At 34.2% G+C, this 112,631-nt stretch overlaps 1 protein-coding gene across 4 annotated transcripts; it reads left to right on the top strand.

Annotated features, from left to right (window-relative positions):
- Positions 1 to 45,455: 45,455 nt before the first annotated feature.
- Positions 45,456 to 108,477, top strand: LOC145293840 (transmembrane protein 187-like). Of its 4 annotated transcripts, none has more exons than XM_080140512.1 (2): positions 45,456 to 45,580; positions 103,645 to 108,477. In XM_080140512.1, exon 2 carries the CDS (start codon positions 103,693 to 103,695, stop codon positions 104,491 to 104,493), a length of 801 nt encoding a protein of 266 aa, XP_079996638.1. In that variant the 5' UTR covers positions 45,456 to 45,580; positions 103,645 to 103,692; the 3' UTR covers positions 104,494 to 108,477. The 4 variants fall into 4 exon arrangements, with proteins under 4 accessions (XP_079996638.1, XP_079996637.1, XP_079996635.1 ...); XM_080140511.1 differs by lacking the exon at positions 45,456 to 45,580 and adding an exon at positions 71,508 to 71,560; XM_080140509.1 differs by lacking the exon at positions 45,456 to 45,580 and adding an exon at positions 94,138 to 94,266.
- The last annotated feature ends 4,154 nt before the right edge of the window (positions 108,478 to 112,631 follow it).

Raw genomic sequence — 112,631 nt, 5'->3', positions numbered from 1 at the left:
TAGTATACTAATTTTATAATGGTTCAGCATTGGTATACTGATTTTACTTTTTAATAAACGTTGGTATACTGATTTTACAATGGTTAAGCGTTGTTATACTGATTTTACAATGGTTAAACGTTGGTATACAAATTTTACAATTGTTAAGCATTGGTATACTAATTTTACAATTGTTAAGCGTTGTTTTACTGATTTTACAATTGTTAAGCGTTGGTATACTAATTTTACAAATATTGAGTGTTGGTATACTGATTTTACAATTGTAAAGCGTTGGTATACTAATTTTATAATTGTTAATCGTTGATATACTAATTTAAAAATTTTTAAGCGTTGGTATACTAATTTTACAATTGTTAATCCTTGGTATACTGATTTTACAATTGTTAAACGTTATTATACTAATTTTACAATTGCTAAGCGTTTGTATACTGATTTTACAATGGTTAAGCGTTGGTATACTAATTTTACAATTGTTAAGCGTTGGTATACTAATTTTATAATTGTTAAGCCTTGTTATACTGATTTTACAATTGTTAAGCGTACTTACACTGATTTTACTATTGTTAAGTGTCGGTATACTAATTTTACAATTGTTGAGCGTTGTTATACTGATTTTACAATTAAGCATTGATATACTAATTTTACAATTGTTAAGCCTTGGTATACTGATTTTACAATGGGTAAGAGTTGATGCACTGATTTTACATACGAGCGTATAGATGTAACTCAAAATTTCTTTTTCATCCACTTTATTGTTCAGATCTGGCATCTAGTGACTACCGGCTGCTTGCAGACATCAAAAGAATATTATAGTAGAAAATATTTAGTTGCACTGACGAAGTGATATCGAAAATAGCCGTATTTCGAGGTCAAAGATAAATCGTTTTACATAAAAGCATCGAATTGTTAAATTAGCGCTAGAATTAACGCATCACGATAGTAGGAGATTTATTAAATGATGTGTTATAACCCTTCATTGAATAAGCTTAATAGAAAATGTAATTTAAAATAATAAAAAAAAAGTTAATGTTTGATAAGAGATATAAAAATAAAATATTCCCGGACAACGCCGGGAAGACACAACTGGTAACAATGAAATGGCTTTTATCTACGCAATATATATCGACGTGGGAAGTATTCAAATAAAACAATTCTTGTCACATGCGTTTCAAATTTACTCCAACCACATACCCCCCCACGCACACACACACGGATATGTCCCAACAATATATCTCCATGCATCCCCACACACACTTTCTAAGAGCCAAAAACACGACTGGCCATTTTGAACGGAAACAGCATGAATCCAATTGTGCCTATTCACTATTAGATTGATAAAGAAGTATATTGATAAAATATGACTCGTCATTTGTATTTAAAACATTTTATTTGCAAACAGATTTATTGAGAGGAATTCTAATATGTTACCATGATTTTTTTACGCTATTTTTTCATGGTAGGTGCTCGACTGAGCTCCAATCTCTGTTTTCTATCTATAAAATCTTTACAGCAAGAATTTGTCTTTCCAACAACACTGAAAAAACTTCTCCTTTGTACTCCGTATGACAAAAACTAAACGGACTTCAAATGAGCAGTTTATTTTTAAGAATGTCCCATCGGTTAAACACATTGCTGTGGTACTGCTTCCCGAGAGATTTGTAGCAGACGAAAATTGCAAAAATCACAAGCAGAGCGAATTCTCGGAACTGGAGATTTTGAATGCACTTCATTCCTCGCTTGTCCAATCAGAAGCCAGCTCTCAGTCACGTGACTGAATTTATAAAAGGTTTAACCTGCAACAGATTCTTGCTCTTTCTTTCCAGATCTTCGACGGACAAAAACTCCACGTGGAAAGGACCTGTCGTCCCCAATCCCCTTCTTCAGCCTAACAAATGAGTTACCACTTATTAAGGCCTACAAGTCACTCGAGGATAAAGGCTACTGAGAGTGACATCTAGATGGTAAAACACCAAGGGAATTATTAACGATTGTTGCAACTGGTTAAAAACAAATGACTATTTAAGAAGACGACTCAAAAAAATTTGTTTACATTGAACTTGAAAATGGCAAGTCAGCCGCGAAGCAGCCCCGTGGTACTGTGTTTCATAGATGATCAGTTCTAGGAAATATACTTTGCTCATGAAAGTGCCACGTTGTTCTAGGCACACAATTATAGAAAAAGAATTTATTGACAGTGGTTGTAGCTAGACGAGTTTTGTTGTGAAAGTTTCACGGAGAAACCATAAATTAAGGCTCAGTCGAGAACATGCCGTGAAAGTAGTGGTAGATTAGAAAGAGACTAACAATGTCTCTCCTATAAGAAAGAGGCTGTAATATGAAGAATAGGATATCAGTAGATTTCGAAATTGGTTTTGTACTGTCAAAGTAGAAAATGTTGCATTGAACAGTATTTGTCCAGATGTGCCAATAGTACTCTATTTAAGTGCGTATTTGTGTGCCTAGAACAAATGCAGGTAGAAAATTGCATTAGAAGTAATATATTTTTTGTGTGCGGTGGAAGAATCCAACCATTTTTTTTCGGCGACCTTGGCAACGGATTTGATGCACGTCTTCGATTTCATGTCTGGAGTGAAAGTAAGCCCCATAAGTGCTAGTCTTCTCGGGTAGAGCATTTTCTTTAATTATATCACCCATTACTTACTTACATAAAGATCTTTGATCGCAATTTTTGTTTATTTACAATGTTGACTTGTAATATGATTTACAAGCTGTGATACGATGGCTTGGAAGTAAAACTTCTGACTATCAACTAGATGACCGTGGCATTGTCTCTATCTTTTTTTTTTTTTTTTTTTTGATCGAGTTTTAAAAAAATTCACCCGTTTCGAGTGGTTTTTTTTTGGGGGGGGTTGTTTTTAAATAAAGCAAAACTAATCGAATGCAAACATGCAAACGCCTGGCCTTCCGGATCGGGCTGACGCTTCACTTAATTAGGTTTGGTCAGTGTGGGGGAAACCCTTCATATCAGACAACTCTATTTATGTGGACACTGCCAGAGTTCTCCCTCTTTGGGGGAGTTGGTTTACCTCCCACATTAAAAAACGACCTTGTTTCTAATTGGCTTTCGTGCGGAAGCAATTAAATACAACATGCAAACGCCTTGCTTTCGAGCTGGGTAGTATCTGTTCTGTAATTGGTCCTTGGTCAATGTAGAGGAAACCCTTCATACTGAAACAATTACTATTTATTTAGATACTGCCAGAATGCCCCATTTGTGGGGGGGCTGGTCTTCCCCCACACTTAAAACGAGCTTGTGTCTAATTTGCTTACGTGCAGAAGCAAATAAATACCAAGACAGAAAGTGGGAAGCTTAAATGGCCCCAGGTCAAGTTTTAAAACAACGTTCATTTCTGCATGTGAGTGGCGAATCATTTGATTCTTAACTGAATTACCAATATCCTATTTGGTAATGGTTAGCGAGGAAGTTTAATAACCTCGTGATTTCGAGTTCAATCCCACCTCTCTCTCTATCTTTTTTTTTCCACGTTCTTTTCCTCCTTTGCTGTTCAAGTTCGAGCCTGCCTACTACCACTTTTTTTTTTGCTCAACACACAGGCTAGTACATATATATATATATATATATATATATATATATATATATATATATATATATATATATATGAAGTAATCTCTGGTAAGAATGTGACGTTAGGCTGTTATTGCTGTCTGCTTGTTTTATGACTAACACATGAATAAAGGCATACATTCATTTACCACTAATGTTATGCACAACATTGCAAATACCGTATTCTTTAAATACACAGGAAAATAAATATGCGCACAATAAATGTATATACATCCCGGGATACGGTGGCTCTTGGATACGTTTTTCTTTTCAGGTTACGATGTGGAGACAACGTTTTTGCCCCTGGTTACGGTATTTCCCTCGCCTTACTGTGTTATGTATAATGTTATTTGATTATATACATGTGTATTATATACTATACTTTATTTTGTTACTAGTTTTTAATGCCGTATCCCAGGGTTCTACTATATGAGAAAATAACCAAACAGGTCGAACTAAATGGCAGTATCTATATCAATAGAGTTTCTGTTCTAACATAGATATGACGGATTTCATTTTTACAGTCTGGCCGTTCAAGAAGAAATGCTGATAAAAACTGAGAAAAGCTTATAATTATATTTCATTGATTTTATGAAATCATAATTCTGGTTGATTCTTTTTAAGCTCTGATGGCTTAGAAATTTCATTGAGCTCATACTTTTGCTCTCCAAATTTATGAAAGCATTTGCATAAGTTTATCATGAAGTGTTATACTTAAGGTGGTTAAGATGATGATGATGATGATGATGATGATGATGATGATGATGATGATGATGATGGTGGTGGTGGTGGTGGTGGTGGTGGTGGGGTAGTGATGTGTCCTGGTTTGGATGAGATATTGAGTGACTGTTTATATTGAGATGATCTCGATCTAAAGGTCCCTAAGACACGCCATTATAATTGCACTGCAGTCTTTCTCATTGGTTTAACTCTTGAGTTCATACCTACATTTATTTTATGTAATTTTTTAATTCGAGATTACTTGTTTGTACGGAGGTCAGCGATTGATTTGAATGTGCCCCATTTCCACTCAGAACAAAAGGGGAAAGAAGTGAAAAGGAAATAATATGCTTAAGAAGGAAAAAGAAATAGTATTTCATTTTTGTTTTTGCCATCCTACATAGTTTATTTAATAATGAATCATTATTTATCAAGGTCGAACGCCATTCGATGACAATGGTTAATAAAATGAAATGACTGTCAGTTTAGAGATGCAGAAGATAATGAAAAGGCCGAAAACGAGTGACGGAATAAACCATTTTCGAATACTTGTGGGGAGGATTAATGTCAGAAATCTGTTGCTATTGGATTTGAAGACGATCATGTTGTAATATTCAGCAAAGCAATAACGTAGCAATATGTTTTCTTGCAAGGAAGATCCCTTCGTGGAAATTCCACCTGTTGCTAGGTAGTCGGAGGAAGAAAGTATTTCTTTTTGTGATAGCAATAAAACGAATTATTGTTGTAATGTCTTATAAGGAGAAGCAGAGATTGAAGCACAGTCGAACACCTTCCACAGAAATAACGATAGAGTAGAAAGAGACTACCAATGTCTCTTCTGTGAGAAGGGAGCTGTAAGGAGCAGAGGATATTATGCTCCACTAGATTTCGAAGTCTTTTTTTAATACTGTGTAGGCAAGGAATGGTGCTCTGGTGCCGCACACATTTTCTAAAGCGACCGTTTTGACGTTATGATAGAGAATCGGGTCACGGTCAGCTGCTGTGTATATTGTGATCGGATTTTGTGAAATTTACAATCATTAGGGTGTGCCTGAACATTGAAAATAAGAACTCTTATGACTTAACTCAAAATATACAATGTTTGTTCAAAATTAATTTGGCAACAAGAATGTTTGAACTTCAGAACAATGAACGAGACGTTGGGTGTGTCGTAGCAGAATTAAATATAAGTTCATCAAATAATCTCATCATTCATTTTTATTTTTTTTTTTTCTCGTTAACAGAGTGTAGTAAGAAGGGGACGTGGATATAAAACATATACTTACTATTCGTTTTCTGGAGTATTATTTTAAACTAGCTCGGGAAAATTCCACAGTGAGTATCTACATAAATTTACTCTTTGTTTATTTTTTTTAAATAATAACAATAAAGTTTATATGTAAACGTCGATGTGGTTTTTTATTTATTCGGCTCTCTGTTTAGAAAAGTATTGTCTCCAATTTGAGGATCTTCTTAGCGGTAATAAGTATTTTTCAAAAGGAATTAATTCAGAATACCGCATTTCCTTATAAAAACATGATAGAAGGAAAAAAGAAAAATACCTATGTAGAATTATATATATATATATATATATATATATATATATATATATATATATATATATATATATATATATATATATATGGATTTGTCAGATTTAAGATTATTACTAACAAACTTCCATTTATGATATACTAGCGAGATCTTTGTCCCTTCGTTGCCCTATGAATTTTAGGAACAAAATAAACACTTTCCCACACCACGGAATCCTGCATTACGCTAAATTTTCGTTATTGTCGGCGTAGACATCAATGTTGGCATTACGCTTCATAGGGATAAACTATGAGTGTTAACGTAACATCGACTTCGTTTTTTTTTTTTAATTTAAAAAATATAGAAATAGTTCGAAAAATAATTTCTTAAATACTAGCATGGGTGCCCGGCGTTGCCCGGGTGTTTTGAGGTGTATGCTGAGCAAAAAAAAAAAAAAAAAAAAAAAAAAGGGCAATTGTTATAAATTTGACCCCTATTATGACCCCTTAACATTTATTGTTTAGGGCTCAAATTAAGTTATTAAGTTAGATCCATGTCCAAGGAACCTATATCTAAAATTTCACGTGTTTAAACCCAAAATTGTAGGAGGAGTTTGGTAGAGTTCTCAAATGACAAATCGTTGAACTTTGGCCCCTTAATCGCCAAATTTCTGTCTGAAAACCAATCACATCAATTTTCTCAAATCTCAGTACCCTGTATATCAAATTTTGAATCTGTAGGCTTAAAATTGACAGAGTTATTGCGTAGGGAAATGTACACAGACACACACACACACACGTTCACTTTTATATATATATATATATATATATATATAGATAGATAGATAGATAGATAGATAGATAGATAGATAGATTACATTTACAAAAAGAGAAAAAAATATAACAAACTCATGCTAGAAAGTGACTGACCTGTTACCTATTAATGTAGTTATCTATAATTGTAAGCAACGATATGCAACGACTACTCAATGTGCAAATGTAATATTTATAAAGTTAAAGTGCCATAATTGCCGTAATCCAGTACTTATTATCCAAGTATAAAAAGATAAAATTTAATTGTAAGGATTGTAAAATAAATGTGTCTTTGTGCGTGGTAAACACAAATAAGAAAAAATAAAGTGGGTAAAAACGATTCTATAGATCAACAATATTAATTATTCATTACGAAAATTATAACTGAAAAAGAATTACTATGAAAATTCAGACATATTTCTCTATCGCTGAGCAAAGATTCATTGAATATTTTCCTGCTGTTGCTTACCAAATAATACATATAATTTTGTTGCTCATGGATGATAACAAAGAGCAATGAGTTACTTCCATTTTAATCTAGAACAAATAAAATTATTATTATTTCGTAGATTGAATATGTTCCATCTAACAGGTTTAATGAAAGTCGAAATGAGATTCGTACAACCGTTTTTATTTTGTCAGTTATAAGATTCTAGGTCTATAAAAGAGCTATCTAAGAAGATGGAACTTTGTGTGAAGAAATTGTATTTATATAAAATTGTAAGCGAAATGAATTAGCATAATCTAGTGTTACTAGAAGAATAAACATCCAATATTTAAAGAATAAACATCCAATATTTAAATAAAAAATACTTAAGAGTTCAGTTTGTATATTTTACAACTAGTGTTGGGGAGGGTGTAACGGATAAAACGCTTAGTAAAAGTTTTCTGGTGTTACAATCCTCAGTGCGAGCAATATTAAGAATGAAATTATGAATTACTTCAGACTTTTACCAGGTCATGGCTGATGGAACGAGAGTAAGCTACTTCTGTGAATTAAAGAGTTCCGTTTGAATTTCCATACAAATTTCCGAATTCGGAAAAAACAAAAAAAGATTTCTGAGTTCGATAAGATTCACATGAAGAAGGTCGGACGTTACAAATTATCGATCCTTATCTAAAAATGAAAACCGGGTGTACCTGAATTTTCAAGGGGGATGTGCTCATATTATGTCCCGTAAACAGACTTCAAAATATTCTAATGAAACTGAAATTTGGAAAATATTTATTAATTAATGTCTAATGCGATACAATCGGTGTTACCCTACTCTAAATGTTAGGAAGAAAAAGGAAAGAAGAAAAAGTACAACAACAAAAAAGAGGAAATAAGTTTATCAGGACACAGAAAAGTACAGGAAATATGGTTAATGGAAAGTCAATGGATAGGAAGTTGTTCACTAAGGAAAACAAAGGGGAGCTAAGGTGGGATTTGCGGTCAAGGTGTGGCGATGATTGGAACAAAGAAGGTCAGTATAGTTAGATTACAGGCACTTTTAGGAGTGGCAATTAGTTTTGCGACGATTTTCGACGATTAGCAACGGTTGGAGACAATCTTAGGTGTGATAGTTGACGACAGTTGCGAGTTGAGGACAGTTGCAAGCTGAAGGCCGAGTGCAGATCGTGGTTCGAAGAAGAAATAAATAAATCAACCAACTGTCAAACATGGTCAAAACTAAAATGTGGATCTTAGTGTGTACAAGGCCAATGGTGTCACACACACGCACCCCCCCCACACACACACAGAGTTCAACTGATATTTACAGAAAGTGTCGGAGTCTGTATTTTCTTTTGTTTTTCTTGTATTATTTTATTTTTTTTATTCTTGCGAATCCATGCGCAACCCTCGGCAGCCGCTAGTGTGAGAGACGACGACACGGTCAAAAGAAGAGCTCAATGAGAAGAAAATCGTGGAGACAGCATTGCAGTCTGTGGTTGTCAAGCCATGGACCGCATGGTATCGCACTAATACCTATTGTTAAAATTTCTCCAAAATCGGAGATATCTGAATTTTCAGGAAAGGCTGCAACTCCCCCTTTTGCATAATTTGTATAAAAGTAAAGAAAACTAAATATAGCCCACATTACAACCCCTTACGTTTAATAGATGTTCTAAAATTTATAATGATCAGGTAATTAGTTTAAGAGTGAAATTTGCACATCGAAATATATAAACATATATACCTCACTTAATATAGATTGTAATGTAAAGCTTCATATCGCTTAGATTCTCTCTATCTCTATCTCTATCTCTTAATAGATGTATTTTCTTCCTCTCTAACTGTCTTCAGATCTAATTTCCAACTACTCGATCTCTATTCATGATATTTACACTTTCTTCCTCTTGGCATCGCTTAGCATTTTTATCGATCTTTTAATCTCTTCTTATCTATGTCTCTTAATAGATATATCTCTCTTCCTTTCTCTTTATTTCTCTCTATCTTGTCCTTATTTCTTTATATCTCTATTGGTCTTTATATCTCTATTTATATCGTTTCAAAATTATAATACCCGGATGAAAATGTTCCAATAAATATCGCCGCACTGGCACACTTGTACTGTTCTTGCGATTGGTTGAATCGAATATTCACGTGTTTGACGCCATATGCGACACAGGAAAAGTTTTACGCTTGTGTCCAAAAGATTGTCCTTCTTGAACGCTAATAGTTTCTATCTAACTATATATACACGTATACATATATGAAGCGGAAGCGCCGACTGTGACTTAGACGGCCGTGTTTCTATCTAGGCTCGGGGCAGTTGCTTGTCTAATCGCACTAAAGAACTGATACAGCGAAATATTCAACCTGTAAAGAACGAAATATGTTTCCCTTCTTAGATTAAGCATTTTGTAAGTGAAATAGCTAAACTGCCACTTGCGTATAACGTGATACAGCAAATAGTATGTCTTTGGGTGACTTTCTCTCTCTCTCTTTTATATATATACTAGCGGAGGGTACCCGGCGATGCCCGGGTGTCTTGAGGTAAATCAAAACTCGGGAGAGGGAGGTTAAATAATAAAAATAAATGTTTTGGTTGGTAGGTGAGTGTATGAGGATCGAACCCGTACCCTTGAGTTGGAAATTAATGTGTGAAAAAAAAACAGTGCTACGTTAACCATTGAGCCGCGGCGACAGTCAACGTTAAGCAGGTTATTTAACTATAAAAACAGGAATGCGCAATAAAAGTTAACTCTGCTGCTTCCATTTGACCTAATTAAGAAGGTCAAATAGAAGTCACGCAGCGTTTGGGTTTGTTTACCGAAATTTAACTGTTTCTTCCCCCAACAAATGTTGCGGAGGGGAAAAGCAGCTCCCAATTGTCCAGATTGAATAGCAACTGTCTGATCAAAGCTTTGCTTCTGGACGTTTTTCCCGGCTCAATGCCGAAGACGTCGTTTGAGTTTAGTTTCACTTTATTTATACTAAAAAGCCCCATCAACATGCGAGAAGCCAAAATAGCAATAATTTTGTAAAAATTGACGTAAATAAATCTATACGCTACGCGGTTTCCTAATTCCTAGATATTATTATATAAGATCTATATACACAGTTGTAAGCGATAGTAACGAACCCGGAACCGTGTGCGACAAAAGCCTTTTGAAGAAATACACGAAATGGTCACACACATTTTTCCTTTTATATATATAAATAGATAGAAGATATATAGAAGAAGATAGATAGATTACTAAGGTTTCATTCCTCTAACGTCATCAGACATCCTAGAACTTAAACTGGATTTCTTTTTCCAAGTGAAAAAAACAAACAGTCCATTTCCTATTCTAGGTTATCTGATAATGAAACCTTGGTTCTGGTCTACTAAAACACGTAATTTATTTAAGAATTCTCTCTCTCTCTCTCTCTCTCTCTCTCTCTCTCTCTCTCTCTCTCTCTCTCTCTCTCTCTCTCTCTCTCTCTCAATCCTTGGCTAGGGAAGGTGCTAGTCTAGCCACACTGATGAGTTGTGATACAACGAAACAGCACTGTATGTGGATAGCTATTTCGACTATTTCGCTAGATTCAACCACTCTGATGAGTTGTAGACGACGAAACACGTGTCAGTGGATAATTACATTAAAAAAAACAATATGTATGCCGCTCCCTATGTGTGGATACCAAGTTGGTTAACGGGAAAATTATTCCCAACTCGCATTTAGGTAAAAATGCACTTTCGTAAATAATTGAATTCATTCAAAAAACAAAAACAAATAACATCTAAACAAATCGCGATACATCCAGACAGTCGAACGGGATGGACTCTCGGATAAAGTGTTTAGGCTCATTACCGCAAAGTCACAATTTCGAATCTCGCTAGATTCAGCCACTCTGATGAGTCGTATCCCGGGCTTCTACTGTATTTATTTACTAATACTTAGTTGACATTCTTTCGAATATTTTAATGCAAAGGCCACTTTACGCCTGCTGGTGATCAATTGATGAACATTATGTTGAAAAATTTATTGACACGTTTCACGCAGTAATATTAAAAGATTTACTTTTTGAAAATGACTTTCTGAGTTTTTCTTTCGGAAGTTTCAGTCTCGTATAACCAAGAGCTGTGCGATATGGTTCATATCTGGCGATTAATTTGATCATAGACGCTTTTGACCTCATATTGATGCAATTAATCTCGCATGTTTTAGCAGTGTAGCAAGAATTCCTATTTTCCAGAAATAATGACTGTTTCATCACAATCAACTTGAGAATATTATAGTGAGTCTCTCCTTCGATACGAAAACATATGTAATGTTTCTCTGGTGCCATCACATCAAAGAATACGTATGCCATAATAGAATAACAGCCATGTTTCACTGTTAGCTGCAATCTTTTGATGTCAAACTTTTCATTGCAAACTCATTAAAGCGTATATATATATATATACACACACGCACACACACACACACATTATATATATATATATATATATATATATATATATATATATATATATATATATATATACACACACATATGTGTGTATATGTATCGATGTCGGTGCCTCCATTCAGTCTCGAAAGATAATGGATACCACTTGTAAGGATTGTTGTAACCGTTGGCCGATGGTCTCGTGATTACCACATGTTTGGACTGGTCGTTCTCTGTTTCCTACCACGCCCACGTTGCTTTAAGATCCATAGAAAGAAGAGATGGACGCGGTCCAGTCGACGAAGGTTGTATTTGGTGTTGGATAGAAGAAAAGCAATCCAAAAGAAAATAAAATGGCGAAAAGCGCTTGTTATAAGCTTAACTTGATAGCTGCAACGTTTAATTACACAATTTTCAACTAACATCACGGAGTAGGGGTGAATGTGGTTGACTGACAGAACAAAGTTTTCTTAGGAAATCGTAGCTGCAATTAGACTATGTCAATGATGGAGAATGCCGTGACGATGGATTTGATTCGTTAAGCGGCGAAAAAAAAAAACGAACCAGCCCAATTTTTCGCTTTGGATATTCTCTATTTATGGGCCCGAATCCTAAATAATCAGTTTCTGATTAGTCAACCAATGGGGATTGCCGACTAATGCCTATCATCGTAACAATAACCTGGTATTCTTCTGATTAGTTTAGATAATCGTCCAATCAGTAGCAGTCATTGGGAGGGGCTACAAGGAGCAATCCTGTGATTGGGTGATGAAAGATTTATAGCCTTGTACCAAACTTGTACTCAATTCCAAGTTATGCCAACCTGAAATGTTTGCCAACTGTACAATATATTTATTGTTTATAATTTTGAAAATAATATGATTTTTGACAGGTCCACACATCTGCATATTGTTTTGCTTTAGTGACAGTTTTATAGTCCTGTTCTTGCTCCAGCCACAATCTCTTTGCACTATGTTTATTACACTTAAAAAATGTAGGATACTCAAAACGAATTAATTTTTGTAATGTTTAATAAAATAATTATTATCATAATTTAATTATCATTTAATTAATTTCGCCAGTCAACTTTTTGATACTCAAATGAAAGTGTCATAGGATACCTGCACAAGTAACTGTGAGGCAAGGGTTGCACAATCTCCAACCACACTTCTCTTGAATCAGCACTGCTTGAGTCCAGTGTAAAGGACAAGTTCAGGACGACTAATGTCACCCATTTTAGTTATAACCAAGCTGAACATTACTTAACTTCAGTGATCTAATGGGAACCACTGTGTCAATGTCAGTAAGCGTTTTTGATTTAGTTTTTTTTTTTTTTTTTTTTTTTGCTAAATTCAATCTACATGTGATACTTTCTTGCTTGAATTCCTTATTTTGTGTCTTGAATGAGTGAAATTTTAAATATGACTTTTTCTGACGGCCTACAAAATTTTGATCACAAATTTAAGCCCATTTTTCGATAATTTTTTCAGATAAATGCTGCTCTATCTCAAAAAATGTAAGTTAGAAGTAGGTAAACCCTATATGATTTTGAAAGCTACACTTATTGGCTACAGACCTAACCACATGCCTAGGTCTGTTCTTGTGAGGGTGGCTGAAAATAATTTTGGCTTCATGTGAGGAAAACGTCTTCAAGGAGACTTGAATAGTGTCTTAGCTTTATTTTCGGATGAGGAAACAAATAATGTAAATCCTATTTAACTTGTAAATTAATGAAATTGGATTCCCTTTATGATTTTTTTTTAGAATTACGGTAATAGTTATTGTTTAAATTTAAATCCTTCAATTATATTCCTCTCTGCCAACCATGTGCACGGAAAATGTAACTTTTTTGGCGTGCAAATTTGGGGAAGGAAATCTTTTTAAACTGAAGCAATTACCAAAGAAATTGTTTTTAACAGTGGAAAAATCATCCCAAATGAATATCTTATACAATTTGTGGCAAATCTGGCAATGTTAGTTCTTTCGTGAATAATAGTAAACGCTTGGTGTATTATCATTCCTTCATTTCGTGAATACAGTCATAAAAAAGCTAGCGTTTATTCTGTATATTAAGGATTGAACATGGTTCATATCTGAAGAAGTATTTTTTAAAGGTACATTTTACTGAATGGCGGAATAGAATAGGAGACGGTATATTTGTTTTATGCCCATCAATAATATTCGAATATTCCACAAATATGTATTGTCTTTTAACTTTTGGTTAATCTTTTGAAGCAGAATCGTATATAATTGTGAATAACTTTAGATAATTTAGCAGCAACTATTTTAACCATTTCCATCTCATGAAATAGTGAACATATTAATATGAATCTCATTTATTATTATTCATTTAAATAAGGTTACCGTATGCATTAGAAAAACCCGGCTATAATTAGAAGATCAACTCGCAGAACAGCTACCTCGCTAACTCATGCAAATACGTATCTAGATTCATGCAAGCAAAAACCCCAGCTACAACCACGGTCTTCACTGTGGTTAGCAGTGAAGATAACGTCATGCCACCCCCAAACAGAATATATTATAATAAAGAAACAATTTATCAAATAGGTATTTATCTGTGGTGTCGCGCCTGGCTTCAGATGGTGTATTTTGGCGATAATGACGTATTTGAAAAATAACAAGAACATAAATTAAACCATTACTATACGTGTAGCTAAATTGACGAATAAAAAAGATGGATGAAAACATGAATGGTATGAATGTGTCACCAGCTAGCAAAGGCTAACTCAACAACGGGGATTTGGGAAATGAAACGAGAAAACATGAATTAATGAACAAAATATATTCATATCAACAATTTCACAGAAAGGTAAAATATACTTAGAAAGACCAACGTTTGTGGAAAAGTTTTAATGTTCTTCAAGAGGAAATAGACAAAAGCGTCCGAAAGTTCGTTTCAAAGTTGTGCATGTATGTGTATGTTTTACCTTTTGGGTGGCTGAGTTCACTGATATATCAGTAGGCTAAAAGGAATTTCAGTGTGGGGTATTCCAGACTTTTAGAATGGGCGTTGTTGATGTTGAGAGTCAAGGCGCATCGCATATGTCACCAGAGAACAACTCTGAATTTCTGTTCATCAAGCTACTGCTTTATAAGAGTTTCTAAGTTGTCGTCGACTTGTTAATATGATGCAAGATTGTTACTTTTTAACTTTGAAACCATTTTTTATGTTTGAAAATATTTTCAAATTCCGGTGAAAACCGACTTACTTTTAAAGTAATGAATAGAGCGAATCACCACAAAGCAGAAAAAGAGAAGGGGTAGCAATTAAGGGCATTTGTTCTGTAGCATTCGTCTGAATCGCATCTTCATGTAACAATCCGACGCCAATCTTCCATAAAGGAAGTGAAAGGAGTGAGCCGAACGAACAAAGAAAATGCCTAGTTTTATCAGTTCCAAAACTTTCTTAGGCTCGTTCCATCTCGCACATCAATTTCTTATCTACCACGTCTCCTGACTAGACAAAAGCGTCCGAAAGTACATTTCAAAATCCCGAAGTATGTGTGTATGTTTACCTTCTCCTTGATTGAGTTCACTGATATATTAATAGGCTTAATTTTCAATACTTAATGAAACCCTCATAAAGACGATATCTATAGTTCACCATCAGTGGTATTAGTTATAAAAGTAGTTGTGCGTTCAATTCAATACAAATGTTTATTAAACAGAGCCTTATGCCTAACATTTCACAAGTTCAATGACTTGAAACTTACAAATAAATTATCTTTAAAAATTCCACTTCCAAACAAAAAGTCACCATTTTAAAATCTCTACGGCTTTGTACACAATAGAAGTAATTTGAGGTTGATATACTGTGTGCACTTTTGCTATGTATTTAACAAGAGAAAGCTGTACAGGTTGAATAAAACTATTAATTGGATTTTAACTAATCACAATGCAACGGCAGAACTCATTGTGATGAACATGAATGTCTAAATGCAAATTCTCGAATGGTGAAGCATATGACACGTATTCAGGTTGGCTCAATGCCACGGTATTCAACGTCGGAATTATATTGACAAAAGAAGAAAAAATTGTTTTTGAATTTGGCGATGTATATGGAGCTGTTATCATTTGACTATTGTTTAGAACATTGCTATTTACTTTGTGACTCGACTGATCGATCCCCAGGTCTTCTTCAGGTGGATTATGCATAGGAAACATTATCATACATAATAACCCAAACAACAAACAACAATCACTACCAAAAAGATTCATCACGACGGACGAACAATACACCTGACGGGTTCGGAATTCACATCGGCTGAAGAATAGTGGAAAATAAATAGCAACGATGAAGATAAAGGTCTGTGTAAAAACAATCAAACAAATACAAAACTAGTTGATAATCCATCCGACTTTGGCTACAATTCTGTTATTAATATTTAGATTAAAATAACATACATGACCAGCAAGCATACCCATTCCAGGGTGGGAACATAATATATAGAAAATTATTGCTTTCTCTTATTGAACACAAGGAAGTTTAAACACAACAAGAACCAATATTTTCTCACGAAAGATCGACGGAAAGATGGGTGGAAGGGCAGAGTGTTGAATACTGTAATTGCGGAAAACGAGTTGCCTGTCCTTTAAACGACCGAATTAGGTGTGATGTCCAAAAAGAAAGAAAAGGTTATAGAAATATGAGACGCACTTCCACATACTATTAGAAAACGAAAACGTCATGCATAAGGAAAAACAAAACCTCTTTTAACATAACAACGAAGGATTTATTTAATTGGGAAAGAGTTGGGCGGTGTCCAAGTGAAAAAAGTTATAGGTCGGTCAGCAGTTATCTTCATATGAAAATCATCATTGCTGGTAAACAAGGGTAAGAGACAGAGAAGAGGGATGTCTTTGCTCGTTGCTTCTAGGTTCTCTCTGCTGAGTGACCATGATTCTCAAAGGGGCTGAAGAAGTTCTTCAGGAGACAGATGAAATTAATGCGCATTGCAAACTGATTGGTCAATGTATGATTAAATTGCCTAGTAGGGTCATTTATTCGTGAGAATTATAAGTTGTTATTTATGACTTACAAAATGACATGCTTACGTTTCGCTCTCTTCTTCTTCTTCTTCTTCTTCTTCTTCTTCTTCTTCTTCTTCTCTCTCTCTCTCTCTCTCTCTCTTGTCTGAGATTTATAACATGTTTACAGTGTCTAGAATATTGAGGGCATGATCCTTTCCGTAAGTACTTAAAATAACCGCGGTTCACTACTTTCATTTTCTGAATAACTATAAGAAATAATGTAACCGTAAGAATAGGTGTTGTGTAGCAGATGAAATTTTAACGAATACAAGCAAGAACGTATTCTCGCGGATGGAGATTTTGAATACACTTCCTTCATGGCTTGTCCAATCAGAAGCCAACTCTCAGTCACGTGACCGAGTTTATAAATGGTTAAACTGACAACACACTTTTTTTCTTCCTAAATCTTAAACTGACAACAACTTCACGTGGAACAGACCTGTCTCCCCCAACTCTTCACTCTTCTCTTGGGACTTGAACAGAGCTCACCCAGCCGGGCTCGGGGCTTCAATGCGGCACACACACGTTCTCACCATACAGTACTGTCTTATCTTTCGTTGCGCACGCTTCTACTGCTAACTTCTAGTAGACAAATACTCCATCATGGCTACGAACCATAACTTTAACACACACACACATGAACATTTTCTCCTATATCTATATCATCTGTAATCTGTTTCCGCACAGGAGCACTTCCAACGACTAACCCGTTTCATTATTCTTACTAATGAAGATAACCAATAAATTTGTTTTTAGAAGTTAGAATGAGATTTCTTTTCATGTCTTTTTATTCTACATTTTGGCGACCTCCGACGTGATGGCGAACATGTAACATTTGTCGACATTTTATTGTAAATTTGTTAAATTATTTGATAGCAGTTAATTTTCAAATCAACAAGTATGTTGTTTTAACCCAAGCGGCAGACTAAAAACGTCGAATTAATATTACAACCATCATCATTGTCATGACACACTGGCCATCAAATGAGATTAGAGTCAAGTCACTATTTGAAGCCAATTTGTAATTGGCTACTTTTCAGCTATGTAACAAGGGTCTATCAAAGATATTCGTGGACGCATCTTAAAATGCCATAGCGTGATAAACCAATGAAATTATTTCAAACGTAAGCATGACAATCCAACCGACAGACAGAGTATTTAATAGAGAAGTTTGGATTCATCGAAGACATCAAATGTACATGTTTACCGATGGAAATCACATTTCAAATTGAAAAGAGATAGGTCACCTTTCTTACTAAACGACAGACAAAAAACACTCAAATAGTGATGTGATGACACACTAAAGATAACTTCAAGCCATATTAAAATGATAGCGTGTATGTTATTTTCTGTGTCACGTTTATATCCGGGTCGTTTAATTGTTTTGTTATGTATTTTCATTTCTTGTCATAAATAATTTTACCAAGAATTCGATTATGTTTCGATTATAACTGATGGCACTCCAGTAATCGAAATTTTTTTTATAAATGATTTTATCAAGAATTCTTCATAAGTTTTGGTTTCGGTTTCAATTATGGCTGAAGGAACTCAAGTTATATATATATATATATATATATATATATATATATATATATATATATATATATATATATATATACTAGCGTTGCCTGGGTGTTTGGAGGTGTATGCTGAGCAAAAAAAAAAAACGGTCAGTTTTTTTTAAAATTTGACCCCTATTATAATCCTTAATCAAGTTAATAAGTTGGATCCATGTCCAAGGAACCTATATCTAAAATTTCAAGCGTTTAGACCCAAAATTGTCGGAGGTTTGGTAGAGTTCTCAAAGGTCAAATCGTTGAACTTTGACCCCTTAACAGACAAATTTATGGCCAAAAACCGATCACATAGATTTTCCCTGTATATCAAATTTCAAGTCTGTAGACTGAAAATTGACAGAGTTATTGCGTAGGGAAATGTACACAGACAGACACACACAGGTAGACAGACACACAGCACGTTCACTTTTATAGATATACTAGCATGGGTGCCTGGCGTTGCCTGGGTATTTGGAGGTATATGTTAAGCAAAAACAAAGCGGCCAATTTTTTAAACTTTGGCCCTATTATGACCCCTTAACATTTATTGTTTTGGCTCAAATTAAGTTATTATGTTAGATCCATGTCCAAGGAACCTATATCTAAAATTTCAAGTGTTTAAACACAAAATTGTAGGAGGAGTTTGGTAGAGTACTCAAATGTTAAATCGTTGAACTTTGACCCCTTAATCGCCAAATTTCTGTCCGAAAACCAATCACATCGATTTTCCCAAATCTCATTACCCTGTATATCAAATTTCGAGTCCATAGACATAAAATTGACAGAGTTATTGTGTAGGAAAATGTACACAGACACACAGACACACAGACACGTTCACTTTTATAGATATACTAGCATTTCAGCCCGGCGTTGCCCGGGTGTTTGGATGTGTATGTTGAGCAAAAAAAAAAAGTGGTAGTAGGGAGGCAGGCTCGAACCCGTACTGCAGAGGAGGAACAGAACGGGGAAAAAACCTGACGTTTATGCTGTTACGACCACCGCCAAAACGGAAGTGACATTTTTAAAAATTAAGGCTAGACAATCGAAACGAGAGGATGACTTTCAAAAATATCGGCAAAAAAGCGACCCCCCCCCCCGCCCTGTCGAAAAGTTCCCAGCTCAAGGTGAAGATATTAATGTTTTTAGCCAATTTTTCGATATTTGTCGTCTGAAAGGTCGAAATTCAAAACGATACTGATCTGGGTAAAATCCGTCGCCTCTGTCAAAAGTTTAAGGCAGGCATGCAAACAAACATACATACATACATTTATATATTGGTAACTAAAAGTTTTCGACCCAAACCGATTAAAAATCTTGCCCTATTTCTGAATACCCTTTATGTGAAATTTGAAATGTTTAGACCAGAAATTGTCTGAGTAATTTGGTAGTGACTGCAGAGGTCAAATTTTTTTTAACTTTGACCCCTATTATGACCCCTTAACATTTATTTTTTGGGGCTCAAATCCAGTTATTAACTAAGATCCATGTTCAAGGAACCTATATGTAAAGTTCTCAAAGGTAAAATCGTTGAACTTTGACCCTTAATCGCCAAATTTCTGGCCGAAAGCCGATCACATAGATTTTCCCAAATCTCATTACCCGGTATATCAAATTTCGAGTCTGTAGACAGAAAATTGACGGAGTTATTGTGTAGATAAATGAACACACAAAGACACACAGACACGTTCACTTTTATAGATATACTAGCATTTCAGCCCGGCGTTGCCCGGGTGTTTGGATGTGTATGTTGAGCAAAAAAAAAAAAAAAAAGTGGTCAATTTTTTTAACTTTGACCCCTATTATGGCCCCCTAAACAAATCGTTGAACTTTGACCTCTTAACAGCTAAATTTCTGGCCGAAAACCAATCACATAGATTTTCCCAAATATCATTACCCTGTATATCAAATTTCCAGTCTGTAGCCTTAAAATTGACAGAGTTATTGCGTAGGGAAATGTACACACACAGACAGATACACATATATATATACAGTGATGATCATATTTATTGGCACGGTAAAATAAAAGTTAAATTTTGTCTAATAAATTCTAAAAAAGGGATTAAATTAAAGAAAATAACAAAGTATATTATGTATTTTTAACTGGCCTTTCCGATGCAGCAATCGGATTTTAGAAAAAATAAATAACAAAGGAACAACAAACATAATTGCAAAAAACCCTTGTTCAAAATTATTGGCACGGCTTTGTTTTTCTTTTAGTATCAGTATAATATCAATCAATTTCCGGTTTACGTGCTTTCTGAACTTTTTTATAGCCATATTATGCTTGTTTAACGCTAATTCAGTGAATAATTTTTTTCAGATAATTTTTAGATAGCGATTTATTTAAACTATTATAAGTGACTAAATTATAATTTTCAATCGCCATGGTTAAAACTAAGGAACACAGCGAAGACGTCAGGAAGCTTGTTGTAGCATGCCATACCAATGGGGAGGGCTATGATAAGATTTCAAAGAAGCTAAACCTTCCCAAATCCACTGTTAGAGCCATAATAAACAAGTTCAAATCGCAAGGCCACTTTATGAGTTTAGAGGGTAGAGGGAGAAAAAGGATTCTTTCCCCAAGAGATGAACGGAAAATTGTTCGACAAGTAAAACAAAACCCAAGGATCTCTGTTGGGGAGATTGTTGATGAACAGAGCACCTCTGGAGTGAATGTATCTCGACATACAGTTGGTAGAGTTTTGAAGAGAGCTGTTTTAAAAGCATGTCGTCCGAGAAAGACTCCCTTATTGAAGCCTATGCACCTGAAAGCAAGGCTAGCCTTTGCAAAACGTCATATTGATAAAGATGTTGCATTCTGGAAACGTGTTCTATGGACTGACGAAACGAAAATAGAGTTATTTGGCCATAATAAAGTGTCTTATATTTACAGAAAATCTGGCGAAGCTTTCCTGCCTAAGAACACCATACCCACAGTGAAGCACGGTGGAGGCAGTTTGATGTTTTGGGGATCCTTTGCTGCCTCTGGACCAGGGCGACTTGTTAAGGTCACAGGTAGCATAAAAAAGGAAGATTATGTTAAAATATTGGATGAAAACCTGAAAGACTCTGCTAAAGAGCTCTCACTTGGTCGTCGTTGGTGGTTCATGCAAGATAATGACCCAAAGCATTCGGCTAAACTGACTAAGAAATGGCTTGAGGACAATCATATTAATGTTTTGGAGTGGCCATCACAAAGCCCAGACCTTAATCCAATTGAAAATTTATGGAGAACATTAAAATTGAGGGTAATGCAAAGGAAGCCTAAGAATCTTATTCAATTGGAGGATTATTGTCAGGAAGAGTGGGCTAAAATTACTACTGAAGAGTGCAACAACTTGGTTGTAAACTATGAAAAGCGACTGAGGAAGGTAATCAAGGCCAAAGACTATACAATTGATTATTAAATAAATCGTGCCAATAATTTTGAACAAGGGCTTTTTGCAATTATGTTTGTTGTTCCTTTGTTATTTATTTTTTCTAAAATCCGATTGCTGCATCGAAAAGGCCAGTTAAAAATACATAATATACTTTGTTATTTTCTTTAATTTAATCCCTTTTTTAGAATTTATTAGACAAAATTTAACTTTTATTTTACCGTGCCAATAAATATGATCATCACTGTATATATATATATATATATATATATATATATATATATATATATATATATAGAGAGAGAGAGAGAGAGAGAGAGAGAGAGAGAGAGAGCAGTAGTGTCCAAAAGTAAGGAATAATATTTTAAACCCTAATATTTGTTAAAAAGAACAACTGTGAAAAGTTGAAAATTTGACAACTGGTAGTCGTTATCATCCATAATAACATAATAAAATGTGAATCATTTGCAAAGGCTAGAAAAAGATTTATAACAATTATTTATTTATTTTCAAAACAGGAACGTCCAAAAGTAAGGGACGAAATTGAGAAAAACAATGTAAACAGCTAAAAAACAATAAAAATACATGTACAATCAATATTTAGTAAATGATATATTTTTTCTATTTTTAAAATCGCAACTTATATATAAAAATCGATAGAACATTAACTTTATAATAATATATGCGAATCTGCAAGAATTAAAATATCCTATTTAAGCATACTTTACGACCACACTTTACCGGGAATTCATGCTAGCTTAGATAAATACTTTTGCAGTTTTAACACAAAAGCTACAATAATATCAGAGCATCTCCATTTACACTGAACATCTACAGAATACTAACATCAAAAAAAAAATGAATGAGGCCCCTATGGAATTTCCACAGGTCCCGCTAGTTAAAACTGACTATAACAGTGAAAAACTGTGTGAAAATAGAGATTTGCTTAAGAAATAGTCACAAAAGTCAACAACACTTTACTTATGGAAGAGGTTTAGTTTTGTTTTAGGACCAAGAAAAGCATGATTGATACATAACAGCGGGGATATCCCGACTTGAGTAAGTCTGCTGAGGGATATTTCGGAGACATGGAGGCATTTTTCGTTTTATTTCTAGATTTTTTACTTAATATATTATTTGAAAGATTATACAGCCGGAACAACATGTTTTAAAAAAAGAAGAAGAAAAAAAAACGATGGCTGAAAATTACATTTTTCATTTTTCTAAAATTGTTATATTTTAGATTTGAAATCGTTTTAATATATAAATTTCACTCGATTTTCCTCTGCAACTATGGCCACACTACAGAAATAACCAAACACTTTTTTTACAAAAATTTTTTATACTCACCACTCAAAACACTCCCAAAGGCGTGTTTCTTGAAATGTCACTGTCTGGTCAACCTGTATCCATATGTAGACGACACACTCACAAATCATTCTCTGCTCATGTGACCTAAGAATGATCACGTGTTACTTTTTCACACTCTTTCCACAATCTCCCATTTCTTAAGTTTAAACAGATGCAAATTTCATTTTCTCTAAAACATGCAACGCATGTTCGCACCTATTCTGTCACGTCGTCCATCCAGTATAACAGCTCGGATAGGTCATTCATTGTAGCACTGCAGTTTGAGTAGATCTTGCTGTAGTTAAATTGAATTCAAGAATTGATATTTTTTAACAGTTTTTCTTAGTTGTAAGCATATTGTAAATTGTTGTAATGGCTTATGAATCACGTGATGTAAGTCACGGATATGAAAAACAAAAAATGATTGCAACGGAATATATTTTATTAACCTACATATGCAAATCATCATATGAACCGAAAGATTCTATTGTTGGCATTGGTTTCCTTGATATTTTTCTAGTCAGAGCTCTTTTTAGAAAGACATTGGGGACTACGGGAAAGACCATGTGAAGGTTGCCAACATCTTAAGTGAAAGTGATTTTTGTGGAACGAATTGCATTCAAATTTTGGACACCCAGGTCGTCAGTTCATATAATTAGCCACTAGACCACCGTCACCTTCCACATATGCAAATGAGCTGATATTAGTTAAGAAAATGGTAAGGGGCCAAGAATGAGAACGAGAAAGAGTTGTATGTAAATACTTTTAACAACACTAAGTGTCCAACTAAAAGCTAATGTAACTATTGTTGCAAGTGACTCAACTGCCACAATGGAATGCAAACATAGAATGCACACTGGTAACAGCTGCACTAACTGCATATCAATTTGTTTACAATAAAGCATCCATTCTTTAATATTTGTTCTCTTTTATTAGTGTTACTTATTTTGCACGTGACAAGAACTAACAATGCTTTTTGTAGTTAACCACGGTTGTTCAAACAGTCAGACAATAGATAATTTACAAACATGCATATTTATGCTATTTATGCTATCTATGTCCGTCTGCCTGTCTGTCTGTCTGTTTGTCTGTTTATCTCTTTATCTAAAGATGTAGTTGAAAAAAAAGCTCGATTGGAGAAGGGCTAAAATCAGCAGATTCTTTCAACCAATCACAGTACAAGAAAGATTAATTTCCAAAAATGTTGTGCATACTATAAAAACCCAAACACACAAACTTTCTTATTCTTTTTCCAGCATTTCTATTCTACAGACAATAAACGTGCATAAGTTATAATTAAGTCGGGCCCTTTAGGGCTGATAGGTTCTTGGCGACAGTACACATATGACGAACGACATTCACAAACTACTGTGCACCCAGCGAAGCACACCCACTTACATACACTTTCTCACTGGCAAAACAGGCAAAACTAAAATATTCACAAATATCGTCATGCCCATTTACAGACATGTAAACTCATGCAGCGCCAGCAGAAATGAATACAGGGTATCCCAATAAAATGTATATACTCTTTAAGTTATCTGAACTTGTTACATGAATATGCTATGCCACGTTCCCAAGAGATGTTTAGAAATAAAGAATGGCACTTCCAGCAGGATGGAGCACTTCCCCACTACCATCTGACATGTAAGCATATCTTGATAGTCACCTGCGAAACAGTTAGGACAAAGAGGAAGCACCAAGTATTCTCCACATTCACCGAATTTGAGCCCCCTGAATTTTTCTCTTTTTTTTTGGGGGGGGGGGCATGTTAAACACAGGATTCACACCACAAAACCAGCTACAATGAATGAGTTGAAAGCAACCATTGAAAGAAGATGTGTGAACTGATTAGGGACCTTTTCGATTCAATCAGTGAGCGTTGTCAGCTGTTCATGGACCACAATAACCAATAATTTGAACACTTTCGATAATTACCTGCTTTCTATATTTGTTCATAGTATTTTGATGCATGACACTTTTCTTTCTTATAATAAATGTTGGTTTTATGGTCATTTAAAGTGTGTATACATTTTATTGGGACACCCTGTATGTGTACTTAATCTGTGTAAATAATGTTTCCCAATGTTCTGTAATAGTATCTTATATAATTGGCCATGTATCGAAAGGTAAATTTCTTCAATATGTCATTATTATTGATTCGTGATCCCTAAATAAGATTTAAGAAGACTAACATAAAAACTTGCCTTTGATAACGGTAATTCTTGTAAGATTAGAAACTCATATTACTTCTATTTGTCGCAATTTTATTTTTTATCGATGTCGTCTTCAGCAGTGCAAAGGGAAGTTGGGAGTCAACCGTTTTGGTTAGCCTGTAGCATTCATGTTACCCACTCCCCTTCTCATTTTGGCCCTGTTGTCCAGCAGCCATATGCACAGAGAGGCTTTTTCAGCTGCCGAATGTGCGTGTGCATGCGTGCGTCTCTCCCTCTTCCCCCCCCTCTCTCTCTCTCTCCCTTTTTTGTCATATAAGTCCTCGCGGATATTTCTCTCTCTCTCTCCCTCTCTTTGTTTAGTGCCTTTCCTTTTTCTTAGTAGTATCTATCATCATTGCTTGATGGTGGTTGGCTGCTGTAAAATCAATCCCAGAGATCCTTTCTTGCGCCCTTTTTTAAATCAGTTCCAGATAAGACTTTGTGAGAGCAAGTCCGTTTTCTGGGATTCCGTCGAGTGGAAACCGATGTAAAAACATTCCACCACTTCACTACGATTGAGTGGCTGAAATTGGTGTTCTAAAATATATATTTATTGAGGAAGGAAAAGAAGACAACCCTCTTCAGAGAAAAGGATTTCCATTCGGACACTCCATACTACGAATAGAGAGAGAAGGGCATCCCCCTACCAAGCCATGAGGTCTATTTTGTACTCTGTCAAGGCAGGATAGGCTGTTTTTAGCAGCTCCCGCCCAGATGTGGCAGCAGTGCTCCATCTTTGGACGTACTTGGCTCTTGTATAGATAGAGAATTGCATCATTAGTGAGATATCTTCTCGAGCGGTAGAAGGATCCCACCACTTTCCCAGCGACCTTGGCCACAGACTTGATGTATGTGTTCCATTTAACATCGGGAGTGGGGGTCGGGCCCAGAAGTTTGTCAAAACATGGGGCCTCCCCTAGACGAGAGCCATCCATTTCAATTGATGCCAGATGGGGATCAGAGCGTTTATGATGTAGAGATAGGAGCTTGGTCTTAGATGTATTAAAGATAACCAGCCACTCGAAATTACTTATAACGGCACCAACTTACTTTCGGAAGAAACCCCCCCCCCCATCAGCCTTTTCTTTTATATCGTAAGCTTCTTAAAACGTTACTAGCTTAAGTTCAGAATAAAATCACGATTTTCTTTTAACGGCTAATTTTAAAAAAAAAATGTTTTGAACGCTACTAACTGAATTTCTTTCAATGCAGTTTGCAATTTGGAGACGGAATTGTTTTTGTTGAGATAAGTGATTTCAATCATGCTTCTTATTTTAGATTTAAAATATTAACAACTCCATTTTATTTCAGTATTTAATTTGTGTATTTCTGTTTTATTAAATGCTAGCTTTTTTCTAGTCCAATACCGGCTTCCATCTTACCTCGAAATTACTTATAACGGCACCAACTTACTTTCGGAAGAACCCCCCCCCCCATCAGCCTTTTCTTTTATATCGTAAGCTTCTTAAAACGTTACTAGCTTAAGTTCAGAATAAAATCACGATTTTCTTTTAACGGTTTTCTTTTAACACCTAATTGTAGGTATTGACCATTTCATACCCTCTAAAAAGTTTCAGCAAAAACCTAACAGCCAGCCATGGTTCTCTCCAGAATGTGCTGCTGCCATTGCGCACAGAAATCACTTTTTCCACTGCTTCCAACGTAATAGATGTATGGAAACTAAAGCCGTTTTCAGGACTGCCAGCAACCATTGTAAGAAAGTAATAAGGAACGCAAGAGTGTTGTATGCTCAATCTGTTAAGTCCAAAGTAGCTGAGCAGCGGCTTGGTTCCCACCAGTTTTGGCAAATAGCAAACAGAATCCTGAACAGAAGCGTGTGCTCCATCCCAACTATTATCAATGGACCTGAGGTAATCTCGTCAGCATCAGACAAAGCCAAATTCTTTGTCAAGAACTTTGCAGCTAATTCTACCCTTTGCGACCAAGACCGCCAACTCCCAATATTTCCTCCTGTATCAGAAAACATGCTATGTGATATACGTATATCTGTACGTGATGTTGCGAAGCTAATCAAAAACCTTGATTCGAGTAAAGCAACTGGCCCTGATGGTATTCCAATTATAGTACTCAAAAAACTTCAACCTGAATTAGCGCCCATACTTACAAAACTGTTTAAACGTTGTCTTAAGGAGAATAGTTTCCCATCTCCCTGGAAAATCTCATCAGTATGCCCTGTATTTAAGAATTCAGGTGATCGCTCATCCCCCTCTCAGTACAGGCCAATAAGTCTCCTGTGCGTCATGAGTAAGTTGCTAGAATCTGTGTTAAATACAGAAGTAATCAAACATCTCAACAAAAATAACCTTCTTAGTGACACTCAATATGGTTTCCGTTCTGCTAGATCTACAGCAGATGTCCTTACAGTTATATCGCATAGGATTAGCAAATCTCTCGACGGTGGCAATCTTTCTAGGGCAATTGCTCTTGACATATCTAAAGCCTTTGATAGGGTATGGCATAAAGGTTTACTTCATAAGATCGCTAGCTATGGTATAGCTGGAAAAGTCTTCTCAATTATTAAATCATTTCTTTCTGATAGGTTCATAAGAGTAGTAGTTGAGGGGCAAAAATCAGAAGCTCACAGTATTAATGCCGGTGTCCCTCAGGGATCCATCCTGGGCCCAACTCTTTTCCTGATCTACATTAATGATCTTCCAAATCATATCCTTACATCATTTGTAGACATTTATGCTGACGACACTACCATTTATGGTACCACATCTAAGACAGTAAACGACCAAGTTCTCTCCAATTCTCTCTCCTCTGATCTTGAGCACGTAGTACAATGGGGAAAGGAGTGGCTGGTTACTTTTAATGCATCTAAAACCGGGCTTCTCTCTTTACACCATCAACATTCTAATTCACATTTGTCATCAATTGAAATGAATGGCTCTCGTCTTCAGGAGGCCTCAAGTTTTGACGAGCTTCTGGGCTTGACCATTGCTCCTGATCTTGAATGGAACACGTATATCAAGTCTGTTACCAGGGCCGCTGGAAAAATGGTGGGATCTTTCTATCGATCCAGTAGATATCTCACTGCTGATGCTGTTCTCTACCTATGTAGGAGCCAGGTGCGTCCAAGGATGGAGTGCTGTTGCCACATCTGGGCGGGAGCTGCTAGAAGGGACTTGTCCTGCCTTGATAGAGTTCAAAATAGACTTCGTGGCCTCGTGGGAGATGTCCTTTTCTCCTCCTTGCAACCTCTATCTCACGGAAGAGATGTTGCGAGTTTGTCTCTGATGTATCGTTATTTTCATGGAAAGTGTTCGACTGAGCTTCAATCTATGGTCCCCCCTCGCCAAACTTTCACAAGAAACACTCGTCTAGCTGTAAACACTATCAATGATTTCCCCCACTCTTTATCTGTGCCTAAACCTAAACGTGGATTCCATGAACAAAGCTTCTTTCTTGGAACTGCACGCCTGTGGAATTGTCTTCCGTTTTCCTGCTTTCCGGCTGACTACAATATGGTTGTGTTCGAGTCTAAAGTAAATAAGTTCTTGATGAGCCGTTCCATATAAGTTATTAAATTTACCAAATTTTCATTACTAATGATTACTATATTGACCAATTTCTACTGTACACTCTTTAACCCTTATCCTTGAGTGGCCTCTGGGCCTTGATAATGTGGTGATGCCTTTGTAAAAAAAAAAAAAAAGAAAAAAGCCAAACGTTAAAAAAAAAACTTTTGTAAGGTTTTGTTTATTTGATAAAAAGGACAGAGGAGAAGAAAGAAAGAAAAATCTTAGAAAGAACCTTGCAACTCAGCCTTGCATTTTTTCTTTCCTGAAAAAAAACCTTTTTGTTGAAAGACTGAATTTAAAGACTTAAGAGAACTATTTTCTATTTTTTGTATGTGCTTTTTCTTTCAGCCTTTCTTTCAAGTAAGAATTGTTTTCTTGCATTTGTTTTTATTTTATGTTACCTTAAGGGTTTTTTTTTTAAACACGAGTTTTGGAAAATAAAAGCAATCATAACATTTTATTTTCTTTTAAATAAATTTAGATCATTTTAATCTCATTTTGGGTCTGTATTTCACTTGCTCATTTCTTTAGTTTCCCATTCCCAGAAAATTTGCTTTACTTGTTTATTTTTTTTATTTTTTATCTTGTAATTTGGTACCCTAAAAAACGGATTTTGGTGACGACCCCAAAATTACGCCATATTATAGCATAGAAAAGAAAACACAAAGCTATAACAGAAGTATGTTGATTCACAAAGTTGTCAGAATACTATGTTTCTTCAAGCGGCCACCATTTTTATTTCTCCTCTGACGTCAGGATTATTAAGATAGAAATAGTTTATCAAAAAAGAATGCGGTTCTTTTGTTTTCGACATATCAACCCTTCACGTGTTATTCAATGCAGAATTCAGTAATTTTAGGAAAAGATTTTACGCTTCAAGTTCTTTATATTTTCAAATATTTATTTATAGTGTTTGATTTAATGTGTTTAGTTTTAAGGCAAAGCTACTCTTTTCAGGTTATCTAAGGCCGAATTTAGTAATTTTTGGAAAAGTTTTATGCTACAAGTTCAAATATTTATTTATGGTGTTTGGTTTAGCTGTTTTATTTTACAGCATATCAACCGTTTTCGGATTATTTAAGGCCGAATTCAGTAATTTGGAGGAAAGATTTTGTTTCAAGTTCTTTATATTTTCAAATATTTGTTAATGATGTTTGGTTTAGTCGCTTTGTTTTAAGGCATATCTACTTTTTTCAGGTTATTTAAGGCCCAATTCACTAATTTGGGGAAAATTTTTTATGCTACAAGTTCAAATATCGATTCATGGTGTTTGCTTTAGTTGTTTTCCTTTGCAGCCTGTCAATCCTTTCAGGTTATTTAATGTCAAGTTCAGTAATTTTGGAAGACGTTTTTATTCTTAAAGTTGTTTCTATCTTCAAATATTTATTCATAGAATTTGGTTTGGCTGTTGAAGAGGAAAATTGTTGTTTTTGTTTTTAGACTTTGCAGAACATGATTGAGCTTTACAAGTTCCTAAAGAAATGATAAAACAATAACATCAATGTTTGCGGCATTTTTGGTCAGGAAATCAGTATTTTCAGATAACCCGATTTGGTAGCACTAGAAAAAAATTCATGAATGTTTCTTGATGCAGCTGCCGAAAGTCTTTAATCTCAAAAGCCTTTAATTGTGAAGTGCATATGTGTTGCTTAGAGAGAAAAATACCGAAAAAGAAGGAAAAGAACTTTGTGCTTTTTTTTTTTATTTTTATTTATTTATTTTTTTTTTTGTTTTTTGGGTTTTTTTTTTTTTTGCACCTGTAGTTCGCTGAGAGAGAAACTGTTGATTTAGAGATTTTGTCCAATCAAGAGTCAATACATAAAAACAATGTTCACTGCTGTTGCCTCCTACATTTCAATAATCTCCCAATCAAATTTTTTTACGACTTCAGTCCAAAATCTTCTTAGTTTAGTAATACTAAAATTCAACACAGAATATTTTACTTAAAAAATGGAATATTTTACTTAAAAAATGGAATATTTTAATTAAAAAATGGAATATATTACTGAAAAAATGTAATATATTACTGAAAAATAGAATATTTTACTGAAAAATAGAATATTTTACTAAAAAATAGAATATTTTACTAAAAAATAGAATATTTTATTTCACTATAGTAAATAATAGTAAATAATTCAAACGGGTAATAAAATAATTGCAAAATAATTATGTAATCCATAAAAAATTTCTAAAACCACATCACATTGTATAGCCACAACTCGCCAGTTTTAACAGCGTCTTAAGAGTTGGTGGTTAGTTAATGGCAGTTACAATAAGGCTTTTCTCTTTCAAATTCCATGTCCACCACAATGAGTGCTAGGTAAGTGTTGATTAATCACTATTGAACCTGTAGATACATGTTTAGCAATGAATTTTTATACATGTTTAGGAATGAATCAGATGATTATTTTTGTAGTCATTTCTTCGATATTTTTTCTAGATAGAAGTCTTCTTCTTAAGGAACCATGTGAAGGTTTCCAACATCTCTAAGTGAAAGTGTTTCTGTGGAATGAACTGGATTCGAACTTGGTATACTCAGGTTGTCATTCCGTGTCGTTAACGACTTCGCCAACATCATCTCCCTGCTGTTACTGTTGAACAAGTTGTATCTGAATGCCGCAAACAATGAGATGTTAATTTTGTCTGCTTTTAATTGAGGTCCTTTCCGTAGATTTAGAGCACTTCATGTTCTTGAAGAATTTCAAGTTACCCCGACATTAAGGTCAACAAGGACAAGCAGTTGCTTTAAGTCATCCAGGATGATCATCTGTTGACACTGAGCGGCAGTTTCATAAATACCAACGCAATGCTGTTATCCTTACACATTGTGATAGATGAGAGAATCTACTTACTTCTGTAGATTGTCCACAGACGCATTAGCAAAAATTGTAACATTATACACGTTTACGCATGTGTTAGATGTAGGGACCCAAAAAGCTGTAGACTTCATCGCAAGGAACATCAGAAAGGAAGAGAAAAGAAATTCAACTCGCTGTTTCAGGTTTTATCAAAAGACATTTATTGCTTTTTTATCCGGCCATGTGTTGCTTCTCGGACATGATCCTTCTTCTATCGAACGTGATTCTCAGTCTGTGCACGCGTTCTTCTTTTTTTCTTTTGTTAAGTGTTGAGACATTATGTTGAACGAAAATAGCGGCAGTAAATCAAATCGGTGAAGAACCAATGTAGTCCCGAGCTTGAGTGTTAAATAATTCCTAGTAACAAAAATGGCGGCAAAGAATCAAATGCAGTTTCGATGTTGAGTCTTAAGTATTTCCTTGTAACAAAGATGGCGGCGAAGAATCAGTGCAGTCCAATATTGAGCCGTTTCGAGACAAAGGCCAATGGCGAACTGAGCTTAATCCAAAATTCGACATTTTTATAGTAACATCTAAGCTTCTGATTGGTTGGTTGTTATAACTGTGGTTATAAAAGCGACCGTCGAAATAATTGGTGTCATACCTTCATTATGTTCAAAAACATTTTAACATTTTTTATAACCTTTTTTCTTGCCGTGATGTCATCTCAAATGGTTCGGTTTTTTGCATACAGATGCCATACGTGCGTACATGTTGTGTTACAATTGACCAGAGGTCACAGGATCCTGATGCCAATGCTTTTAGATTTTACCAGAATTCCTTTAGCTGTGCTGCGGCTCTAATACCGCTGAGTGTCAAACCAATCTGCCTTGGCCCTGGCCCTGCTAGGAACTGAAGTTCCCCACAATATAGGTTTGATACTATCCATTGAAACACGCCTACTGCATTGAGAATGAGTTGCTGCTACTGTACTTGATGAGAGGCTAATAGAAATGTATCATTTACTGTTTTAGTCACATATTTATTTTTATTAAGTGTAATCTTGTAATTTCTGTGCTAATATCAGTTAATTGTAGAAATCCAGCTTCCCTAAACAGGTAATTTGATTTTTTTTTCATATAAAATATGATTACTAAGAAACAAAAGGTCGAAACAGCATTGGAAAATTTGAATTTCAAAGTTCAATTTCTGCTTTTAAAAATAGCCTTCACAAACTAGGTCAGTCGATCGATTTATTTTCTTAAAAACAAAAATGCAATTGTTTTGAAAATACAAAGTTCAAAATCCACATTTGTCAACTTGAAGGAAAGAAAAGAATTTTAACAAACGAAAAATATGTACTTAAATCTAAATAAATGAAAATGAAATCTTATTTGAATTATTTGGGCTACTCTTTTCATCTTGGATGTTATTCTCAAAAAGTTTCAGGAGATGTAACCCCTGACTTTTTTCAGCAACGTCTTGTCAAATTTTTGTCGGAATTTTTAAGCTTAACTCAAAAATTTGTATGGAATTTCGTATTAAACCGTTTAGTTAATACACAAGTGTAAACTCTTCTCGTTCCATATGACCGGTTAGAAGCATTAAATAATTTTTATTTTATTCTTACTTATAGAAGTGACTATTGTCCAGTAACATGCAGAGCAATGGAGAAAACATTAAGAAATAATCAGTTCTAATGAAAATCTTCTGCAAATCGAAGATTCTATACTCACAAGGTGCACCAAAAATATCAGAGGTTACATTGACTGAAACCTTCAGAGAATAACTTCATGAGAACAATAGACTGAAAAATCCAATTAATACATAGTCTAAAACATTCCGAAACAAGAAATCTTTATATATATATATATATATATATATATATATATATATATATTTGCATATGGTTATTGTCTTGGTTCCTACTGCAGTAAAATGAAAAACTAGCTCCACCTAGAATGCATGCTTGCTATGGACAAAAGTAACCATAAACAGACCTATTAGCGTTCTTTAGTAAGGGCGCCTCAGGTAATCTGCAATAAACCAACCCCCATCAAAAGGAGAGATAAAGATGAGGAGATAAAGCCTGGAAGGACGCATCCACTTAAATCGAACTGGATCATACCTCATCTCAACAAAGAAGAATCTGCATTGTTTGGATTGTTTGGATTTTTTGGATTTCTGTTCTCATCTTGATTCTCACAACGTTACAATCAATATAACCTCCGACCTTCTTCGGGTCTATTTTGTCGTATTCAGGAATTTACAAGGCATAATGAAATAAGTAACAAGTGAAATTCAGCTTTAAGTGATACTCTTCTGGAGGTTCAAGGTTCAATTCTCGGTGTGGGCCATACTACGAATATAACTGTGAATTACTTAAGACTTCTAACCAGTCATGACTGACAGTATGCTTTAAAATAAAGGGTACCATTCGAAATTCTGTGCAGACTCCCAACTTCAATAAAAAGATTTTGGAGTTCAAGATAGACCTGAAGAAGTTTGAAGGTTATATCAGCCAAAACATTGTGAATATAGCAGTCCAGATAAGAACAGTAGTCAAAACCATCCAAAAAAATTCAACTCATGAATACTCATCTGAAAAATTCAGAAATATAAAGACTAATGTAGTAGTCCCTAAGTTGTCGAATTGGTTACTGAGGTGAACCGTGGCTGATATTAAATACAATTACAAGAGAGCTAACTTTGCCATATTTCTTTATGATACTTTATGCTATTCTAAATCATTCTCAAAGGTAGACATCGATAGTCTTGAATCTGTCAACGCAATTCTGACTATCCAATCTATCTTTTTCTTTCTTCAGTTATGTTCTTTACAAGAAGATAATGTATCTTAATGTTATTTACACAACGTTTCAAATGGTGTAACCCCCCCTCTCTCCCTCTCTCTCTCTATATATATATATGTATATATATATATATATATATAGTAAGTTATAAAAATATATGTAGCAATTAAACTACACAGAATGTTCTGTGTTTAGTCCTTATGAGGATTCGTCAGGCTAATGGATGAAATTGATGTTACCGTATGTTTATGTATACATGATATTTATTCTGCTATCTAACCAATTAAATTCTTAATTATCTACACTCCTGATTTCACCAGCCAATAACAATACTTAAATGGTTTCTGAAAACAGAGGCATGAATAACAAAGAATCTGATAGGATAGCTAGCAAATTTAATCCCATATATATATATATATATATATATATATATATATATATATATATATATATATATATATATATATATAAATAAATGTTTAGAGGTACAGAATTTGTATATGGTTTTAAATAAAATAGTAGGCGGAAGTTTCTCGAGAGCTCTTTCGGCTATCATCTCTTCAGGAATAAATCGATAGCAATCTAAATAGTATTGTGACGAAAATAAAGAGTTCTATTGGGGAACTTATTTAATGTGCCAACGTACGGGGACATTAATTAAATTTATTTATGTTTAAAAAACGATTAAAAATGTTGGCACAACGAGGGAGAAAAAAAAAGCGAGAGAAAAAATTTCAAAGTTCCTCAAAGAGAAACAATGCGTTTGATGTTTCCTTTTGCCGGCACAAAGAAGGTTGACGCACCGCGATAGAGACGGCCTCCAAAATCTTTAAATGGTTTTTGGAGTCCGCTCTATGTAGCACCTCGAACCAATCTATTTTATATCTATCGGCACAGCACGGGTTGTCAACCAAATGCTGGCCAATAGCAGAGTCCAAGGCTGCAGAAGGAGGGAGACCACCGAACCCCATCCTCCCTTGTCTGATCTTCGATGGAACATGCTGGTTTATACGAGTCAAAAGGTGCAAGGATGTTCGCCCAACATAACCAGCATCGCACTGGCATTTAAACTGATATACAATATTACTATTTTGGATGTAAGGCAAACTATCCTTACGGAAAGACGGAAAAGCAGGTCTCGTAGTATATACCACACGCAAGGTCACCGAATTGAAGCAATCGTAAATACTTCTTCGAATCTGTTTTGAAATTATATTACTCCCCTCCCCTATCCACGGTAATTTCAAATAAACCGGGCATTTCAAGGGTCCAAAATTTTTAGGGGATTTAAAATTCGCAACCTTTTTGAAAATACAATCATCAATAAGGTCAACAGGATAACCATTATTGATGAATATTTCCCTGATCTTATCGAGTTCGACATCTAATCTGTTAGGCGAACAAATCATGAGGGCTCTATGTACCAAAGTATTAATTAAGCCGACCTTACGTGATTTAGGTACAAAAGACAACCAGTTCACATATAGGCCAGTAAATGTCGGCTTTCTATAAATTGTTGTGAGAAAGTCCCCCCCCTTGAGCGTTCGACAAGAACATCCAAGAAAGGAAGCGAATTGTCCTTCTCACTTTCCATAGTGAACTTAAAAGCCCCATGTAAAGAATTCAACCTATTAAAAAATATCGACGCTTCACTTTGCGAAGGAAAACTAGCAAAAGTGTCGTCAACATATCTGAAATATGCAGTGGGTTTAGATGTAGAATTAAACATAACGGATTCATAGTACCCGACGAAAATATCCGCTAAAGTTTTTTAAACGTAAATAAATTTAATTAATGTCCCTGTACATTGGCACATTAATAAGTTCCCCAATAGAACTCTTTATTTTCGTCACAATACTATTTAGATTGCTATCGATTTACTCCTGAAGAGATGATAGCCGAAAGAGCTCTTGAGAAACTTCCGCCTACTATTTTATTTAAAACTATATATAACTATATATATAACTATATATATATATATATATATATATATATATATATATATATATATATATATATATATATATAACACATGGTAATGCCAATTCCATGTATTAACCTGACGAATCCTTACAAGGATAAAACAGAAAATTCTGAGTAGCTTACTGCCATATATATTTTCATAACTTATTGCCTAGCTCCATTCACGTATCAAGCACTGCTGAAGTGAATACTGATACATAAATATTGCATCTTATAAAATTTTATATGGATAATGAAATATATATATATATATATATATATATATATATATATATATATATATAACTACTTCATTTACTCACATAAAATTAATATACGAAAGTATAGATTTATGCGTAAACTTTAAGTATTTACTTCAAAAGTGCTCAATACATAGGTAGAGCTAGTTAATAATTTATAAAATATATATGGCGATTAAGCTACACTGAATATTCGGCATTTCATCCACTCTAGGATTCCTCAGGCTGAGGAATCCTAGAGTGGATGAAACGCTGAATATTCAGTGTATCTTAATCGCCATATATATTTTACAAATTACTATATATATATATATATATATATATATATATATATATATATATATATATATATATATAGTGAGAGAGAAATGTGTTGACCCATCTAAAATATTTTCCAACATAAGCGTGAGAGACCAACAAAAATGTTATTTCAGACGTGCATAGACACTTCTTATTTTAGACGAGTATACATCCTTTGTCAGTGTTTACAATAATATTCATATAAAATAACGTTTCTAAAGAGAACGTCTAAAACAACGAAAATCCCATCTCAATCAGTATAGAAAGAAGAAAAGAAAAACGAAAGAAAACGTTTCATTATAAAGATGGAATGAATGATTTCTTTCCAAACTCATGCTAAACTGTGGAGATTGTTTGGTATGATAGTTCCCTTCTCCCTTCCTCTAAACACTTGAAATGGTTTCGAACAGAAGTTTTTTACTCATGGCATGAGAAAGTTTATATATGCACACACACACACACACACACACACACACACACACACACACACACACACACACACAAGTCGAACATCATTGAGGTTTTTATAAAAATACAAATAATAGTTTGCTTGAAGCATTGTTAGAGAATAAAAGTTATTTTTAGAAGGCTAGAACAATGCAGGAATGTACAGTCGTTGTAAGAAGATAAATAAATAAATATATGAATGATAAATAATTCAATTTATTTATTTATTATTATTTATTATTATTATTATTATTTTTAATATATATTTATTCATTTATCTACCTGAATTTTAACTGTGGGTGCTATTTAATTCCAAAGGTCCTTTCGGGTAATAATCCATCGTCAGTGGAGAAATAAATCCTCCAACTGTTTTATTTAGATTTAAATCCAAACGCTCAACGATTAATTAATGCCGTTAAATGTCCAGAGGAAGTAATTCCTTTTTTTTTTCTTCCTTTCTTTTTTTTTATAATTTAATCTACCTTTTACACCGTCACATCATTGAACTGAATCAAAATCTATTGGAACAGAAAACGACTCCAGAAATTTCAACGGCAATAGAACAATGCTACTATAACAGTGTCAGAACAGCAAAACAAAAACTTTAATCCGAACCAACATACTAATGGTAACACATCTAACCCACGCAATCGCCTTAGGAGAAAGAAAAATATTTGGTTTAATCTTCCATTTAGCGTAAATGTCAAAACCAATATATCTAAAGAAGTCTTCAATATTGTACAAAACTCTTTTAAATACCCACATAGATATAGCTCTATTTTTAATAAAAAGTCAATAAGGATTTCTTATTCAACTATGTTTAATTTAGCACAAAGAACCTTAACATCTAATAACAAAAAAATTAAATCAGCACAAAAATCCCTTTCCCAATAAAACGCCAAAATAACTGCAATTGTAACAACAAGCAACTTTCCCCACTCAATAATGACTGCATCCATAGAGATGTTATACATTCATGCACAGTTACAGAGCTTCCACGTAACTCTCCCATAACAGACACTAATATTCTATCATTAAGTTCCTCTCTTCCTACCAACCATCTGATAGAATTACTGATCCAATAAACGAATCAAACAGCCCTTTTACTAACAATCAGAGAACTAGCAATAATAATGCTAATAATACTACTACTAATAATAGTAATAATATTTCTCCCAATAGTCATCCTAATACCAATAACACTCATGATCCCCTCCAAAACAATACTCCGACAATCATTGTCCCCACCCTATGTTCATTACAATGTACAAAATTTAAACTCCCTAGTACAAATCAACAAATTACTATAAGACCTCGAGCTATTAATAAAGCACGTACACATATATCGGCGCGACTTCAACTTTAATAAAGAAAAGAATATCAAACCATATATCTTCTTTTAACAACCAAAATTCTAATAATGATCAAAGAACTTCTCTAACCACTTTAATTATAAAACTTAAGTCTAATAATACTCCCTTCTCAATGAAATGGACTATCCTAAAAAAGGTTAAGTCTTATACTCCAGGCTCTAAGTTATGTCACCTCTGCATAGCCGAAGCTATAACAATAATTACTTTCCCCCAAAGTAGCGATATAATAAATTCTAAAAGCGAACTAATCTCCTATTGCAAACATCAGACCAAAGTTAAATATGGCAAATTTGAAATTACATAGTTCTTATATTAACCCTTCAGATACATAATCCTATAATATTATAGATCTTTTCTACATACTTTCTTGGAACTTTATAACTTTATAATTTTATTGGTAATTCTTCATTTCTTTTGTTTGGCTGGCTTTACATCTACAGTCTCCGTTTGTTATTATATTCATCTAATCTACATTTTGTTTTTTGCGGACTATTTTCCTCATCTTTTCAGTTGAGGATATTGGTTTGCAATAAATAAAATTAATAAATAATACGTATCTCAATAAACATTCCAATTAATTAAATATATCCATCTACCAATACATTTATATTTTTGTATGTATGTTTACTTATACTTTGCTATGTACATTTACATACGCACTTGCATAAATATATATTTATTTTTGTACAGTTCTAAGTTTTTGCTTTATAGTGGAGCCTGTGGATGACGGCCAATTTCTTCCCCATAAATGTTGTTTTATCCCCTTTAAATCTTTATTTATTTATTCATTTATTTACTTATTTTATATTTTAAATAATAACTTTAAATACCCTTCCCAACCTATTAGATAGAGACGTTTCCACATTAAACTCATAGTCCTTAACTTAAAAACAATCTATAATTTTTTTTTTTGTTTGTTTTTAAGTTAAGGACTATGAGTTTAATTTCCATGCAATTGATTTTATCAATCTTTTGACTCCGGCTGATAAGTTCATTTTAAAGTCATTACTTGTTTATTTCATTTGACCCCTTCTTTCTGCCTTAATTCTTGCACCACGTCAACGTTATTTTGTCTGGGTCATTGTGGTATTGCATTTTCTATTTTAAAAATGACCCAATCACTGTTCATCTTTTTAGTTTCTTTATTCGTATTTAAAAAGTCGGCCTCGACAGAAGCGTCTTAAAATCTCCCCCTTTCTTCATTCTACGCACAATTTATCTTTCTTTTTATAATAATATTTGGAACTCACTCTTCCTTGTACACATTTGTGAATTATTTCACGGAATTCTGCCCTTTGGATTACATCGAAATATCTTCCAGTAACGCGATTCCTTTGGATTTTTACTTCTGGATACCAAACTTTAACCAACTTTTCTTGGATTTTATCGTTATTGGAAATTCTACTCTTCACTCGACCATCCATTCACGTGAAATCATTTTTCTTTTATTTCCCTATTCCCTCTGCTTATGCCTGACGAATCCTAGCATGGATGAAATGCGGAATATTCTGTCTAGCTTAATTGCCATATATATTTTTATAACTTCCTATATATATATATATATATATATATATATTCGTAGCCAAATTGAATATTGAAATGCTCATATCTTTGGTTCTATGGGACGAAACTACATGAAAATTTACAGGCTTTTTGAAGAATATAATACTATTTTATGGTTAAAATTTTATGATAATTGATAAAAAGAACCTATATTCTCAAACCAAGAAGATATGCCCAACTTTGCCTACATGTGTATATATAGTGTCCTGGTAGGCTAACTTAAGTTTTGCTGCTTTAGGATGAATTTTGCTTGTTTTTTTTTTTGTTTTTGTTTTTGTTTTTTATTGGGGTTTTTTTTTTGGGGGGGGGGGGCTTAGTTGTCTCACTGTGGTCTTGCCAAGCCACTAATATATATATATTATAAAGTGGAGGATGAGTCGAAAAATATTGTCATATGATATTTGTCATTTTTCTTCTTATAGAGTGTCATCATCAATATATGTGATCTAACCACATAATATCATGACCCTTCAAACAAGTATCTGAAAGGATTGTCTACAATTTTCATAGTCAACTTTTATTGAGCACATAAAACACACTTTCTTCAGCGAGTGGAGAGGTTCGTCTCACTCTGTCCTGAACTCTCAAACATCATGTTTCAGATGTTTTTTTAGATGAGGATTGATAATTTAAATTATCTGAATTGATATTTTTTTCTAGGGGAGCTCACTCAAGCATAAGGGTTAACGAGTCTCAGTTAGCCAGTGAGATGACACTGTGATTATCTTTATTGGTGAAACTTGGGCAGTATTTGTTTATTTAAGAGGACGGCTCAACAAATACTTGTTCACATTAGTCTTGAAAACGGCCATGTTATAATGAGCTGAGAAGCAGCCATGTGGTATTGTGTTCCCCAGACAGGCAGTTCTAGGAAATAAACTTTGATCACGGAATTTATGTCTAGTTTTAGGCAAAGAGAAGTTGTTAGCAGTTGTGGTAGCTAGACAAGTGTCTGCTGAAAATTTTTACAGGGTGGGAGAATCATAGATAGCAGCTCAATTGAGCACCTGCCATGAAAATAATGATAGAGCAGAGGTAGACTTGCTACATCTCTTCTGTGAAAAACAGGAAATAGAGTGTAGAATAGGGCTTTGTCAGATCATGGGTCCTTGCGCAACGGATAAATATGCTAAGTATAATAATAAATTTTAAATGACAGTATTCTGGAGGTTGAAGGTTCAGTCCTCAATACTGGCAATATTAAGACTATAATTACGAATTTCTTTATACTTTTACCTCATCATGGCTGATGGAACAAGGACAAGCTTACTCTCGTACATTAAATAAAGAGTTCTGTTTAAAATCTAGCTGAATCCACTTTAAAATCTAGCTGAATCCACTGTGAAAAATTTCCCCCACTCTTTATTTGTGCCTAAATCAAAACGTGGATTCCATGAACAAAGCTTCTTTCTTAGAACTGCACGCCTGTGGAACTCTGTTCAGTCTGTCTGCTTCCCACCTTACTACAACTTGGATGTCTTCAAGTCCAACGTTAACAAATTTCTAATGAACCGCCCCCTTAAGTAAACACTTCATCAAATCTCCACACTAATGTACTGTACTTGCAATAACCCTTATCCCTGAGTGGCTTCCGGGCCTTGATAAGTGGTGACCACCGTGTAAAAAAAAAGAAAAAAAAGTCCGTACAAATTTTCAAGTTCAACAAAACGCACCTGGAGAAGAACATTTGAAATGCTGTGAGAATAGCATTTAAAATAATTGCTGGTAATTCCACATATAATGTGATCATCACATCATTTCTGTTGAAATTAAGAAATTTTTTTTTAATATTAATGACCATAAAGGCGAAATGTATGTGCATGATCATGTGTCTTTCTGTCCATATTTAAAATGTGACGATGATGGGTGAATGGGATGAGAAATAGTGAGAGGAGAGAAATAATAGGATTATTGAACATATAATTGTTTAGAGCATTGCCAAATTATCAGGAATCTTAATACCAACAAGTCAACTGACAAGATCCCTGTTAATTTGCTTAAGAATTTGCTATCAGGATTTGTTCCTAGCCTTTTAAAATTATTTTATCGTTGCTTAAAGGAAAAAAGTACTTTAATTCTTTCTGGAAAACTTTACTAGTTTGTTTAATATATAAAAATGCTGGTAATAGGTTTTTTACATCTTAGTACACACCGACCACTATCCTATGCATTATGAGAAAGTTGAATTCAAGCAATTAACTACTTAGAAACTAGCAATATGGATTCCGTCCTACAAGGTCAACTTTTGATGCTCTAACTGTAATAATGAGCAGTATCAATCAATCTCTTAATGGAAAGTCTATTTCTACAGAACTAGCTCTCAATATTTTAAAGGTGTTTGATAGAGTTTGGCACAAAAGGCGGTTCCACAAATTTTCCTGCTATGGAATATCTGGCAATATCTTCTTAACTGTTGAATTCCTTCTCTCTGATTGGTTTATAAAAGTAGTCATTGATGAGCAAAATTCTGAAACATAGAATCAATGTCAGTGTGTTTCAATGATCTATCCTCGACCAAACTCTCTAATTGATGTTCATTAATGATCTTCTAAATCATGTTTTAAGGCCATTTGTTGATATCTAGGCAGGTGAAAGAGCACGGGTGATCAAGTTCTTAATGACTCCCTCTTTTCTGATTAGAAGCATGTTGTGCAATGGGGTGGCTTTTTTAACATTTCTAAAATCAAGATTCTCTCTTTCCACCATATTGAGAAAGCCACATGATTTGATAAGCTTAAGAACTGACCTTCACTCTAGATTTAAAATGCAAAACTTACATGCAATCTGTTGCTAAAGTTACTGTAAAAATGTTTGGATCATTCTATCACTCCAGAAAGATTTCTGATGCTATTCTCTACTTACATAAGCTTAGATACGTCCTAAGATAGAGTACCGTTACCACATCCGGGCATAGCACTATTTGTTGCTTAAAGAGAGTTAAAAATCGACTTTGAAATCTAGTAGGAAATTCTCTATTTCATTCCTTACAAATCCTTCTCACAGAAGGGTCTTTGTTAGTATCTCTCTACCTTTACTCTATCTTTATTTTCATTGAAGGTGCTCAACTAAGCTCTGATCTCCGGCTACCCTTTGTGAAACATTCACAGCAAGAATTCACTTTGCTATCAGAACGAAACCTAAGTTTCCTTTCTTCCTCTATCTGCCTAGTGTCATGAAATGAATTTCTTCACGATGGCATCTAATGTAAACAGATTCCTGTCACATGCTCTACCCACAAGTAACCAAATTTATACATTCTATTAATTATCCTCATTTTCTCATTAGCTTCTTCACTTTTCAACAAGTTATCATTCCATCTCATTAATCTTCATAATCCTTGAGTGGCTTTCAGCATTATTAAGTGGTAACCCTCTACTAAAAAAAAAAAAAAAGATTTGAAATTTTTTTCAATCCTTACAGGACAGAACATTTTCATTTTATCATCAATAAATCAACAAATAAATTTTACTAAACAACTAGAACGATACCCGTCCTAGGATGGTTAAAATTAATTTCATGAACAGAACAGTTTTGTACTCCATAATATTTAGCACAACATTTATTCGGAATCCAAGTCATGTTCGGCAATAAGTTTTGCCTTTATAGCAGATCGGCTGGTACTGCCATAGTTTCTTCACGACATGTAGCTGTGAGTAGGTAGACTTAAGGTCCACAATTGCAGTTCCTCCCACCAAACCTCTCTACTTTTTCATGTTTTCATCACACGCATTTATTATATAGCTTCTTGTATGACACGCCACAAAAAGGTTCAATTCACGGAAGTTTAACACTGGCCTGACTTTCCCTTTTCTGACCTTGGAGCCTATCATCAATGGGAACACATCTTTTCCTTCTCCCTTCTATGGTAAAAGAATGCTTCCTGCTATCCACCTTTCTGAGGTTTTCTTATTTTACAGTAATTCTTATAATATGTCATTCTGTTCTGTAACCTTTTAGGCTCTCTCTTCCGTTTCCATCTTACTGTCTATTGCTCTCCATCGACATTTCCATCCAAGACTTTATCCTCAATTTTACAAACAATCGCCAGATGGGCAGCTATGGTACAGTGTAGATCTCCAAACTTTGCATCAGCTTTTTTCATAGTTACACTTGCCATCTTGTTTATTACATCCATTTCAATTATGACGTCAATCTCGTCAATAATGTGACTCAATAATCTCGCCTCTACTTTTACTCATACTCCATGTATTTTGGTCTCCACTTGTCGGGCTCCTTTACATTTTATGTCCCTTCCATCAACTGCTTTTATTTCTCTACGAAATTACTCAGACAAATTTTGGTCTAAACATTTGAAATCTTAATTTAAGTGTATTCACACATAGGGCAATTTGTAAACAGTACATAAAGCCCGAGCAAGGCCAGGCTGAACTGCTAGTCTTTTATAAGTGTTTATATATATATATATATATATATATATATATATATATATATATATATATATATATATATTAGTTTTCTAAAGTCCATTCTCTCAGTGTGAGGTAAGTGTTGTAGTGCTACAGATACATTGGCTGAAAATCCCATAATGGAAGCAAGTTTGGTTGTATGATCCAGCCCTATCCCTATGTATCCTGCTAGTCTAGTCAATCTTTTGATTGTATTAGCGTAAACATCAAGCAACTCTCCTATCCACTTGAGTCGTTTTAGCTTTGCATATACTTCAAAAGGTCCTTCGATGAATGTCATCACTAGTCTTATTTCTATCTGTTCCGCTTCTAATTGGTCTTCTTTGCTCATCTCAAGGTAGAGAGCCAGCGCATCTCCATGGAAAAATAGGGAAATAAAACTCGCAAGATTTTGCACTTTTTGTAGCTTAGCTACTAATTGTACCTTTTCATCCACACAACCAAGTCAGCTTCTTCACTAAAAGGTAATATCACATCTTTATGCAATCTCAGTAGACCTGATTCTATGATTGTAATGTTATGACCCTTTAGGCTATGATCATAGCGTAGTATCTGTGTTAACTGTAATAAGCAGGGCCAAGGGTCAAAACATTATTATCATTATTATTATTATTATTATTATTATTATTATTATTAATTGATTGATTTAAGTGACGGCTGATCACTGGATCAATTATTATGATTAGAGGAATAAACAATTAAATTGGGGAAAAGATGGTTGACACATAAATCACAAAAGGAATGTGAAAATAGAAAATAGATGTAAACATTATTTTGGGGTTTTCATAAACAAATAACTACATTTGGGGACATTAGGTTGGTCTGAGACACGTAATGATGTGATGTAAAGAAACACGTGATGTAGGTAGTTTTGGGGAGATTCAAGAAATCGTTAGCTGGACATCGGAGAGAACAGACGACTAAGATGACGTGGGAAGTGGCATCACTCCGGACAGCCAAGATGTAAGAACGTGTAATCTCTGAAAATGCTGGCCAGATCATGAGAATAAATGTTCATAAATAATTCAGGTATGTATTGTGTTATTTACATCTGTTAAAAGAATTGTTTGTCTACAACTGTTTCGATACGTTCACGTCAATCGGTTCCTGTTAGCACAGTTGCATAAATGCTAAAATATACACACTAGACGATCAACTAAATAATACATTTATATATATACATACACACATTTACACGTACACGAATATACAGAGGAAAAGATAAACTCAACTATTAAACGTGTACGTCATTATAGAATATATTCACATACAACATATGACACATTCTATAATATATCTCAATATATAACATGATATCTTCGAGCCGAAATAGCTTATGATTAAAACAATTAAGTGTTAACTGTTCTACAGCTGTCTTGATAGATTGTTAACTATGCTTCACTTACAGTAACAATTTGCAGGGTTAAATTCGACATACTGCTGTTAAAATTCACTATTCAAAATTCGATCCTACTACCAAAGACTCGATATTCCAAAACTCGAAATTCACCTGTCAAAGCTCCTCATTTGAATACTCGACATTTTGCTGTCATAACAACTCACTTTAAAACTCGCCTTTCTGCTGTCTAAAGGTCGCAGCTCAAAAACCCGACGCACAGCTTTATCAGACTTATCACTCCAACATCCAAATCTAAACTTAACCCAAGTCCCTGAAAGATCAGGCTTTTATTTCAAATCGGAAGTATCTTATTTGCATATTAGGTGACACTATCGCAAGCATATAACGAGAAAAAGCGGCCATTTTTTTCTTTTTTCTTCATTCTTTTTGACAGCATGGGGCCCTACAGATTGCACAAAAACAGGTTTGTACCAATTTTTAATGCTTTTAATCAAAGAAGAGTAACTTATCGTGCCTTTCAGACCACATGACATGTTAGCTCACCAGTTAATTGTATATTGTCTCTCGATGCACTACAAGCAACAATTGTATTCTTTAGAGTAGGTTTTCCCAACAACTCTCATGTTAGATATGAAATCAGAGTGATATCTGAATCGGTATTGAACTGAAAATTTACTGGCTATTTGTTTATATATATTTATGTATATATTTTCTATGAATTTCAAAATTTACATTAAAAGTGGAAAAAATTGAATTCGATTTCTGGAAACATCCTGACATTTTTATATGGGTTTTGTCTCTTGGCTGTGAAGTCTTCATCCTGGCAGTGTTATGGTTATTCTTTCACAAAATCCGTCCTTGTACCGGCACCGGGAACAATGTTGGCACTGTTTTGTTTTTCTGTTTTTTAATGGGCAACACGAGTATAGTGCTTTTCTCCGCATGACCAGCAGGTGTTAATGTTTCTTTCTAATTCACAGTTGAGGATTTTCCTACGGATTTTATATTGTTGGAAACAGGTGCATCAATAGAATGTTGTTGTTGTTGTTGATGTTGTTGTTGTTGTTGTTGTTGTTGTTGTTGTTGCTGCTGTTGTTGTTGTTGTTGTTGTTGTTGTTGTTGTTGCTGCTGCTGTTGCTGCTGCTGTTGCTGCTGCTGTTGCTGCTGCATCATTGTAATGTCTTATTCAACGTTTATGAAACGTTAGTATTCCGTGGTCAGAATTTCCACTGTCGGCATTGTTTTAATCTTTTTCCAACACAGACAGTAGACTTGGACGTATGGTAGCGTCGTCTGGAGATTGTAATCTTGCAATGGAATAAGGTATTTACATTGATCCTCTCTCAACGATTTTAGCTGAAAATTTTTCACTTGTACGTTTATGATTCCATCATAATTAACAAAATCATGATTATCACGTTTCTTTAGTTGCAAACCAATATCACAGATGTTAAATAATGGTGATAAGTCACCAAAAATGTCTGTTAACTGCGCTACTGTTTCGTTAAATATGGAGCATCGTCCTTTCTACCGAATTTATATTGGAAAGTGTCCTTCCAACAGTTAAATTAGGTAGTAAATACTTGTCTTTAACCAGGATTAAGCTGGAATTCTGTTATTGTATTTGTTATATAATCAAAAGAATTCAAATTTACGCTTGACACCACCGAGAGTTGTTTGAAATTGTTCTGTTAAAGTTTCAATTAATTTGTTTTGTGTCTGTAGAAATTGTCATTGTTGACTTCTAAGCATTGTATCCAGCAAATTAGGATCCATGACGAAAATAATTCAAATTTTTCGTTTTTGAACAAAAATTTCTCCAAGAAAGTAAAAAATATTCCGATAGATTTTTTTCAAGATACTATCTGATCACCGAAAAAAATAGTGTTTTTAAGTCCTCAGTTATGTTATTCCCGTCGCTGATTTATGTTTCGAAGAATAATTTCATTCGTTGTTGGTTATGAAAGTTATCAAGAACACTTCATATGAACAGCGAACTATTTATTAACAATAGAAAAAAAATGTTAACTTTACAAAAACGATTATTGTAAATAATGTGAGTCCACCATCTTAGTTCATTCTCTCTGCCAGGGGAGGCAACCCTATTCTTTTTAAGTTATTTTTCTTTATTTTTCTTTATAACACTTACAAAATCCATCATATCATAATTTGGTAAACGTTCGTCCATTGTTAAACCGACAATACATCACGTAGAAAACATCTGTCAAAATGTATGGAATTCTTGTAGATTTATTTCGTTGTAAAGTACTTAAAAGTATTTCCAATTGTATAAAACTTTGCCTCGAAGCATGGGGGCAAGGAGAAAATCATATGAGTTCACTTACGCTCCTCTCTGCTATGACTCAATACGTGGAAATGACATGTTATGTGTCTCAATAAAAATGAATGATCTTGTTTTCAAGGTTTTTGGTAATTAATGCTCTTATCTACACTCCAGATAACGATCCACTCCCTGTAAAAATAACTTCACAATACATAAATACAGCTCAACACCTGACACTCCTTAGATTTGATAAAGATAACATAATGAGAAATAAAAAAAAACGTTGCTGAAATAAAAGAATGGTTACAGGTGCGAAAATGTTTTATTTGACAACTTTGGAATGGATGACAATTGAGAATAACCAGTTGAGAAAGTTTTATCCTGCTTTAGAATAACTGATACACTTGTAGTGAGGTTTTGCATTTCACTAAAGAGTTCTCCAAAAGTGAGATAATAATAAAATAAGTGAGATTACTTGCGATTACTTATCTAAATGTTAATGCGATAGCGAGTGTTATTTTCTGTATCACCCTTACATCGTTTAATTGTTATGTACTTCAATTTCTTGTAATAAATAATTTTACCAAGAATTCTTTATAAGTTTTGGTTTTGGTTTCGGTTTCGATTATAGCTGAAGGAACTAAATATATATATATATATATATATACATATATATATATATATATATATATATATATATATATATATATATATATATATATATATATATATATATATATATCTTGCTTGTTTTTCTTGTAATCCTCCTTTTCTCTTTGTCGGACCATTTTCCGAACGTTTTTTTTTTTTCGAGTGAAAAAAGAAATTCCCATAATCGCAAACGTTTTCGACATATTAATAAAAACAAAAAAAACACGGCCAATTTAACTGTCTCATATTGCGAGGTGCGCCTCCCAATCTTTGAGGCATTGTTAATCCACATTAATAAACCAACAATTAACCAGACTCAAAATGAAACGGAGGGAACGCTCAAGTGCTTTTGTGTATTTTAGTGATTTTTTTTTTTTTTTTACATAGGCATCACCACATTATCAAGGCCAAGAGGCCACTCAAGGATAAGGGTTAAAGAGTGTACAGTAGAAATTGGACATTATAGTAATCATTAGTAATGAAAATTTGGTAAAGTTGATAACTTATATGGAACGGCTCATCAAGAACTTATTTACGTTAGACTTGAAGACAACCATATTGTAGTCAGCCGGAAAGCAGGAAAACGGAAGACAATTCCACAGGCGTGCAGTTCTAAGAAAAAAGCTTTGTTCATGGAATCTACGTTTAGGTTTAGGCACAGATAAAGAGTGGGGGGAATTATTGATAGTGTTTACAGCTAGACGAGTGTTTCTTGTGAAAGTTTGGCGAGGGGGGACCATAGATTGAAGCTCATTCGAACACTTTCCATGAAAATAACGATACATCAGAGACAAACTCGCAACATCTCTTCTGTGAGATAAAGGTTGCAAGGAAGAGAAAAGGACATCTCCTACGAGGCTACGAAGTCTATTTTGAACTCTATCAAGGCAGGCCAAGTCCTTTCTAGCAGCTCCTGCCCAGATGTGGCAACAGTATTCCATCCTTGGACGTACCTGGCTCTTATATAGATAGAGAATAGCATCAGCAGTGAGATATCTACTGGATCGATAGAAAGATCCCACCATTTTTCCAGCGGCCTTGGCAACAGATTTGATGTACGTGTTCCATTTAAGATCAGGAGTAATGGTCAAGCCAAGAAGTTTGTCAAAACTTGAGGCCCCCTGAAGACGAGAGCCATTCATTTCAATTGATGTCAGATGTGGATCAGAATGTTGATGATGTAAAGAGAGAAGCTTGGTTTTAGATGCATTGAAAGTAACCAGCCATTCTTTACCCCATTGTACTACGTGCTCAAGATCAGAGGAGAGAGAATTGGAGAGAACTTGGTCGTTTACTGTCTTAGATGTGCTACCATAAATGGTAGTGTCGTCAGCATAGATGTCTACAAATGATGTAAGGATGTGATTTGGAAGATCATTAATGTAGATCAGGAAAAGAGTTGAGCCCAGGATGGACCCCTGAGGGACACCGGCATTAATACTGTGAGCTTCAGATTTTTGCCCCTCAACTACTACTCTTATGAACCTATCAGAAAGAAATGATTTAATAATTGAGAAGACATTTCCAGCAATACCATAGCTAGAGATCTTATGAAGTAAACCTTTATGCCATACCCTATCAAAGGCCTTAGATATGTCAAGAGCAATTGCCCTAGAAAGGTTGCCTCCGTCGAGAGATTTGCTAATCCTATGAGATATAACTGTAAGCACATCTGCTGTAGATCTAGCAGAACGGAAACCATATTGAGTGTCACTAAGAAGGTTATTTTTGTTGAGATGGTTGATTACTTCTGTATTTAACACAGATTCAAGCAACTTACTCATGACGCACAGGAGACTTATTGGCCTGTACTGAGAGGGGGATGAGCGATCACCTGAATTCTTAAATACAGGGCATACTGATGAAATTTTCCAGGGAGATGGGAAACTATTCTCCTTAAGACAACGTTTAAACAGTTTTGTAAGTATGGGCGCTAGTTCAGGTTGAAGTTTTTTGAGTACTATAATTGAAATACCGTCAGGGCCAGTTGCTTTACTGGAATCAAGGTTTTTGATTAGCTTGGCAACATCACGTACAGATATACGTATATGACATAGCGTGTTTTCTGATACAGGAGGAAATATTGGGAGTTGGCAGCCTTGATCGCAAAGGGTAGAATTAGCTGCAAAGTTCTTGACAAAGAGTTTGGCTTTATCTGATGCTGACGAGATTACCTCAGGTCCATTGATAATAGTTGGGATGGAGCACACGCTTCTGTTCAGGATTCTGTTTGCTATTTGCCAAAACTGGTGGGAACCAAGCCGCTGCTCAGCTACTTTGGACTTAACAGATTGAGCATACAACTCTCTTGCATTCTTTATTACTTTCTTACAATGGTTGCTGGCAGTCCTGAAAGCGGCTTAGTTTTCATACATCTATTACGTTGGAAACAGTGGAAAAAGTGATTTCTGTGCACAATGGCAGCAGCACATTCTGGAGAGAACCATGGCTGGCTGTTAGGTTTTTGCTGGAACTTTTTCGAGGGTATGAAACGGTCAATACCTACAATTAACCATTCCGTCAGGTCTAATACTATAGAGGACACATCCTTTTTAAACATGGAATGCAGAGGTAGATCAGATATAAATGTATGGAAGCTATCCCAGTCAGCCTTAGTGTATCGATATACTGTACGATGGAGAGGTACGTCTGGGGACTTATTACATTTCATTTTTATCTTAATTGATACAACAGAGTGGTCGGAAGATCCAAGAGGCGACAGAACAGAAACTGAACATAGTTCAGGGCAAGTTGTGAGAAAAAGGTCTAGTAGGCTCGCATACTGGCCATCATTGTCGGGCACACGGGTGGGTTCCTGAACAATCTGAGTGAGGTCATAGGCAATGGAGAAATCATGACAGAACCTTCCCTCATCATCGGTCTTGTTAGAGTGGGTCAACCATTCGATGTTGTGAACATTGAAGTTACCACATACGTGAATGTTAGCTGAAGGATAAGCAGATAAGACTTGGTCAATTTTCTTAGATATGCTTTGAAAGATAGTAACTCTGCTGTTATGGGGGCGATAGAGAGTAAATATAAATGCCGTAGTGTCAGCTAAAGCAACCCAAAAGCACATATAGGGTAAGTTAGGATCTTCCCGGGAGATGTCCCTACCACATGGAAAGTTATCCCTAATATAGGCACAAATTCCATGCCCATGGCGATCTTGGGGGTCAGATTTAGAAGTTAAGTAAGAGTATCCTTTAATTGCGAACTCTTCTAGGGAAATAGCCTGTCCAATGCCAGTTTCACTTAAAAATAAAAGGTCTGGTTTAATCTCCTGTAATTGGGTTTCAACCTCTGGAAGGTTAGAACGTAGACCCCTGATGTTGGAGAAGGAGACATGGTAGTAGGGGTCTACGTTGGAAGTTGGAGAACCGGGTTTAATCGTGTATTTTTTCTTGAAACTTGTCATAATGAATTTTTGGAATTTGTGGACTAGGTCGTCAGATTTACTTAGAGCAGGACAGAGAGGGGAAACTAAGAGAGAAAAAGAAACAAAGAATTTTTTTTTTTTTATTTGTAGCTAATGATAAGGTAAAGCCGTAACAATTACCCACTAGTATGGCATCGAGAGGCCCCACTAGAAGCTACTGCATTGTCCAGAATCCATTCACCAAATGGCAATACAGCAGCTCCAGTACTTTGCACCTGCTGATAGGACAGCCTCCTTGGTGGTTAATCCAAGGTTCGGGTCCCTGACTATCAGGCGGATAACGTCAGCCCAGACAAAACGTTTACCTCCAGCACCCTTACTAGTGACATGGCTACAAGGATAGGCATAGAAACAGAAAATTTCCGCCATCTCTGCCAACTGTTCGCGCAAAATACTGCCAACCTAGAAAACAGCTTTTTCTAATTTTTTTTTTTCTAAATTGATTTTAATCGTCTTTTCATTTCATCTCGCTATTTTCATTTTTCAATTTCATTTTATTTTTTATTTTTTACTACTAACCTGAGGAAAACGTTCGCGATTATGGGAAATTTCTTTTTTCACTCGATAAAAAAAAAAAAAAAACGTTCAGAAAATGGTCCGACAAAGAGAAAAGGAGGATTACAAGAAAAACAAGCAAGAGTTGTCTGTGCTATTTAATGAAACGTGCTTAAAAGAAAAAATGATGCCTAAATATACTAATATATATATATACACTTGTATGTAATATACTGAGTTGGTGTAATCCAGTAAATTTTCATATATCAATAAGTTTTAAGCCAAAAAGATATATATATATATATATATATATATATATATATATATATATATATATATATATATATATATATATATATATATATAAGTTTGGGATTCAGTTTCGATTCAAGCTGATAGATCCAAATCATAGAGATATATTTTTTATTTTTGAAAATAATAATATATACGAAATCTGCAAGAATTAAAACATCATATTTATGTATATTTTACGACCTGGCTATACCGGACGTCCCTGCTAACTTTGATAAATACTTTTGAAATTTTAACAAAATAGCTACTATAATATCAGAGCGTCTCCATTTACGCTGAATATCTACAGAATGCCAACATCAATATATTACATAGGAATCAGCCCCTGTGGAATTTCCACAGGTCCCGTTAGTTATAATAAATCTTCGACTTTTATGCCAGGTGATTGTTAGTTGTTTATTTTTGTGCTTTGTCATTAGCAGTAATAAATAAACATTTATTTTCTCCTGTGTAAAAATGGCCATGCTAAGCGATTTAGTTATACACTGACCAATCAGATCGCAAAGTGAATTGTTTCTATCTGCACGTACATATTTTTGACTCTGGATTTGAAATTGACCATATTGTAGTCTGAAGAATAACGGCGCCAAGGTAACGTGATTTGTAAGCAGGAAGTTTTTGGAAAGAATCTCTGTTCATGGAAGCTCCATTTGATTTTAGGTACACAGAAGAAGAAGAAAGAAAAGTTCTTTGCAGTGTAGATAGCATGGTTGAGAATTGAATCAGGGTTTCTGGACTTTTCATTCCACATGCAATAGATTGGGTGATATTGTCCTTGACTTTGCGGGATTTTCAGAAAAGTAAAATATCATCTAAAATGGCAAATATGTTTTAAGTTTTTTACTATTTTTTTATTTTGGAAGAAGGTGGAAGCAAACGAAGCGTATATGACATGATTGCCTGTGTATTTTCATGAAAGAGAGCAATAATCAGTGATAAAAATGTTAACTGGTTTTTAAAAGATGAGACAGATTTTCCTCTAGAGAACAAATTAAATGGGAAATAATTCATTGCCTTTGTGATCTCGCTTGCCTTAGAGAGTAGAGTGATGTCTCATGCACTTTCCAAAAAAAGACAATTTTAGATTAACACGCGTTATTGATCACTGCTAAGTAAGACGTTGTTGGACTAAAAAGTAATTTTTTATGGAAATCGCTCGAGACAAGGCATGAGGCCACTTCATATAAGGAACTAGCAAGAACGAAAGCTGATTATTGCAAACACAGGAGATGCCTATTAGCCTTACTCTTGAAAAGATCAATGCTGTAAGTAGAAGGAAAACAGTGAGCAGGAAGAGAGTCCCATAATCTTGAAGTACTTGGAAAGAAGCTACTGGAATAGTAAGCTGTATTACAATGAGATTTTAACGAATTAATGGAGACCTCTAGACCAACAAGTCAAACAAGCTAAAACAAAGTAAGCAAATAATTTGGAGGAACAGGTGTCATAATAGTATTTGTAGAAAAGACTGAGATTAGCAACATCACATCTATGAGAGAGAGGTTGCGGTGAAGAGGAAATACGTTTCTGCAGTTTGTCAAGAACCGTCAAATGGGATAGAGATTCGCCAGCCAAAATATGACTACAGTACCCCATACATGGTCTGATAGTAGATTCTTTTCTTCACTTGTAATCTATCTATTTATTTATCTATAAAAGTGAAGGTGTCTGTGTGCCTGTGTGTCTGTCTGTGTGTCTGTATGCTTGTCTGTCTGTCTGTGTACATTTCCCTACATAATAACTCTGTCAATTTTAAGTCTACAGACTCGAAATTTGATGTACAGGGTACTGAGATTTGGGAAAATCTATGTGATCGGCTTTCTGCCAGAAATTTGGCTGTTAAAATGTCAAAGTTCAACGATTTGACCTTTGAGAACTCTACTAAACTCCTCCGACAATTTTGAGTCTACACACTTGAAATTTTAGATATAGGTACCTTGAACATGGATCTAACTTAATAATTCGATTTGAGCCCAAAGCAATAAATGTTAAGGGGTTAAGGGGCACCCATGCTAGTCTATATATCTATAAGGGGCACCCATGCTAGTCTATATATCTATAAAAGTGAACATGTCTGTCTGTCTGTCTGTCTGTCTGTCTGCGTACATTTCCCTACGCAATAATTCTGGCAATTTTTAGTCTACATATTCGAAATTTAATATACAGGGTACTGAGATTTGGGAAAATCGATGTGATCGGCTTTCTGCCAGAAATTTGGCTGTTAAGGGGTCAAAGTTTAATGACTTGACTTTGGTGAACCCTAACCCTAACTCCTCCGACAATTTGGGGTCTAAACACTTGAAATTTTAGATATAGGTTTCTTAGACATGGATCTAACTTAATAACTTGATTTGAGCCCAAAACAATAAATTTTAAGAGGTCATAATAGGGGTTAAAGTTTTAAAAAAATTGGACCTCTGCGATCTCTACCAAATTACTCAGACAATTTCTGGTCTAAACATTTGAAATTTTACATAAATGGTATTCAGAGATAGGACGAGCTTTTTAATTGGTTTGGGTCGAAAATTTGAGCTACAAATATATAAATGTATGTATGTTTGTTTGTCTGCCTAAAACTTTCGACAGAGGCGACGGATTTTTACAAGATCAGTATCGTCTTTAAGCTCGAAAATTTGAGCTATCAATATATAAATGTATGTATTACAGAAGCGACTGATTTTCACAAGATCAATATCGTTTGACAAAATGTGTGAGACCCGAACCAACAAATCGCACCTGCGATGTCACTGATCTAATTTGATCAGGTACAAAAATAGTTCTGCATACAGAATGAGCAATATTTTTAGCAAGTTATTTGAATTTTATAGATAAGCACCAAATTTTTAAACCATATAAAGTTTTTTTTTAAATGACTACTTCAATTTTTAGCAGAGGGTTCAGTTTCATTCATAAATTTATCATAAAATGATAAAATTCAAGTAAATTAAATTTTCAACCAGCATTGTGTCAAAATAATCAGCTTACTATATACATGTTAAGAACGGCTTTCTAAATGTTTGCTTTAGGGTGACAACTTTATTGTTCCATCCTGTACTATATGGATTCTACTTAAAATATCCTGAATTGTTGGAATTAAATAATATGTATATAAACATTATGAGAAGCCTATACAGATCAACCAAATATTCCGACATAAACATGTCTCGTTATGACACCATAATATAGTGAAGCAGAATTAGCAATAACCGAAATGAGGGGAAATAGAGAGCTTATCTCGGATACGTCTGTTGTGTTTCAGCCTGAGCGGAAGAGAGAGTTCCAAGATGGCGTCCATGGGTTTTTATTAGCATTGACCCCATGCAATTCTCGTAGAATCGTGTCTACTCTCGCGTGATTATGCAAATAGATAATTCCTGGCCGCTATAAAGGCAGGATGCTGAAAAGCAGTGAGGGGTGTCTGGCAGATTGTGTGTAGGTGGTTCTGGCGATTGGATTGTTCTTTGTGACGAACCACGTGTCTGCGAGAGGCGAGTTTCTTTTGCTTTTTTTTTTGTTTTTTTTTGCTTCTTTTTTCTCTACGGTTATTACAGCCAAGAAATCCCTCTCTTCTAGAGGTGGACGATACTGACTATTTCCTATCTGTGTTACTGATTTTTTTTTTTTGCCTACTACATTTTTCTTCAAGCTATTTTGGCACGACCATGGCGAAGGTGTGGATAAGCAGTGATATTATCAAGCCATTCTCTGGCGAGGGAGACGTAGCGTGGCTGGAAAAAGTGAGACTTGTTGCACAACTTCAGCAGGTGGATGATGTAGCGAGTCTGCTACCTTTATATCTGGAAGGTGATGCACTGGCCCTCTACATGGAAATGGAGGAGGATGATCAAAAGAAGATAGACCAGATTGAGGCCTGATTAAAGGAGGCATTTACCGACGACACATTTGCAGCGTACAGAAAAATAACTATGGTTAGATGGGCAGGCGAATGTGTGGATGTTTACGCCAACAAAATCAGGCAGTTGGTTGGATTGGCCGGATTCACTGGAGATGGCTTAGAGAGACTCACAAAATTGACTTTCATCACTGGGTTCCCTGACGCCATCTCAATTGCTCTTCAACAGGTGCTGAACATCGAAGCCCTGACCATGGGGGAACTAATGTCGAGAGCGAGAATTTTGACGACGACTAGGGAACAAAATCAGGATGTGGTCGCGGCCACATGCTCACCCAACAACACGGCCCAGAATAGTGTTAGTGTGACCTGTTTCAAATGCAATGTTAAAGGCCACCTTGCAAGGGACTGTCGAAAACGCGGAACACAGTGTTAGCAGTGCGGTGAGAGTGGACACTAGGCTCGGAACTGCTCGGGAAACGAGCAAGGGGAGGACGCATAAGCGCCAGTCTCCTTCCCCACCAAGATGAAAACACGACACTCCTGGTGATAAGCATTCATGTTGACAGGACGCAATAATAAAGACAGGTTCTGTCTGCATATACCATTGGGTCTCGGACACGCTAACTGGAAAGGCTCGAGTATGCATCAAAACAGTAAGCGAGATGCTTACTAGGAGGCGACTAAGCACTCTCAAGGAGCTTGTGAAAGAGTATGGGCTGATAGTGGATGTGACGCTGGTTCCATCAGCATGAAACATCGCTGACCGATTGACACGAGTACCACAGCGGTGGTTTGAGGCAATGAAAAAGAAAAACGAGCTTGACCCAGTGATAGGTGCAGTTCACACAGACGAGTCAAATCATGGCTATTTACAAAGGTAGTGGACATCCGGGGGTGCGACGCACTACCTACTTTGTCAGGAGAAGTTGCCCAACCACGACAAAAGCAACCATTAAAATGGTTATACGGAAATGTGAGGAATGTCAGTCCATTGATCCAGTGCCAGTCAGGTGGAAAAAAGGAAAGCTGGAAGTTAACGAGAATTGGCAAAGAATTGGAATGGATATCACGCATTATGACACCTTCCATTTTTTAACTCTAACAGACTGTGGTCCATCGCGTTTCTCCATTTGGAGGAAATTGGCGAGGCAGGACTCGGCAAGCGTGATTCATCAGTTGGAGGCAGTGTTCCTTGAGCGTGGCTCACTACATTAAATTCTTTTAGATAATGACACGTCTTTCTGCAGCAACACATTCGAAGCATTTGCACATAAATGGGGAGTTCACTTGCGATTCTGTTGTGCATACACTTCAGCCGGGAATGACATAGCAGAGCGATGTCACCATGCCATGAAACGAATAGCGGCTAGAATGCAATGCCCCATATAGGAGGCTGTCTACTGGTATAACATCACACCAAGACACGACACATCTCCCTTCACTGCGCCTGCCAACAGGATTTATCGATATGAAGTTTGAGTAAAGGAGACCAATCTCGCAACCGCTTCCCCAGGTCCCAAGAACAGCTCTTACCAGATTGGAGATTGCGTGTGGGTCAAAAGATTGCAAAATCGATGTACCATGAGGTACAGTAAGGATGAGGTGACCAAGGTAATCAGCCCTCAATCGATTTTGGTGGACGGTGTGCCTCGTCACGAGAAAGATCTGCGCCCTCGCCATAATGTTGTTACATCGGAGGAAGATGAAGACTCCGTACAATGTCTTCTGATCAGACAGAGAGTATGATGCAGAACGATGGAGAGGATTTTGAGCCATATAATGCACATACTGAAGAAGTGGAAGAGGGACCACCCTTCTTGCCTTTACAAAGGAGTACCCAACAAAGACGGATACTGCCCCCCTGCCCTGATTGTGAAACACCGCCTATGGAACAGACTGGTGGCAATAACGGTGGTAATGACGAATATGGCAAGGAGGAAGTGCTGCCTCCGGTTCTTTGAAGAAGTACCCGACAAAGACGACTGCCCCCCTGCCCTGTTTGTGATCATGAGATCAGGGGGGAGTATAGCAGAATTAGCAATAACCGAAATGAGGGGAAATAGAGAGCTTACCTCGGATACGTCTGTTGTGTTTCAGCCTGAGCGGAAGAGAGAGTTCTAAGATGACGTCCATAGGTTTTTATTAGCGTTCACCCCATGCAATTCTCGTAGAATCGTGTCTACTCTCGCGCGATTATGCAAATAGATAATTCCTGGCCGTTATAAAGGCAGGACGCTGAAAAGCAGTGAGGGGTGTTTGGCAGATTGTGTGTAGGTGGTTCTGGCGATTGGATTGTTCTTTGACGAACCATGTGTCTGCGAGAAGCGATTTTATTTTTGTTTTTTTTTGCTTTTTCTGCTTCTTTTTCTCTACAGTTATTACAGCCAAGAAATCCCTCTCTTCTAGAGGTGGACGATACTGACTATTTCCTATCTGTGTTCCTGATTTTTTTTTTTTTTTTTTGCCTACTACATTTTGCTTCATATAGCTTTGTTAGAGTCCTGAAAATGTCGAAATGTTAGTTGATCCACACAGGCTTTTAATAATGTTTATATAATTTTGTTAATAAAAGCTCTACAGGGTGGAACGATAAAGTTGTCACCCTAAAGAAAACAACACTACAGCCGCATTTTAAAACTTTTATTGATAAAATCAATTGAGGTAACTTGATTTTGTACTAGAGCTGACAGCTATTCAATGTAGCCGCCTTCAACCTCAATCACTGTCTCAATACAGGTCGAAAACTGGGATTATACCTTTTCCACAAGCACCGGTGGAAGCTCGATGAATAATTGTCAGATGGTGGCTATCAGGCTGGCTTTGGTGTTGTGGGAGGTCATGTTGGTGATGTTCTCGACATATGACCAAACGAAGTAGTCAAGCGGGTTCATGCCGGCGGTGGAGGGGGTGGTGGGAGAAAGGTACAAAGTTGTAGCACTCCTTCTAAAACCAAGCCTGGGTCTCTTTAGACTTGTGGGCCGGCACCGAATCCTGATGTCACACTCGAGGTCTGTCAGCAGCCACCTAATTGCACCTCAGATCACCACACTCTAAAGCACATTTACATACACTTTGGTGTTGACTTTCAAGCCGGCTTTGAAGATATGAGGTGACATAATGTAGTCCTCACTTGAAACCACACCAAAGACCATAATCATGGCCAGAAACTTTGTTTTCATCATCCTGGGTACGTCCCTGTTATTTGTGGCAATCCAGCGATGCATTTTGAGGATGCTAGCAATGGTCCTGTTGTCATAACTTGGATCGTTAGAGAACATGAGTTGTACAGCGGCGCATCTCCGACCTCGCTTGTTGAACATTGTGTCACTTTCAGACATGATAGAAAGCTCCTATCGCTCTTAGAATGTGTACACAACTGGCCAACTAATATATGGTCTGCACTATAAAATGATTTTCACCAAATGGAAATGGAATCATGTCGTCTTTTATAGGGCAATAATTTTATCATTCCACTCTGTACTTATGCATTAAGCGTTTTTGAAAAATTATTGGTTTTTCTTTCATGTTAATGATATACTTGAATTTAATTTATGTACATCATATATATATATATATATATATATAATATACACACACATAAATTCACTCGAGCAAAATGGTGAGTCAACAAAAAACTGTTTAGTAAGACCCTTGCAACTCTGTCTAAAGAATAGACCCTCTCACTGTTTTCTGGTTTGTTTCGAAGCAAAAACCAGCCGATATTTAAATGGGAGTGAAGCATAAATGCAAAGTGTAAAGTGGGAAAATGTGTCCTTTCAGCTCTTTGCTATGATCCGCACAAAAGCAAATTGCTGCCTCATGTCTCCTCTATTTATACTTATCAAAAGAGATAACTTCATGGGCACTTCCTGTTATCAGGAACAGATGACTCTTTTTAGTTATACATAAGGAAATGAAATTGAGTAGGGTTTGGAAGTTGATGTTGTCCTTCCAAAATAAGAAGCAATTGGGAAAGCCAGAGTTATAATAAAAGTTACAAGTGGAAATTTTCAAGGAATTCTATTATCAAAACATTAAAATGTAGGGGTAGTAGTACACTCTGAGTTTAGCTTTATTTACAAACTAATCATGCTTTTATATATTATTTTAATTGGAATTCATTATTGAGATGAGTATTATTTATATTAATTTATTTTATGGCTTTAGGAGATTCGAAGTTCCTATCACGAAGGCCAGAGGAATAGTTGGCCGAAACGTCGTGAAACAACAATCAATAAAGATGAGAATAATAGTCCGCAATAAAATAAATTAATAATCATCGTTGTGTGTTTAACTTACAATAGGTGCAAGCTAACTGGATTACTGAAGGCTATGGACAGAAGAAAAGATTTTGTTTAGTGTGTGGGAAATAGATTCACGAAATTTCTGGTATCAGCAGGGTTCCCACACACAGACGCAACCTGCTAGCAACTTCGAGTTAATAATAACCAGCTGGTGAGTCGTCTTCCTTAGGTGCATAGTTCTTATAATCGCCACTAATGCTTGTGAGGCCACTAGCTTTCTCCTGACTGATACATTTGGGAAGCAAGACACCGAACTAAATCTATTTGCAAGCATGCTTATTTAAGCCCAGGCTATTTTGATTGATGCCATGAGCATCTCACCACTGTTGTCACCAAACTTGGAGAAGGCATTTGGTGACAACAGTGGCGAGATCGTAATTGTACGAGCTGAGGGCATTTGCAAACTGCAGACTTCATTCATAAGTAAAATTATACTGTTGTCATATTTGAACTGTTTTCACTATTTTCACAATAAAATAATACTTGAAATCAACATGTAGTGATCGTTGCTTCTAAATCTCATTTATCCTCTTATATTGTTCGACTACAAGTGTTAGTAAAACTGAAAAAAACTATATCGTTTTTAAGATAACACTATTATTAAGACTTTAAATATGAGAAATTACATTCCATAAATCTTGTAGAAAATCTTTGAAAAACACCTTTTTAAAAACAACAAAAAATAACTTTTAAATTATGTATCAAACCTTCAACATTAAAACTCGATTTCCTTATAGTTATTCTCCTTCTGGCATGTCCCTTCGCAGTAGGTTAGACAAGGTGGTTTTTCAACGTGAGAAAAATCCAGCTTCTCTAAAAGGGGCACTCTGGATTTGGACAAAAATACAAATTGCCTCAGTCAAGAAAGATTTTTCCTTCACTAACTTGATAAAGTGTAGATAGGTAAACCAATAAAGGTGGGGGGTATAATTTTTACATGTGTCATTTCAGAGTTTAATATATATCAAAACATTGTTGCTTTTACTTTTATTTTCGTCATTTTTTTCTGACTGGAACACACTAGTATATCTCGACCTTGAACTGAGCACTTTATTTTGTTCTTTAAAATTATTTCCGCGATACTTTCTTGTCTGAACTTGTACACAAATAAAAAAATAAATAAAAAATAAATAAAAAAGCTGAAAATGCCACAGTCAAATATTAAAGACTAGCATGGAGACTCGACGTTGCCCTGGATTGAATGAGAATTAACCGCTGATAACTGCTCCAAATCAAAAATTAAACAAACATTGGTAGAAACACATCAAAAAAATGTCAACAATCGAGCGAAAATATTATGTTCTACTAATATTTTTTATCGATTTTTGAGTGATTAGTCCAGATTAAAAATTAGAAGTGGCCGGAAATGAATATCATTTTACGTTAAATTTATGTGCGAAACTGCTTTCCTATTCAAAATTCCAAAATAAATGTTTGTTTGTTTTTTTTTTTGTTTTTTTTTTTTAGTTTTTTGTTTTTTTCGCTTCGTAATCGTTTAAAAAATAGAAGAATCTCATTTTGGGGAAATGATTTAGCTAAAGGTGTTAATCTATTTACTACTACTACTACTACTACTACTAAAATTGGCTCACAAGGAGATTTCATACAGGTCATCAAAGATCTCGCCTTGAAAACAGCTTGTGGTTTTTCCTGGAAGCTGAATGACAAAAAGTCTCCTCAGATTTTCAGTACTCTCCATATCGCTATCGCAACAGCCACTTACTATTGATTTCTCGCTGGCAACGGCCATTGGTCTTCACTGGAATTTGACTGGCAATAAGCCTCCCCAAGGTCCCAATTCTCTTCACACTTGTCCAGCAGATATCTGGTCAGCGCTCTCTCCTCAGTCTTTTTATCCTCCTTGACCCTTCTCGAGTATTTGGCATCACTCTTTTTTTTTTGGTGGGGTGATGGGGCAATTGGAGTGGATGGGGGAGGGAATGGTGAACTTGTAGATATGCAGCTTCAATGTTCTTGGTTCCATCTAACGCTTCTTCATATTTTGCCTTTGCAGCAGTTTGTCTGGCCCACGCATGTGGCGCATTCAAAGGTTTTCTTTAATATTTCAGCTGTTTTCATTATTGTTATTCATTGTATATTTCCAGCCATACTTCTCACATTCTTTTGTCAACATTTTTGGAATTGCTCCTAGTGCTCCTATTATAGATATTATCTAGATTTTCTTCATCTTCCATATCCCTTTCAACTCTCTGGCTAGCTCTGTGTATTTGCACCATTTCTCCTTTTCTTTGATATTCACCTTGTGGAACAGCAAAGTCTATGACAAGACCTTTCTTTCTTGTTAATTATTAAACATCCAATCTTTTTGCTTGGATGGGTTTATCAGTTTGTACGTCCATGTCCCGTAGGATTTTGTGATTTTCGTTTTCAAGTACTGTTGCCGGCTTATGTTTGTACCACTTGTCTGTGCATTTAATATGCAGTTGTTTGTATAATTCTCAGTGTACTGCCCTCCCCACTTGGTCATGCCTGTTTTTGGATTCCTTTTGGCCCAGTTTGCTGCATTCGCTTACTATATGGTTTAACATTTCATCTCTTTGTCCACAGAGTCTGCATTTGCTGTTTTCTTGTGTTTTGTCGATTTTTGCTTTGATGTGGTTGGTTCTTATCGAGTTATCTTGTGCTGCAGTAATTAAGGATTCAGTTTCACAGTTTACGTGTCCTTTTCGCATCCATGTCCAAGTGTTTTCGTTATTCTCATCTTTTGTCATCCTTATGAATCTTCTGTGTAGCTGTTTCTCTTCCCATTTTTATTTTCTTGTCTTATCATTTGTCTCTATGTTTTCTGTTTTATTCATTTTTCCCGTGTCTCTCGCTGCTATGATTATTCTTTCAGTGTTTTGCATTAAGTATTTTTCTAGTTCTTTTTTGCTGTCATTCACACAAACCAGTCCTCTCCCGCCATCTTTCCTTTTCACGTAGAGTTGATCAAGATCGTCCTTTGGATGTAGTGCATTGTGCATGGTCATGAGTTTCCTGATCTTCTGATCAAGCTGTCTCAGTTCTTCTTTAGTCCACCCTATGAACGGTCCAGAGTATCTTACTAGTGATACTACCCATGTATTTATACCTTTTATTAGGTTTCTGCTATATAATTTATTATTATTATTATTATTATTATTATTATTATTATTATTATTATTATTATTTACACATTGGGAGTAGTCACACAAGTCATCATCAAAGATTTCTCTTTGAGAACAACTTGTGGTGTTCCATAGAGTACAAGTGACAAGTCTCCCCAGATTTCCAGTCCTCTCCACCTCTTTCGAGAACCTTTGTAAAAGCATTTGCATTATTGCAACAGCCGCTTACCATTAATTTCTCATTGGCAGCGACCACTGATTTTCACTGGAATTTGAGTGGCAATAAGCTTCCCCAAGATCCCAGTTCTCTTTGCACTCATCCAGCGGAGGTCTGACTAGTGCTTTCTCTCCTTAGTCTTTCCATCCTCCTTGACCCTCATTATTTGATGTGGTGCCTGTTTATGGTGACACTCACAAAAAAAAAGGGATGTGATATTTTTCAATCATACATTTTCAGTTTTCATGATTCCATTTGATGTTCCTTTGTGTTTTGCATCTGTAACCGTTTCTGTGTCCAGTTTGTGTGTAATTTATTGTGATGTTAGTCTCCACATTCAAGAGTTTTCCTTGATATATCTGCAATTTTCATTATTAAAATTCATTGTATCTTCTTTGTCACCCTTCTGATTCCAATCTCTCCCATTCTTTTTTCAAAGTTTTCAGTATCGTTCCTCGCACTCCTATTATTAGTGATGCTATCTTTACTTTCTTCGTCTTCCAGATCCTTTTGAACTTGCTGATCAGTTCCGTGTATTTGCTCTACTTTTCAGTCTCATTGATATTCACTCTGTGATCTGCTGGAACAGAAAAATCTACAATCTGGCAGGACTTTTCCATCTTGTTAACTATTATTACATCCGGTCTTCTTGCTTAGATGGGTTTATTCGTTTGTATATCCATGTCTCATTGGATCTTGTGACTTTCATTTTCCAGTACTGCTACCGATTTGTCTTTGTACTATTTGTCTATGTGTTCAAGATGCAATTGTTTGCAGACTCTGCATTTGCTGTTTATTGTGTCCTGTCGATCCTTGCTTTGATGTGGTTGATTCTAATTGCGTTATCTTGTGCAGCTGTTATTAGTGATTCAGTGTCTCTGTTAAGGTTTCCTTTTTGTAGCCATTTCCAAGTGTTTTCGTTAGTCTTTTCTCTTGTAATCCTTATGAATCGTCCATGTAGTTGTTTCTCTTCCCATTTTTCTTCCCTTGTCTTATTCCTCGTCTCTTTTTTTAATCTTGTTTGTTTCTTCTTTGTCTCTTGCTGCAGTAATTATTCTTTTGGTGTTCTGCATTATGTATTTTTCTAATCCTTTTTTTTTTGTGTTGTTTACAGTCTTCTATACTGACCAGCCCTCTTCCTCCATCTTTCCTTTCACATATAGTCGGTCAGTATCATCCTTTAAGTGTAGAGCATTGTGTATCGTCATGAGTTTCCTGGTCCTCTGGTCGAGATTCCTTAGTTCTTCTTTGGTCAAGTTTATAAACGGTTCAGAATATCTTAGTGACACTGCCCGCATGTTTATTCCTTTTATTAGGTTTCGACTGTTTAATTTAGTTTCAAAGAGTTTTCTTGTGCTTCTGAACTATTCCTTTCCTATTTTCTCGTTCATTTCTGTTGCTTCGATGGCGTCTGCTTCCAGCACTCCACAGTATTTATAGCTATCATGTTCGCCTAGTGTCCTCATTTTTGTTTGATTGGGTTGTACTATGACTTCTATTGCTTCTAGTTTTTCCTCCCTTATGGTCAGCAGTACACACTTTTCCATACCAAATTCTATTTGGATATCCTTGCTGAAGATTCTGGTTGTGTTTATTAGTGTTTCTAGTTCTAGTTTTGTTTTTGCAAGCAGTTACAGGGAATCCATGTGCATTAGATGGTTCATTCTTTCTTCTGTGTTGGTGGACTTGTATCCAGCTTGGCATTTTCTTAGGATGTTGTTCAGGGGTATCATGGCTATAATGAACACCAATGGTGGTAGGGAATCACCTTGGAAGATCCCTTTTTGTATTTTGATTTCAGTTATGTATTGTCCATCAACTGTCAGCTATGTATTGTCCAGCATGTGGCATGCCACTCGTGGTGAAGTCAAGCGACTGACCTCCGGTCTTCCTCAAAACTTTGGCTCGTGATGTCTAACTCTTTGAGAGACGACCACATTAGATCCTAAACGCCTTGGTGTAGAATTCTCTGAAAGCAAAAAGCGAAGCTCGCATATGCCAGAAAGAAGGAAGACAAACAAATAAAAATTCTATTCTACCAAAAATTAATTTCACAAAATTTACAATCTTTTTACAGATATGTACACGTTCAATTCTTAGCACATTTTTAAATTCAGTTCTTAGCACGTTTTTAAATTCAGTTCTTAGCACGTTTTTAAATTCAGTTCTTAGCACGTTTTTTAAACTTTCAAATCTCTCTCTTCGTAGATGGCACTCAGGCGAAATGGAGAGCGGGGTCAGGCATTGGGAGCTGGTTCCTCTCGAGGTTGGCATAAACCTCTCTCCAATCTGTCTCCAATCTGTCTAATTTCGAGCGGCATTGGCAATTTATATTCTGGGTCGAGTCGGCTGCGGTGATCCTATTCAACCAATCAGATTATCTACATGTCCGGAGAAACCCCAAAACACATTTGCATGTGTGCACTTCAGCCATAGTCTAGAGTTTTGAAACCTGTGACCAAAACCGACATCCATTCTCATGACCTCCGAGGTTAATCCCCTGTCATTCAGAAAGTCATAGTCTGAAGGTGTTCTCCAGGCCAAACAAGTACAATCTCGTTTCTACATTGTCTGACATTTCCGGCCTCTTCATTCTCAATCAACAATACACATGTCTAGTTTTCTTTTAACAATAAAAAATATATCCGACTTTTACAATAAAACAAAATATATATCTAGATATTCCAATTCAAGTATTTTCGATACCCGCTGTTGTCCGGGATTAATTAAACAACCTTTGCATATTTACCCGGTCTTTCTCAGGTTTCGGGGGGGGGGGGGGTCTCAACCTCCCCAATGGGAAGCAAATCGCTCCCTCAAGTCGATTACGTTACAGCAGCTCTTAGTTCAAGTCTCCATGTTTTCATTGTATTTTCTATCAGATTGGTTATATTACCTGCTATTTTGTACATTCTCAGGCATTCTTATTATCCATGGTTGCAAGATTCTATCATATGCCTTCTTATAGTCTATCCAGGATTCTTTTTTCTACTTTTGATCTCCTTCAGAATCTTTTGGTTTATGTATGATGTGTTCCTCTTTTTCCTTTTTGACATCTTTTCTGTTCATCTGGGAGTAGTCTGCAGTTATGAAGTGACTGATAAATTTGTTCTCTCAGTTGTGCAGTAAGTATTTTCCACATTGTAAGTAAGCAGGTGATACGTCTGTATTTGCTGGTGATGGTCCATTTTCTGTGTCTTCTTTTTGCACCAGTGTGCTTCTACATTTGGTCATCCATTCTGGTACATGTGCTTCCTGGATGCATCTTTTCAGTTGCTGAACTAGCCTTTCATGAAGTGTTGTGAATTTTTTAAACCAATAGGCATGTATTCCATCATGACCTAGTGCTCTCCAGTTGGCCATTTTTCATAGGGTTGTCTTCAAGGTTTCCTTGCTGATTTCATTCTCTGTTCTTTCTTCGATTTGCTGTGACTCTTCTTTCATTTCTTTCAAACATTCTGCTTTTTTATTATGATCCTTTTGTTCTTCTCATATTTGCCTCCAATAGCGTTTTGTTTCCATTGAGTCCGGTTGTTCTGTTTTTGTTTTTCCTCCATTTACATTTTGTTAGAATTGGCTTTCGTTATTTTCAAAGATCATGCAATTGTTTGCACTGTTCCGATTTGTATCTATATAGTCTTAATCTCGCTTCTTTTGCTGCTATTTTTTCTTTCACTTCTTCCTGTTTCTTGTTAAGCCTCTCCTCACTGGTCACATTTCTACTTTTCCAACCTCCAATTTGACAAAAAAACCTGCATGTGTATAAAGAGAGAAAGAGAGGAGGTGCTAAGGATTTATCTGAACTGCCAGGGGGCACCAATCTAAAAAGATATGAGAAACTTTTTTTAGAATAAGAACTTTAGGCAAGCATAACCATTCAGTGTGTAACGTTATACACCTTTGTTAATGGTGTCGTTACATTTTAACGGACCCAACACATTGTAGACTCCATCACAAGGAAGCAGAAGAAAAGAAAAAAAAACTCGACTCACTTTTTCTTTTTTATATCAAAAGCCTTTATATCTTGTATTTCCAATAACGTATTTTTATTTTTTTCTAAATATTTAAGCAGTTAATTTCTCCTCCGGCCATGTGTGATTTTTCATATCTACTGTGACGTTACCCATATGTCTCAAACACATGCTTCTCTTATCACGTCTTGACCACCACTTCCCGGAATAGTTGTGTCCTTTTATCTCTGCTGTGACGTCACTTTGCACAGCTGGGTTGGTCATTTGCATATTTTATGCAGTTGCTGCTGCTCCCAGTGTCAGCGGCTCTGTTACAAATGGAGTGGAGAAAGATAGTTGTGTGTGCCTCATAGGACTGAATGATTATCTTCCCTCCTTTATAAGCTATTTCTCTGCAGAGGAATGGATGATTTTTACAGAACCAATTCACGGAAGCGATTTGTTTTTTCGGTCTTTTCTATATATTGCAGGATCTTCATTCATGCTGAACGTCTACAGAATAACGAACAGTAATAAATTACATATGAAAGACGCCACTGTGAAATTTCCACAGGTCCAACTTATTATTATTATTATTATTATTATTATTATTATTATTATTGTTGTTATTATTATTTCTATTTCTGTTCACAAGATTGATGCTTTATCTCAAGAGTTAAACTGCAATAGTGAACCTCACCCAGTGGTCTCAGGTATTGCAGCTACCCTATTTTCTCTATTTTATGTCCAACACTTTCCAATTCCGACACAATGTGGGACACTGTTTCCTCTACAGCACCACATACTCTACAACTTGTGTTCACCATATACTCTTTTTCTCAAATTCCTTGTGCATAGGGCTTGATCTTCAGCTGCTATTATTATTATTATTATTATTATTATTATTATTATTATTATTATTATTATTGAGCCAATTCTCTATTGATTATTATATTGTACCTAATATATAATATTGCCCTAATCCTGGCATGTCCCGGTCATAAAGTACATTTAAATATAATACTTTAATTAAAGCAAATTTTGTATTTAGTATTATAGAACCAATACTCTTGATTATTATATTATATCCAATAAATAGTAGTAATTTCAAAAGTTTTTTTAAATATTGAGTGCCATCAGTTAGAATGAAAACCAAAACATAGCTCTCTAGCCTCATTCATTACCATCTGAACTAAGAACAGATGGATATCAAAACTTTAAAAATTAACCCACGTTACCATATAAATAAAGGGTGCGGAGAAATATCTCCCACATTTTGACATGCGAGCAATCATTAATTTGTATGGATGGAATTGTATATCAGTGTGTAAAATTCTTCTGACTGTTCGATCAGATAACCCGAAGGCCAAAGCATGTTTTATGAATTAGGTTCAAAGTAATTAATGGTGGTGTTTGAGTATCCACTTTCCTTAAGAGCATTTTCATAGAATTGTTTATGTTTGTTGAATATTTCTATTTTAGATGAATTGATGCTAAGTCTTTTCTCAATAGATTTAGGAAACTGGTTAAGGACATGTTTTGGATGGTTTAATAATGGGTTTGTATATAGTGGATAAGTATTATCATTGGCGTATAGTTCATACAAATTATTTGTGAGATTGAGAGTTATGTCAAAAAAGTTGACACTTTTTATGTTAGATTTAATGTCGACTTTGAAGATTATTTTATTCATTTCTTTAATTAATTTTTTTATTTTTTCACATTTAGAGCCATTTAAATTTTCAACTATGATAAGACCAACGTCCCTATATAATCCTATGTTTTTGTTATTTATAGTTCTGATGAGATTGTACAGAATAAAAAGACCAACTAGGTCAGTTGCTGCTGCTGAATCTAAAGAGCCCATTGAAAGGTCAAAAGATACAGATTAGTTCTTCTTAGTCTCTTGGGTGTCTTGGTTGATTAAGACTGTTTTCCTACATTTTTAAAAAATGTTGATTCCGAATGGTTGTAGGTCAGATAGGAGAGAGGTGAAATCTAAGACTTCATCAAGCACTTCTTGTGATATGGGAGGATAGTAACTTTCAATATCGGACTAGATAAAAACAGCTTTCTTTTTATTATGGATATTATTGCCCCATTTAATGGTGTCGTTGGTGTTAATCCATTGGTTTAATTCATATTTGGTTTTAATTTGTAAATTAGTTCTTTCGAGTATTCTTTTGCTTATCCTTCCTATTTCAGTCTTATTTTACCTTTGTTATTATTATTTTTATTATATATATATATATATATATATATATATATATATATATATATATATATATCCTTCTATAGCCCCCTTTTTACATACATATTTTCATAGTTTTATATTTTATATACTCACATACATTACTGTCCTTCATATCTTGCACTTTTATTCATTTATTTATCTCGTTACTTACAGACTTATTTCGTTAATTAGTTAATTATAAATCGATGCGTTTAATCCTTCCTTTTAAATGAATGACCTCAAGCTGGATATATGTTAACTTCTTGTGAGAGGACGTATCTTAGTCATTGCAAATAACACCAGTGCTAACGAACGTGTCAAGCTCCTCATGATATGTATTCAACGGCTATCCACTCTCCGTCTGCCTATATCTCTATCTTCATAACTTTCTGTCATAATTTAACGCCACTGTTTAAATTAACTGCTTATCCCTTTCTTTTTCCTTTTTATTTCTTATCTCTTTCTTTTCCCCTCTACTTCTATCTCAACGTTTTACCCATCTCACGTTCTTCTTTCACCCTTCTCTCTCTCTCTCTATCTATCTCTCTCTCTCTCTCTCTCTCTCTCGTTCTCTCTCTATTCCTATCTGTGTCGGGTTGACTATTTTAACCCCTCTCCCCCTCATTACCTCTCAATGATTTTACAATTGATTGCTGCTGTTTTTTTTTTATTGGAGTTTTTGTACTTTTTGCTAATCTTTTTTTCCTCATTATAATAAATATTTCTGTGAAGTCTGATGAAATTATCGGATCGTTAACACGATTTGGCAATAGAAACGTGTGTAACTAAACAGATAAAACGGTAATAAATTTTTTTTTTTTGCTCTACCATAGTATTGAACACTTTTTTCAGGTTTTTACTGATTACGATTTAATTTCTATATATATACAGTATAGAGTCCAAAAGTTAAGGAACGGTCGGTCATTTTTTTTTTTTGAATGGCTTCTAACTTTATCTATGAAAAAGGAAAAAAGAAATTTGTGAATTTTCCAATGTTTAATAATAATAGTTAAATAAAAAAAAGAATTATTTTTAATTTTGAATACATATTAGTTTTTGACATATAAATAAATTTAATTAAATTACAGGCGTCCAAAAGTTAACGAATGGGGGAAAATTATTAATGAAAAAATAAAGAATCCTTTCAGTATTTAGTGAAAAGCCACTTGTTTTCAATCACACTATAGCATCTTTTGCTGCAAGACAGAACCAATCAGAACAAATCATCAAATTGGGGGGGGGGGTCTGTAATCTTATCACCAATTATTCTCCAAACATTTTAAATTGGATTCAGGTCTGGGCTCTGAGCTGGCCAATCCATAACGCAAATATTGGATCTATTTAACTCTTCTAAAACTATTTTTGCTTTATGGCACGATGCGTTGCCTTGCATACAGATATCAGAATCAGAAAATTAGGAACCATATGTTCTCTAATCAATTCTCTGTACCTTCGGGTATTAACTTTTACATGAATCCTCACAAAGGGGCCAGTTCCTTTTGAAGATATCATGCCCCATACAATTATACTGCCCCCCCCCGACCCAAATTTTACTGTACTTTTAATGTACTTAGGGGACAGTCTTTCTCCATTTTTTCCTCTGACATGTGGTCTTTTGTCTGATCCGATAAGATTGAATTTAGATTCATCACTAAAAATGAAGCTGTTCCCATTTTTGCTTTCCCAAAACAAATGTTTTTCGGCGAATAACAATGGCCTTTTTATTCCTAATAGAAATTAAAGGCTTTCAGCATCGACTACTTGAAAATAATCTAACTTCGTTTAATCTTCGTGAGATCGTTTGTCAGGACATTTTTTGTCCAGTTTCAGATGTAACATCCCAGGATATTGAAGCCGCAGTTTTAAAGAGATCAGAACGAGATGATCGAGTGATTTTTCTATCCTCCCTTTTAGTTGTTATTCGGGGTCAGCCCGATTTTTTCTTTTTTCAGTAAATGGTAAACCTTTTTTTCTATTTCCAATAATCTGAAAAACAACGCTTTTAGATATTTTCAATATTTTAGCAATCTCCCCTATGGACTTCATCATAATGGTCACAAATAAGCTGTTTTTCTTGTGTATATAGCTTTTTTCCAATATTCGGAATCAACATTATGTTAAGTTGTTATTAAAATTGCTAAAGTTTGTATTAATTTTCCGTGTTCCTTAACTTTTGGACGCCTGTAATTTAATTAAATTATTTACATGTAAAAAACTAATATGCATTCAAAATCAAAAATAAAAAAATTATTTTTTATGTAACTACCATTATTAATTTTTTTTTCTTTTTCATAGATAAAGTTAGCAGCCATTAAAAAAAAAATGATCGACCGTCCCTTAACTTTTGGATGCTACTATATATATATATATATATATATATATATATATATATATATATATATATATATATATATATATATATATATATATATATATATATCATACATAGGAATTCCAAAATGACATCAAATCAAACGGATATTGTTTTCTGAGCAAATAAACAGGAAGCAGTGACCGTTCCTAAAAGAAATGGAGACGGTTTTGTATCTATTGCATTTTTCATAAAAATCGGAAAACACAAAAGATTTTCAACTTTGATAGCGTTACTACTTTTACCGTGTCAAGATCCGTTAAAACACATTCTGAATGCATTTCAAACGCTGATAAATTGATTGTCAAGAATGTTATTTGTTTTGAACTTCAACTATCGGACGATGTGACATTATCTTGTGACTTTATCCACTTTTAGTGAGCGAATATTGCCTTGGTAACTCCTAATCATTGATTTATTTTATATTTTCATCATCTTACAGACTTTCAATACTATTATGAAGATTAAATATATTTTCAATTATTTTCTTATTACCAAATATTTAAACATATTTTTTATTATGTTCCTGAATTTTTGAGATGAGGATTGATTATTCGTATTATTTTGATTCTTTGGATTACTGTTTTCATCTTGAGTATTATTTTCACAACGTTTCAGTTAATGTAACTTCACTTCTGACCTTCCGCTTCTGTACTGTACTATCTTGTCGAACAAAAAGATTCCCGAGTTCGACAAGGTACACCTGAAGAAGGTCGGAGGTTACATCTACCAAAACGTTGTAAAAATGACACTCAAGATGAGAACAGTAGTCCGAAGAATCAAAATAATACAATTTTTTTTTATTTACTAGAATTGAGATATCATGGCTGTTTGTCACCAAAATTTGAAATCTATTAGTTTGGCAACTAAGGTCTTGCATATTTTTTTTTTTTGTTTGTTTGTTTTTTGTTGTTTTTTGTTTTTTTATTATTTAGCTGTGTTTTCGAAATTTAAATATTTTTTTAATTCTATTTTAAATCATCTTATAATCGTTTTTTTTTTAATTAATTTTAGTTAATTTTAGTTAATTTCAGTTAATTTTAGTTAATTTCAGTTAATTTTAGTTGATTTCTGTTTATTTTCAGATCATTAAAATATTAAAAATGAATAGTTGTGACATCTTTTTCTTTTTCTTTGATTTCTACTAATAAATTATTGAAAGTCTTGTTGAACATTGGGAAAATGTTTACAAACAACAAGAGAGAATACATTATCGATCAATTTGTTGTTATTTGTTATTCAACTTTGCAAATTAAATTTTAAAATGTCAGGTTGCCAACTAAGCATATAATACTCAAACGCTAATAATTTTGCTTTTTTGTTTTTGATGTTTTCACAACTTTTTTTTTTCTCTCATATCATCTTGCCATTTAACATATTTAACCTATCTATGATTCCGTCTCTGGGAATTCATCTTTTTTTGCAAATTTCGTGTCACATTGGCCTGCCCTGCACTGCTGGCCCAACTCAAAAATTCATACTAGTTCATTAGATGTCGTTATTCGACATTAGGACATGTAGCATTATCAACGAGGTATTAAAAATCATTTTAAACTTAAGTGAAAAGTTGTAAATAAGGGAGAATACATTATTCATTAATTAGCTATTACGAAGGTCACAACTGACATCATAGGAAGTAAAATGTTAAAATTTTAGTTCATAATAGGAAAATAAAACTGTTTTGTAAATAGTTTTACAATTTCTCTAAATCTAATAAATATTCAATAAAATAGATAAACGTACTTCCAAATATTTATCATCATAAACAATTATAGGCATTGAATATATACATCAGTTTACAATGTACCAAGCTTGACTCAACAATTCACGGTCACTTAGCTGCACTGAAAAGCTGTGATACAGAGAAACAGACTGTCTGTAGATGACTATATAATCCTACTCTCGGATGTAGCACTGTCGTTAATGATAACGTGAGCTACCATTAGCGAAATTCAAAATTCTTTTTATCTAAACAAATCGAGCTCTCTAGTAGTTGATAATTTTTATGTAAGAAAGTCATTGAAATATCATTTGCCAACAGTGCCATGTGGTCAAGTTGCTAGAATCACTGCAGTGAAGAGTTGTGATACATTGAAACAGTCTGTCTGTATGCCAGTCTTGCCAGCTTACGACCACGACTGAAACCAAAATTTGAAATAATAAATATTTCATTCATAAAAAAGATGACAGAATGGTTTCCAAAATCTAGTGAAGGAGGGTGTTATCTTTTCTTCCCTTCTGCCTCCTTCTCACAGAAGAGACGTTACTCTACCTTCATTTCCATGGTAGGTGCTTGACTGAGCTCCAATCTCTGCCCCTCCCCAGTAAAACATTCACAGCAAACCACTAGTTACAACCACTGTAAATATTTCTTTTTTATCTGTGTACCTAAAATTGAACGAAACTTCCATAAGTAAAGTTTTTTTCATTTCCATCTGAGGAACACAATACCACAGGGCTGCTTCTTAGTTGGTTACAGCATAACAGTTTGCAAGTTCAAGATTAACAAATTCTTGTTGAGGTGTCCCGTTAAATAATCAGTTTCAGATCAAATCATGGTCTGCAATCCTCAAGGTGTTTACCTAACTATCCACCCGAAACAAACCTTTACATTTATTCATATAAATAAAACTGTAATGAAATCAAAAGAAAGAAATCAATTCGCCTGATGGCAATTTGTTGAAAATCAAATGGAACTACCAAAATGCTGCAAAGGAATATGTTTTGCCTACGTGTTCAAAACATTAACTGAATTTAAAAACCAAATGCAAAATGTTTTGCCTACGTGTTCAAAACATTAACTGAATTTAAAAACCATAAAAAAGAAAATAAGAAAATAGCAGGTAAAGTGAAACTAATTTTGGATTTTGTCTTTTTATTGGCTCTGCAGATTAAGTTTTTCCTGATTCGAACAACCCAACCTGATCTCAGTGGGTGACACAACGGGTCGCATTTTTCAAGTATATATATATTAATAGTAGAAAAATATATTCATGGCAAAAAAGTTACACAGAAACGTTTATGTTTCATACCAATAGATGATGTGTGTGCATGTGTGTGTGTGCGCGCATGTATTTGTGTTTGTGTGTGTATGTGTTTGTGTGTGTGTGTATGTGTTTGTGTGTGTGTGTGTGTGTGTGTGTGTGTGTGAAAAACATTCAACAGATCGAATTTACTAAAAAACTTTACTAATATATTTACAGATCAACAATAACTCTAGAGATTGCATTATAATGTTTGGAAGGTCAGATCATGAAGCTGCAAGAGTAAATGTCAGACTTCCAGGTCTCTCTGTGATAATGACACTGAAAATCGTTACGTTTTCGGAGATAACCAAGCAGCAGCATGGAGGAGTACTGATTCTAAAAACGTTTCTGCTCAGAACTGTTAACCTTCCTGCAAGTATAATAAAGCACAGAGCAACTGACAAATATTCCTAGTCCGCACTGTTGCAGTAATTAGTGTCATACCTCCCATCGAGCCCACCTCATTCATTGTCTAGCTAAAGGTTATACTATCAAAATATACAGAAACAGAATGATGAACCTAAATGTCAACATGATACATAATTTCACCTGGTCTTTTACCATGACAAATATCAAAAGAGTCACACTCGGTGCAGATTTCTTTGCACATTACATCTTTGCTATTCATGTGGATTTAATGTCCGACAATATGAAAAGTACTAGAGTTACCATGCTGGTTTGTCACCTTCTTTCCCACAAGTTCTCGATGAGTCGTTCCACTTAAGTTAACAAATTTACCGAATTTCGATTATTAACGATTACTATATAGTCCAATTGACAACTGTACACTCTTAACCCTTATCCTCGAGTGGTCACTGGGCCTTGATAAGCGGTGATGCCTATATTAAAAAATAAAATGCAGTAATGATGCATATGGAGTGTCAGAGGGACAGATGACCTTTTCTGCTAGCATTTTGTCAAGTCCTTATTCATATATAAGCCAGCTTGTCTCAATGCAATGTGGGATATTGCTGGTCTATGTGATGCTGGATTTTATCTTCACCTGCACTCTTCAGTGGTTGTATTATGTCCTGGATAACTGTGATTAAGGGCCTTAAAAATTGGTATAAACATGATTTTATACAGCTTGTAGTGTTCGGTGGCATTAACAAAAAGAATAAAGAAAAGAAAAAATGGCTACCATTTCTATTTATATGCTGACGATCTTATGATATAGCAAAATTTATCATCACCTTATATGCAAATGAGATGCTACAGGTTTAAATAAAAAGCTTGATTTTCAGAGACTGAGTTGATCCAGATTTTCGGGTGGCGAGTAATGACAACAGTGTGTTGGAATATGAAGAAATGAGTTTTGACAACAGTGTGTCAATCTCGGAATTTATTACTTGAAAGTGCAGAATAGTTAACAATCCATTTAGGAAAGCGCAAAATAGTAAACAATCGATTATTTATCCACAGAAACCATGTGTTGCAGCTAATGATGGGACGATTCTGATATTTTTTATTTTTCTAATTCCGATACAACTACCGATTCTGTACTGAATTCCCGATTCTGATACAATTACCGATTCCGAATCTGATTATTTTGAAACCTCTAAATAATTTGTTGTTCTTCTTTATTTTTTAAATTACCATAAAAACTCATGTAATATATGCATATATTTTCATTCACAAACGTAAAAATATACTTAAGATTTTAGTTTCACAGATAATGTAAAATCAAGAAATATTTATCATTTGATCAGTAATACCAACAATGGGTAGATGTTCCATCGCCCTTATTTGGACTCTGTTTCGTCTTTTTGAAGATCCATCTGGGAGTTGAAGGATGTATGATCTGGGTTCTTCACGTTTACTTAAAAATGTTGCTGGTTTCCATTTCCCTGTTTGATTATCTAGCATTTAAACATTTTGTCCAGGAACAAGTGCTGGTAAATCATGAGTTGTTCTGTCATGATACATTTTCTGCATATTCTGTCTATGTTCTAGTTGTTCATGGATATGGTCAGGGTTGGGAAATCTGGGATTTGGAATTTTCGCAATTATGTTTGATCCCATAATGCGGTTGTTTAAAAGTTCACCAGGGCTTAGTAACTTGTGACTGATTGGTATTGTTCGTAGGCATAGTATTGCTAAATTAGGGTCTCTGCCTGCTTGCTTTGCCTTGATTAGTGTCTTTTAACTGTTCGGATTTGACACTCAACAAAGCCATTAGATCTTGGGAAATTTAGGGATAAAGTTATGTGGTCAAATTGCCATTGTTGGGCAAATTCTCTGAATGCTTCACTGGAATAGTGTGGTCCATTGACACTAATGACTCTGGTGGGAATATCATGCTCAGAGAAAATCTGTTTCATTGCTGAGATGACCATGTTGCTTGTAGTTAGGCTAGTCATTTTCCTTATAATTGGAAATTTCCTGTAGTAATCAGCAATTATTAGGTATTCTTGATCATTACAGTGAAACAAGTCAGTTCCAACAACTTCCCATGCTCTGCTGGGGATGTCATGTTGTTGTAGAGTTTCCTTTGGTTGTGCTGGAAGATTTTCTTGACATATTGAACATTTCTTGATCATGTTTTCGATATCAGAATTAATCTTCTCCCAGTATACAGCATCCCTGGTTTGAAGACGTGTCTTTTCAATACTTTGATGGCTGTAATGAAGCTGGTCTAAGATGATTTTCTGTTGGGTTTCTGGGATAATAATTCATAATGATACCATCATTGACAGATAGTTCATCCCTGAATGATCAATGTGACCGTATTGCTGGCGGTACTTCCTTTATTGAATCTGGCCATCCTATTGCTATTATTTCTTGCAGCTGATCAAGTACTGGATCAGCCTTTGTTTCCTTTTTTATCTCGTTCAGGTGCTCACTACTTAATCTCACCAAATTGACTCGCACGTCTAAGTCAATTGTGTCTGTGTTTTCAGTGCTAGGCAGAAGGCTCAAGGTATCAGCTAAGAGTCATTTCCCGTTCTGGTATGTACTCTATTTGCATCTGATATCCCTGTAACTTGATCAGCATTCGCTGCAGTCTGGGAGGTGCACTAGTCAGTGGCTTCTGTAAAATCATGATGAGTGGCTTATGATCGGTGAGTACCTTAAATTTACGGCCGTATAGGTATGTGTTGAATATTTGGACCCCAAATACAATTGCAAGAAGCTCTCTTTCTACACATGTGTAACGCTTTTCAGTGTCTGTTAGAGACTTTGATGCATATGCAATAGGTGTTTTGTTTTGCATTAATGCAGCTCCAAGTCCTTTTAAACTTGTGTCCGTTTGTAGTGTTCATATTTCAGTCGTGTTAAAATATGTTGGCATAGAATTTTGGCTAATTGCTGTTTTAAGTGTTTCAAAACATTCCTTGTGGTATTCTTCCCAAAGAAAGGGTGCATCCTTCTTTAATAGTCCTTGTAGTCTTATCATAGAACTACTTTCATACGCGTAACAAGTAAATCATGATGTCGACCACCTAATACATACGTATTCGACAACATGGCATAGACCTCTACACACGTACATTCAATCTCTCTTCTTATGTAAATATGTCAATAAAGTTCTATATTAAATAAAACCACAACTTGGTTATCAATTACTTATAACAACAAACATAAACTAACGACAGTCCTCTTAAAGTATGCCTTGTTAGCAAGGTTAGGAAAAAATGGTGACAAGTATGTGATAAGGCCTAAGAATTCTTGTAGCTCTTTCTTACAGGTTGGGTGTGGCATATTTTGTAGATCTTTGAGCTTTTCTGGATCTGGACTGACACCATTTTCATTATAGATCATCTCAAAGGATATGCTTTTTGATTTGATTTCATATTTTGTTGAATTGAACACGAGACCATTATTAGCAGCTACTTGCATGAGCTTTTGTAGAATCTGGTTGTGTTCTTCATCCGTTTTACTATCGACAACAACATCGTCAGCGATTCCCACTGTACCATCAATTTGTTCAAGCATCTGGTCCATCTTCATTTGGAAAATATCTTGCGATACACTCAATCCAAATGGTAGTCTCTGAAAACAGTACAATATTATCAGAAAGGTGACAGAACCAACAGACTGGGTTTCGAGTTTAGCATACTCATATAAAAAAAATGGGAGCCTGAGAACATGTTTAGACCCAAGACACCTGAATACAGCACTCAAAAGACCACATCATGCCATTCCTATAGTGGAAGAGCTAACACACCATTTTGCAGGTGCCAAGCTATTTTCTAAACTGGACACTAAAACTGGTTATTGGTTTATACACCTGGACAGTAAGTCTCAACCGCTAACAGCATTCCAATCTCCTTATGGTAGGTACTGTTTTCAGAGACTATCATTTGAATTGAGTGCATCGCAAGATATTTTCCAAATGAAGACTGACCAGATACTTGAACAAGTTGATGGTGCAGTGGGAATCGCTGACAATGTTGTTGTCTGTAGTAAAACGGATGAAGAACACAACCAGATTCTACAAAAGCTCATGCAACAAAATATGAAATCAAATCAAAAAGCATATGATTCTTTGAGATGATCTATAGTGAAAATCGTGTCAGTCCAGATCCAGAAAAGCTCAAAGATCTACAAAACATGCCACACCCAACCTGTAAGGAAGAGCTATAAGAATTCTTAGGCCTTATCACATACTTGTCACCATTTTTTCCTAACCTTGCTAACAAGGCATACTTTAAGAGGACTATTAAAGAAGGGTGCACACTGAAAAGCGTTACACATGTGTAGAAAGAGAGCTTCTTGCAATTGTATTCGGGGTCCAAATATTCCACACATACCTATACGGCCGTAAATGCTAGATAAACAAACAGGAAAATGGAAACCAGCAGCAGTTTTAAGTAAACGTGAAGATCCTAGATCATACATCCTTCAACTCCCAGATGGATCTTCAAAAAGACGAAACAGTCCAAATAAGGGCGACTGGAACATCTACCTGTAAACAGGTTCATTTCAATGATCACATCACCTCATCACAAAGTGAACACACTAACACAAACAATAGCTTACACCAACTAACACTAAAATAATCAACATATAATACAAAATTTGGCCGTGAAATACATAAGCCGAAAAGATATAAATAGCATATGTACTGGTGTATAAAATAACCATTTGAACAATGTTTTTTTTTTTATCTATCTGGTAAGGGCGATGTAGTAATATCATAGAACTATTTTCATATGCGCAACTGCTGTAGCCGCTTGGCGTATGAATATATACAATGACCTCACTTACCGCTTGGATATGGGCTAGTTAACATGTGTATATATTTCCTTATATATATATATATATATATATATATATATATATATATATATATATATATATTAATAAATCATTAGTTCATCTAAACGTTTCTGCTATAATTCAAGCATCAACACACCCACACGCACACAACATTTCGACAAAAATGAAAAAGGGATTAAAAAAGGATAGAGAAACTCTGTAAAATAAGTGAAAAAAAAAACAAAAAAAAACTAAAATATTGGTGCTTATGTCAACGGATCATCAAATCTAAGGGAGATAACCAGCATAAACATAGCGAAAATAAGCATATTTTGCAAGGTATAATTTGGGACGCTGTAGGATCAGTATAACAATAAAAGAATGTTAACTGAAAAATAAAAAAAAATTATTACACACACACACACACACACACACACACACACACACGGAAGAAATTTGTTGTTTTTTATTTTAGGTAATCAGTCAGCGTCAGGATGATTAAAACTTTTTTGAAGGAGATTTTGAAGTATTTAAACCGTCAATGATTAAAGTTTAATTTAATTTTTTTTTTTTTTTTTTTTACTATTCTGTAGTTTCCTTTTGCAAGGGGCGCATAACAAATAACGTACACAAAACGAAAATAGAAAACATTTTCGAAGGAGTTTTTGAAGTATTTAAACCGACAATCATTGTCGGTTTAAAAAAATTACATTGTCGGCGACAATGTAATTTTTTTAAAACGAAAATAAAAAATTAAAAAATAAGAAATTTGTTTTTCTTTATTTTAGGTAATCAGTCATATCTGTCTATGATTAGTTCAATTCTGCATAAGATAAAGTGTTCGGGTTTTTTTTTGGGGGGGGGAGTCTCTTAAATAAGGAAAGCATTTTGTTTTGGCTATTTGGACAACAACTTCTTGGTTAATTAACAAGTTTATTTAATTTTTGTTGTTGATTAATTAACATAGTTTCATTGTAACAGGTTGTTTACTTTTGTTTTGTAAGTTTATTTTGCTACTTAACATGGTTATATTTTTAAGTTCATTGATTAACTTCGCTAACTTATTTCCTTTACGTAAATTGCTTCAGCAATTTCCGGAACTCGGCTACAGTAATCGTGTAATCTTTTTTTTTTTTTTTTAACATTCTTTCATTGTTCTACTGATTATTTCAGCGTCCCAAATTATATCTTGCAAAATATGTTTATTTTGACTATGTTTATGCTGGTTATCTCCCTTAGATTTGATAATCCGTTGACATAAGCGCCAAAAATATTTATCCATGTATTTTTTTCTGCACATGTTTCAAAATAATCTCGTCAAATTTTTAAAACATTAAGCGGTGATGGAGTTATATTCCCTGTCGCCCCCTTCTCGTCCGCAAAATAGCAAAGATGGCCGCGATACGATCGATCTCATTAGAATTTGATTTTCCTCTGTAAAAAAAAATACTTGATTAAATTACGTGATCTTTTTTAATGATAACTTTATTCCATAATAGGCACGTACAATATAGTTCTTTTTCAATATCTTTGCTTCTTAATGCCTTTGTTCGTTTTCTAATGTCTTTGGTAACAAGTACTAAACTTTGTTACAATTAATAAAGTAGTTGAAAAATTATTTTTTTTACAATTTATCGAATGTTTTAGTCAAGAAAAAAATAGTCGCATTTTTCTTTTCTTATAATTTCTCGAATGTTTGGTTTATTAAGAATTACAACTCCTCCTTGGCCTTCGGGACAAGATCAAAGTGTAGTATCTGTTCTTCAGATGCTGCACTTCTATTTCTTGTTCTCTTTCGGTGGAGGAGAAATCCTTCACGATTGAGACAATTTTTATTTTTGTACCTTTTCTCCACGTTAAAAAACGACCCTGGTGTCTAACTCTGTCCCGTGGGGAGGCATAGTAAATAGGTACACTTATCACTTTATTTCGGCGCTAGTTTGAATCACGAATTGTATCTAGGGGAGATAACTAATAACTCAAGTAGATTCCATTGGTTTTACTTGAAATTCAATATTTCGAATTTTATTAATTGAAAGTTTCAAAGACAGTAATTGTATTTTTGAGATGAGGTGTTTTCATTTATTGAGATCGTCGGACTGACTAACATCTTGGTTGTTATAGTCACAACGTTTCGGCCGTTTTTGGCCGTTTTCGGCCTTCATCAGGTGTTTTGTATCGAACTGGGGAACCGTTTGTTAGGAGTCTCAAACCCAACCATTTATTATTATTACGGGGGTACCCTGTTTGGACTCCAGCTAGGCTCTGGGACATAGTTGCTGATTCTGTTTTGAATGTTACTTTTCACTGCCTTCGTTCAGAATTGAACTCAGCACCCTTGGGTAACTAAACTTTGATACAAAGTCTAGGATCACTCGGACAATTCTTAGTTGATTTTTGTTAATGTTAAACCTATGTTGTTATTCAAGGTTTTCTCTCTCTATTAGAGGTGTCCAAATTGCATTCAGCTCTACGCTTGGTTTGCTCAGTAGGTTTTTATGTTCGAGCATGTGAGCTGTTTCTTTAAATTTTCTCACTTTCCAGGGGGTCCCTCTGTTTATTATTTTTACTTCATCCCATAGGGGGCGATGGTCCCCCCTCTCCATCCAGACATGGTTGACTACACCCGATTTTTCCGTCTCCCCTTTAGTTACCGCTTTTTTGGTGTTCTTCCACCCTTACTTTGAGGGGGCGGCATGTTTCACTCTTGTAAACCTTTGTGCAACTGCATGGAATGGAGTATATGCAGTTCTTGGTCATATTCTCCTCCATGCGGGGCTTCACTCGTTCCAGGTTCTGATTAATGTTTGAAGTTTCTTTTTTTTTCTTTTTTTTTTTTTAATATTGTGAGCGAACTTTGCTGGCTTTTTTCGTAATAATTGAATATTTTTATACCTTCATTTATTTGGAATGGCTTTATTTCATTTAAAATAGAAGGGCTCAGCAAAAAAAGAAAAGTTTGTAATATTTATTTTTTAACGGATTTAAGATTTCGAGATGTGTGATATTTGGCGGGCTATTCAATTCAACAGACGATCTCTTTTTGGTGTCTTCTCATTGGCTGTTTTGGGTCCCATGATATAAACAAAGAACATTGATGTTTTCCTGATTAGTAAAATTAACGAACGAATATTGGAAAATATCTCTGAATGAATTAGTTCAGCTTTTTCCGGTCTCCGGGAAAGCATTTTCCACATTTGAAAAATGTTCCTACATTAAAATCTTTCTCTCCGTTTAAGTAAACTCGATATATCGAGAAGAAATAGAAATGTATAATATATTAATAAGTTAAGCTTTTGATATTTTGTGTAAAAAGAGAATCTTTCTACCGAGAAATCTATCTGGATAAACAAATTAAATATTTTAACAGAGAGTCAAAATATTAAGAAGAATTGAAATATTTGTTTTAAAATATTTTGAAAGAGGTCCCAAATATTAAAAAATATTTTCATTAACCCTTAAATGGCGTTCTCATATGGAACCTCAAACTTTCAGATAAAGATATGAAAGTTTGTAAATTGTGTGAGTAAATTATTTAAAGAGTATTAATTATTTATCATAAAGAATAATAATAATAATAATAATAATAATAATAAATATATATATATATATATATATATATATATATATATATATATATATATATATATATATATATATATACGTTTTATTTTTTATTACCGTATCTTTCTGTTAAGTTACATTATTGTTTCGGCTACACGGCCGTTTTTTTTTTTTTTTTGCGCCGTCTGTAGCGTCCTCAGACTTCTGCAGAAATGTTCCCTATTTTGGGATGAAAGAATGGAAGAGTGAATGAGGTCATGGGGGTTTGCGAGGAGGGCGGAAGAGGAGGAGAGGAAGGGAACAAGGAGGGAAGGTGGGGGGCGTTTGGTATGTCGATAATGTTTTAGTTTTGGGGTTTAAGGAACTTGTGGGGGAGGGTCTGGGAGGTTCATTTCTGGTATGGCTGAGGGCATAGGGATACATGAGGGGAAGTTTGAACGTGTCCCCGAACAGGATCATATAAGTAACCCAATACCTTCTCAAAGGCTGGGAAGGAAGAAGAAATAGTTTCATCCTCCAACATTTTTTCTTGTATCTCCGAACAGTTGGAATTGCAGGATCGTAAATCGAAGCTGCCTCTGACAGTCTGCTACAAACATTATTATAAATAGCAAGTAGGGACTCTCCATAAAAACTGGTAGTGACAAGATTATCCACATAAAAATTGTTGGAAATAGCATGCGATGCTGCATCCTTTGCATATTTTTCTGCATGGAATTTCAAAATGAAGTTCAGAATGAAGGGACTAGTGTTGAACCCAAATATAATTTTGTACCTGTAATTACACAATTTGTCACTTTTTTTAAGGAAAAAAAAAAAATCTTTTTATCCTCTTCTGACTTAAGGTGAATTTGTAAAAAGGCCATTCTTATATCATCAAGAAGGACATTTATTTTTCCTGAATCCCAGCAATAAATCCAATAAATTAGCAGTTAAGTTCACGCCCATGTAGGCAGCATCATTAATTGACATCCCCTCTCGACGTTTAGGGAGCAATTGAATACGGGACGAATTTTTGTTGTCACTCCAGTTCCCTCCTTAATAACGGGTCTATGTGGAACCCAAATATAATCTACATAATTCCCAGGCGAGACAAAAAACTGCTCCACTATTCCACATTCCTCATAATCCTCAAACATTTGGAGGTACTCATTATACATTCCCTTTCTTTCTAAGGACTCTGCCACTCTCTCCATTATCCTCAAGGAAGGCACAAAGTTACTGTTTACCAGTGACCAGTGAGATCCTGTCATGATACCAAGTCTACGTGATATTTTCCCCCTCCCATATGATAGAGTTTTTGTACTCTTCTATTTTTTCTTGTCCACAGCCGACAACTTAGCATCTTCTTCAATACCTAATGAATCGAGACTGAGCAGAGTCTCAACCCCACGCTCGACTGCAGACTCGGAAAAGAAAGGCTTCAAACCGTCCTCATACGAGTGTCGGATTTAGCTCCGAATCGATCAAATAACTGTTGGATTGAGGAAGTGATTTTACTATATAATTAAAGGGAGGCAATTCTACCTCATTTAAATCTTTTTTTAAAAAATGTCGGCTCTTGCCAAACGGAATGATGAATTTTCCATGTCGCCATGCATTTCCATTAAGACACTCTTGAGCTCATTTAACTTGCTCAGAAGGTCCAATCCAATAATCCTCATAAGGTGGGTTCCATTCAAATTCTTATAACCGGGATATAGCCGGAAACCTTCCTGAGATAAGTTATCCACTTCGAATTTTAAATTTAATTTTTGGGAGAATAAAGCCGCAAATTTAAAGGGGTTTTGATTCTTTAATTTGATCGATATGTAGTACTCCTTCAATCTTAAGGAGTCACTCCCGATAAGCGTGTTCACCCCCATATTAACCTTCTTGTGGTTTATGGGTTTTTCAGAACACAATTTACTTAGAATTTCCTGGGCGAAAAACGAATGTTGTGACTCAGTATCTATTAAACAGAAGAAATATACCGATCGTCCGTGTGCTTTCATAGATATTCTGATGACGGGAAAAATACTATTCAGTGATTCAGAATATATTGTTTGGCCCACAAAGGATTTATTTCCTTTGGGACACATGACGGTAAAATGGGTTCTCATCCCACATATTGCACACAGGTAAGGAAACTACTACCATGACAAGATACTTCTGCGTGCTCACCCAAACACCGAGTACATAAATTTAACTGTTTAGCCCTTCAACACTTGGCTTTGAAGGTGTGAAACTTACTACAGTGCTTGATTGAATGATCTGTAGCTTGGCACAATTTATAAGACAAAGTGCCCCCCTCTTCTCTTGCGAAAGAAGACACCATTTTGACTTTCATCTTAAGTGAACAAGGCGCCATTTTTGGCGCACAAATTTCCCGCTGAACATCGAGTGGGGCAGCTAATAGGTATTTCATTACTTCAAATACATGCGACATAATATTATTTAGTGAAGGGTATCTTTCCCGACTTCTATTCATCAACTCTCTTCTAATGGCATTAGGGCACTTAGCAAATATTATGTGAGCTATCACTGCCCCTGAGGTCCCACCCTCAGCAAAAGAATCAGTCCCATAGGACTTGTTGAGCTCAGTCAAATTTCTCTTTTTTTTGAGAAACGACATCAAAATTTTTAAATCTGTTATAACAGACGGAGCAGGAATAATTTCCTCAAATATCTAATTTTTAATCAAATCATGGTTCAAATATTTTTCCCTTAACAATTTTAGGGCTATATCATTATCTGCGGTTATATCTAGACTAGAGATTACGTCAAACGCATCACCCTCTAGTTTTGATTACGTCAAACGCATCACCCTCTAGTTTTGATTCCGTCAAATGCATCACCCTCTAGTTTTGATTACGTCAAACGCATCATTCTCTAGTTTTGATTTCAACACCAATAATTTGTCCGCTTTATTTAAACTTTCTGTGCAAAATTCAAATTTGTTCAGAAATGTTCTGAACGAAAATTTATCATCTGTGGACATGCCGACAAATTTTGCACAATCCAATTCCATCTTGACCGGCATAGCCCTCGAAGCATGCATAACTTGAGGCGTATTTAATTTCAATTTTAAAGAAAGCAAATTTTTTTCTATTTCTGAAGAAAATCTTTCTGAAGCCTCACAGATCTGAAGTTTCTCTTCTTCGGGGGTTTTGAGAAGAATTTGGTCACTTAATACATCGAGGTCACTAAACCATCCTCTAATTACCACTTCTCGGGACTTGAAAATTTCTGGTGAAGGGTTGTTACTTTCCAACCACTTTACCGCACCATTAATGCAAAATCTTTTAGCATCACATTTTGACATTTGCTCCTTTTGGGCCATCTTTTATGCCTCAAGCAAAATTAATAGAATAACAGATGTAATTATCTGCAAAATTAATGTGGCAAAGTGCCAACATTATTCCAAACGGAATTATGTATAAAACGGGGGGGGGGGTATAATGCCCTTTACTCCCGTTAAATTTATTATCAAAATATCAGATATTGTTATTTGCAATACTATGCTGGCGAGATCGCCAATATTCCAAACGGAATTATTTAATCATAAATAACATGCTGACGAACATGGCCGCCAGTGATTAAAGAGCCCACTTTAGGCTAAACTCTACAAAAGTCGAGTTATATAATTATAACCAAATTCGAAATTCTCGAGCTACTAAATGATGCCTAACATATAGAGGGGAGGGGGATAATGCCCTTACCTTCCCTTAAGATTTTTTTTTCAATAAATTTTCAATTCACATTCATTTGGAAAATGACAACAATATACACACTATTAATACATTAAACATGGCATCCAAAATACAAATTAAATATTAGCAATCTCAATTTCAAATTAATCAATTAATTTAATTAATCAATATAACACAATTAACATTTAAATTGCGAAAGAATCATTAATGGCTAAATACTGTAATTTTTTTTGTTTTGTTTTTTGACGTCTACAGAACCGAAGGGTTTTTTTTTTGTCTTTTTTTTTTGTTATAAGACATATACAATCCTCGTGGGATCTTAAATTCAGAAGAAAAAAAAATGCAATTGAGATACGCTAGCAATCTACGACCAAATATAAGATCGAGTTAAACTATTATCTAACGTTACTTAAAACGTGAGAAGAATGGCAATTTTTTAGGTATTCATTTTTTAGAAGTGCACTGCAACAAAAATCACTGTCTTATAGATTTTGAGACTTCAACGAAATAATTACATTTGATTTAATGAAACAGAAAAATATTTACGATTATCTCTTCCAATCAAGAAGAAAAAAAAACTTCTGCTCGTCTTAAATCAAGAATTTATAAATATATTTATTTTTTTTGCTAGCGCTTAAAATGATTCTAGATTGAAAATTTCTGGTGAAGGGTTGTTACTTTCCAACCACTTTACCACACCATCAATGCGAAATCTTTTAGCATCACATTTAGCATTAGTGAGGATAGGATCTCAAAACAAAAAAAAACGAGAATCTAAGATTTTGCAATAAAAATGAGAATCTAACCTAGCTTGTTTTTGAAAAAAAAAAATGGGATGTAAGAAATTTCTTCCCTACACGCCCAATTTCCTCCATGCAGATAGCAAATGAAACTCCACAAACAAAGCCATACCTTTAACTCAAATTTTATTCAAGATGTATCAGTAAATGAAAGTTCTTTGGTCACGGTAAGTCCCTTTCAAAAACAGTGGCTGAATTTACTATCCATATGCAATGGAGCCTTTAGTTATGATTCCTCTGTGGGAATTTTAGTTCGGGGTTTCCTTAAACGGATGTCCATGTTTTACATGGTGAACACGGTGTGAATGTTGTCACCCAATATGGCATATTTTAGGACTTTGTGGTCTCAGGAAGAAATAGGAATACTTTCCTATAATCAAATATATCATATTCTCATATTTCATACATTTCTTAAAGACTACAGTTATTGCATTGACAACACATTCAGTTGACGATAAAAGCGAATTTCATTTTTACATCAATACTTTTACTTACATCTAGTTTAATTAATGAAGGAACATACTATACCATGCCAGACTACACTATGCCAGACTATAGTAAATGTTTGAAACCAAATTTTTCAGGAAAAAAGGCCAAAAAAGGGCAAATTCAAAAGCGAAGCCATATTTTTCTTTTTTATGTAAAAAAGCCCAAAAAAGAGCCAAATTGAAAATTAAAGAAAAAATTATATTGAAGTTTTTAACTTTAACTTTCATTTTTTTTTTTTTTCGGTATTAGATTTCTAGTGTTTTCCTGGCAAAGACGTTGTCTTTTGAAATTGAAACTAAAAAATATGCTTTGCCACTCCATCCAAGAAAAAATTTGTTAAATTTGAAGATTTTTAGACGATTAAGTTTAAATATCTTGAAAAACTTGGGTAAAACAATTATTTTAGAATTTAGAGTGAGAGATCGGTCTCGCATATAAATTTAACATACGGTGATCACACATTTCTAACAGGATAGCATTTTAAAAGTATACACTCGTGAACAAAAAAAATGGGCCATGATTAAAATTGGAACAAAAAAAATGGGCCATGATTGAAATTGGAAAGAAAACAATTTTAAAAATTTTTATCGCTTGTTTGCTAATAATTAGCTGTTATTTAGTATTTTTCAGATTATTAGTATTAAAGATGAGTCCAAGAAAAGTAAGACGACATCTTGACGAAAAATTAAAAACCGAATTGCAGGATTACGACAGGCAAATTTGACTTACAAGTAGATTTTTGACATTTTGAAAGAAGAAAAGGTGGCAACATCTCTTTCAGCTGTGAAGAGAATTGGGCAAAGGTTCGAAATTGAAGGCACAGTGAGCAGGAAAGTTGGTTCTGGTCGCCCCAGAGCATCCACAATGAAGGACGATCACAGGCTTAAAATGACCATTTTGAAGGATCGCAAAAAAACTTATGTTGACCATAGCAAACAATTCGAAACAGCAAAAGGAAATTCTCTTTCTAGAGTGACAATATCCAGAAGGATGAAGGAAATGGGATTTCATCAAAAAGATGTGCAAAAAAACCTTTGTTAACTAAGAACATCAGCAACAGAAAGACATTTGCATCATGTTATGGTACGAAAGATGCAGATTGGTTTAGAAATGTTTTCTGGTCGGACGAATCAAGATTTTGTCTTGCCAGTGATGCCCCTGAACGTTGCATCCGAAGATCCGGAGAAAGATTTTTACCGAATTGCATAAAAACCACAGTAAAACATGGAAACGGAGGAATAATGGTATGGGGGACCTTTTCTGCTGCAGGAGTTGGGGAAATTATCAGGTGTGATGCGTCAATTAATGCCAAAGAATACATTCAAATATTAGAAAGAGGTCTATTACCAAGCATCCAGAAGTTAGAAATGAACAATAACATTATTTTTCAACATGATAATGCCCCTGCACACACAGCAAAAGTCACAAAGAAGTGGCTTACTGATAATTCAATTGATGTGATGTTTTGGCCTGGCCAAAGCCTAGATTTAAACCCAATGGAAAATATTTGGGCTATAATATCTCGTGCATTAGTTAGAAAAACTTTTTCCAACAAAGAAAAATTATGGGAAGCAGTACAAAGAGAATGGAATAACATCTCCTCTTCACAGTGCTCCAAATTGGTTGAGAGCATGATAAAAAGAATTGATCTTTTAAAAAGATCTAAGGGCAATTCCATTCCATACTAAGTTTTTATTAAAGTAAATATCTTGCTCTTTATATTTTTTACTCATTTTCGTTTATTATTTAGTGTAATGCAGCTTTTTGTGCAATAAATTGTAAATTTCTTTCCTGGCCCATTTTTTTTGTTCATGAGTGTATAACCAGAATTTCTTCTGTAAAGGAGATAAATTGTGTTTTTTATAAGATTATTAACTTAAATTATTTAAAAAATAATATTTTTACATGATATTCTTTCTTTAACGTCCTCCAAAACGATTTTAAAAAATTATAGACTTATGCTTAACAGTGTGAATTTATTTATCTATTTTTTAATTCCCTCCCAAATGATATCAAAGAGGCTACAGTTTCAATTTCATAACGAAGAACTTTGCATCCTCACTGTTAAGAAAATAAAACAAATAGAGGAAACACGCAAACATTTGAGAGTTAACATCTTCAATATAGTTGAAAAATGTGTTCAAAATACTTTTCATTAATTACTATCATAGCTTAGATAGATCGATAAACACAAAAATTATGAGAGAACAAAGAAGTGAGTGGAGGTTTGAAATGAATAAGGTTTAACCCATTCAGTTCATTTTTAGGAGAATATGAAAAACATCAAAACAAGATAAAAACAAATATCGAATTGAAACGCAGTTATGCACATTAACGTTTGTGATAGTCCCTGAGAAAAGAATGTCAGAACAGAGGTAAATGTGGTAGAAATGTAACAGAAATATAACTTGTCCAGAAAGTTCAGTTGTTCTCATGTTTTATATGCACAATGAAAGATACAGAACTGCAAGTCTGTAGAACTGAATGTCTGTACTAATGTATTAATGGAACATTTTTAATGGAGTAAAATGATACTGTATAAAAGGTACATACGGACATATGTAACACCGATAACAGTGCAAAAGGCCAATGGCAGCAAAGAGAAACATAATTCTTCCTGAAAATGTCTATAACATGGCAAAGAAATAAAAGGTAGCAATTTGGAAGTTCATGGCAAATAGTGGAGAACGTCTTCTAAATACTTAATTTCATCATTATTTGTGGTGCTGCTTTATTCTTTACTATAAAGATTGTTACTGTTGTGTAGCTTTATTATTTTAGTTGTGCAGATGAAGTCTATGCAACAAATACCATTATATAAAAGGTAAGAACGAACTCTTACAATAGCATCCAGTAATTTACTTTGAATTCTATTATAAGGCTTTAGCAGTAACTAAAAAAAACATTCTTTCAATGGTTGTATTACTTGCGGGAGTTATTAAGTTATTACTGCAAGTTTCTTAAAATTATCATGTTTGGCCACACCTTGCCAGAATTTAAGAGAATCTGGAGAAATGCCATTCTCTGCAAAATATGGTTCTTCACACCATTCTACCAAACAATCTTTTCTGTATTGTGCCTCAAGTTATTTTCCATGATATGTGGAAATGGCAAATCTTCAAACTTTGCTCTTAATTTTTGATTAAGAACTTTATCAGGGTTTAGAAATGAAAGTCCTTTAAACAGATTGGCAGCTTTGGGAAGTCTTTTTTCTACTTGATGTAAAGCTTCTTGCAACATAGCTGGACGCCTCAATTTCACTTCTTTTGTTTTGTAGTTTTTCCCCACTTGTGTGCCAGCAGTTAATGTGAACTTATGGATTTCTTGAGTGAAACTGGCACCAAAGTCAACATTTTCTAATGTTTTACATGTTCCATCTTTGTTGAAAAGCTTTTCATACAAACTCTGGTGATGCATTATCAATTGTTTTGACAGTTCATGTGGATCACTGTTTTCTTGTTGAAATGTTGAATTTATCATTTCAAATTCCCGAACAGAAGTTACAAAATAGTAAAAGTAATTAATCCTATCTGGCAGCATTTCTTTTAGTAGACGACTTTTGTATTTTGCACTAATACTTAATTTTGCTTCACAAGTGTTAAAATAACCTAATAATTCCTCCCAGTTCATCCAAACATAATAATTTTTTCCTCTTACTAGTCATCTTGTTTTAGATAAATTTTGAAATGGAAGAGTAACATTTCTCCCTTGATCGTTTTCTTCATCTACAGGGGTCATTATTTGAAATAAATTTTTAAATTCTTCTCGTCTACGGGCACTATTACTAAACCATAATGGCACTTCAGTTAAAACCAAAAATCAACATTAGCAGGCAACTTTAACAATGCATATTCAATGTAAAAACTCAAAGAATGATAGATAGATGCATTTCATCTGAATATAACCTGGTGATTCCGTCTTAATTTGTGACCACACTGAATTTTTATGGACAAGCACCAGGATAACATTAAGAAGTTTGTCAAATTAAAATGAAATTATATCAATATTTTAAAGTAGATGAGAACGTTCAGCTATCTCTCTTAAAAATGTGATTCTACTTTTTTCAAATAATTACGTATGAACATCCAGAAAAGAAATATGTTATAATCTAAATTAAGTAATTAGTTTTGCATATAAATTAAACATAAAATGATCCTCCATTTTTGGGCCATCATAATATTTTAGGTAAATAACTTTTTTCTATCTCTAAGTCTGACTGACAAATCGTAAAACCAGATGAAATCGAAAAAAAAAGAAAAAATGCATCATAATTATTTTTTACTCGAAATACGAAACTAAAAATGTGTTACCTAGTATGATTCAAACAAAGGGAAGATAACTCTCACAGCATGATTACAAAAAGGTAACAACTTCAGTTTATTTTCAAAATTTTCTTTTATTCTTTACATTAATTCTGTTATAATTTATTCAAATTGTATTGTGTTTCTACCTTTACTATTCTATTTATTATACACTTGTTTAACTTATTCTATTTTCAATTAATTCTCTTTTTGAACCGATTTTAAAAAAAGGACCTTAAATGACATACGGATAAAAAAAAACAAAAACTAAAATAGCACACCTACACCTGTTATTTATTTCACGAAAGACAATTTTTCAAAAATTAAATTATTCATTGACGTTGTATAATAATTTCGTCACTTAAATATTTTGATAGACATTTTTACTATTTTATTGTATTTTTTTTTTTTTTAATTTTAAACTGCGAACTTAACATTTGCAGTAATGAATTGTGTCCGCAACCAAAAAACAATCACACAGGATAAAATCCTGTTTACGTTTTTTCGTTTGTTAATTTAATGGTGCGTATGCATTTATGTTACCGCGCTATTTTTTTAAAATAATATTTTCGGTATTTATGCACTTATGTTACCGTGCTGAAATAATAACGTTATTTTGAAAGTCATTCTTAACATGGGGAGGAGAGTGTTTTGTAAACATTTTTTACTTCTACCTAACAATTCAATAAAAAAGGTACCGTGAAACTTAAAATTAGCACAGTAGCATGAATGCACGATTGCACAGTATTTTCAAGATAAATTCAATTTGGTGCTAATAGCTTTTTGCCCGGACAATTTTTGACTTGAATGCGCGCCCTTGAAATCAAACATGACGACTAGTGAAAAAAATACAGAATAAAAACCTGAATGCTCCCACAAATTTACTTTTTAAAGATAAGTCTTTATTTGGTACTGTACTGTAGTGGGCGCACATTGACCATAAATTCTTGGGTGATGGTATAAATATAGGGTAGGCGTATCAGAATTTTGTAGGTGTATCAGAATTTTGGAGGAATTTTTGACACCCCTAACACAAAACTGCGAATAAAAAATATAAAAAAAACTCGTAATTTCTCTTTTTAAAGTGAGCTGTTTATTTTCTTTATGGAATATACTTCAAAAATAAACTATGGTACTCATGCACTAGATGTATCAGAATCGGCCATTAAAAATGCCGTATATGAACTTGAATAAATCAACTTACTATCTTTCGAAGCTTATAACTACTTGAAAAATGTAATTCAAACCCTAATTTTTTTTTTCAATTAAAGGAGCAAAGACCAAATTTTACAAAAATATGTTTAATAGCAAATTATGCAATATCTGGGTTTTTTTTTTAAATCAGTTTTCTTTAAAAAATATTTAAAGAAAATCAACGACATTTTACTTAGTTCGATTATAAAAATAACATCACTTACGTATAAAAAATTCTATTTAATGTGTACTTCCATTGTTCATTGTTAAGAATTTATCCATATTTATACTTATATTCCATGTCCTTTTTAAATAAAATACTTTTTTAAACAAGGATTCCAAAAAAAAAAAAAAAACGTGAACTCAGATTTATTGACTGTTCAAATAAAGGGAGAGAAATCTCTGATTTTTTTCGCAATTATCTTACAGTGACTTATAAACGCCAGAATTAATGTCTTTATTGCGTGCTGTTAACCAAAATTAGTATTTGGGGGCCCCCGTAGTTGGAAAAAAGCACACATTCACTTTCCGTTAAACAAAAAATCCAGTCGACCGATTTTTTTTTTTAATTCTCTTAATGAAATATGCGAGTTCTTAATTATTATATCTTATTCTATTTTAACGAGGGATTTTTTTTTTTTTAAATCTAAAGAAAAAGAAATCATTGAATGAAATAGAAAAAATTGCCGTCAGCATCCGGTATTTACTTGACGATATAAGCATAGCATGAGTTTCATTTAAAAAAAAAAAAAATCAACATAGTTTAAAAAAAAAAAAGGTTTTACACTTTGGACTTTACAGCTAAATTTCCAAAAAAAGACTTCTTTTTTTTGTTTTAAATTAGTATATTTTATTTATTGATCTTTTATCTTCAATTTGTGATATATAAAACTTTGGTGAGTAAATTAATTATTTACTTTTTAATAGACATTTCAAAATGGGGGGGGCGTGAATTTAAAAAACGTTTGTCTAAAATATTATATTCAGTTTGTTGGAAAGAGCATAAAATTTCACATTGACCTTGAAAATATTGTAAAGATTGAACCAATAGAAAAATTTTGATAGATTTTTAAAGTTTAAAAATGGAAAAAAATTTCACTTGTAAAATTCAATTGATTTCATACGTAAAAAAAATGGCTGGTTGAATGCGCACGGGCACTTTGTAAACACTGTTTTTTAAAAAATAAAAAATATAAACAACTTTAATAGTTTATTTTGGAAGTATATTCCATAAAGAAAATAAAAAACCCACTTTTAAAAGGAGAAATTACGAGTTTTTTATATTTTATTCACAGTTTTCAGTTAGGGGTGTCAAAAATTCCCCCCAAATTCTGATACACCTACTCATGCACTTATTGATCCGTACTGAAATAATAACGTTATTATTTAAAAAGCCATTCTTAACATGGGGAGGGGAGGGTGTTTTGTACCTATTCTGCACTTGAATAAAAAACATATCATAAAACTTTAATTAAACTTGGAAATACGATTTAAAAAACAGTGCGAATTGGTAAGTGCATTAGCTCCTAAACTATTAAAGTTGTTTAAAAAAATAATATTTCTATTATTTTTTATTTAAAAAAAACAGTGTTTACAAAGTGCCTGCGCGCATTCATGCAGCCATTTTTTTTACGTATGAAATCAATTGAATTTTACGAGTTAAATTTTTTCAATTTTTAAACTTTAAAAATCTATCAAAATTTTTCTATTGGTTCACTTTTTACGATATTTTCAGGATCAATGTGAAATTTTATGCTCTTTCCAATAAACTGAATATAATATTTTAGACAAACGTTTTTTTTAAATTCACACCCCTATTTTGAAATGTCTATTAAAAGTTTAATAATTAATTTACTCACCAAAGTTTTATATATCACAAATTGAAGATAAAAGATCAATAAATAAAATAGTCTAATTTAAAAAAAAAAAACAAGAAGTGTTTTTTTTTTTAAATTTACCTGTAAAGTTCAGTTTTTAAAAACCTTGTTGATTTTTTTTTTTAAGTGAAAGCTCATCTTATGATTAGATCGTCAAGTAAATATCGGACGCTGACGACAATTTTTTCTATTTTTTCAATGTTTTCTGTTTTTAGATATTTAAAAAAAATTAACTCGATAAAGAAGAAATAAAATATATTAATCAAAACTCATGTATTTCATTAAGAGAAAAAAAAATCGGTAGCGTGTTTTTTTTTTTTTTTACAGCAAAAACTGATAAGTGAATGTGTTCATTTTTCAACTAAGGTGGCTCAAAAATACTAATTTTGGTTTACAGCATGCAATAGAAAGAGACATTAATTGTGGTGCTTTGAAGCCACCGGAAGATAAACTCGAAGAAAATCAGACATTTATCTCCCTTTATTTGAACAGTGAAAAAGATCTGAGTTCGCACTTTTGGAATCCTTGTTTAAAAAAAGTATTTTATTTAAAAAGGACATGGAATATAAGTATAAATATGGATAAATTCTTAACAATGAACAATGGAAGTACCCATTGAATAGTATTTTTTATAGGTAAGTGATTTTTTTGGGATTTATATATTTTTTTTTATAATCGAAGTAAGTAAAATTTCGCAATGTCATGTTGGAAAATGTTGTTGCCCCTAGCGAAATGTCATGTTGGAACATGTTGTTACTCCTACCGAAATGTCATGTTGGAAAATGTTAGTACTCCTACTGAAATGTCATGTTGGAAAATGTTGGTACTCCTACCGAAATGTCATGTTGGAACATGTTGGTACTCCTACTGAAATCTCATGTTGGAACATGTTGTTACTCCTACCGAAATGTCATGTTGGAAAATGTTGGTACTCCTACTGAAATGTCATGTTGGAAAATGTTGTTACTCCTACCGAAATGTCATGTTGGAAAATGTTGGTACTCCTACTGAAATCTCATGTTGGAACATGTTGTTACTCCTACCGAAATGTCATGTTGGAAAATGTTGGTACTCCTACTGAAATGTCATGTTGGAAAATGGTGTTACTCCTACCGAAATGTTATGTTGGAAAATGTTGGTACTCCTACTGAAATCTCATGTTGGAACATGTTGGTACTCCTACCGAAATGTCATGTTGGAAAATGTTGGTACTCCTACTGAAATGTCATGTTGGAAAATGTTGGTACTCCTACCGAAAGGTCATGTTGGAAAATGTTGGTACTCCTACCGAAAGGTCATGTTGGAAAATGTTGGTACTCCTACTGAAATCTCATGTTGGAACATGTTGGTACTCCTACCGAAATGTTATGTTGGAAAATGTTGGTACTCCTACTGAAATCTCATGTTGGAAAATGTTGGTACTCCTACTGAAATGTCATGTTGGAAAATGTTGGTACTCCTACCGAAAGGTCATGTTGGAAAATGTTGTTACTCCTACCGAAATGTCATGTTGGAAAATGTTGGTACTCCTACCAAAATGTCATGTTGGAAAATGTTGTTTCCTAGCGAAATGTCATGTTGGAACATGTTGTTACTCCTACCGAAATGTCATGTTGGAACATGTTGTTACTCCTACCGAAATGTCATGTTGGAAAATGTTGGTACTCCTACCGAAATGTCATGTTGGAAAATGTTGGTACTCCTACCGAAATGTCATGTTGGAACATGTTGTTACTCCTACCGAAATGTCATGTTGGAAAATGTTGGTACTCCTACCGAAATGTCATGTTGGAAAATGTTGTTACTCCTACCGAAATGTCATGTTGGAAAATGTTGGTACTCCTACTGAAATGTCATATTGGAAAATGTTGTTACTCCTACCGAACTGTCATGTTGGGAAATGTTGTTATCGCTACCGAAATGTCAGGTTGGGAAATTTTGGTACTTCTACTGAAATGTCATGCTGGAACATGTTGTTACTCCTACCGAAATGTCATGTTGGAAAATGTTGGTACTCCTACCGAAATGTCATGTTGGAAAATGTTGGTACTCCTACCGAAATGTCATGTTGGAAAATGTTGTTTCCTAGCGAAATGTCATGTTGGAACATGTTGTTACTCCTACCGAAATGTCATGTTGGAACATGTTGTTACTCCTACCGAAATGTCATGTTGGAAAATGTTGGTACTCCTACCGAAATGTCATGTTGGAAAATGTTGGTACTCCTACTGAAATGTCATGTTGGAAAATGTTGTTACTCCTACCGAAATGTCATGTTGGAAAATGTTGGTACTCCTACCGAACTGTCATGTTGGGAAATGTTGTTATCGCTACCGAAATGTCAGGTTGGGAAATTTTGGTACTTCTACTGAAATGTCATGCTGGAACATGTTGTTACTCCTACCGAAATGTCATGTTGGAAAATGTTGGTACTCCTACCGAAATGTCATGTTGGAAAATGTTGGTACTCCTACCGAAATGTCATGTTGGAAAATGTTGTTTCCTAGCGAAATGTCATGTTGGAACATGTTGTTACTCCTACCGAAATGTCATGTTGGAACATGTTGTTACTCCTACCGAAATGTCATGTTGGAAAATGTTGGTACTCCTACCGAAATGTCATGTTGGAAAATGTTGGTACTCCTACTGAAATGTCATGTTGGAAAATGTTGTTACTCCTACCGAAATGTCATGTTGGAAAATGTTGGTACTCCTACTGAAATGTCATATTGGAAAATGTTGTTACTCCTACCGAACTGTCATGTTGGGAAATGTTGTTATCGCTACCGAAATGTCAGGTTGGGAAATTTTGGTACTTCTACTGAAATGTCATGCTGGAACATGTTGTTACTCCTACCGAAATGTCATGTTGGAAAATGTTGGTACTCCTACCGAAATGTCATGTTGGAAAATGTTGGTACTCCTACCGAAATGTCATGTTGGAACATGTTGTTACTCCTACCGAAAGCTCATGTTGGAAAATGTTGGTACCCTTACCACAATTTTATGGTGGAAAATGTTACACAAAGTATTCGAAAGTCTTGTCTCTCCTGTCAAAGCAGCATTTCTTAATCCTGATTGATGGAAGAAATATCAATAATGAATAATAATCTGAACGTCTTTCCAAAAATTAAATGAATCTATAGAGAACTTAGTAAGGTTTAAACTCCTTAAGTCACCCATAATTATTTCATGAGACGACATTTTTATTTTTTCTTAAGGTGAACAATTGTATTTGTTTGCAATGACCGTCTTCATGTGTCGTTGGTTGAACTTGAGAAATCTGTACAGAATTTCTAACTGAACCCTTTTTTTTTTTTTAAAGTTTATGGACATCGATTGTTTTTATTCTGTCTGCCATAACTGTATAGTCGTCTTAAGTCATTAGTATTATACTAGCAGAACCCGTGAAAATTCCATGGAATGAGAAATATGTTTTAATAAAGTCAGTATTTTTCTGTATAGTGCAAGAAATTAAGTTTTTGGACAGAAAACTAATAGTAAATATGAGTTTATTAACATTTCTATGAAAATAGTGTTCATTGTATTTTAAATATAGAACCGACTCAAATCGGATAAATTAATAAATATTCAGGAAGTAATATTGTGCTACATAGTTCAATACAAATAATAAAATCACATTGTAAGGTACAATCTTTAATTTACTCCTTCAGTACAGCATCTCTTGGCAGACAATGAACTTTTTTTCTTTTTTTTTTTTTTTTTGCACTGTTTCTCTTAAATTTTTCTTTTCTTATGTAATGTTTCAATGACTTCTTTCTCCAGTGAAGAACTGCTGCACATCAAAATTACTATGTGTTACAATATTTTTCGTATAATGGGGTATGATTCCGCACAGTCAGGAGATTTTATTTCTAAACGATGCTGCTAGGAATTGACGAATCGAATTAATTCACGTTCTGCTACCAACCAATCAGAAACCAGAATTGCTCCATAAATATCAAACCTTTCTGTAGCAATTTCGCATATGTTTTTTTTTTTTTCATGTCGACACTGAAGAATCTTTTGCTCTATAGGTTCCAACTCAAGAACTGTCTACTGCAAACCAGTCAACTGCCAGGACTTGTGTAGAACAACGAACCATCGGAAACTGTTCTGAAACTAAACATGGCTTACACTTCTAGACTATGACTGTCTTTCTCACATCATTACAACAATGATCATATATTATGATAATGATATTTGAAAACAAGGCTATATCAAAGGGAAGGAACTCATATTTTTGTCCAGGATTGCCTGATTGACCTTTTTAAATACAAATTTCATATATTTACCCTTGTTTTGAAGCATTTTTTTGCCTTACACATTGGAATATTTTTCCCTCTGTAAAACCATATGCATGTTGTCACATTTTTTACACTATTCTTCCAGTAAAAATGCTATATCTTTGTTAAAAAACAAGATAAAGCAATGAAATGTGTCATATAAGTGTATTGTTGTGCAAAGAGTCTGGATATGGCACTGGAAATATCCAGAAATTAATGGTTTTCAAGTAATCTGCAGTAAATGCACATAAATATGTTGCAATACCCTAAAAATTCATGTGTCCATATATATTTAGAAACTATATATTAGCTTTCCTTGTTCACCTGCAGAAATTAATGTATAGTTTTTTTTATATATAATCTCTACATATAATGAAATAGTTGATTTCTTTCCCCTTCTCAAAAGAGTTTTGATAAGAACTGAACACATGAGAAGCAAGTTTTTCATCATCAACAGCACTTCATAAAGCTTGTTCTGCAAAAGTATGCATGCATTTAATCACAGTTTCACCATTACTACATTAATTCTGATCAAATGGTCTTTCTCAAAAACATATTCTCACATAGAGGATAATAAACGTTTTTCTCCTCGACTTATGAAGTCCTTTGCCTACTCTCACGTTACTGCTATCAGTTTTCATTTTATACTGTTTTTTCTCAGAGGTATGGATGTTCAAAATTGCTATAAACAGATTTATCAGTAACCTTCACATTTCAGTGAAATGTTATAACACTATCATCATGCTCACAATTTTGATATGCCGTTACATTAAAATGCCTTTAGCTTACACTAACATAAAACCTTACTCATTTGAATAAACAAACCCACCATCAACCAAGTTCGATACGAAGGGCAAGAGGGTATACTAAAATGCTTTTGTAATGCTATTAATCGACTTTCTCCATAAACTCATCAATTTTAATATATAAATATATGACCGACTTTGTAGAACCACATTGAATGCTTTTACTTAAGCCTTTTAATAAGACTTTTTTTATTTTTGAGAAAATCAAATATTCTTACGAAATAGTTATGTAGGATGCATAGGTTTTATGTTTTATTCTTTGCAAGTACTTTCAATTGATTTCGGACAGGGAATTAGTTTGCTATGTTCACACTTGCTGAGTTCATCAATTGGTGTGATAATATATTGCTTTTTAAATGCCATGATTGTTTTTAATTTTGATTACATCACCCATGCATCCATTTAAAAAACAATACATTAGCAATTGTTTGACAAACTTAGCAAGTATGAACACAGCAGACTAATTCCCTGCTTGAACATGATTGGATTAATTAATTAAAAATACTCACAAAGAATGGAACATAAAACATACAGATCCTACAATTTGACAGAAATAATGGGTAGACCATCCGAAAATGAAAAAAAACTTAAGCAAAAACATTGTTTTTTTTTTTTCAATAAGGTTTTATTTTAATAAAAATATGTTGCCTAAATATATACACACACACATAAAGATATGTCAGTAAAAGAGTATGTACTACTAAATATATGACATAAGGCACTTCCTACTTCGGTTTTTGTTGAGTTGAGTTGATTTTGTCAATTCTTTTAAAATATATAGCATGTCCCTAGTTACTTGCCTCCCCACAAGGGCAATATGATACAAGGTTGCGTTTTAATGTGAGGGGGAAAATCCAGCTCCAAAAAGGAACCCTTTGGATCTGAACAAAAATAAAAATTGCCCCAGTCTAAAAGGACCCCTATTTCACCAACTAAATATAGCATAAAACTGCCCTGTTCCCAACCAAAATACCAAGGAAAGTTTAGACTTCATTTATTTGCATGATTTGAGAATCAATGTATTTAGTCAGACATTTTTATGTTGATAAAATAAGTTCCTTTTTTTTATCTGAGGATGTTTAGAGATTGTTAATTTTTCATCATGATTTAATATTTTTTTTCTTTTATATATTTTTGCTCATTTTCTTTCTTTCATAAATTTTATCTTCATATTTTTGCACATTAATTGTAACGTTTTTTAGTGAAAATATTTCTTCATGTATTTATCTAGTATGTAAAAATTAAATCCATCATAATAATCTTTGTTTTATTTCCAGGTTTTACGCTGACTCTTGAAGAGATAAAAAGAAAAAAAAGCCCTCAAAATGATGTTCACAACTTTTTTCCTAACTTTGTGTCCCTTATTACTGATGTGTCTTCTTGTCTATTTGGAGATGTTTAAATCCGCTCCTGTGGAACTGGGATCAAAACATTATGCCGAAATACCAAGCATGACTATTTTCCTCCCCGAATGGTTGAACATGCCTTTCAACACCGTCATTAACCTTGGCTATGCCGTTGTTGGTGCCATGTGGTTGGCAATTACATCAAACAACATCGACAGGAACATCTTTGATGAAACGCAGTCTTTTCTATTTTACGTTTTCAATTGGATGGCACTCTTTTATGCCCCGATACAGCTATTACGAATTATTACACAAGAGCACGAATTTGCCGTTCTTGATCAGTGGGCAACCTTGCCATTCTTCATGTGGGTGGTCATTAGTGGAGCCACTATTCTCAATGGTTGGTCCACTCACAGAATAATCATCTCGATCTTGATTTCAATTGTCAGTTATGTCGTTGTGTTGCTTCCGATTCCAGGATTTGAAATCACTCTTGGTTTACATATTGCAGCTGCCATCTATGTGGCTCGTGCTCTCTATGCCAAATATCCAAACAAGATGGCTAAGGCTTTCTTTGTTAAGGCATGTATCTGTTGCTTGGGCTTTATTTTCTTAAAACTCTTCGATCATCAACTTGGCCGACTACACTTGACCTTCAAGTATTTATCCGGCCATTTTCTGTCCAAAATCTGTGATATTCTTCAGATCCATTATGCAAATTTGTTTCTTCTAAATATAATATTGACGAAAAACAAAGACTCCAAGAAGAAAGCGGAATAAGAAGAATCATTTCTTACCAGCAACAGATTCTGGTGTGCTAAAACAATAATTAAGTTAACTATAAATTTATATATATATAATATATATTTGATCCTAAAAATTTAAGGGTCTTAAAGAAGAAATTGAAATTTATTGAATTTTGCTTAATTGATGTCAAATGATTATGAATTAAATCTGAAATATTTGAATTTTTAAATGGAAAGTTGTATCCATATTATGTTCCCTAAAAATCCTTTAAAATATGCCAAAGAAACTGAAATTTGTGGAATATTTATTAATTGCTGTCTAATACTTATTGTTAAAATTGCATAAAAATCAGAAGTATCTGAATTTTCATGAAGGGCTTCCATCCCCTTTTTACCCCTTTTGAATAAAACTTTAAATTAAATATAGATCACACTATGCCTACTTACACTTAAAATCTGTTTAGAAAAATTTGTAATCTATATATCTGTGAAAGTGTCTGTGTGTGTGTCTGTCTGTGTACATTTCTCTATGCAATAACTCTGTCGATTTTCAGTCTACAGACTCGAAATTTGATATACAGGGTACGGAGATTTGGGAAAATCTTTGTAATCCGTTTTCGGCCAGAAATTTGGCTGTTAAGGGGGTCAAAGTTCAATGATTTGACCTTTGAGAACTCTACCAAACTCCTCCGCCAATTTTGGGTATAAACAATTGAAATTTTAGATATAGGTTCCTTGGACATGGATCTAACTTAATAACTTGATTTGAGCCCAAAACAAATGTTAAGGGGTCATAATAGGGGTCAAAGTTTAAAAATATTTGGCCTCTGCGGTATCTACTAAATTACTCAGACAATTTCTGGTCTAAACATTTTAAAATTTAAATAAAGGGTATTCAGAGATAGGGCAAGCTTTTTAATCGGTTTGGGTTGAAAATTTGAGCTATCAATATATATGTATGTATGTCTGCCTAAAACTTTCAACAGAGGCGACGAATTTTCACAAGATCAGTATCGTTTTGAAGCTCGACCCTTCAGACGACCCGAAAAATTGGCTAAAAACATTAATTTCTTCACCCTCAACTGGGCACTTTTCTACAGGGAGGGGTCGCTTTTTTCGCCGATATTTTCGAAAGTTCTCCCCTCTTTTCGATTGTCTAGCCTTAATTTAAACCTACATCACTTCTGGTTTGACGGTGATCGTAACAACAAAAACGTCACATTTTTTTCCCGTTCTTTTCTTTCTGCACGGTACAGGTTCGAGCCTGCCTTCCTACTACCACTTTTTTTTTTTTTTTTTGCTCAACATACACCTCCAAACACCCAGGCAACACCGGGCTGAAATGCTAGTGTTAAATAGTTTAGGAATGAGTCGTGTCCATACAAATCTATATAAACATACCTAAACTATATAAAGATAAAAATCTGTATTTAAAATTTTTAAATTATTTTCAAATAAGTAAAGAGTACAGACAATTGTATCCATGTCATTTACAGCTGTTTTTCGACAATGTTTATTCTCGATTATACAATGTTTATTCTCGATTATACAATGTTTATTCTCGATTATACAATGTTTATTCTCGATTATACAATGTTTATTCTCGATTATACAATGTTTATTCTCGATTGTGCAATGTTTATTCTCGATTATACAATGTTTATTCTCAATTATACAATGTTTATTTTCGATTGTGCAATGTTTATTCTCGATTATACAATGTTTATTCTCGATTATACAATGTTTATTTTCGATTATACAATGTTTATTCTCAATTATACAATGTTTATTCTCAATTATACAATGTTTATTCTCAATTATACAATGTTTAACACAAAAGTTGTTTAAACAGCATCTTTCTGCAGGACGGAATATTTTAGCATCTTTATTGAATCTTGTGTTTTTTGTTTTATTTTGATCAAAGATAAATCGAGGGGGGGCATTGTTGTTATTTTTTTTCTGTACAGAATTGAAGATGATCAAGAAATCTTGTTCACAAGGAAGGCATTGTTTAAACAAATTTTGTTTTGCAGTGTATATCTGAAAATAGCACTATCTAGACACAACTATAAGTGACTTAGATAGCATTGTTACTCTTTATTTGGAATATCATTTGGAAATCATTTAAGTTTTTAAAAATACACACATATATATATTAATCTCTATCTAGCTATTGTAGTTTTTCTAAGTTGTTATGGATGACCCAAATAACATTTTTTCAATCTCTTCTAAATATTAGGCCAGTCTAATAATACTAAACCAACAGTGAGGCTGGGGATGTAGGCATGATATAAAAGTATAGATTTAAATAAATAATGCTTTTATAATGAATATGAATGAAACTGGTAAATCTCGTTTTTGATAATTTCTCCCTGTGTTTAATTTATTTTGCTTTTTGGTTTTTTTTTTCTTACAAACACATAGTGAAAAGTACATAGCAGTGATTCTCATTGAAATTCCTAACAATGTTGGGTCTTCCTGCTAGTTTTAATTAAAATAAAGTTACCTCTATTTATTTGTCTCCTAACATGGGCAAAGTTTGATATAAGGTTAGTTTTTAATGCAAGGAAAATCCAGCTCCCCCAAAAAGGAGCACTCTGGATGGAAACAAAAATTTAAATTTTTGCTGTTTATAGCTGCTCAGTATAAATGTACATCCCATAATATTATTGTAAACCATTAAAAAAAAACAACTTAATACCACCGTCAGATTCTTTGTAAATTTACCCTAAAAACTGTATTATGTTAATATAGTGTTTTGTTTTCGATTTCATTTGTGAACAGAGAGACACAACACATTTATAATATGAGGTAATGAGAAAAGTTTGGAGATGATTTTTTTTTATATACAATGCTTTATATTTGAAGCATATGAGTGAAATTTAATCATAAATGGGGAATTATTTTCTTAACTTTAACCTAAATACGTCAGAAATATTTGCTGTTTATAGATGCTCAGTATAAATGTAGATCTCACAATATTATTGTAAACCATGAAAAAAACATGAACAAATTCTTGATGAGCCACCCCTTTAAGTAATCCAATTTGCCAAATTTCCACTACTAACGATGACTGACATGTTCCCCTTGACCACTGTACACTCATTAACCCTTATCCTCGAGTGGCCTCCGGGCCTTCATAAGTGGTGACTCCTTTGTAAAAAAATAAAAAATAAAAATAAATATTGCTGTGCACTCAGTGACGATTGAACTCGCTAGTCTAAGGTAAGCATGTTTAGTTTGCCATCCTTTAGTTCATCTCATGAGGCATCCATCAATATGAATCACAAGTTGTTTATTATGGCTATTGCATGTCAACATTATGACTTGAGTCACCCATGCTAGTTGATGATGACACAGAACTTTATGTAATATAATAAAAACTTTTTCTTTGCAATAGTGCCCTCATCGACATATTTGTATGTTTTGGCTGATGTGTTTGTAACTACTGGCTGGGTTTTATTTTATTTATTTTATTTTTTTAGGCAAGTCTTTGATTCAGATTTGCCTCAATAAAAACAAGAGACTATGGTAGCCTGATGTGATCTATTTAGATTGAAACAAGTTCGACTGTCACAATCAATAGTAATTTTGTTTACCTAAATTGAATAAGATAATATTTTGCTCTTTTCATTGAGCACTATCAATAATCTCATTAAATCCAACGTTTTTTTTTTTTTTTTTTTTTACTTTTGGTTATTTTTTAATCTGTAAGATATTTATGATTACTTATTTTTTAATGAATATTATTTTAATATCCACAAGTTTCATCTTCAAAAATCTTCAATATCAAGATGCTCTGCCAGCTGCATGATTTGAACGTTGGACCCCAGTTATTATTGACTGTTACGATCTAAGCATTTCAATCAATGCAATTGCCACAACATCTTATGAAACAAATATATATAAAAATTTTATTTTAATAAAATGACTATAGAATTTATTTCTAACTTATTTTAGTAAAATCAAAGTTAAAATCCTGTTGACAGATGTTTAATTTTTTTTTTTTTTTTCAAAATTTATTCAAGAAAATGTTAGGCTAGAAATTAAAATTGAATCTTGCCATATCTACGACGGTGTTTGTTCTTGCATTGAACAACTTTCATTTTTAAATGTAATAATGAAAATCGAGGAATCTTTTCCTTTTACTGTTTCTATGTTTTCTTGGAAAATGTCCATAATCAAAATCCCTCCGTCTCTTTTACCATTTTTCTACATTTTTTTTAAATATCAGAAAACTAAGATAAATTTCATTGGATTTAATTATTGTTTTTTGTTTATATGGAGAAAAAATGTTATTTATTTGGAAATAAAATATGTTTTTCAACCTATGAAATAAAATTCAGTTTTAATTACTTTTTTTAAATTTTAATATTTGTTGTTTTTATTATTGTGGATGCAACAGTAATTTACTTTTAACACCATTTTAGGTGTTTGAGCATCATTCTCTTGAGAAATACACTGTAATTTTTAAATTTAAAATCCACTATAGATGTTCGAACTGTAGAATTTCATTACGTCTCGTTTTTCTGGTGATGGTGCGGTGCTTTGTACTGAGCAGATAAACATATGATAGGGTGAGGTTATCTAAATGTTTATCTATGAGATTCAGCTAATCTTGCCAATATTTGGTTTTACCAAAATATTATATATTAAACCAAATAATATTTCTATTTCGTTATTTTTTTTCTGTATATTTTAGGGCATTGTAGCTGCTTATTTTTTAAAAGGCATTTTCGTAGGACTTGAAGTTTTGTCCTTGTTGAAATTTGTAGATAATCTATAAATTTATAAATATTTTAATGATAATGGGGAAAGTAGTTTGAATGTATGTTTATGTATAGTAGTTTATTATTTTTTGTATTGATTTCTCAATTTATAATTAGTGATGGGACAATTCCAATACAATTACCTATTCTAATTTTAATTCTTTTGAAATTTCAAAAGAGTTAATTAGAAAATTCTTGTTTTTTTTTTAATTTTACAATAAAAAACATACAATATGTGCTTTTATTTCTGCAAAAGGTTAACATACTCTTGTAAGGAAGGGGCATACATTACACAAATAGATCATTTATAATTATTTTTTTCACATGTGTTCCTCATAATTGATTGAAAATAGTGAGAGAAAAGATTTATTTCTCTTTTAAAATAAAGCCGTAGTTCATCGTAAGTTGACAAAATGTTTTAATCATTTCATAAACAATTGGAAGTAGCTAACTAGAACATATGTTTAGTATTTTTGTAATAAATTAGTGTGTAACTAATCTCAAAAATGAAAAAAATTGCAAGAAACACACAAAGATTACAAAATATACCACTTTAATGTTCATTTTGAATAAATAACTTATGGAGATGTGGTGTCCATGTTACTATACCTATAATTCCCACATCCATTGTCATACATTTTAAGAAAATATTGAAATGCATATCTCACACAACAAAATTGAATTACATTTACTGGATTAATGAACGTGTCACCAGAAGTTTGTAACTAATTTAAATTATCTATTATATACATCTCAAATATCGGTTTGTTTGTGCGTTAGTTTGTGTATTCATATATCCATTAAAAACTTTTGTCAGCCGTATCGGACTGAGCTGAAACCAGTACCATCTGAAAGAGTGAGGTCTTGGATGCATAATATGTGAAAATTAGAAAAAAAGATTGTGTGGTGGCCAACTGGACCATTTTTTGCACCGGATTTTTGCAATTCACGCACATGTAGCAAACTGAAAGTTTGTTTTAAAAACGTTATTTTGCAAGGTGATGACGTCATAAGTCGTTGTGGTCCGATAGGCAAAAACATTTGCCAGTAACGTTTTTCCTTCTTTTGTGTTTCAGGTTTGAGCCTGCCTACTGCGGCTATTTTTTTTTTTTTTTTTTACAGTCACATGGGCACTTGCTGCTATTTTGATTGAAAGAAAAGTTGTTTTGATTGATTTATTTTTTTAGAGAGGGGAGGGGGGGCCCCAGTGCACGAGCTGCCAAAATATCTGGTGGAGAAGTTGTCACTTACTTCTTTTTTGGGCGATTCCGTTCTTTTGTAGAGGTTGCTCAGTATCCTTACTATAGCAGCTGTGTCCAAACCGAACCTCATGTCCACCCGGGTAATGCCAGGTATACATGCTAGTACTAAATAAAACGAAAACCACTTCTGCCTGGCAATTCTGAAATGTTTCAGGTGTGAATTTTACATGAGTAGATGCGTTTTTTAACAAATTTCTTGCTGAAAATCATCTACATTATTTTTTTTGTTTTTTTAACAGTACACTTGATTCAGTAACAATTTTTAAGGTTATAAAAACTTTAAAAACTTACCCATTAAATTTTTAGAGATCTCAAGGGATGATCAAGTTTGCTACATTGATTTATAGTAAAATGGACATCTACATGAAAGAATATCATCTCATATCACCTGGGATCAAAATACACCAAACAGATTTTTCTTCAAGTAAATACTAATCAGATAAATTTTATTTTTGAATAATCTTAACATCTGATTTGTCTACAAAATTTGGTAATTTTAACAAGGTTGGTTAATTCTAAATTTGATAACTATGAATTGAAAGATCGCTATTAAATGATTTCAAGTGAAACTATGAATACATTTCTAATTTCATTCTGATTTCATGCTATAAATTAATAAAGAATCAACATGTAAAAACTACTAAAAACCTTTCAATGGGAATTTGTATTAATTGTTTCTTTGATATTCTGAGTAAATTGATAAAAAATGTCCAACAAAAAGGTGTTCGAGCATCATTCTCTTGAGAAGCACACTGTTATTGTTTAATAAAAAAAATACACTATAGATTTTCGAACTGTAGCATTCCATTAAGTCTTGTTTTTCTGGTGATGATGTGGTGCTTTGTACTGAGCAAATAAACAGAACTATTCAAATGGAATGCTAACATACTATATATAGACATGACGATGATGATCATTTCTGTTGTTAATTTAGTAATTGTTAGGCATTTTCTCATCTCACTTTCAAGGTGTAAGTCTGTTTATGGTTTAAATGTAAAATTATAAAAGTCATTTAGACTAAAATTCAAGATGAATGTTCAAATCTTTCCAGAGGAAAAAAAAAATACTTGCCTTGAAATCATCATCAACATCAACAAGGGTTTTACCACTCAATGAGGAACCCCTCCCTGGACTTTATCCATTTAACTCTCCCGAGCTATTCACTGTCATGTGAGACCCATGTGCTGTATCAGGTTGTTTCTCTATCTCGTTCTTGGTCTTCCCTTTGGTCTCTTATGTTCACGAGGTGTCCATTCCGTTGGCATAATGGACCATCTGTTGTCATGTCTGACTACATGCCCTGCCCATCTGTGTTTGGATATTTTGATGGCAGTATTGATATCAATAACTCTTGTTTGTTGGCAGATCCAGATGTTTGTCTTTCTGTCTTGTAGAGTGATACCTAACATTATCCTCTCCATCTTCATTTGGAAAGTTGTCAGGGCCCATGTTTCACTACGATAAATCATGAAAGTAGTACATATTCATTGAAGATCTTCCCTTTGATTGACAAATCTGCTTTTCGGTTTCTCATGATATTCTCCACTTTCCCAAAAGCTATCCTTCTCTTTATCCAGGGAGGAGATCTCCATCTTTCATCATTTTCTTTCCCAAGTAGATGTAGCTTTCAACTTCCTTAATGGTCTTTCCATCAACAATTATTGGCGACTTGGCAGCATGCTGGTTTAATATCACCTTGGTCTTACCAAGATACATATTGAGGCCAATGGGTTTGCTCTTAGTGTGGATGTCGTTTAGAATGTGATTTAGTTCCTGAGGAGAGTGTGTCATCAGTACTATATCATCAGCGAAGATGAGATGTGATGAGTGTTCGTCATTGATATTGACTCCCCTACCCTCCACTTAATCCGATTGATTATCGCATCTTGAAGATAGGCTGTGAAGAGTTTTGGTGAGATGTTGTCACCTTGTCTTGCTCCCCTCTCACTTTCAAGGTGTAAGTCTGTTTATGGAGAGGGGGGAGGGAAGCCTTGAAGTGGCTTTGAATAATAGCATACGTATAACAGAAAATGCTTTGTTTTTCCTAATACAAAATTCTAATTTATTTTTGAACGCATATAAAATGAAACTTTTATGCTTCTCCATCGACACCTGTTTTCACACTACACTTTATCTTTTCT

Source organism: Euprymna scolopes, chromosome 15 (genome assembly GCF_053919585.1).
Source record: "Euprymna scolopes isolate OS-2025 chromosome 15, ASM5391958v1, whole genome shotgun sequence".
Taxonomy (NCBI): domain Eukaryota; kingdom Metazoa; phylum Mollusca; class Cephalopoda; order Sepiida; family Sepiolidae; genus Euprymna; species Euprymna scolopes.
This window is presented reverse-complemented; position numbering and strand designations above follow the sequence as displayed.

Bases quoted from the DNA above. Each gene is read 5' to 3' on its own strand.
- LOC145293840 (XM_080140512.1), top strand. From the start codon at position 103,693: ATGATGTTCACAACTTTTTTCCTAACTTTGTGTCCCTTATTACTGATG.